This window comes from Capra hircus, chromosome 3 (genome assembly GCF_001704415.2).
Source record: "Capra hircus breed San Clemente chromosome 3, ASM170441v1, whole genome shotgun sequence".
Lineage (NCBI taxonomy): Eukaryota > Metazoa > Chordata > Mammalia > Artiodactyla > Bovidae > Capra > Capra hircus.
Window position 1 is genome coordinate 102,612,079 of NC_030810.1, and position 144,179 is coordinate 102,756,257.

General features: G+C 42.9%; 3 protein-coding genes and 4 long non-coding RNA genes across 9 annotated transcripts; 6 read left to right on the forward strand and 1 right to left on the reverse strand.

Moving 5' to 3' along the window:
* LOC108635658 lies at window positions 18,980-20,656 on the forward strand. Its single transcript, XR_001917913.1, has 2 exons — window positions 18,980-19,051; window positions 20,024-20,656. It is a non-coding gene; the product is annotated as an uncharacterized LOC108635658 (long non-coding RNA).
* LOC108635659 lies at window positions 25,091-27,378 on the forward strand. Its single transcript, XR_001917914.1, has 2 exons — window positions 25,091-25,162; window positions 26,750-27,378. It is a non-coding gene; the product is annotated as an uncharacterized LOC108635659 (long non-coding RNA).
* Window positions 36,966-38,191, forward strand: LOC102184770. Its single transcript, XM_013977337.2, has 2 exons — window positions 36,966-37,143; window positions 37,544-38,191. Exon 2 carries the CDS (start codon window positions 37,565-37,567, stop codon window positions 37,802-37,804), a length of 240 nt encoding a protein of 79 aa, XP_013832791.1. The 5' UTR covers window positions 36,966-37,143; window positions 37,544-37,564; the 3' UTR covers window positions 37,805-38,191.
* Window positions 59,937-61,466, forward strand: LOC102184574. The gene is made up of 2 exons (XR_001297629.2): window positions 59,937-60,024; window positions 60,914-61,466. It is a non-coding gene; the product is annotated as an uncharacterized LOC102184574 (long non-coding RNA).
* LOC102184392 lies at window positions 74,916-81,520 on the reverse strand. Its single transcript, XR_309867.3, has 3 exons — window positions 81,291-81,520; window positions 76,024-76,499; window positions 74,916-75,377 (listed from the first exon to the last, which is right to left on the reverse strand). It is a non-coding gene; the product is annotated as an uncharacterized LOC102184392 (long non-coding RNA).
* Window positions 87,532-87,998, forward strand: SMCP (sperm mitochondria associated cysteine rich protein). Its single transcript, XM_013977284.2, has one exon. The coding sequence runs from the start codon at window positions 87,687-87,689 to the stop codon at window positions 87,996-87,998; it is 312 nt and encodes a 103-aa protein (XP_013832738.1). The 5' UTR covers window positions 87,532-87,686.
* IVL (involucrin) lies at window positions 110,803-114,025 on the forward strand. 3 transcript variants are annotated; one of them, XM_018046123.1, is made up of 3 exons: window positions 110,803-110,913; window positions 112,095-113,209; window positions 113,252-114,025. In XM_018046123.1, the coding sequence occupies exons 2-3, from the start codon at window positions 112,118-112,120 to the stop codon at window positions 113,684-113,686; spliced, it is 1,527 nt and encodes a 508-aa protein (XP_017901612.1). In that variant the 5' UTR covers window positions 110,803-110,913; window positions 112,095-112,117; the 3' UTR covers window positions 113,687-114,025. The 3 variants fall into 3 exon arrangements, with proteins under 3 accessions (XP_017901612.1, XP_017901610.1, XP_017901609.1); XM_018046121.1 differs by having other exon boundaries at window positions 112,095-113,014; window positions 113,054-114,025; XM_018046120.1 differs by having other exon boundaries at window positions 112,095-114,024.

Below are 144,179 nucleotides of genomic sequence, written 5' to 3' on the forward strand. Positions count from 1 at the left end.
CTCATCTCATACGCTAGTAAAGTAATGCTCAAAATTCTCCAAGCCAGGCTTCAGCAATATGTAAACCATGAACTTCCAGATGTTCAAGCTGGTTTTAGAAAAGGCAGAGGAACCAGAGATCAAATTGCCAACATCTGCTGGATCATGGGAAAAGCAAGAGAATTCCAGAAAAACATCTATTTCTGCTTTATTGACTATGCCAAAGCCTTTGACTGTGTGGATCACAATAAACTGTGGAAAATTCTGAAAGAGATGGGAATGCCAGATCACCTGACCTGCCTGTTGAGAAACCTGTTTGTAGGTCAGGAAGCAACAGTTAGAACTGGATATGGAACAACAGACTGGTTCCAAATAGGAAAAGGAGTACGTCAAGGCTGTATATTGTCACCCTGCTTATTTAACTTCTATGCAGAGTACATCATGAGAAACGCTGGGGTGGAAGAATCACAAGCTGGAATCAAGAATGCTCGGAGGAATCTCAATAACCTCAGATATGCAGATGACACCACCCGTATGGCAGAAAGTGAAGAGGAGCTAAAGAGCCTCTTGATGAAAGTGAAAGAGGAGAGGGAAAAGTTGGCTTAAAGCTCAACATTCAGAAAACGAAGATCATGGCATCCGGTCCCATCACTTCATGGGAAATAGATGGGGAAACAGCGGAAACAGTGTCAGACTTTATTTATTTATTTATTTATTTTGGTCTCCAAAATCACTGCAGATGGTGATTGTAGCCATGAAATTAAAACACACTTACTCCTTGGAAGTTTGACCAACCTAGATAGTATATTGAAAAGCAGAGATATTACCTTGCCAACAAAGTTCTGCCTAGTCAAGGCTATGGTTTTTCCAGTAATCATATATGGATATGAGAGTTGGACAGTGAAGAAAGCTGAGCACTGAAGAATTGATGCTTTTGAACTGTAATGTTGGAGAATACTCTTGAGAATCCCTTGGACTGCAAGGAGATCCAACCAGTCCATCCTAAAGGAGATCAGTCCTGGGTGTTCATTGGAAGGACTGATGCTGAGGCTGAAACGCCAATATTTTGGCCATCTCATGTGAAGAGTTGACTCATTGGAAAAGACTCTGATGCTGGGAGGGATTGGGGGCAGGAGGAGAAGGGGACGACAGAGGATGAGATGGCTAAATGGCATCGCTGACTCAATGGACATGAGTTGAGTGAACTCTGGGAGTTGGTGATGCACAGGGAGGCCTGGTGTGCTGTGATTCATGGGGTCGCAAAGAGTCAGACACGACTGAGCGACTGAACTGAACTGAGGTCACTTTGTGCAGTATGAACCCTACAGTGTTGAGATATGTGGTCTGTATGTAGTTGAGTACACCACTACTTAGAAATATTACAGAGATGATGAGAGAGACTAAATACGTGAAGATATGTATGTTTGTGGATATATATGCACCTACACCCTCACACACACATATGTATCTCACCATGCTTCTCTCTGCATCTGGAATTGCCTGGTGCTCAGCCTTCTCTCAATTGTTCTGCCTCTTAAATGCCTATCTCTCCTTTGCCCCATCCCTCAGTGGGTTTCAATTCCCTTATTGAATTCTATTCTTCATTGGGTTCCATCCTTCACCTTCAGAAGTAAGTTTCCTGGACCACTAAGTAGGTTTCACCTTGGGGTCTACAATGAGCCAGTCTCAACTGATGGATTGTTGAGGGCTTTGTAGACCTTGGCTACATTTCCAGTATAGGCTTTGCTACTTCCATTTAGAAATGTTCTTCTTAAGCTGAAATGGCTCACTTTTTTTCTACTGTAATTTGTTTTTGCTTATCAAACTCCTATGCTTTATTCCATGTTTTATGTTCTATTGAAACTGTTTTGTTCAAATATAACTTGCTGTGATATTCTTTTTGTGTCTTCTCTCTGAAATACATTTAAAACAAACTCTCCTTAAATCCAATCCTCAGCTTGGGTCTTATATTTCTATCTCCCTCATCAGCTCCTAATATAGGACTGTGCATTCAATGGGTAATGAGTTTTAAAATTTGTTGATTAATATCAGTGTTAATTTTCCTTTGATGATGACTTAAGCCATCATCAACAGAATTCTTACTCTGAGATGTTCACATTACAGTGTACAAACTCTATCATCTTGCATAAAATTTTTCCTTGAATACCTGGGTATGGTTCATGCTGTTTCAAACAGTATATTTAATTAGTATATTTAATTAGTAATTTTGATTACTTTGCTCATGCAGGTAGCTTTGATTCAGGAATCCAGTCTATTCATTCCAAAGAGGATGGGATGTGGAAATTATTTTGTCCATGCCTCTGCCATCACAAAGGGCAGTGCCCTAAAATTCCAGTTAACTTGACTTGGGTTTAGCAACATGATGTAACATCTTTACAACTGGGTTTAGATCTCAATGGCTTGGGTACCATTTTAACATAAATGATGTGCACTAGTAAAGGACTGATTTTCTGAGAGAACATGTTTCTTCAGTGGTCAGGCCTTCATAATCTCAGGAGATAGGAGAGAGGAATGCTGACCCCTAGTGAGAATTAATGCAGACGGTGAATTTTGCTCTGTTTTCTAGATTCCACACTATGCATATGAGTGATTCTGATTCATTTCCTTCTACTCCAAACATCTACTTATAGTAACAACAATAAATCAATACTCAAAAATTACTAGAATATGTACCTAGGATTTTTTTATAAGCAAAATAGTTTAAGCATGGCAAAAAATATCACCACATTAATTGAGAGAGACACATGTATCCCAGTGTTGACTGCAGCACTGTTTACAATAGCTAAGACATGGAAGCAACCTAGATGTCCACTGGCAGATGAATGGATGAGGAAGTAGTGGTACATATTGACACAATGGAATATTACTCTGCTATAAAAAGGAACACATTTGAGTCAATTCTAATGAGGTGGATGAAATGGGAGCTTATCCTACAGAGTGAAGTAAGTCAGAGAGAAACACAAATACTGCATATTAATGCATATATAGAAGACTCTAGGGCTCAGACGGTAAAGCATCTTTCTACAATGCAGGAGACCTGGGTTTGATCCCTGGGTCAGGAAGATCTCCTGGAGAAGGAAATGGCAATCCACTCCAGTACTATTGCCTGGAAAATCCCATGGACAGAGGAGCCTGGTAGACTACAGTCCCTGGGGTCGCAAAGAGTTGGACACGACTGAACGACTTCACTTAATGCATATATATGGAATTTAGAAAGACGGCAATGATGATACTGTATGCAAGGCAGCAAAAGAGACACAGACATAAAGAACAGGCTTTTGGGATCTGTGGGAGAAGGCGAGGGTGGGATGATTTGAGAGAATAGCTTTGAAACATGTGTATTACCATGTGTAAACAGATGACCAGGGGAAGTTTGATGTGTGAAGCAGGGCACTGAAAGCTGGTGCTCTGGGGCAACCCAGAGGGACGGCGGGGAGGGAAGTGGGAGGGAGGTCAGGTCTGGGGGACACATGTGCACCCGTGGCTGATTCACGTCAGTGTATGGCAAAACCCACCACAATATTGTAAAGCAATTATCCTCCAATTAAAATAAAGTAATTAAGAAAATATCACCACGTTAAAAACCTATATGGGGCAAGGCATCATTTTCAAAACAACCACCTGAGAGAAAACAAAATATACAAATCAGTAATAGGTCAAAATTCAAAATAAACAGAAATTTATTATAATTTTATAGAAAATGAATAAACCTACCTACAAACTAATGGATAAAATGCAAGAACAAATAGCTTAGGAAGAAATTCACACAAGTAATACATTTTGAAATTTATTGTTTCATGTTTGTATGTGCAAGTAACCACAAAGTACAAATAAATAAGAATAACTTCTCAGGAATGAGGCCTATCAAATTTATTCCTTTATGCAGGACTGGAACAAATATAAAAGGGGTAACAAAACTCAGTATTGCTGAAGGTGATCAAAAGTGGATCTTAAGTTGTTAGAAATATAAATTGGCCTAGCCATCTGAATGGAAGTTTGGTGATTCGTTATTCAACACATAATTACTCTTTGTATACAAATTTGCTTTAAGATGAACATACTCTTTAAAACAGGCATTGAACTTCTAAGAATGTAACCTAAGGAAAAAGGGTTTTATAAAAATTTTATGTGCAAGGATAATTGCTACTAGGAAATTAAAATAATAACAAAAGTTAAAAAAGTTGCAAGATATATCAGAATATATAACAAATTATGTTTTTACTGACCAGCAAAAAGTAATTCAAAAATATAATTTTAGAATTTGCTAAAGTATAAAAAATATATAAAGTCTAAAATATGATCCTTGTGTAAAATTTTTTGGTAAAAGAGAAGACTTTATTGAAATATATTATAAAGTACCAAAATAAGTAGTTATACTGTATTTATGGATGAATAAAAATTATCATAAAATTTGTCACCCCTTCACAAATTAATGAAAATATCTTGTGAAATTTTCATCACAATTCTAAAGATGTTTTGTCTTTCTTCATTTTCATTTGTGGGACATGACAAACTGACCCTAAAATTGATTAAAAAAAAAAAAAAAAGAGAGCAGAGATCTAGTAATTGTTAAAACAATCTTAGGGAGCAGAACAAAATAATGGAAACTGTATGATTAGATAGTGCAACTGATTTTGCACCTACATTAATGAAGGCAGCAGGATAGTCTCACAGGGACAAATTGACAATGAAAATGATCATCAGTCCAACTACAGAAGTGCACATATGTGGAAACTCAGTTATGACTGAGTAGGTATTTTAGATTAGTGGTGAAAGTGAAATATTTGATTATGATAAGGAGACAACTGTTATCCACTTGGAAAAAATATGAAATTGTACAAAAATTCTTTCTACGTTGAATAAGGGCTTTAACTTTTTAAAAACTTCTTACTTTATATTGGTGTATAGCCAATTAACAATGCGATCTTTTCAAGCACACAGCAAAGTCATTGGGCCATGCATATACATTTATCCATTCTGCCCCAAACTCCCTTAACTTCTGAAGGAAAGCAAAATTTTACAACTTTCTAAAGAAAACTGAAAAGAACAGATTTCTGAATTTACAAATGGTTGAGAAGTCTTAAAATCATGAAAAGTGCAAACAATACAATGTTGCAGAAATGCAGTTATATTAAAAATAAAACACTTTCTAATTAAATGACAGTATTAAAGGCAAACAGGAAAACAATTTATTTGGGAAAGATACAACTCATTTAATAATCGTGCATTAGTAACCAGGATATGTGAAGAACACTTACAGATCCTAACAAAAGAAATTGAAAATAGAAAAATAGTTTTAAAATAAAAACAGAAAATTCATAGAAGAGAAAATCCAAATGACCAACATAAAAAGATGCTCATGATCATTACTAAGAAAGAAAGACACATTAAAACTGCAATAGTATACCAATTCATATGCATCAAATGGCAATTATTTTAAGTCCAGTAACAACATGTAGAAAGGATGATTTTTATATTAATATATCATAAGTAGAACTAGAAACTGATAAGAGGAGATTAGAGTAATGGACATGATCTAAAACACAACAGCCCCACTTGTAGGGGCTGAACTTAGAGAATCTCTCCAACATATATGAAGACAAACAAAAATCTCCATAGCTACAATATTTATACAGCAAAGAGAGCAAAAAATCTAAGTGCTCATCTAAAAAAAGAGGAAGGATAAAATCAAGCTCTCAAGCTGTACTCATAGATGGATACTATACATTGTAGAAAGAAACTATAGCTACACAAATCAGCTTGACTAACTCACAAAGTCATGTTTAAAGAAGAAAGAAAGTTACAGATGAGTCACTCAAGTATGATGCCATTACTATAAAGTTGAAACCACACACCTATTATATATATATATATATATAGTGTCAGAGTTATGAAGATGGAATAAAACATGAAGCAATATCTTAAAAACTTGCTTTAAACCAGATTGTATGTAGTCATTAATAACATTTGGGAAGAAAAAGGTAGTGTTGGGCAGAGCAAGGGGTAGGGATGGAGGCAGGATGGTTCCAAGAAGGAAAGGCAGGAGTCCTCAAGAAAGGCACCCTTCAGAAAAAAACAAGTGGGGAAGGACAAGAGGATTTTCCCTCCCTGCCTTCATTTCTGAGCAGCCATATTCCTTCGATGGATGTGAATATGAGTGAACTCCAGGAGTGGGTGATGGACAGGGAGGCCTGGCGTGCTGCGATTCATGGGGTCACAAAGAGTCAGACACGACTGAGAGACTGAAATGAACTGAACTGATGTCCCTATAGGACAAGAATATCTAGGAAATTTTCCAAGAGGGAATGACTTTTCCCTAAAGATATGACTTCATTTCTAGACTGCTTCTTGGATTTTTTTTCATGATTTTTACAGTATAATTATAGTAGATCTCCTACATACTGGATGTTTGGGTTTAAGAACATTTTTTTTTACTATTTTGGTCTCAGTTTTTCTAATTATAAAGCAGGAGAACATTTGACATTAAAAAAAAAGAAGCTATGAGAGCATTTGAGCAACTACTGGAAACAATTAAACTTTCAGTGTTTATTTATCTAGGACTGCATTAAATAGTTTGTCAAACTAAAGGGGATAGAAAGATGGTGAAAGCTCAGGAAGGGGCAGGGAGGTCTCTATGTGCTGGTCTGACCTGTTCTCTGACTCTCCCTCAGCTCCTGAGCCCACCCACCAAGATGTCCTGCCAGCAGAACCAGCAGCAGTGCCAGCCCCCTCCCAAGTGTGCCCCCAAGTGCCCCACCCCTAAATGCCCCCCAAAGTGCCCCCCGAAGTGCCCCCCAGTCTCCTCCTGCTGTGGCCCCAGCTCCGGGGGCTGCTGCAGCTCTGGCTGTGGGGGCTGCTGCAGCTCTGGATGTGGGGGCTGCTGCCTGAGCCACCACAGGCGTCGCAGGTCCCACCATCGCCGCCGACTCCAGAGCTCTGATTGCTGCAGCCAGCCTTCGGGGGCTCTGGGTGCTGTGGAGGAGGGAGTGGTCAGTCCTCTGGAGGTGGCTGCTGCTGAAGTAGACCCTGAGCCACGAAGAGCTGACCTGGGGACAACAGATGGACAAACACTTCCTCCTTCTCCTGCCCCTCCTGCTCGGCCTGCCCCAGTTGCTAGGGAGTCTGGGTGAGGCCTTTGAGCTCTGGTCCAGGGAGTACTTTTCCTTGGGTCCAGGAGCCCCAAACTCCCTCCCAAATACATTTATTCACCTCCTTTTCATATGTGTGGAATCTCAGAACCCGAAAGCACGACCCCGTGTCCCTCTGAAGCTTCTCTATTTGCATAAACCAGCCTGATGTGAAACAATAAAGCTAGAAGTCTGCATTCCTTCTTGTCTGAAATGATGTTTTTATCCCTACATCATCTTTCTCATACTCTGTACTCAACTTCTGGTTCCCCTAATGCCTCGGTATGTACAGACCTGGTTCAAATTTGCCACTTGTGCCACTAATGCCCTTTATAGCAAAACAAAAAAATGTATTGATTCAGAGTCTAAGCCAGGATCCAATGCTGCACTTAGTTGCCATGATTCTTCAATCTCCTCCTACATGTGACAGCCCTTAGGTTTTTTGTCCTTCATGTCCTGGGCATATTTAAGGAGCTCTTGGTTTAGTGGACAAACCCTTAGTTAGGATTTGTCTGGGGGTCTTCTTAACTAGATGTGATTATGCAATTATGTAAGGGATCCCACAGAAGCAATGTTTTGTCTATAGCATGTGAGAGCCTGATATCATGCCTCACATGATATGTAACTGACTCATTCCTGGGATTCTGAAAATTGGAATGCAAATATTTGGAAAGATTCTGAAAAGGCAAAACATTGAATTTCTAGGTTCGTATCTATTATTATCATTGTTGTTGTTGTTGTTATTTGTAGTAGAAGCAGAATTTTCTACCCCATCTGAGTAAATTAAACCTGTATAGTCCCAGGAAATGGTAATGACCTCGGCATAAGAAGTAGCCTTGCAAGAAACTACTGGTTCTCACCTGTGCCATCCCATTACCTCCCTTTACTCCTAGATAAGTGGACTGAAGTCCCAGTAGACCTCAAAAGGCGAAACATGAAGTGTGACCCACAAGCAAGTGCACTACACTCCACAAGAACTACATGATGTTTTCTGATTTATATACATACAAACCCAGGGCATACGTGTGTAATGAATATTACTGCTGCTACTGGGCCGGGGTAATTGTGGAAAGGACTTAAAGTTGTATCAGGCCAAATTTATGGATTTAGATCAGCCAGGTAGATATTCTAGGTTTAACATTGTAACTTTGGGGGTTAGAGAGGGCTCTAACAAATGGTTGAATGGCTATAACATGAAGCAAAGGCAGTCTCCACTAAATGAAGATGAAACACCAGAACTGCCTTAGTTTACTGCAGAGGAAGGGATCTGGAGGCTTGGTGTTATTGGAATCTAGGGTGAAGTTGTCATTTAAGATCTGCTTACCCACCCTAGAAGGGTCCAGAGGACTCGCCTTTTACAGTGACCAGGAGAAATCAATCGTAAGGGGGAGCTCTGGCATCTTTGAAGAGTTCTGAGATGGTTCTTCTCTATAAGCCAAAAACTACAATGGAATCTAATGTCACCAAAATGAGAAACCTAAACACAATAGGGATAATCGGATCCCAGGACAGCAGGAGCAAGTGTCAACACTTAGTCACCCATAGCAAAGTGGGTGTGGCTACTGTAATGCATGACAGGGTCAATGCAGCAGTCAGCGTGTTCTGACCACCAGAAAGCTCTGTCTCTGTTAGTTAATCTCTGCTTACTTAGAAGTGAAGTAAATGTCAAGTCTACCAAATTTTCACTTGATATATGAAAAGTTAAGAGTTCTAAGTCAAATGAACAAAACTAAATCATAAAAAGAGAGAATCATGTTCCACCAATCAATTTCTAGTCTTGAGCTTGTTTATAAAACCCAGAACTCTTTGAATGAAGGAGAGGCCAGTTCCCTTTGAAGAAAAACCCTGGTACACTGCTCGAGAGTTAAATACTGTCAGTCTTTCCCCCAATCTTCCTCAAAGGGACCTATAATCTTTAACCAGGGTCACTGTGGATACACATGGGTTCAGCAGCGTGAATTTTCACTCACCATGACTGACATACCTATAAAGACCAACACTGAGTTCAAGTAGACACTATTACTAGGGTTGATGAGCCAGCTACCTGGAAGCAGATTGACTATATCAGGACATATCATGAAATGGCAATGTTCTGTTCTTACTGGTATAAAGACTTACTCTGAATCAAGGCAAATTGGAAGTGGTCAAACAGGAGATGACAGGAGTGAACATCGACATTCTAGAAATCAGTGAACTAAGATGGACTGGAATGCATGAATTTAACCCAGATGACCATTATGTCTACTACTGCGGGCAGGAATCCCTTAGAAGAAATGGAGTAGCCATCATAGTCAACAAAAGAATCCAAAATGCAGTACTTGGATGCCATCTCAAAAATGACAGAGTGATCTCTGTTCGTTTCCAAGGCAAACCATTCAATGTCATGGTAATCCAAGTCTATGCCCTGACCAGTAATGCTAAAGAAGCTGAAGTTGAACAGTTCTATGAAGACTTACAAGACCTTCTAGAACTAACTCCCAAAAAAGATGTCCTTTTCATTATAGGGGACTGGAATGCAAAAGCAGGAAGTCAAGAAACACCTAGAGTAACAGGCAGATGTGGCCTTGGGGTACAGAATGAAGCAGGACAAAGGCTAATAGAGTTCTGCCAAGAGAACACACTGGTCATAGCAAACACCCTCTTCCAACAACACAAGAGAAGACTCTACACATGGACATCACCAGATGGTCAACACTGAAATCAGATTGATTATATTCTTTGCAGCCAAAGATGGAGAAGCTCTATACAGTCAGCAAAAACAAGACCATGAGCTGACTGTGGCTCAGATCATGAACTCCTTATTGCCAAATTCAGACTGAAATTGAAGAAAGTGGAGAAAACCACTCAACCATTCACATATGACCTATATCACAGAGGATGAGATGGTTGGATGGCATCACCGACTCGATGGACATGGGTTTGGGTGGACTCCGGGAGTTGGTGATGGACAGGGAGGCCTGGCGTGCTGCAGTTCATGGGGTCGCAAAGAGTGGGACATGACTGAGCAACTGAACTGAACTGGATATGGATTTGTCTTCCTTGCATGCAACTCTTCTGTCAAAATTCTCATCTGAGGACTTATAGAATGTCTTATTTATCATCATGGAGCTTCACAAGACACTGTTTCTCTGACACTTAATTTTATGTGTTGGTCTGAATGGCCGTGGGATGCCCAAGCTAAGTGATATTTCTAGATATGTCTGTGATGGTGTTTCTGAATGAGGCTAGTATTTGAATCAGTGGATTCATTAAAATAGACTACTCTTCCCATTGTAGGTTTGGAATTATGCAGTCTATTGAGAACCTGAAAAGAACAGAAGGCAGAGGATGGAAAAATTGGCCCTTTTAAAATTCTTGACCAATTTCTTGAGTTGAAGCACTGAACTTTTCCTTGGTTTTTCTGATTCTCAGTCTTTCAGACCCAGACTGGAATCCATACCACTGGCTCCCCTGGTTCTTGGGCCTTCAGATGTGGACTGAATTATACCACCAGCTTTCCTGGGTTTTCAACTTGCAGATATCAGATCATGGATTTCTTAGCATCCTTAATTACATGAACCCATTTAAAAAAATATATATATATATCTTCATATATATTATATAATATACTATATATATTATATAATACATATTATATATATATATAATATATATATATATAGTGCTAGTGTTCAGTCTCTCAGTCCTGTCTGACTCTTTGTGACCCCATGAGTTGTAGCCTGGCAGACTTCTCTGTCCATGGGATTTTCCAGACAAGAATACTGGAGCAGGTTGCCATTTCCTCCTCCAGGGGATCTTCTCAACCTAGGGATTAAACCTGAGTCTCTTGCATCTCCTGTATTGGAAGGCAGATTCTTTACCACTGCATCAATATGCATACATATGTATATATACATATGTATGTATATATATGTGTGTATAAAATCATATTTTTTTCTGTTTTTCTGGAGAACACTGACAAATACAGCAAGTAAAACAAAGCAACGGGTCTGCTTATGGAATTCACTCTTCCTACAGTGTTCCACATCATCCTCAAGCAGCTGGCTTGATCAAACTGTGGAATGGCCTTTTGAAGACCTACTTACAGAACCAGGATAGTGGCAATACCTTTCAGGGTTGGGGCAAGGCTCTTTAGGAGGCTGCATATGCTCAAAATCAGCAGTCAATATTATGATTCTCTTTTATAACCAGACTATATAGGTCCAGGAATCAAAGTTGGAAATAGAGTGATACCACACACACTATTACCCTTAGGGATTTACTACCAAAATTTTTGCCTCCTGTCCCCGTGATCTTATGCTGGTCAAGAGGTCTTAGTTCCTGAGAGAGGAATGCTTCCACCAGGACTCACAGTAATTCCATTGAACTGGAAGTTAAGACTGCCACCCAGCCACTTTGGCATCCTTATGCCTCTGAATCAAATGACAAAGAAGGGTGTTAATGCACTTGATGGAGTGACTGAGTCTGATTACCATTAGGAAGTTGGAATGCTACTTCAGAATGGATGTAGTGAAGAATATATATGGAATATGGCAGATGACTTAGGGCATATCTTATTACTAACATACCCTTTGATGACAGATAATGGAAAACTACAACAGTCTACTTCAGACAGGAGTGCTAGTGGTCCAGACCCTTCAGGTATTAATGTTGGGTCACCCTATTAGGTAAAAAAGAACCACAATCAGGACTTTAATTATTACTAGTATATCTTCCATATTTTGTTATAAATATGTTTGTATGTATGTGTATCTATAATGTCTTTGTTTTATTCCCTTTCTAATCTTGCTCACATAACATAAGATGTATTGAGTAATGCATTGAAACATTATCTAACTTTGCTGCTGCTGCTGAGTCACTTCAGTTGTGTCCGACTCTGTGCGACCCCATAGATGGCAGCCCACCAGGCTCCCCCGTCCCTGGGATTCTCCAGGCGAGAACACTGCAGTGGGTTGCCATTTCCTTCTCCAGTACATGAAAGTGAAGCGTGAAAAATGTCAAGGCTATCAGGGAGAAGAGTAAACATCACTCAAAGAACTTGTATCCTCTTTTGGGGAAAAGGTTAGTGCATTTTCTGTTGTACACAGCATAGTTGTGCATAGTGTTATCTGGAAATGTGACTTTATAATTGTCTTTATTTGGAGAATAAATATGGTGTAATGAGATGTGTACAGGTGCCAAGCTGACAAGGGGTAAACTGATGGTTACCTTTATGTGTTAACTTGGTGAGGCCATGGTACCCAGACTGTAAGTCAAAAACCAGTCTAGATGTTGCTGTGAAGGTATTTCTTTGCATGTGATTAACATGTAAATCATAAAAGGTTCATATAGTCAAAGCTATGGTTTTTCTAGTAGTCATGTATGAATGTGAGAATAGGACCATAATGAAGTCTGAGCCCTGAAGAATTGATGTCTTTGAACTGTGGTATTGGAGAAGACTCTTGAGAGTCCCTTGGACTTCAAGATGAAACCAGTCAATCCTAAAGGAAATCAACCCTGAATATTCATTGGAAGGACTGATGCTGAAGCTCCAATCCTTTGGCCACCTGATGCAAAGAACTGACTCACTGTAAAAGACCCTGATGCTGGGAAAGATTGAAGGCAGGAGGAGAAGGGGATGACAGAGGATGAGATGGTTGGATGACATCATCGACTCAATGGACATGAATTTGAGCAATCTCCAGGAGATGGTGAAGTACAGGGAAGCTTGGCGTGGTGCAGTCTATGGGGCTGCAAAGAGTTAAATGTGACTGAGTGACTGAGCAACAACGTGTAAACCAGTAGATTTTGAGTAAATATATAACCCTCTAGAGTGTGAGTGACTTCATCCTATCAATTGGAAGCTTTAAAAGAAAAGGCTAACACTCTAAAAGAAGAGGGAATTCTGTCTACAGACAGCCCTCAGAATGCAGGCTCTAACATCAACTCTTTCATGAATCTTCAACCTGTGCTTACTCTACAGATACCAAACTTACAAGCCCCCACGACTGTGGGATCCAATACCTTGGAATAAATCTCATTACATGCATGTTCATGCCCTATGGGTTCTCTTTCTCTGAAGATTCCTGACTAACACAATATGTGTGAATATGTACATATATGAGAAATGAGGGCACTCTGTGTCCTTTGTCCATTGTGGTTTTATATGTTTTTAGACTTATGAAATAAATTTATATATTAAGTAAAGCAATTCCTTATCAGGTATGTATTGTAATTTTCTTGGAGTGGGAAGTCAAGTGGGCCTTAAGAAGCATTACTACAAACAAAGCTAGTGGAGTTGATGGAATTCCTTAAAATCCTAAAAGATGATGCTATGAAAGTGCTGCACTTAATATGCCAGCTAATTTGGAAAACTCAGCAATGGACATAGGCCTTGAAAAGAATTTCGTTCCAGTCCCAAAGAAGGAAATGCCAAAGAATGGTCAAACTACTGTACAACTGTGCTCATTTCACATGCTAGCAAGGTCATGCTTAAAATCCTTCAAGCTAGGCTTTAGCAGTATATCAACCGAGAGCTTTCAGGTGTTCAAGCTAGATTTAGAAAAGGCAGAGGAACCAGAGATCAAATTAACAACATCCACTGGATCATAGAAAAAGCAAGACAATTCAAGAAAAACATCTACTTCTGCTTCATTGACTATGCTATGGCCTGACTGTGTGGATCACAATAAACAGTGGAAAATTCTTAAAGATATGGGAATACCAGACCACCTTGCCTGTATCATGAGAAACTTGTATGCAGGTCAAGAAGCAATGGAACTGGACTGAAACCCTTGTCATGGAACAGTGGACTGGTTCAAAATTGGGAAGGAGTACATCAAGGCTGTGTATTATCACCTGCTGATTTAACTTACATGCAGAGTACATCATGCGAAATGCCAGGCTGGTTGAATCACAAGCTGGCATCAAGATTGCAGAGAGAAATAGCAACAACCTCAGATATGCAAATGATACAATCCTAATGGCAGAAAGCGAGGAGGAACTAAATAGTCTTTGGATGAATGTGAAAAAAGAAAGAAAAAAGCTGACTTTAAAAACTAAGATCATGGCATCTGGTCCTATCATTTCATGGCAAATAGAGAGTGAAAAAATGGAAACTGTGACAGACTTACTTTATTTTCTTGGGCTCCAGAATCACTGTGGATGGTGACTACAGCCATAAAATTAAAAGATATTTCCTTCTTGGAAGAAAAGCTATGACGAACATAGATAGCATATTAAAAAGCAGAGATGTCACTTTGCCCACAAATTCTGTATAGTCAAAGGTATGGTTTTTCTAGTAGTCATGTTCAGATATGAAAGCTGGACCATAAAGAAGGCAGGGAGCTGAAGAATTGACACTTTCGAATTGTGGTGCTGGAGAAGACACTTGAGAGTCCCTTGGACAGTAAGGAGATCAAACCTGTCAATCCTAAAGGAAATCAACCCTGAATGTTCATTGGAAGGACTGATGCTGAAGCTGAAACTCCAATACTTTGGCCACCTGATATAAAAAGCCAACTTATTGGAAAAGACCCTGATGCTGGGAAAGATTGAAGGCAGGAGGAAAAGAGGATGACAGAGGAAGAGATGGTTGGATAGCATAACTGGCTCAATGGACATGAATTTGAGCAAACTCTGGGAGATGGTTAAGGACAGGGAAGCGTGGCGTGCTGCAGCCCATGGGGTTACAGAGTAGGACACAACTCAGTGAGTGAACAGCAACAAATCTTACCTGTGGTACTTTATGCTATATAAAAATTATTTTATGTAACTTACCAATTCTTTCCTTTATATATTATGGATTTTGTGCCACTCTTAAAATATCTTCACTCCCTTAATAATTAAGCAATAATCATTTAGAAATTATATTTCCTTAGATTATTGATTACCATTTATAACTTCAAAGGAAGATTTGCATGAAGGGAAAATATCTTAATGTTCTACTTTGTAGCTCACATAGAGGAGAGTGGGAGGGCAGAGAGGAAAATGAACTCAGCTTGAATTACTTCCCATTGGATCTCCTGCTCCTTGAGAAGATGCAAGAATGATTGTAAGAGGTATAGAACCCTTGGATGAATAGGTAACCTCAGAAAGCCTTTGGTAGTCAGAATGCTTATTTAATGAGGCCAAAGCCATTGACAGCTAATATCCAGGGCCAAAAAGTCAGTCCAAGTGATCCGATTGCAATCATGACTCTGACTCATCACCCAGGTCCAAGCAGATTGATATTTCAGATGCTGCCCTGCTTCGAGGCAGAGGTGTGGACCATATGACCTCTTTACCCCATCATTCTAGGTATCAGGAGCTGGATTCACAACCCATATCTGTGAGCCAGTGCACAGATATTCCTGTCCACTCCCGCATAACTAAGCTCATTGGAACAACCTGGGCCAATGTCATAGCCAGGTGAGACAGGGGCAAATCTCTGCAGGGTGACGTGGCCATCACAGCTCACTGTGCCTATCTCAGTGTGAGGTCTTCTAGGAGGACCTGTCATAGGGAAGGGCTACTTTGCTGGGAGCCAGCCTGAGGAATTCCACCCGTGACAAGGTCATGCGGCAAGAGCTCTGATGGCAAGGCTAATCAGACCTCAGGTTTTCCCCCTGGCATTTCCTGAGCATCCACTCCCCTCCCCCCCCACCCCAATAATAAGAATCTGCCGGCTTTTGTGCTCTGCTTTTCCACTCTTCTGATATTCTCTGGAAAAAAAGTCAATTCAGGGCTTTACTCTTCTGCATTTGAAAGAGTGTTTCAATCCAAAAACCCCTCTGATGGCTTTCTAGCCTGCCTGCAGGACTCCTACAGCTGTGCATGTGATTGTTTGAGGCCTCCTGACCGCAGGAGGCACAGGAAGCTTAAAACATCCTAGGAATGAAGGGGCTTCCGAGGAGTCAAAATCTTTAGAATAGGACTGATTAAAAGTTTCATTTGTTGAGTCAATGCTTGCTGCCAAATTTTCATATCCTTTATTTTTAGATATGGTTGGTATATAGAAAAACAAGTAGTAGACCTGGTATTAGCAACATTAGATCTTTGAGTTAAGTACCTTCTTTGTTATAACCCACTGCTCCTTTGTTCTATAGAGATGTAACTTTAGCACTTTAAGGAGATGTAGATTAAAGAAAAACACTTCAGGGGAAACGAAATTAACATTCATTAAGGAAGAGAGCCAAAAAGTGTTAACAAGCCTCTTGGCCAGAAGATAATGTAAATCACCTGAGACCTTTGGCATACAGAAAGATATACAGAAAGAGTCTGGGCTGCGAACGCTACATAATTTTGTATTACCCATTGATCTCTATGTATAATCAAAAGTATAATAGGCCTTGAAGGACAATAGAAGGAGAGCCAGTCGCTGGACTGGTTTCCCCTGGGTCTCCTCTTTACTCTAATTTCAAGCTGATCGCTTGGAACGTGGAGGCTCACTATGTCTACTTACTTGTCCCGGCTTTTAAGATCTGTAAGACAGAGAGCCCAAAGCGGGGCACTCTCCGATATTCAAACGGGCGCCGGCGGCCTAACGTAGATGGTGCAAGCTCCTTGTCTGGAAATTTATTGGTTTTCCGTGTAACCCAAGTTAATCAGCCTCTTCTCTCCACTTAATCTTCCTACTACACTATTGTTTCTCAATCTAATCTTATATTAATAAACAAGTCTTTCCACGCCAACGCCATCCACCCTTCGAATTCCCTGGATCCACCGGGGCTGGACCCCGGCACTACTTGTAAACTACACAGTGCTAATGCTAATGAAAGAATTCTTAAAAATCTATTAACTACATATGTGTGCATAACCTTGTCCCAGTTGCTGAAGGAGAATCAGAAATATAAGGCACAAGTTGTCAGATGGTCTGTTAAAATCTCATTTGTAAGATATGTCACATAAAACATATGGAGTAAGTGAGGCTTGAACTCATCATGTCAGAAAGGAAAATATCATAGAACAAAGCAGAGAAGTAGAGTAAGGAAAGATATGCTTATCGTACAGCCAATACAGTAAATCTTGGGAAGAAAAACAGAAATTGGAGTAGTTGTATAGTCATGTTACAGAGACTTGCATATCAGTCAAAAATGATAACTTCAATCCTGAACACAGTGTGGAGCCCTGAATGAGGCTACCTTAAAGGGCAGACGTAATGATTCCTAGAGTGTGGGATGGTGGAAAGAGAATATGCTTGTATCCCAGTGAAGACTGGAGTCAAGGAGAAATCCTAGCAGATGGGAGGCAGTGATACATCAGTGGAGGCCATCCACCTTTTCATATCTGGTGCTGAGCATCATAGGGAGGGTAGATTCTGCACCTATATCTGTATCTGAGGCTGTATCTGAGGCTGTATCTGCATCTCTATCGCTGTCTATAAAATTTTATACCACAATTTAAAAAAATATAGTCAATCTAAGTCAATCTAAAACCCCCTATGCCTGTGCACATACATACATTTCACCAGTTATTGGCTATCCTTATCCATTATGACCTTGATATAGATATTATTGACTCAATTCATATCTTATTCTACTCCAAAAAATTATTCTGGACACTTCTGGAAAGATTTTCTTCCCATAATTAATCCTAGCTCTGATTTCCTTTCATCTGATTAATTTGTTTAGTTTTTTTGTGATGTTGCCATCTACACATGGAAGGCTCACCTGCTACCTACCAAACTGACATTAGTCCTTATCTTAATCTTGTAAAAATGTTCATATACAAACACCCTTGAAGGAACCCTTGGGTTCTTGCAGGAACAAAGAAGTAACACTGGAGATTCCTACTGAACCCCAGACCTCCTTTTCTGTTAGGTCCTCCTGCTTCCTCCACCTGGGCACACGTTTCAGTAGGGTCCCAGCCCCTTTACCTGTGCCCCAGGGCTGAGCCCTCTCAGTGTCTCTTCTTGCTGCTTTCTAGTCCACCAGCTCACAGGTTTCCCTGTGTAAAATTCTTGGAAAGCAAATTCTCATTCTACTATGTAAGGCAGTGCAGATTTACTCCCTAGTTATTCAACAGGGATACTGTTTTATGAAAATGCACAAAAAAAGCTCAGGTGAAAAAAAAATGGTCCTTTAAAAAGTCAGATGTATGTATCCTAGAAAAGAGCTTCTCACTTTTAATTATCAATGGATAGGTAGCTCATTTGTGAGGATCCGATGTGTGCAAGAGCCACAGGAGTCACAGGTTTGATCCCTGGATCGGGAAGATCTGCTGCAGGAGAAAATGGCAACCTACTGCAGTATTCTTGCTGAGATAATCCCATGGACAAAAGAGTCTGGTGGCCTAGAGTCCATGGGATTGCAGAGTCGGACATGACTGAGCACGCATACACGGTGCGCTATGGGACCTTTTGCAGACATCTTACTTCTTTGATTTGGTTGACTCTCATGACACCACTGAGACTAGTTTTTCTCAACCATTTTAAAGTTGAGGAAACAGAATGAGAAAGGTTGGGTGATTTTCATAAGATCACATAGCTGAATGTTAGGACCAGGGGTTCTGTCCCAGATGGGTCTCACTCCCAATCCAGGCTTTGAACAGGAACAGCACAGACATGAACATCCACACACACAGGATGGGTCTAGGGGGCTGGGGCATAAGCAGAGACCCTTGGAGGCTCCATGAGTCTTAGTTCAAAGCAGACCATCAAAGAACTAGGAAGGAGGGCTTGGGAGGCCAGTTCCCAGAGGAAGGTGTGAGGGAGGGAAGCCGTAAGGAGAACGAGGGGGCACTGGTGCTGGGGATGCCCTGAGCCCCGTGGAGGGAGGCAAGGAGGAGCTGCCAGTCATCACCTGTCACAGGAGCCACGTGGGTGGCAGGAGGCAGTCCTCTCACGCCCAGGCCCTGTCTCACACCTGAGGGCAGAGCCCACGGCCAGGATAAAAGGGCCCTGGGGCAGAGCACCTCCATCCACTCCTCTCCTGAGGTGCTGACGACTCTGTGCTGTGTGTGCACCGGTGAGTGTCCACTGGGAGTGGGACCAGGGCCTTCCACAGAGGAGGCCCAGGCCAGAGGGGAGGGCAGGGAGCAGGGCCTTGGGGGATGTGGCCCGTATTATTAGAGAGAGAGAGACAAGCCCTGGAAGGACAGAAGGAACCAGGAGCAGGCAGGAAGATAGGGAGAATGATAGGAGTTTAGTGATGGCTAAGGACATTGGGAGGGACCCAAAGATCTGCAGCTTTGTGGAGGGGGGACTCCCAGGATGAAAGAAGGAAACCACTGGCTGTTCTGATATTCTGGACCAGAAAGGGAGTTTACCTTCTAGAGATGCTGTATCCTCTGCCTGGTATGATTTGAGCAATTGTCAGAGTGAGGAGAGAATTAAAGGCACTCTGGGAGATATTATACATGTGGGTAAGGATAGAGCCTGGGAATGCATTGTACACTTTTAGAAGTGGAAAAGCACAAGATGTTTAATAATTTTTAGGCTAAGGATGGTGTAAGAGGTGTTTTTGAGGCCATTATAGGTCAGGATCTGAGTCAAGGGAACTCTCATCGTTCTCTCTAACAAGGTAAGCCAGCCAGGAAATTCCTCAGATCCATTTCTAATCTGAAGTTGTAAATTTCCAAAACGTGAAATTATTGGGGGTGTTAACAGGACATTTTTCCATAAAGAAAATATTTCAGTTCTAAGTTCATCTCTATAGAACAATTTCAGTATTTGAATGAGATAAGTGAAAAGAATTGGTTTTTAAATATCATTTAATGTCAATTTTCAAATTGGTAAAATAGGTTATGACCACTTCTTGCTTTAAAAAGAATAAGATGAGGTTCGAAGGAGAGGTCCTATCAGAGCAGTTGATAAGACATTAAAATAATAACAGAGGCAAGTTATTTCAACATACATGTTAGAAATGATGTAGAAAAGTCAGGAAGGGGCGGGGAGGTCTCTGTGTGCTGGTCTGACCTGCTGTCTGTCTCTCCCTCAGCTCTTGAACCCGTCCACCGAGATGTCCTGCCAGCAGAACCAGCAGCAGTGCCAGCCCCCTCCCAAGTGTGCCCCCAAGTGTCCCACCCCTAAATGCCCCCCAAAGTGCCCCCCAGTCTCCTCTTGCTGTGGTGTCAGCTCTGGGGGCTGCTGCAGCTCTGGGTCTGGGGGCTGCTGCAGCTCTGGGTCTGGGGGCTGCTGCCTGAGTCACCACAGGCGTCGCAGGTCCCACCGCCACAGACCCCAGAGCTCTGACTGCTGCAGCCAGCCCTCAGGGGGCTCCGGGTGCTGTGGAGGGGGGAGTGGTCAGTCCTCTGGAGGTGGCTGCTGCTGAAGATGTCCCTGAATCTACAAGATCCAACCTGGGGACAGCACACTGCTGAGGACATCATCTTTATCCTCCTTCATTGGTTGCAGAGCCTGAGAGGTCCTGTAGAAGAATCTGAACTTGCAAAGACAATGAACGCTCCCTGGGGTTCAGAAACTCAAATTTTCTTCTGAGTCCCCTTCCATGGCCTTGGATTCTATGTCTACCCTCACTTCCCTAGGAAAACTTCCCTAAGTTACTCCTTGTGGTATTTTCTTAAAGGGTGCTCTCTGACTGATGTAAACAATAAAATGAATCTGCTCAGCATGTTGGCCTTGAGTCGCCTTTGTTTTCTACCCTGACCTCTCCCGCTGGTGGTCTTGAACCCCATGCGCCAGAGAGGCACTCTGATGCAAAAGAGACAAATGCTCCTAACTCTTGTTTTTTCTTATGTCATCAGGGCCCTGAAGTATCATTGACGGACTGAGTTTCAGGTGCTTTTTTGTAAACATAATTTCCTGGGTTCTTGGCCACCTTTGGGGCCCTAACCCAGCCGTTTCATGTTCCTCCATGTTCCTCTTCTCCCGTGTACGCATTCTGCTACTCTTGACCCACCCCACCAAAGCATCCTTCCTCCACACATGCACATACTTGCATGAAAGAAAAAGAGAAGAAAAAATAAATGAAGTAAAAAAAAGAGACAAATTCAACACATTTTGAAAGCCCATGGTTTTTATCCACCCCTTCTTCAATCAGTTTGGTTCCAGGCACGTGCATGCTGCACGCTCAGTCGCTTCAGTCACGTCCAGCTCTTTGTGACCCCATGGGCTGCGGTCTGCCAGGTTCCTCTGTCCATGGAATTCTTCCCAGTTCAAGGATTGAACCTGGGTCTCCTGCATTGCAGGCAGATTCTTTACCATCTGAGCCTGCTTTTATACCTCTCAGCAAATCCTGCTTCTTTCTTCCTCTTTCAGCTTCATTAAATTCTCTACACCTTTTTCCCCAAACATGTGGAAATTTATGTGGCATTTATGCACTTGTCACTCTACTTCTGAAAACCAGTGGCTTTCTACAGAATAATGCACACTCTTCTTAAGTACTGTGTTTAAAGCACGATGGAAAATATTTCCAACTTAATTTCTAAGGTTCACCATTCATACTGCCTCATGGAACATAGGCATATTGAACAACTCACCCTTACCAGATATAACTTAAACTTGTACATCTTGATGCCTATTAATCTGGGACGCAGTAGAGGCTACTATCTTTAGTTCAGCGTCCAGAATGTTTTAGCTCTCAATGAAGAGTAGTTTCTACTGTTACTTTATAAGTGTTTCCACTGTTACTACTGTTGCTACTACTACTATGATTACTATGACTGCTACTGTTACTAGCAGCATTACCTGCTCTTTCCTCTATCTGAAGTACTCTTCAATTTCTTTTCCACCATCTGGACCCTTTTGGAGTTCTGTCCCTCCTTAAAGGCCCACCCAAAATATCATCCTTCTAGGAAGACTCATCTCGTCATCTAAGAGTTTCCTCAAGCAGGTGTGATATTAAACAATCTATCTCTATGCTCCTATTAAGCAAGCTGGGATTATAGGATATGATTTTTATTATATACTACTGTCCTTAAAATTTTACTCAATGAGATGGTCTTCTGATGCCAGATGAAGACTTGGGAAGACTTAATGACTTTATAGCTCTTCCCAAGTAATGTCATTTTTAAATCACACACCTGGTTTCTGTTTGGAAATTAGAATGATCAGTCTGAGAAAGTCAAAATACCAAACTTGATTTAGTGGCTTCTGTGTGCTGGCAGATCACAGAGGGAAAGGGAGCCTAGTCCTTCTACACGTGTGTCACTCTTGATATTTGTCCTTTCCTCCCAGTTCTCCAAGTGCATTTACTGATCCCTGAATGAAGATTAGGGGAAAGGGATACAGCCTCACATAGGGGTTCAATTTTCTTCCAAGTTTGAATGCAACTAGATAGAAGAATCTAATTTTCTCCATTTTTACAAATTTGAAATATTTATTATTAGATATCTCATATTTTTGCTGCATCAAACATGGTTCTATGTTTAAATTCCATTTTCTGATTCTTGTACAATGTTTGTGCTTTATAATATATAGCACCAGTCAATAAATAGTATGACAGCTTCAGTCAAAAAATATCTGTTCATGCCTAAACATAGAACCATAAATAATTTTAATCACTGTTTATGTATTTACATGCATGTGTCAAAATTTATTACAGATATTAATATAGTCCCAATTTCTCTTATAAATATCAGTTTATATCACTGAATATTCAGATTTTCACATTTGGGTGGTAAGATCCACAGAATAAAACTCCCAAATTGGAATTGTTTAAGCAAAATATATATACATTCTAAATTATTTTACTTATCAATAAATTAATCTGAATGAATTGACCACCAATTTGCCTTTCAGAAATGTCATACTCATGTTCCATTTACAGTGGCTTTTTCCCTCCACATTTACACTTATTTTATAAAATTTTTAAATCTTTGCCTATTTGACATGAAGAAATGTACTTGATAGGAGAAGATAAAAGATGTCTCTTTTCCTAGCTTTTTATTCATTTGTGTGTGCTAAGTCACTTCAGTTGTGTCTGACTCTTTGCAACCCCAGTGGTCTGTAGCCCACCAGGCTTCTCTTTCCATAGGATTCTCCAGGCAAGAAGACTGGAGTGGGTTGCCATTTCCTTCTGCAGGGGATCTTCCCAACCCAGGGATTGAACCTGTATCTCTTACATCTCCTGCACTGGCAGGCGGGTTCTTCCACTAGCGCCACCTGGGAAGCCCTCATTCGTTTACTAGTCATATACAAATCTAACATTTTGTATTGCCTATTTATCTCTTTTCACTATTATTTTCACTGGAATTTTTTCCTTATTAATTTGTAAAATATAGTTGCATACCAACTGTTTTAGTCTTATTCCTGGAATATATATTGTAATTTTCTTCTCAGTTAGTTATAAATTTGCTTAAATGTTGCTCTTTTTCATATAAATAGTTTTATTTAGAAATGGGTAAACATCATAGTTCCTTTTATATCATGGCTTTGGGGACTACCAGGCATAAAAAAAACATCAACTATATTTTTATTTGTTATTTTGACTATGATTTAACTATGTATGTTACAAGAAAAGATTGTTGGGTGAAAAAATAATCCATAAACATACATGACACTGGTTCTAGTGAATAAAAGTAAAATAACCCTCAGTGTGAAGTTCAGGGTGGTTCTAGAAAAATTGAACACTTTCAAGAATTTGTTAATTACTAGATTATAGTTGTACTTAGTCAAAATAAATTGGAAAGGAAATTATTAGAGTTATTCCTGTAACTTTTCAAAGTGAAACATATTGCATTACTTTTGATCTGCCTTTTATTTGCATCTAAAACTCAGTCATGTCTACTCCCAATCCCTTGATAACAGAAGGCTGAGAAAGTCAATCATTTGCTTAATAAAAACATTCTTATCGAATTGAACTCCATCAACATCACACAGTCAAGACAAACAAACCAATCCTCATGAGGTTTCAAACCTGCTTATCACTCAGGTCTACACCAGATTGATTGATGGCTTGGGCACCACATCTTTAGAGGTAGGGACCATACGAATCCTCAGGCCAATTACTTTAAGTATCAGTGCTCTGCTCCTAAGTAAGACTTCTGTGTGAGAGCCAAGGAATTGATACTACAATCATTCCCTTATGAGTAACAATCTGAGCAGGAAGCCAAGAGTCATACTCAGGCAGCATAGGGCCAGACTATTACAGAGTGATGTATCCTATGTCTGCACAGGATACATATGTCTGCATGCTCCAGGTCTTATGCTAATGGACATATGAGAAAACTATTTGGTAACTCTAAAGTCTTATGTAAATGTTGGCTTCATACTTGACAAGAATATCTATTGATTGCCAAAGCATGCATCTAAGAAGGTAATTAAGGAAAATGATGCTGATGATAACTATGATGATAGCTTTTGGTGTGTATGAAATGTGCAAGGCAAAGTTCTATGAGCTTTACATATGTTATCTTCTTTGATTTTCCTAAGAAACTCATGAAGTAGAAGTTATTAAAATCACTATATTGATAAGGAAACAAAGGCAGAGAAGCTAAACAATTTGCCCTAAGTTATTATATCTAAATAGTAAGTGTTGGAGCAAGAATTCATGCTCAGAAAGTCTGGTTCCAGAGACATAAACCTAACTTCTGAGTAATTTTTCCAAGCTCGAGTTGATTTTGAGAGGTAAATCTATTTTGGAATGTGAGCTCCACAAAACATACACCGAATACACACACCACACTTAGAAAACAAGTGCAGACATAGACACACAGGTGTACACAGGTACATTCATTCCCAATGGCACAGTGAAAACCCTGGAGACATCAGCATTTTTCTGTGCAAATGAGAAGGTCTGGAGCTAATGAATTACGGTCATAGGAGGAAAACCAGGAAGGTATGGAGGACCAAGCTCCAAGAAAGAGACTGAAAGGCAGGTACCACTAACGATAATAAGGTGGCAGATGATGGGAGGAATTCAATCCTATTTCTGTTGACCATATTTTTAACTGGGAGCAACTTTTCTGAGCTCCATTGATGAGGGAGGCAGGAAGGAGCTACCAGTCATCACTTGTCACAGGAGCCATGTGGCTGGCAGGAGGCAGTCTCTCATGCCCAGATCATGCCTCACACCTGAGGGAAGGGCCCAAGACCAGGATAAAAGGCCTTAGGGACAGAACACCTCCATCCACTCCTCTCTTGAGGTGTTGACAGACCCTGTGCTGCTTGGACACTGGTAAGTGCCCACGGGAGCCAGAGCAGGGCCTTCCACAGAGGATGTTCAGACCAGAGGGGAGGGCCGGGGGCAGGGCCTTGGGGATGGCAAGAATGAGGGTGGATCCCGAGAGGGAGCAAAAATCTAGAAACCTGATGACAGATGAGTTATGAGGCAGGAGATGGCATTTGTGTGTCTATGCTCTGCGCTCTAAGTTAGTTCTGTATCTTTTTGAGTTTCTCAGGTTTTAGATAAGTCAATACTTTCATAAGGAAGCTATTACCTTGGAGAAGCCAGCTGTGTTTCTGCTCCAAAGCCTCTACTAGGGTCAGAGTGATTTTTCAAACAATGGAGACCAGGGGCAGCATATTTGGGGTTAGATAAAAACAGAGATCCAAGGGCCTCACCCTCACCAAGTGTCACTTACTTGGTCAGGAGTGCTGCCTGGCATCAGTACTAGAAGCTCCTGAGTTGAGTAATGATTAACAAGTTGAAATTCACCTGCTAAGATGTAAAAAATGGAAGGGGTTGTGTGTTGTAAAGAGTGCATAACCAAGCCTAGTTTCACTAGACCGGAAAACCTAGTTTCACATCGAACTTGATTAGGTTTGGAGCTCACTTCTCTCTAAAATGATTTAGTAACTCCATTTTATATATGTATATATAGAGACATACATATATGCTTGCATATATAGGCATGTGTATATATATATATATACACACACACACATGTATATATATATATACACACGTGTGTGTGTGTATATATATATATATATAAATATATATATAAAAGCATGCATGCTATGTGTGCTAAGTTGCTTTAGTCAGGTCTGACTCTTTCGACCCTATAGACTTGAGCCTACCAGGCTCTTCTGTCCATGGGATTTTCCAGGCAAGAACACTGGAGTGATTTATCATTTCTTCTTCCAGGGAATCTTCCCTGCCCAGGGATCAAACCTGCTCCTCTTAATGTCTACTGAATCAGTTGGGGGTTCTTTACCACTAGAGCCACCTGGGAAGCCAAGCATATACATAGATAAATACAGATATAGATAGATGATATATAAACAGAATTGCAAAGGGCCAACATATGGACAGATTAACCCAAATACATAAGCATAATTATGAAATTATATATGATATATGATCTGATAATAACATGTGTCTCTGGAAAGCTATCTGGGAAGTTCCTCCAGAAGGGAATCTTTAGTTCTTCCTTAGCAGAGAGTACTGCTGCTCTAAACTGTCTCCTAGACTGGACATTATCAGAATTCTAAGTGGTGTAGAGTGAGCTTGAGTCAGACTTTGTGAAGGTCAATTTTGCCTTCTCCAAAGAAAGGACCTTGACTTTGGGCAAGTTTGTCAATTTAGTTAGTTGACTTCTATGTCTTGCTTTGTTGAAAGAAGACAACCTATGTCTGTCTTATGAAAAGCTCCCAAATTTCAAATGATAGTGAAAAGCACTTGAAAAACTATATTTTAGAGATAATTTCTCCACGAGTTACTTGACCAGGCTTTTAGAATGTGGGGGAAAGGCAAGATGGTGGAAGTCCATAAAGGAGGTCTCTGTGTGCTGGTCTGACCTGCCATCTGTCTCTCCCTCAGCTCCTGAACACATCCACCAAGATGTCCTGCCAGCAGAACCAGCAGCAGTGCCAGCCTCCTCCCAAGTGTGCCCCCAAGTGCCCCACTCCTAAATGCCCCCCAAAGTGCCCCCCAGTCTCCTCTTGCTGTGGTGTCAGCTCCGGGGGCTGCTGTGGCTCCAGCTCCGGGGGCTGCTGCAGCTCCGGGTCTGGGGGCTGCTGCCTGAGCCACCACAGGCGCCGCAGGTCCCACCACTGCAGACCCCAGAGGTCTGACTGCTGCAGCAAGCCCTCAGGGGGCTCCGGGTGCTGCGGAGGGGGGAGTGGTCAGTCCTCTGGAGGCAGCTGCTGCTGAAGTGGACGCTGAGCCAAGAAGAGCCAACCTGGGGACAACAAATGGACAAACACTTCCTCCTCCTCCTCCTGGGATTGCCTGAGAGGTCCCAGGTGAGGTCTGAACTCTGGGCTGGAGTGACTCTCTGTCCTGGGATCCGGAAACCTGAATCTGCTCCCAAGAGTCTGTCTTCTGACCTTTGACACCAGTTGGGCTGTCTGCCCTGGAATCCCCAAACCACAGACTCTAACTCACTCCCCAGCTAATCTCCTTGCATCTGCAGCCTCAAATGAAAAAATAAAACAGAAATCTGCTCACCATTTTGTTCTGGACTCTTCTTTGCCTGCTTGTGCCCCGATATTCTTTTCATTGTCATCCATTCTCTTGCTGTTTGATACTTTGGAAATCAAATATGTGCTGGATGATATGTTTGAGAATGGGAAGTGGGGCAAGAAAAATGGCCCTGCCTCTTACTTGTGTGTGCCTGCTCAGTTGCTTCATTTGCATCTGACTCTTTGTGAGCCTATGGACTCTAGCCCACCAGGCTCCTCTGTCCTTGGGATTCTCCAGACAAGAATACTGGAGTGGGTTGCTGGTGCCCTCCTCCAAGGGATCTTCCTGACCGAGAGATCGAACCAGCATCTCCTACATTTCAGGCAGATTCTTTATGGCTGAGACACCAGAGAAGCCTGCCTCTTACTTTGGCACCATTTCTCAGATGAATTCCAGGCAGCTCTGCTTAAGCACAATGTCCTTATATCTCTCATGAGGATGAAACTTTGGACTGCAGGTTTTCTTCTGGGTCCAATGGTCCCTGGAGCAAGACAGACTTGACACATATGTATTCTATCCCTCCACTGGTCTCTTCCTCCTACCCTTTGTGATACTACCCCAACTCACCCCAACTTTCTCCTTTAACCAAAACATCTGTTTAGAAAGTTAAATATGAACTTTCTGCAAATAAACCAGGAATCTTAGCTAATTCTAACTAAGAACATGCATATAGCATGCAGCAAAGATCACAAAATTTAAAATGCCTATAAGAGGAATTGGGGACTTTTTCAAAAGCACTCAAGTCTCCCTTTTCTCTCCTTGAGGCCCAAGTCCAATTTTTCAGGTCAAATATTTCAACTCTAAATTTTGTAAGGAAATCTTGCATTTTCATTAAATTTTTTTACAATTACAAATTTCACATGAGATTTAATAATTTTTAACTTTTAGTTTATTATGTCTCGATAGTCTTATTATCAGCAGGATAAATAGCCAATACCTTGAATTTGTATTTTAATTCGTTAAAAGACAACAAGTGTCTGGTAGAGTAGACAGTAGGAACATATCACAAGAATAATATGATTCACGCCTCTCAATTGCTGTAATTAACATGACCTCTAGATGTCCCTATGTCTTTAGTCTGTCACTTAAGATTCAAAGTCCAGGGAGGACTCATTCAATACACTAATCCTCAGCATGTGCTTCCTCCTTGGATAGTCCAGGAAACTTAGAAGAGGGATGCATCCCCATTGGTTTCCGTAATGAGAGAAGTCAAACATTACACATATTGGTGGGACCCCTCCAATAAAGCCAGCTGCTGCTGCTGCTGCTGCTAAGTTGCTTCAGTCATGTCCAACTCTGTGTGACCCCATAGACGGCAGCCCACCAGGCTCCCCCGTCCCTGGGATTCTCCAGGCAAGAACATTGTAGTGGGTTGCCATTTCCTTCTCCAATGCATGAAAGTGAAAAGTGAAAGTGAAGTCGCTCAGTCGTATCCAACTCTTAGCTAGCATACTAATAAGCACAGAGCTTATCAGTGACCAAAGGGACATGTGATTATCATGTTATCTAAACTGGAATTCTTTAACAAAAGGATCCTATTTCTCTGAGAGGTGTAATATTCCAGTTAAGACCAGGTGCACTCTAGGGTCATAGATTTTTTGTTGTTGTTGTGACTGAGATTTAGTAGATTTCCTTGCTTCCCAGATGGCTCAGCAGGTAAAGAATCCACCTGCAATGCAGGAGACATGGGGGTAACACAGAAGACACAAGTTCAATCCCTGGGTTGGGAAGATCCCCTGCAGAAGGAAATGGCAACGCACTCCAGTATTCTTGCCTGAAAAATCCCATAGACAGAGGAGCCTGGCATGCTACAGTCCAATGGGTTGCAAAGAGTTGGACACAATTGAGTGGCTAAGCATGCACTCACACACTTGAGTAAAAGTTTCTGCATTTGTTGTATGTCTCTAGGACAGTTTACATAGACTTTAAATACTTTTTTAAAGTAATTTTCAACAATTACAGATATTTTTCTGGGGGAGAAGGTCCATGGAGCTCTTCATGCTATCACTCTGGAAGCCTTCCTGTAAGGTCTTTTGTTTAATCTGATTTAGGTTTCCTTTGAGGTTTAAAAAGACTGTGTCTCAAGATTTTAATTATTTATATATTTCTTTAATAATTAATTCTTTAAAAGTTATTTTATGAGGAGTTTAAACAGTCTATCCTCTAAGCACTGTTTTAATTCTTTTTCTCTAAATCTCAGGAGCTTTTCTTTTCTTTCTTGGGTGGTGAGAGGAGACAAAAAGAGACTGACCCCTCTGGTGAAGGAAAGCTTACACTAAGCTCATTTTATGCTGATAATTTCTTCTACTAAAATTGAAACCAAGCATTTAGACCCTTTCAGTTCATTTCAGTTCAATTCAGTTGCTCAGTCCTGTCTGACTCTTTGAGACCCCATGAATTACAGCACACCAGGTCTCTCTGTCCATCACCAACTCCTGGAGTTCACTCAAACTCATGTCCATCGAGTCAATGATGCCATCCAGCCATCTCATCCTCTGTCATCCCCTTCTCCTCCTGCCCCATATCCCTCCCAGCATCAGAGTCTTTTTCAAAGAGTCAACTCTTTGCATGAGGTGGCCAAAGTACTGGAGTTTCAGCTTTACCATCAGTCCTTCGAAAGAACACCCAGGACTGATCTCCTTTAGAGTGGACTGGTTGGATCTCCTTGTAGTCCAAGAGACTCTCAAGAGTCTTCTCCAATGCCACAGTTCAAAAGCATCAATTCTTCAATGCTCAGCCTTCTTCACAGTCCAACTCTCACATCCATACATGACCACAGGAAAAACCATAGCCTTGACTAGACGGACCTTTGTTGGCACAGTAATGTCTCTGCTTTTGAATATGCTATCTAGTTTGGTCATAACTTTCCTTCCAAGGAGTAAGTGTCTTTTAATTTCATGGCTGCAATCACCATCTGCAGTGATTTTGGAGCCCAGAAAAATAAAGCTAGCCACTGTTTCCACTGTTTCCCCATCTATCTGCCATGAAATGATGGGACTGGATGCTGTGATCTTAGTTTTCTGAATGTTGAGCTTTAAGCCAACTTTTTCACTCTCCTCTTTCACTTTCATCAAGAGGCTCTTTAGTTCTTATTCACTTTATGCCATATGGATGGTGTCATCTGCATATCTGAGGTTATTGATATTTCTTCTGGCAATCTTGATTCCAGCTTGTGCTTCCTCCAGCCCAGCATTAGTCTGCATATAAGTTAAACAAGCAGGGTGACAATATACAGCCTTGACATACTCCTTTTCCTATTTGGAACCAGTCTGTTGTTCCATGTCCAGTTCTAACTATTGCTTCCTGACCTGCATACAGGTTTCTCAAGAGGCAGGTCAGGTGGTCTGGTATTCCCATCTCTCTCAGAATTTTCCACAGTTTCTTGTGATCCACGCAGTCAAAAGCTTTGGCATAGTCAATAAAGCAGAAATAGATGTTTTTCTGGAACTCTCTTGCTTTTTCCATGATCCAGCAGATGTTGGCAATTTGATCTCTGGTTCCTCTGCCTTTTCTAAAACCAGCTTGAACATCTGGAAGTTCATGGTTCACATATTGCTGAAGCCTGGCTTGGAGAATTTTGAGCATTACTTTACTAGCATGTGAGATGAGTGCAATTGTGCGGTAGTTTGAGCATTCCTTGTCATTGCCTTTCTTTGGGATTGGAATGAAAACTGACGTTTTCCAGTCCTGTGGCCACTACTGAGTTTTCCAGATTTGCTGGCATATTGAGTGAAGCACTTTTGCATCATCATATTCCAGGATTTGAAATAGCTCAACTGGAATTCCATCACCTTAAACCCTATGGTCTCCTTTAACTAGCTAATCTTCATAACATTATAGCCTTGTGTACAAGTGAGCATAATTGGTGATTTGGCTATGGTCCTACTTGGAGGAAAACTCTAGGACCAGAAAATCTCAGCCTTTCTTTCTGGTAAAAAAGAACATGGATGGGCTCTGAAATAAGAAGTAACTCTGAGAGTCATAGGATAGATGTCCTGAACACTCCCTCTAAACTATATTTGCTGACAGATTCTAAGCAAAAATATCACAGTATTCAGGAAATGTAGTTGAGGTGTCCATGGTGTGATGTAGACAACCCCACCTCACTGTGTCTGGTCTTGCCATGGCTGAGTTCATATTCACCTGAAATTAATCAACTTAGGACATAATATTTGAAAAGCATTCTGGGTAAATGTTTTTTTGTTTTTCTTTTGACAAAAGTTTGTGATAGGAATTTTTTGAAACTAGTTATTCAACTAGTATGGCAATTAACCATTGCACACCCTGAAAGGAGATAGAAGATGTATGAGACATAGCTCTGAGAAATGGAGTATTTCCTGCCATATCAGTAGACAAGGATTTCACATTCATCAGCCATACCAGTCCTGCAAATGTGAATTCCTGAGCCCTAAGAGCATTCAGGAAGGAGAAGAATACCTGTGCAAACCAGCAGCCATTAGACTGTAGCTACTCCCTGCTATGAGCACTGAGGACCTCAGGATGTGGAAAACACAGGATGCTGGCCCCAGATAGCTGAGATGCATATGAAAGAAATGGTTTCAGTGAGCCCAGACTCTTGCATATTCCCATACATAGAAAAGTGCTAATTCCTTAACTTAGGATATCTGGTTTTCTTTAATTCACAAAATACTCCTGATGTTCAGACTATCTGTCTTTTGTTGCAAACTTCTAGGCAACCTGACTCCTCCTCCCATCTCCTTGGAATAGTTCTCTCGGGGTTACTTGAGATGCTATCTCTTGAGCTTGAAGTCTGAAAAATTCCCATCAAATAAAACAGAACTCTCAACTTTTAGGTTGTGACTGTATTTTAAGTCAACAGCCCATGCTTGAAATGTTTACACTCTCACGTGAAAGCAATTATGTGTGATAAGTTGTATGCATGGCAAGCAATAACTGTTCTGAAGATTTTCTTGATCAGGTATTGTCAGGGAGCCCATTAAAGAAAAGGTACTCTCAGAAAAGGATTCATAACAAAAGAAAAAGGCAGAAAGAAAGATAGGAAGGAATAAAGGAAAGTAGAGAGGGAGGGAGGGAGGGAGGCAGAGAGGGAGAAAGAAAGAAAAAGAAAGGACAGGAAAGAAAGAAAAAGGGGAGAGAGTGAAGAAGGGAAGAAGGGAGGTAGGGAGAAAGGAAATGTCTATTGCTCAGAGAAAGAGTCACAGATAGGGTTAAAGAGTGAGAAGGGAATGGGTAATTCTCAGCAACAGGTTGTCCTGACCCCAGACAAGGCTGGATGCCAATAGGGGAACCACATTACTCCAAATACCATCACTCTAACATGGTACATTTCTATTCTCAACTCATAACCAGAATTCACCTGCCTCTCTCTGTTTGTCCATCTCTCACTTACTATCTTGTGTTGGATACCAATGTGTCTATATTATCTTTAGTGTGAAAACTTTGAAGAATAAGATGGGACTCATATTCTGTTTGAATATATCTGTTTGTTCTACTCATATATCCAGAATATAGTAGGTGCTGATACCAAGCAAGGCCCTGAGGGGCTCCTGGGCACAAAGCCTTTCTGTGTCCCCCATTTCTTTGATTACAGGAAATGGCCTTCCTTTAGCCTCCATGACCTTTCCTGAGTTCCAACGTGCAGATTCAAGCAATTGTTGATCAGGGAAGGGAAGGATGAGAGACAAGGAGAAGCAAACAGTCAAGAGAAACAGTGGTGCAGCCCTGAGGCAAGGTCCTGACTCCCCATCAAGGTGTACACAAAACAATATCCTCGAGCTGTTTTGCAGATACTGATACCCCCCAGGTGGGAGAAATTAATGAAGATTAATGATGGTGTGCTGTCCACAAGTGTGAAGACCCCAGACCAGTTGGAACCTGAAGGTTGATGATGCTGACTCCCACTTACCACTCCCCCACCAAAAAATCAGAAGAATATTGACAAAATGTTCACTCCCTCTCTGAACCATTACCATAAAACTCACTATACTCTCCAAGTGGAGACACACAGTTATAAGGGCATTAGCCCACTGTGGCCCCCTTTGCCTGCCAAAACTAAAGAAAAGCCAAAATTAACAAAATTCTGTTCTACTTCATCCCAGACTTGTCTCTGAGATTTAATTTTGTGTTGGGGTACAGAGGCCAGATGTGATGGATGTGAGAGGTGGACTGTGAAGAAAGCTGAATGCTGAAGAATTGATGCTTTTGAACTGTGGTGTTGGAGAAGACTCTTGAGAGTCCCTTGGACTGCAAGGAGATCCAACCAGTCCATCCTAAAGGAGATCAGTCCTGGGTGTTCTTTGGAAGGAATGATGCTAAAGCTGAAACTCCAGTACTTTAGCCACCTGATGCAAAGAGCTGACTCATTTGAAAAGACTCTGATGCTGGGAGGGATTAGGGGAAGAAGGAGAAGGGGACGACAAAGGATGAGTTGGCTGGATGGCATCGCCGACTCGATGGACGTGAGTTTGAGTGTACTCCGGGAGTTGGTGATGGACATGGAGGCCTGGTGTGCTGTAATTCATGGGGTCACAAAGCGTAGGACACGACTGAGTGACTGAACTGAACTGAACGGAGGCCAGATTTGGCTTCAGGTCTTAATAAATATCAAATGCATAAATACAATCCGAACCAGGAAAAGAGAAGGAGAACATTAACTTTCTGGGGTCCTGACCTGGAACTGACTGGAATTATAAGTCTAGTTGGAGGATGAGACAGCTCTGTTGGCCTCAAGCAAGCTCCCTTTAGGGGATGAGCAAAGCTAGATGCTAATCTCCTCCTTTGAAAAGGACAATTCTGGTGGTGTCAATCCCCAGTACTGAAAGGTTGTTGCTGAAACACGAAAAGACACTGGGATTCTTGGCCTCCAGAGGAGAAGAATTCAATCTCGGGCCAGAGACGAGGCTTGATTGCTCAGAGCTTTGTATAATAAAGTTTTATTAAAGTATAAAGGAGATAGAGAAAACGTCTGACATAGGCCTCAGAAGGGGGCAGAAAGAGTACCCCCTTGCTAGTATTAGCAATGGAATTATATACTCTCTAATTAGTTATTACAGTGAATCAGAAGAATGTCTGGAGGCTGTAAAGACCTCACTAGACCTACTGCCATAATTTACATTTTAAGATTACAGGATTAGCCAGAAGGTTTTTCCCAGAGACTGTCCTCAACCAGGATACATTATTGTTATATAATCCTAAGGAATGTAGAGGGACAAAAAAGTTTGTCCTTTCTTCCTCCTTGAGAATTCCAGACCCCTCTCTCCTTGGGGGCCCCTAGACTTCTTATCAACCTGCCTAGGAAATGACTCTCTCAGTACCATCCTACATGTTATGAAATTTCATTGTGCTGAAAAAAGATGGGACCTAGAGACTCTTATGAACAGTTATTATGAGGAGTGGCTCAGGGAGCTGGGGAGGTATCAAGGAAGCCTAGCTCATCCAGGGCAGAGCCCCAGAAAGACTCTTTAACCCTTACATAAGAGGCAGTAGGGGTTGGGCAGATTCTAGTTGACCTCAAGTAAACTCATTTGTGAGCGTAGGTTTACGTGATGGGTTCTGAGTGGGGATAAGGAACAACTGGTAAACTGAGGCAGAGTTCCTTTGCCCTCCTGCTGATGCTTGGTGTGTCTGCAGCCTTTCTGAGGAGCAGTTCAGGTTTTTTCTGATGCCTGAGGGGAAGGAGAAGAGTAAGAGAAGGAGAAAGAGGAAGAGAGGGAGGAAGTGAGGAAAGAAGGGTCTAATTTCCAAGGCCCCATTAACCAGGTGCTCTCTCATCTCTAGTGAAATTGAAAGTTGCTCAGTCATGTCTGACTCTTTGCAATCCCATGGACTACAGCTCTCCAGGCTCCTCTGTCCATGGGATTCTCCAGGCAAGAGTACTGGAGTGGATTAACATGCCCTCCTCCAGGAGATCTTCCTGACCCAGGGATTGAACCTGCATTTCTTACATCACCTGCATTGGCAGGTGGGTTCTTTACCACTAGTGCCACCTGGGAAGCTCTCTCTCTAGGGTCTTGTTCTAATGGGATGAGATGGGTTTCATATCATTCTCTCTGTCCTACTCACAAGGACCTTTCTCTACTTTCATCCAAGCTACACATCAAGGCTGCCTCCTCCAGGGAGCCTTCCCAGATGAAGCAAGTAAGCCCTGATAATCTTGACCTGTTGAGCTTGGGGCCCCAGCAGCTGCTCCTATTCTTGTTCTGTTTACCACCCTGGTTAGGTACTAATCCCTCACCCCACATCTCAATCCTACCTACTTTTTGTCCTCTATGTGACTGAAGCCTTTGAAGACTGCTCCTTTGATCAGAATATCCCCTGTAATTATTCATCTTTTTCTTTTATTCAACAGTTTCCTGAGTCCCTACTGGGTGTCAAGCATTATAAATGCAGAGTCAGGCAAAACATCACCCCTAAGATCAAGAAACTTCAATGTTCCTTGACTTAACTGTGCATGTCAGCAGTAATTCTGAGATGGACACATCCAGAAGTTAGGGACTGTATTTAGATGAGAGTGTCCCCACTCTAAGAACAGACAACACATTTTCATGAAAGATGAAGAAAAAATTTTCACTCTGGACAACTTTTCCCTAAGTTCTCTTGATGATGACATAAATAGCTCCCTTTTTGCCTTTAAGAGATGACAGGGTGTATTATTGTTTTACTCTTCACACTATTTTTGGTCTGTTCTATAAGATGAGGTCCATCCACAGTGTTCTCTGCACTCTTTATGAAACAGTATTAGGCAAGGATGTGAATGCAAGTAGTTGAGATCTTATCCACAAAACAAACATGAGCAGGATCTTGTTTTTCCTCCTGTCTTTTGTTCTCCCCAAACTCAAAGTCTGTTCTAATGGCACTTAGATTATTTCATTTAACAAATATTTTTGTGTATCCTCTTTATGTCAGGGACACCATCAGGCTCTAAGAATGCAGATATGATAAAGATAAGGTCCCTGTCATCAAGAAACTGTTTAATAGTGGAGTTAGGACAAGAATTTAGGTCATCTTGACCATGAGCAGCTGTAAAGGCTATCAGAGGCATCTATGAAGTTCAGAGGGTGGAGGGCTTGCATGTGGCTGGGAGACCAGGCAAGTCTCCATGGAGGTGATGACATTGAGCTGGATGATGGAAGTCATGGGTGATAGGAGCAGGGTGTACAAGGAGGATCATCCTCATGCTTGGATGGTATTGAACTTGATCCCTCCACATCCAATCCCAGGTAGAACTGTCATGTCCCCATTCTACTCCCCCAGGGATGTCATCTAGACTTGGTCAGTGTACACCTCCACTCAAGCCAATCTGAAAGCGCCAACCTTTGGTCACTCATTCACATGCAAATCCCTTTGACGTACATCCAGTTGTGTGTGTGTAGCTGAGGAATCCAGCCCTGGGAATTGTGAAACATCCGGATAAATAAACCACTCCATGGCTGCCCTCCAATAACAAGTAGCCCGGAGGCTTTAATTGGAGTAGGTATAAAACGCCTCTTCCTTCCCAGCCCCACAGGCCTCCAGACTCTTCCCGGGGTAAGTTGTCCACACATCTTCCTCTTGAGCAAAGCTACGTCTGGGTGGGGAGACGCATGGAGGTCCCTCACTCAGAGGCCACTAAAGGAGCCCCACTTCCTTCTCTGGTTTCTTCCAAGGGAATAGATATACCAGGAAGGAGAGGCTTGGGGCAGGGAGAAGGAAAGGGAAATGGATCCCTTTAAAAGACCCCACATGATCTAACATGGAAGAAAGCCACAGAAGCTGGAAGAGCAGAGAAGGTATATGCAGGCTTAGGAACTTCAGGGTAAAGCAAGACTGAGTAACGAATGGGTAGAGACTTGGACCTCCTTAACCCTTGACCATTGTGGACATTGACCTTGGAAATGTGGACTGCCAGCTCAACTAGGTTGCAGGGTTTTGGGTTTTTTTGTTTTTGTTTTTTTTTTAATTTTTTTGTCTAAGATAAATAAGTGATTTGCTTGATTGTTGCCATAGGGTCCCCTGAGAGTTCTCACCACAATTCACTCCCCTTTCAAATCCATTATTCCCCTCCTGGGGTGGATTTCAGCAGGCTGTAAACGCTAGGCTCCATGTGACAGCTCCAGGTCATGAAACAGAGAAACAGACATCCAGGTCCACTGGGTTCCTGATTTAACCAAATGTCCTCTTTTCTTCCAGCTTCCACAGGCTAGCCAGGCCATGTCACAACAGAATCAGCAAAGTCAGGGGTCTCCGAGTGCTCTCAGATGCCCCCCTCCCCAACGCCTGACTCCTTTCCCAGTTTCCTGCTCTGCTCCTTGCCCTCCGTATGCAGCGCACTGTGGTTCTGATTCCCAAAGGCCCCGGGATCAGAGCTCAGCTGGCTATTGGAGAGCTCTCCGGAAGCCCCGCTGCCTCAGGGGTGGCACAACCCACCGTATCAAGGAGGAGGAGTGTTGAGGAGTGTTAAGGTGACTGGCCCACCCTGGTCTCCTGCACTCATTCTGCGGGAAGCACAGTCTCCTCCCTTGCACTTGGGCTCCTGGCGCCCCTACACTTAGGAGGCGAGCACTCTGCTAAGCTGTACTTCTGCTTCTGTCTCCCACCCAACCCTTCAGCTCAGCACCAACACCGTTGCTCTGGAGCCATGGCTGCTGTAAACACTTGGGGTCTCCGCTCAGACATGCTAACACCTCTGCTGGTGCAGGCGGCCTCCCTTGCTTTTCTCCTAAGAGAGACAGGTGGCTTGAGACTTCTGTCTGAGTTCTCAGCATCCTCACTGCCATTGTCCTTTGTCATCCCCCGATCCTAGCATTGAAGGCTTCAGTGTAATAAACAAGTGTTCAAAACCTACTGTGTACTGGGCTCTGTGTTCACAAATATAAGTAGGAGATTTGTCTCTGCTCTAGAGAAGCTTACAGTCTACTGGAAGAAGCAATGCACACTCCAGATGGAAATAGGTGGACTAATATAATTTTAAGCTGATTGACATACTTATTTTTTTCTTTCTTTATGTCTAAAAGAACTTAAAGGAGAAAAAAATAGTATGAAAAGTCAAGTACAACAAGGACTCATCCTGATGGTGTAAATCTAAGGTGGCTTCCTGGGCCTCGGAAGGAAAAATTCAAACCAGCACACCACTTGTGGGAGAAGAGAACAGGCTTCCTGGGGTAGGAAGCATTTACATAGGTCCCTGGAAATAGCAACACACTTCAGTATTCTTGCCTGGAGAATCCCATGGACAGAGGAGCCTGACAGGCTACAGTCCATGGGGTCACAAAAGTTGGACATAGCTTAGTGACTAAACTACCACCACTTAAAGATAAGCAGACTTTGAGACTTCCCAGGTTCAGTGGTTGGGACTTCGCGTTCAATGAAGGGGGTGTGGGTTTGATCCCTGGGCTTCTTCGGTGGCTGAATGGAATAGAATCTGCCTGCAGTGCAGGAGACACAGGAGATGCAGGTTCAACCCCTGGACCAGAAGCTCCCCTGGAGGAGGAAATGGCAACTGCAACCTACTCTAGTATTCTTGCCAGGATAATCCCATGGACAAAAGAGCCTGGCGGGCTGCAATACATGAGGTCCCACAGAGTGGAACATGACTGAGCATGCACACACAAGGAGGTTTAGGGAGCTAAGATCTCACATGCTTCTTGGCAAAAAGAAAAAAAGAAAAGAAACAAAAGACAGAAGCAATACTGTAACAAATGAAAGACTTTGAAAATAGTCCACATTTAAAAGAAATCTTAAAAAAAAGAAACAGATAAGCAGGCTTTGATGCCGGGGGTGGGATGAGGAGGAAGAATCTTCTAGCGGGAGGATACAGCACAGATGACAGACACAAGGTACATGAGGTGTTTCTTAATGACATGATTTTCAATTTGGCTGGATTGCCACGCCTGGCAATAATGTGGGGCAGTCCGTAACTCCAATTCCTGGTGAAAATTCAAACTGGCTGAATTTGCTGAACTTAAGATATAAAACTCCAGCAAGGAAAAGATTGTACCTAAGCTCAGGGTCTCTCAGTCTGGGACTGGGAGCACTTGAGGGAAAGTATAGAGGACTGAAGGGCCTTGAGGTGCAACTATGTTGCATACCAATAGTAGTTTCATGTGAAAATTTTAGCTGATTCTCATTTTCTGGGGGATGCTGAAAATATTGTTTTAATCAGTTACCCAACTCAGTAGGCTATATTGATTGCCCAGGCTCAGAGCAGAATATCAGCCTATCATTTCCTATACTTAGGATGCTTATTTCCAGAGTATAACCATCTTCCTGATTGCTAGGACCTAATGTTGCCTCTGTTGTGAAATATCTATATCTATAGATGGAGAAGGCAATGGCACCCCACTCCAGTACTCTTGTCTAGAAAATCCCATGGACAGAGGAGCCTGGTGGGCTGCAGTCCATGGGGTCGCTGAGTCGGACACAACTGAGCAACTTCACCTTCACTTTTCACTTTCATGCATTGGAGAAGGAAATGGCAACCCACTCCAGTGTTCTTGCCTGGAGAATCCCAGGGATGGAGGAACCTAGTGGGCTGCCATCTATGGGGTTGCACAGAGTTGGACACGATTGAAACGACTTAGCAGCAGCAGAAGCAGACATATAGATAGCATCACTGACTCAATGAACATGAGTTTGAGCAAACTCTGGGAGATTGTGTAGGACAGGGAAGCCCGGCACACTGCAGTCCATAGGGTCGCAAAGAGTCAGACACAACTTAGCAACTAAGCATCAACAACATAATTACATATAATTATAATTTTAAATGTATGTTTTCTCATAAAACAAGTGATATATACTTTTATGTATGCAAGATATGTCAATGTAGATAAGGAAGATGATTAAGACTGACCAAAAATCTTATCACCTAAAAATAATCACTGCTAATAATTTTCTGGATCTATTTCCATACTTTATAAAAATCACAAAATAAGATTATTTCAGAATATTTTACAACCTTTTTTAATGTATAATATCCTTCTATCTCATAAATACTGATAAACACTATTTTGCTCTATTGGATGAATACACCATAAATAAATTTGTGCCACTAGTTCTTCGATACCTGGCACTTATGTGTTTCCACTCTTTTGCTGTTTAAATAGCAGTAAAATAAATTCTGTTGTTGGTGATTATTATTAGTAATTTTTCTAAGATAAATTTTTAAAATTAGAATTCTACTTTTTAACTTTTTCTTGAGGTATAGTGATTTACAGTGTTGTGTTAGTTTCAAGTCTACAGAAAGTGATTCATTTTCATACATATATATTGTATTCTTTTTTATATTCTCTTCCATTATGGCTCATTACAAGATGTTGAATATAGGTCCCTATGCTATAAGGTAAACCCGTGTTGTTTATTTTATATGTATAGTAGTTTGCATCTGCTAATCCCAAACTTCTAACTTACCCCTTTTCTATCCTCTCTCCTTTTCGGTGACCACAGTTTGTTTTCTATGCCTGTGAGTCTTTTTCTGTTTTGTAAATAGTTCATTCAATGCCAGAAATTATGAAGTTTTTTTTCTTTCAGACCCTCCATGAAAACTGCATCTTGGTATCAATTAAAGTGCTTCAATTTAAGAAAATGATTTGGGGGAATGCTTTGATTTGGGAGCAAGAAGGAGTACTATGGTAAAAAATTACCTTAGCTACAGAAAAAAAATCTGTCTTGTGAAAAGAAACACTTTTTGAGAAACTTGACAAACGTCTACCTACTTTACTGTTATGAAATGATATTCTCAGAAAGAGATTAGGTGCTTTCTCTCTTTGAGGGAAAAAATGTGCTTTATGTTGTATAAAGCAGTGTCTTAGAAAGTTTGATATACCATTGCTTAAACTTTCATATTTAGTTGATAGATTTTAAAATATTTTTTACTTTAGATATTCATTTACATTTGTGTGAGAGATTTCTGGAAATGAAATCTCATTTTTCCCTAGGAAAAAAGAAAAATATTAATGTTTAGTTGCTTGTGTAAAGCTTAATATCTAAGAATATGTTTTTTCTATATTTTATTTCTGCTCTTTATTGAAAACAGACATTCTCCAAACAAACAAACAAACAAAAAAGACTTTTTAAAAGTTTTAACAGAAACACATTTCCTTTGACAAGAGTAATCCTTAATATTTTGGCCTATTCGTATTTCCTATTCAGCACTTGGATTCCCTGTGCTAATTGTTTAATTTATATAGTATTTTGTTGACACACTGTTTCAGTTCAGTTCAGTTGCTCAGTCTTGTCCGACTCTTTGCGACCCCATGAATCGCAGCATGCCAGGACTCCCTGTCCATCACCAACTCCTGGAGTTCACTCAGACTCACGTCCGCCGAGTCAGTGATGCCATCCAGCCATCTCATCCTCTGTCGTCCCCTTCCCCTCCTGCCCTCAATCCCTCCCAGCATCAGAGTCCTTTCCAATGATTCAACTCTTCTCATGAGGTGGCCAAAGTACTGGAGTTTCAGCTTTAGCATCATTCCTTCCAAACAAATCCCAGGACTGATCTCCTTCAGAATGGACTGGTTGGATCTTCTTGCAGTCCAAGGGACCCTCAAGAGTCTTCTCCAACACCACGGTTCAAAAGCATCAATTCTTCGGTGCTCAGCCTTCTTCACAGTCCAACTCTCACATCCATACATGACCACAGGAAAAACCATAGCCTTGACTAGAAGGAAAGCAAAGTAATATCTTAGTCAGCAAAGTAATATCTCTGCTTTTGAATATGCTATCTAGGTTGGTCATAACTTTTCTTCCAAGGAGTAAGCATCTTTTAATTTCATGTCTGCAATCACCATCTGCAGTGATTTTGGAGCCCCCAAATATAAAGTCTGACATTGTTTCCACTGTTTCCCCATCTATTTCCCATGAAGTGATGGGACCGGATGCCATAATCTTCATTTTCTGAATGTTGAGCTTTAAGCCAACTTTTTAACTCTCCACTTTTGCTTTCATCAAGAGGCTTTTTAGTTCCTTTTCACTTTCTGCCATAAGGGTTGTGTTATCTGCATATCTGAGGTTATTGATATTTCTCCCAGCAAGCCTGATTCCAGCTTGTGTTTCTTCCAGGCCAGGGTTTCTCATGATGTACTCTGGATATAAGTTAAATAAGCAGGGTAACAATATACAGCCTTGAAGTACTCCTTTTCCTATTTGGAACCAGTCTGTTGTTCCATGTCCAGTTCTAACTGTTGCTTCCTGGCCTGCATACAGGTTTCTCAAGAGGCAGGTCAGGTGGTCTGATATTCCCATCTCTTTCAGAATTTTCCACAGTTTATTGTGATCCACATAGTCAAGGGCTTTGGCATAGTCAATAAAGCAGAAATAGATGTTTTTCTGGAGCTCTCTTCCTTTTTCGATGATCCAGCAGATGTTGGCAATTTGATCTCTGGTTCCTCTGCCTTTTCTAAAACCAGCTTGAACATCAGGAAGTTCATGGTTCACGTACTGCTGGAAGAACTCCCCAGGTCAGTAGGTGCCCAATATGCTACTGGAGAATGAAAGAATGAAGGGATGGAGCCAAAGCAGAAACAATACCCAGCTGTGGATGTGACTGGTGTTAGGAGCAAGGTCTGATTATGTAAAGAGCAATATTGCATAGGAACCTGGAATGTCAGGTCCATGAATCAAGGCAAATTGGAAGTGGTCAAACAAGAGATGGCAAGGGTGAATGTCGACACACTGTTTAGTCTGCATCAAATTGACTTCAAGATTACTACGTTGAAAATAACTAGTAATTTGATATTGTTTCTTCATAAAGGTCTATATTTGGCATCTTCACATTTTCCAAATGTTTGTACATCAAAAATATCAATACTATGAATGTCTTTGTCCTGTGGCTTTAGTACTGATTCATTTTAACATTGTATATTCATTATGCATACATACTCAGTCGTTCAGTCGTGCCCAACTCTTTGTGACTCAGTGAACTGTAGCCCACCAGGTTTTCAAGACAAAATATGGAGTGGGTTGCCATTTCTTCCTCCAGGGGATCTTCCCAACCCAGAAATCGAACCCTGATCTCCTATGTCTCCTGCTTCGGTAGGTGGATTCTTTACCACTGAGCCACCTGGGAAGCCACATACATTGTACATTTATTTTATTTTAACAATGAAAAACAAAGACTTCACATTTTGTGCAAAATGTCCTATATTCCAAATCTTAACAAGTTTATAAGGCCAGTAAAAATCAGTAAGCCATAACATCATTTTTCTTTTGACTGTATCTAACTTTTAACAACTTTTAACTTTAACACTTGGTTTTAACAAGTGTTATATATTTACACATAAATACTTTCTAATTAGAAGAAAATTATGTTGGCAGAGCATTTGAAATTGAATATGCTCTTTTATCTAATTTTCAGAAAGTGTCAAATGTAGTATTGTGGCGGGTGTGATGTGTGTGTGCACAGTTGTGTCTGACTCTGTGACTCCAAGGTCTGTAGCCTGCCAGGCTCCTCTGTCCAAGCTTACTCCCTCGGTCCAATAAGATTTCAACAGCTCTTAGTTTGCAACATCTGCTGACCAAATTTTATTACTAGATACTGTGCACTTCATGACTAAGCACAAACAGCAATAAAAGTCGTTTTTGTTTCTGTCTATAAAACTATCACAAATGAAACAATAAAAGAAAATCATCCTACGGTGAAAGAAAGTATGGGGTGCTAATGTTCTCTCTTATTTAGTAAGAAGTCAAGAAATGCTGTCTAAATTTGGCAATTGAAGAGATAGAATTTTAGTTATAATGTTTAAAGTTACAGCGGTAGGGTGGAAAAGAACCCGCCTGCCAATGCAGAAGACACAGGAGACGCAGGTTCGATCCCTGGATCAGAAAGATCTCCTGGAGAAGGACTGGCAACCCACTCCAGTATTCTTGCATGGAGAATCCCATGGACAGAGCAGCCTGGCTGGCTTCAGCCCATAGAGTTGGAGAGTCAGACACGACTGAAGTCACTTAGCACATGGTACTTGAAAAATAAAACCATGTCTAAATAAGGAGGAAGGAGGGAAGGGTTGATGAACATGAGCTTCATTCACTGTGTTTCGCTGGGGGAAGTATATAGACATGTCTGTAAGGTATAAACAGGTTATTTAGAATGAGGCATTTTTCATATTACAAGCTATTGAATAACTTGAGTTTTAATTTTTACTTAAATATATTACTTTTTCTAAAAATCAATAAAACCACATCCCATTTCTACACCCTTGTATGAGTCCCAGACCAAACCTTCCTTAACAGATCAAGTGTAAGTTCAGTTCTTGGTCAGATGGAACCCATTTCAAATCTCTAATAACTCTGTCACCTTACTCAAGTTTCTGTGCTTTTCTGTGCCTCAGTTTCGTCATTTAGAAATAAAGTAAAATAAGAGTATCTGTTTCCAAAACTGCGGAGGGGGTTATGTGTGATATTGTAGATAACATGTTTTGACACATTTAGCTCAATTGTTAGCTGTACCTTATATTTGGAGTATACTCTATTTTTTTTTTTAATTTATTTAGTTTAGTTGGAGGATAATTGCTTTACAATTTTGTGTTGGTCTCTGCCAAATATCAACTTGAATCAGCCATAGGTATACACATGTCCGTTCCCTCTTGAATCTCCCTCCCATCCCATCCCATCCATCTAGATTGTCACAGAGCATCTTATTTGAGCTCCCTACGCACACAGCAACTTTCCACTAGCTGTCTATTTTACATATGGTAATGTATATGTTTCCATGCTACTTTCTCAATTCATCTCATTCTCTCCTTCCCCCATTGTATTCACAAGTCTGGTCTTTATGTCTGTTTTTTTTTAATAGGCTTTGCATTTAGAATAATTTTAGATTTATCAGAGAGTTGCAAAGACAGTACAGAGAATTCCCCATGTCCCCTGTAACAGTTGCCTTTGTTGTTGAGATCTTACATTAGTATGGTATATTTGTTACACTTAAAGAATCAATATCGATACATTATTATTAACTGAAGTCCATACCGAATTCCGATTCCCTTAATTTTTAACTAGGGTCTGTTTCATGTTCCTGGATTCCATCCAGGATGCCACATTACATTCAGTTGTCTTGTCTTCTTAGTCTCCTCTAGACTGCGACAGTTTCTCAGACTCTCCTTACCTTGGATGACCTGCACAGTCGTGAGGAGTACCAGTTAGGCATTTTGTAGGATGTCTCTCAGTTAGGATTTGTGTGGTGTTTTTCTCATGATTAGAATGAGATTATGGATTAGGGGAAGGAGGATCGCAGGGTTAAAATGCCATTCTCATCCCATCATATCCAGGGTAGATACTATCCATATGCCATCCCTGTTGATAATGACCTTGATCACCCAGCTGAGGTAGTGTTTGTCAGGTTTCTCCACTTTAAAGTTACTCTTTTCCTAAGTATTTTATTCTTTTCGTTGCAATGGTGAATGAAATTGTTTCCTTAATTTCTCTTTCTATTTTCTTATTATTAGTGCATAGGAATGCAAGGGATTTCTGTGTGTTGATTTTATATCCTGCAACTTTACTATATTCATTGATTAGCCTAAAGAAACTAAAGTCCTATATATAGAAAACTATAAAACACTGGTGAAAGAAATCAAAGAGGACACTAATAGATGGAGAAATATACCATGTTCATGGATCAGAAGAATCAAAAGAGTGAAAATGAGTAAACTACCCAAAGCAATTTATAGATTCAATGCAATCCCTATCAAGCTACCAATGGTATTTTTCACAGAGTTAAAACAAATAATTTCACAATTTGTATGGAAATACAAAAAACCTCAAATAGTCAAAGCAATCTTGAGAAAGAAGAATGGAACTGGAGGAATCAACCTGCCTGACTTCAGGCTCTACTACAAAGCCACAGTCATCAAGACAGTGTGATACTGGCACAAAGACAGAAATATAGATCAATGGAACAAAATAGAAATCCCAGAGATAAATCCACACACCTATGGACACCTTATCTTTGACAAAGGAGGCAAGAATGTACAATGGAGTAAAGACAATCTCTTTAACAAGTGGTGCTGGGAAAACTGGTCAACCACTTGTGAAAGAATGAAACTAGAACACTTTCTAACACCATATACAAAAATAAACTCAAAATGGATTAAAGATCTAAATGTAAGACCAGAAACTATAAAAACTCCTAGAGGAGAACATAGGCAAAACACTCTCTGACATACATCACAGCAGGATCCCTTATGACCCACCTCCCAAAGCAATGGAAATAAAAGCAAAAATGAACAAATGGGACCTAATTAAACTTAAAAGCTTCTGCACAATAAAGGAAACTATAAGCAAGGTGAAAAGACAGCCTTCTGAATGGGAGAAAATAATAGCAAATGAAGCAACTGACAAACAACTAATCTCAAAAATATACAAGGAACTCATGCAGCTCAATTCCAGAAAAATAAACGACCCAATCAAAAAAAGGGCCAAAGAACTAAACAGACATTTCTCCAAAGAAGACATACAGATGGCTAACAAACACATGAAAAGATGCTCAACATCACTCATTATCAGAGAAATGCAAATCAAAACCACAATGAGGTACCATTTCATGCCAGTCAGAATGGCTGCGATCCAAAAGTCTACAAGCAATAAATGCTGGAGAGGGTGTGGAGAAATGGGAACCCTCTTACGCTGTTGGTAGGAATGCAAACTAGTGATGCGTTTGAACTGTGGTGTTGGAGAAGACTCTTGAGAGTCCCTTGGACTGCAAGGAGATCCAACCAGACCATTCTGAAGGTGATCAACCCTGGGATTTCTTTGGAAGGAATGATGCTAAAGCTGAAGCTCCAGTACTTTGGACACCTCATGCGAAGAGTTGACTCATTGGAAAAGACTCGGATGCTGGGAGAGATTGGGGGCAGGAGGAGAAAGGGACGACCAAGGATGAGATGGCTGGATGGCATCATGGACTTGATGGATGTGAGTCTAAGTGAACTCTGGGAGATGGTGATGCACAGGGAGGCCTGGCGTGCTTTGCAATTCATGGGGTTGCAAAGAGTTGGACACGACTGAGCGACTGAACTGAACTGAACTGAACTGAACAGCCACTATGGAGAACAGTGTGGAGATTCCTTAAAAAACTGGAAATATAACTGCCTTATGACCCAGCAATACCACTGCTGGGCATACACATCGAGGAAACCAAAAGTGAAAGAGACATGTATACCCCAATGTTCATTGCAGCACTGTTTATAATAGCCAGGACATGGAAGCAACCTAGATGTCCATCAGCAGATGAATGGATAAGAAATCTGTGGTACATATACACAATGGAGTATTACTCAGCCATTAAAAAGAATACATTTGAATCAGTTCTAATGAGGTGGATGAAACTGGAGCCTATTATAGAGAGTGAAGTAAGCCAGAAAGAAAAACACCAATACAGTATACTAACACATATATATATGGAATTTAGAAAGATGGTGGTAATGATAACACTGTATGCAAGACAGCAAAAGAGACACAGATGTATAGAACAGTCTTTTGGATTCTGTGGGAGAGGGCGAGGGGGGGATGATTTGGGAGAATGGCACTGAAACATGTATAATATCATATATGAAATGAATCGCCAGTCTAGGTTTGATGCATGATACTGCATGCTTGGGGCTGGGGCACTGAGACGACCCAGAGGGATGGTATGGGGAGGGAGGAGGGAGGGCGGTTCAGGATGGGGAACACATGTACACCTGTGGCGGATTCATGTTGATGTATGGCAAAACCAATACAATATTGTAAAGTAATTAACCTCCAATTAAAATAAATAAATTTATGTTAAAAAATAAAAAATAATAAAGTTACTCTTTTTCCTTCCATTTTTGTATTCCTCTCTGGAAGGAAGTCATTATGAGCAACCCGTTCAGAGGAGTAGAGATTTGGGCTCATCTTTTTGAGGGAGCAGTATCTATATTAATTCTTTGGAATTTTTCTGTAGGAAGAGTACACCCCCCCCCCAGTTTATTCAATAATCTATTTGTATCAGTATGTACTCACAGATATTGGTATATATTTATACGATACTTTGAGTTCTAATCCATTGCCAATTTATTTATTTTGTTGTTCGTATTATTCCAACTTTGGCAGCTCTTTCAGTGAGCTTCAATATTCCTTTGGTAACAGGCTACTGTACTCTTTTTTAAGCACCTCTTTATTTTATGACATTTTAAGATGATTCAGTTTCATTTTGTGTATTCTTTACCCTAGACCTAGATTCATCTATTTGTCTTGTGAATTTTAGTTTGTTTTATTGGGAAATTATATTATAAACTAAGATCTGAGTGTTGGTTGTGTTCAGTGCTACTGGGATATCCCTGCTTCTTATCCTTCTCAATGGATGGAGCTTTGAAATATATATGTGTATACTAACCAGTGTATAGACATGTGTCTGTGATTCTTCCAATAGTTTTCCATTTATCTCTATATTCAGCTGACTATAAATTCATACCAATGTCTTCAACTCTAATTCAGTATCACATGGCTTGTCCTAGCCTCATTTATTTTGCTTATCTATAATCTCCTCCAACACTGAGAAATCCAGATCCCACCTTTTGTCACATGTCCACTTATTTGTTCATTCTTAGTATGCAAGAATAATGTGCATTCTGTTTTGAAAACAAAATTATGAAAGCCCAGGAGGAAATTCATGCTATGTAAGAAACTGTTTTTTTCTTGCCTCTGGAGGCTATATAAACTACTGATTAAAGAGGAAAGAATGGTGAGCCAGAGTCCTTGAAGTTGCATAAGTGTGGGTCAAGATAGAGACCAGACATCCTGAAAACCAAGGGACTAAACTGAAATGGATTGTCATTCCAAGAGGACTTCCACTCCCCACCTCTAGAGATCATCTGCCAAACATAGATGGCTCAGCTTCCTCCTCCTGGCATCCCACCTTAGCATGCTCATTTTCCGTGAGCAAGTTCATCACATGGCCTGGGCAAAAAGCATGAGATCACTAACAGCTTGTGTGGGACTGTGGGCATGAGAAAGCCTCATTCCATTCCTGGGCATGGGTTAGGACCAGTCTGGATTCTCTCTATGAACTAGAACAAGAGAGACATAGCATCTCTGTCATTAAACTACAAGTATTATAGCACATCAGAAAGCAATACATGAGAGCCTGTGGGTAGATAAAAGAACACAAGTATTAAACTTGTGACCTAAGTAGTTACTATATCTCAGCATGGTGGGTAGTTCTGAACTCCCTAGTATGTAAAATCTAGGTACAAATTATCTGACATATACAGTCTTCAAGAGAAGGCTTGTTCTTCCTAACAATGGATTCTAAAAGAAATTGCTTGCAATGATCAGTGATACACTTAAAAACATTACTAGAACAAAATTACAGATGAATAACAACCAGTATTGCTTTACCTCCCACTGAGAAAAGCAAATCATATTAAAATAAAATGCTGAGAGGGTCAATGGAAAGAAAATATAAGGAAACCTGAAAATGGAAGGTCTTACAAGTCTAGTCATTGCTTGCTTCACAAGGATTGTAATTCATCCATATGTGAAATACAGATAATAAAATACCCCTGTTCTTCATTCTGGTGTGAAATGATGCTCTAAAAAGATAAAAGGGTCTAATTAAATCTATTTTGTTCATGCATGCCTGTCGTGTCCGACTCTTGGCGACTCCATGGACAGTAACCTGCCAGACCCCTCTGTCCATGGAGTTTTCCAGGCTAGAATACTGGAGTGGATTATCATTTCTGCTCCTTTAACCATCCTGCTGAGACATCATCTAAAACCCAAGCACAGAATCTAGCTCCTAGACTGCTCTGTCTTCAGCAGCTCTCCCAGTCGTTTTAAGCCCTTAGATTCTCACTGATCCCAATCTTCCTTTCTGGAGCTTTAATATGCCCTCCCACCACGGACCTTTGGATGTCTCCATTCTTCTTCTGATTGAGGTCATAGAAGTTCTCCCCTTATCTCCGACAGGTTCTCTCTGTCCTGCTTTGATTACCCATGAAGTGGAGGGATTGACACACTCTGAACCCCATTCAAACTCAGTCCCTGCCTGGATCTACCACCAACTCTACTCATTTCTCTAATGTTGAGTTAATAAGTTTGCTCTCAGAGAATACAGGCAAGTGATTTCTAGGGAACTTTCCTCATTATGAGGGCTTCCCTGGAGGCTCAAAGGTTAAAGCGTCTGCCTCCAATGTGGGAAACCTGGGTTCGATCCCTGGGTCGGGAAGATCCCCTGGAGAAGGAAATGGCAACCCACTCCAGTATTCTTGCCTGGAGAATCCCATGGACCGAGGAGCTTGGTAGGCTACAGTTCATGGGATCACAAAGAGTCGGACACTACTGAGTGACTTCACTTTCACTTTCCTCATTATAGCTTTATGAGAGTGATTCTTCAAATATATGGCTCCAGTCAACCCTGAATCCTTGCCTGATCCATCCCAATGTCCACTGCCACAGCTATGGCCCAACCCAAGCATGACTCACGGGGATGTTTGTAGGAGGTGGCGGTGGTCCTGTTAGAGGCTGTGGGAGAATGTTGTGAAACCAGCTTTGACCAGTCACCGACATGTTCTTGTGATATCCACTAGTATTTATAAATCTTCAGAGAAATAAAAATATAGATTGTAATTACTGAGGGACACTGGACTAGCCAGATAATAATATAATGAGAACAGCAACACAAAAAGCAACAGCAACAATCTGTATTTATAGAGAGCCTACTATGTACAAGCACACTGATAATCTCTGTACACATATTATTTACTTAATCCTCAAGACAGCTCTAAGTTGTTGTTGTTCGTCACTCAGCGGTGTTCGACTCTTTGTGACCCCATGGAGTCAGCATGCCAGACTTCCCTGGTAGCTCAGCTGACAAAGAATCCACCTGCAATGCAGGTTCAGTTACTGGATGGGGAAGTTATCCTGGAGAAGGAACACCACTCCAGTATTCTTCGGCTTCTCTGGTGGCTCAGCTGGCAAAGAATCCACCTGCAATGCAGGTTCAATTACTGGGTGGGGAAGTTATCCTGGAGAAGGAACACCATTCCAGTATTCTTGGGCTTCCCTGGTGGCTCAGCTGGCAAAGAATCCACCTGCAATGCAGGTTCAATTACTGGGTGGGGAAGTTATCCTGGAGAAGGAACACCACTCCAGTATTCTTGGGCTTCCCTGGTGGCTCAGCTGGTAAAGAATCCACCTGCAAACTTGATTGGAGAATTCTATGGACAGAGGAGCCTGGCAGGCTACAGTCCATGGGATCACAAATAGTTGGACATGACTGAGCGACTTTTCACAGCTCTATGAAACTGATGTGATTTTATCATCAGTTTACGAATGAGTGATGAAATTGCAGAGAAGTGACAAACCTAACACTGTATAACTACTAAGTGATGAAACCCAGATTCGAAGGTGGGTGGTCTGAGTGCAGATACTAGACATTTAGCCCCTATGCCATGCTCTCAAAATGACTGTGCTCCCACTCAACCCTGCATCACCTCTCCACCCCAAGCATGAACATTGGGTAGAATCAAGTGACCTTGAGTTTCATCCTAATTCTGTCACGATTTTAACTCTGTGAAATGACTCATTTGATCCTCTCAGGTGTGAAATATAGGCACTTAACCAAGTCAAATGACATATTTTATTTGTAATTAATTCACTCATTCTACTGACTAATATATCAAGAACTGCTTCTTGAGGTACTATCATTATTTCTTTCTTTTCTTTTCTTTTTTTTTTTGCTTTGTTGTTGTTGCTATTTAGTTGATAAGTTGTGTCTGACTCTTTTGTCACCCCAGGTACTGTAGCCCACCAGGCTCCTCTGTCCATAGAATTCTCCAGGCAAGAATACTGGAGTGGGTTGCCACTTCCTTCTCCAGGGGATCCTCCCAACCCAGAGATCAAACTTGCATCTCCTGCATTGGCAGGTGAATTCTTTACCTCTGAGCCACCTGGGAAGCCCATTGCCAATTTTATTTGTATATTCAACTGATATTTACTGTGGAGATAAAACAACCCAATTTGGTAGATTCAAAGATGTTAAGTAAAGGCAGGGACCTGTAAGTTTTTGATTTGCCGAGTCAGATATATTGATGGGCTTATAAAAGTAGAGTTATTTTCTAACAAAAATAGCAGAAGAGTAATGGCCTAGTTTGTGAGGTAATGAGTTATCCAAATGAAAGCATTTTATTTGAGGCCAGAAAATGCAGCATCAGACACATGGGAGAGAGGATGTAGGCACCTGACTAGATGTTTGCTAAGACTCCTCCAAGGCTGAATGAGTCTGTGACTTACCTGTGCTCCTTATATCTTTTAATAGCCTGTGAAGATCCCTGGAGGAGTTTGGAGAAAGGTAGCAGTGTTGCCAGAATGTTCCATGGGCTGGCTTTCATTCCAAGGTACTACCAGAACCCTCTAGAAATATGTTTTTCAAACTAGCAGCATCACCCAGAAAATATTTAAGCAGGGAGAATGCTTAGGACCCACTTCTCAGAGACAACTCAATAGGTCATAGCTGGGAACATGTGTTTTAAAAGTCCTTTCCACAAATGGCTCACATGCACAGCCAGGTTTTAAGTCTCTGATCTGTAACAGCACCAAGGGCAAGACTGAAAGAATTCTTTCCTTGCTTCATGAGATTCCTTGCTGGGTTGGCCCTCTTACTCAGAAACCTAGAACTGTGTGATCTTCACTACACATAAACTTTCCAATATTCTGTTTTTTCATAGCCAGTAACACTAAACTCATAGCGTTATTCAGGGGAGAGAGAAAAACTGGTGAAATGTAGTATAAATGCGGAGGAATGTGACAGACTTCCCCTGTGGGACTACTTCCCTAAACCTTGAATGGCTTAGAAATACAGGCTCACCGACTGGCAGAGCAGAAATTCCTAATGCCACAGAGGAGAATTGCAGGCCCCACACTCTGAGCAACTTGCCTAAGCCTTCTTAATGCCTAAGCCCTATCCTCTAACAGTTTAGAGTTACAGGCCTTCTCCTAGGTAAAGATAACCTCCTGATCCAAATTGAAGCTGACTTTTGGGGGGAGGGATGGTATCACTATCCTTGCCTTTTTCTTCTCTTTTTAATAATTATTTAATTTTAATTGGAGGTTAGTGGCTTTACAATATTGTACTGGATTTTTTTAAAGATGTGTTCATTGCAAGCTGAAGGATATGATCTCCTGGGCTATGTCTCTTTGGCACAGTGGAGAGAATAATGGTGAAGTCTTTTGCATGGGGTTGTGATGAACCAGGGATATTATGAGTACAGAAATCTCTAAGAATGGTAGGACGACAGAGTCAAAGATCTGTTCTTTTCACTTTGGTGAGCATCAGAAGAGAGGGATGAAGCTATACCGGAGCAGGAAAGCTCTATCACCATAGGCTGCAGTGTCTCATTTCCTGGAAGATTCAGAAATATCTTCTTGGGGTCACTGCCTGGAGGAAAAGGAGGAGGCAAGGTGATCTCTCTGTGTCTTTTCTGACCTTAGGACTAATAGGTGTCATTTGATGGTGACATTTGTAACTGTAAGCCCTAGAGGCCTTAGTAGGCTTCCCAGTGGCTCAGTGGTAAAGAATCCACCTGCCGATGCAGGGGATGCAAGAGATGCAGCTTTCCATCCCTGGGTGAGGAAGGTCCACTGGGGGAGAAGATGGCAACCCACTCCAGTATTCTTGCCTGGAAAATCCCATGGACAGAGGAGCCTGGCAGGCTATATAGTCCATAGGGTTGCAAAGAGTCAGACACAAGTGAGTGATAGAGCACACCCCCAGGAGGTCTTAGTTATTGCTCGACTCACTGAGGTCAACTTAGGGTCAGGGTGGAGCCCAGGATTCAAAGAAGGATGCTTACATTGGTTACCAACACAACCATCAAAGATGATAAATCAGAAAGTCACTCAGGTCCTAAAAAGATCAAGCAGCCCCCATCATTACCTGAGAGATCAAGATAAGAACAACAACACTCATTTTACAAGTGAAGACACTGCAGCCTGGAAGAGGCAAGTGACCCACAGCTGGTCAATGTCAGGACTCGGCCAGTGCCCTAGGGATGACCTGCAACTTCATTCCAAGGGAGTTTTCTACAATGGGAGCCTAAAGAAAAGAGGGGCCATAATGTTGGTACCAGATGACATTGCTGCGTGTCCCCTGGTCCCACAGGAATAAGACTCAGCAGCTGGTGAACACTGGAAACTGCAAAAGAGAATGATAACGCTTATGCTGTACCTACAGCTCACAGAACCCCACTCAATGTTGGTATTGTTTTCTTCTTTCAAACCACCATCCTACATGACGAGGCGGGCCTATGTCTCTTGTCCACACTATACAGACAGGGGAGTGGGACTGAATTTGAGGCCATGTCAGTCCCAGAAGCAAGAGATGGAGATGTATTATGCTGAGTAGATTGTGTCCCTTTCGTCTATACCCTAATTGGGATGGGTTCAGACCCACAGGTCCATCACTGAATGCAGGTCATGACTTCCATCCCAAGCCGAGCACAAGCATCCTGGGTCCTTCAGCAGTCCAAATGTGAATCCCATTGCCCTTGAAAGGACCATGAATCTTCTCCCTAGGCTGCTTGCCACCAGTCTGCCCACCCACTGGTGTTCTGGCCCATAGGAAGATGGTTCAAAGATCTCACTGCTCAGTCATAATGAAGATCCTTGTTTTCCTTTATTTCATCTCTTAGGAATTAACTTGATAAGAATCTCACACATGCCAGTACTGGCCTGGTTGGTTCCTCACCCTTCTATTAAGGGCACACCCAAGACAGAAGGAATCCTGAGCATGCCTGAATCCTCAGGCAGGCTGGATGGTGAGGCGGTGTTTGGGCAGATGAGAGCAGAGTCCAGAAATGCACAAGGAATTCTCCAGTCCAGACAGGCCTCTGCCAAGGGAAGGCCTTCAATCACCTTTCAACTAGTCCCTTTTGCTATAAGCTCATTAACAGAAGAGCTCCCCCTAGCCCCACTCTGATCCTCACATCAGACTTGTAACCTGGTTGTCACCGCAGACATCAGCTCATGTCATCAAGTCAAGGCACCTAAGGACACCTAAACCGAGGAATCTTTCTAAAATGTAAATCTCACCATGTCCCTTCTTTGCTTAGATGGTCAGTGATGCCCCAACAGTCTCTTAAAAAGGTCAAACTATTTTAGGCAGCAAAATCTAGTTTTCAGATGAAATTGATTGTTTACCTCCAATATATACAGCAGGTAAAGATGTAATGACTCTGATTGGAGCCAGGGATAAGTGGAAGGTCCAGACTGATGTCTCCCCAGAACCCCCACCCCCACATAGCCCAAATAGTCAAGAATTAAAGATAAACAATCCTTTAAAACCTGACTCAAAGTTTTTAAGGAATCCTCTTATCAGTAAGATGGTGAGGGAAAGGAAGGAAACAAAAATGTATTTTCAATCTACTATCGGTTAAACGTTACCCTCATTATCACAGTAAATAGTTCTATGGGGTTCTTATTTTACAGATTAACCCCATTTTATAGATTAAGAAAAAGAGATGAGGCTCAAAAACAGTAAATAGCATACCCATGATTCAAAGGCTAGTGCCCTGACTCTGAGAACCATCTTCTTCCAGCTTCTGTGCCTGCAAAGACATGAAATGAACACAATAGCAACAGCGGCGGCAGGGAGGAAGGGCTGGAAGGGACCCAAGACAGAACGGCTCATACTGTCTGCCAGTGTGGCTCTCCAAGGAGGTGATGTTTGAACATCCCAGGCAATAGGGTTTCAAGGGATATAATTTTGGAGGCCATTAATATATAGGCTAAAGTACACAACCCAGTATGTAATTCTCTTGCTGTTCCAGGCCCTCCCTTCTTTTCTGTCCCCTAGTGTCCTGCTTCTGGCTCTTGTCCAACAGTATGGCCACGCTGTTCCCAGAAAAGATCAAGCCCTTTCACATCTCTGTGCCTATGCGTGTGATCAGTTTCCCTCTCATCCCCTGATTAATGCCCACTCTGGTTTTCAGCCTCAGTCTTATTTTATATTGTAACATGGGGTTAACAGCAAGAAACTCAATGAAAGTAACAAGTTTGATGGATGACAGGTTAAGAATAAATCTTAATTCCCTTCCTTTCCCTCATATCAACCCACTTGTATCATTTCTTAAGGGCAAAGAAGTATCTTAACCTTTTTTGTGAATTTACAAAACCCTGCACCCAATAGGTACTCAGTGAACAAATTAATGTCATTAAAATGGTCATTTCCAAGTTATGGTTAGAAAGGACTTTCTTTGGGATAAATAATTTTTCATGATTGAATCAATGGTTCATTGATGATATTAGATCAATGCCTTAGAACAAAGTTTTTCAACCTTTGAAAATTATTTGTAATGTTTTAGTGGGGGCCATGCAGTTCAGTTCAGTTCAGTTGCCCAGTCGTGTTCAACTCTTTGTGACCCCAAGAACTGCAGCACACCAGGCCTCCCTGTCCATCACCAACTCCTGGAATCCACCCAAAGCCATGTCCACTGAGTCAGTGATACCATCCAGTCATCTCATCCTCTGTTGTCCCCTCCTCCTCCTGCCCTCAATCTTTCCCAGCATCAGGGTCTTTTCAAATGAGTCAGCTCTTCGCATCAGGTGGCCAAATTATTGGAGTTTCAGCTTCAGTATCAGTCCTTCCAATGAACACCCAGGACTGATCTTCTTTAGGATGGACTGATCTCCTTTAGAATGGACTGGTTGGATCTCCTTGCAGTCCCAGAGACTCTCAAGAGTCTTCTCCAACACCACAGTTCAAAAGCATCAATTCTTCAGCGCTCAGCTTTCTTCACAGTCCAACTCTCACATCCATACATGATCACTGGAAAAACCATAGCCTTGACTAGACGGATCTTTCTTAGCAAAGTAATATCTCTACTTTTGAATATGCTATCTAGCTTGGTCACAACTTTCCTTCCAAGGAGAAAGCGTCTTCTAATTTCATGGCTGCAATCACCATCTGCAGTGATTTTGGAGCCCAGAAAAATAAAGTCAGCCACTGTTTCTCCATCTATTTCCCATGAAGTGATGGGATCAGATGCCATGAAAGGGCATAATGTTTCCCATCCCACAGATCTGGGCTTCAGTGGCTCAAACTCTTAGCTAGGAGAGAAATGACTAAGCAAGAGTCACATATATACACAATACTCTGCTTTGTCACAGTCAGATGACTTAAGTAGGTTCCTCTACTAAATGGGATGAACTAAACAGACTATAAGGAATTGCTTCCTCATCATGTGTCTTTCCTTCCAGTGTTTCACATCCTCACACGAACACTAGCCATCATCTCCTTCTTCATCAAGTTCACCACCACTCACGACCCCAGATAAAATAAGTTCAGGGACAACAGCGAGCCAGGAAAAGTCCTTGGAGGTCTGATGTTAATGAGTAAAAGACACATTTGAAGATGTACAGAGACCATCTGGTCCAGTCTCCTTTGAAACCCAGGGGAAGTAGCAGAGCCAGGACCAGAGGCCTGACTTCCATTGCCACATTCTTATGGCTGATTGGCACTAATGACTCCACCTTGGGAGCAGCCTCCATATCTGAACTATTTACCTGCCACTGACCTGGCCTCCCAAGGTACTCTCTCTCCAGGAGTGAAAGGAGGGAGACCTTTGCCTCAACCACAAATTGCTCATTAATTCACTGAGCAAATTTTTTTTTTTTGAGGCCTTCCAAGTTCTCAGGCATTGTAGGTGCTGAGGATAAACAGTGAACTAGCAAATACTGAGGTTTCATTCTATCCAGGCTGTAGTCATCCAGTCACTCAGTTGTCTCCAACTCTTTGCAACCCCATGGACTGCAGCACACCAGGCTTCCCTCTCCTTCACCATCTCTCAGAGCTTGTTCAAACTCATGTCCGTTGGGTCACTGATCCAGGATGACAGATATTGAAAAATAAATGCATGCATGATGCAATGAGAAGTATGAGAAACTGCAATGACATTTTGTAGGAGATAGAAGAATCCAGAGCAAAGGAGTAGAGAGGCATTAGAAAAGAAAAGGAGCTGATCCTTCTCTAACACAGGAAGCCACAGGAGATAGTTGCAGGCATGGACAGGCTTGAAGACTTGGTGGTGGGAAGTGGAACACTTTACACTTGACAGCTCTTGTCTGCCCCAAGAAGTGGAGGCAGCAGCATCTATCTAGAGGCAACAGCAAATGTTCTGAAGGTTCGGGAGAGGAGAAAAGTCATGGTGTGTGTGCAGAATAAGTACAGAGACATATACAGGATTGCCAAGCAGTGTTTTTGGCTCAACTAAGACACTGCCATCTATGGGGTCACACAGAGTTGGACATGACTGAAGCAACTTAGCAGCAGCAGCAGCAAGACACAGAGAGGATGATTATGATCTAGTGATGATGCCAACCATCCAGAGTATCTGTTTTGTTTTTATTTTTATAGCAGCAAGATATAGCAGGGAAGATTCAGCCAAGGTTGGAGTTTTGTCAGTCAAGTGCATTGACAAGCTAAAGGTGCAAGAAAGTTTATTTATTGTTGTTGTTCAGTTACTAAGTCGTGCCTGATTCTTTGTGACCCCATGGACTGCAGTACACCAGGCTTCCCTGTCAATCACCATCTCACAGAGTTTGCTCAAACTCTTGTCCATTGAATCAATGATGCCATCCAACCAACTCATCCTCTGCCACCCTCTTCTCCTGTTGCCTTCAATCTTTCCCAGCATCAGGATCTTTCCCAGCAAGCTAGCTCTTTGTATCAAGTGGCCAAAGTATTGGAGCTTCAGCATCAGTCATTTCAATGAATATTCAGGGTTGATTTCCTTGAGGATTGATTGGTTTGATATCCTTGTGGTCCTAGGGACTCTCAAGAGCCTTCTTCAGCACCACAGTTCAAAAGTATCAATTCTTCAGCATTTGATTTTCTTCATGGTCCAATTCTCACATCCGTAATATGTTGGCCAAAATGTGGTTGAAATGATGAACTAAGAAAAGCAAACTAGGAAAGGTTGCTGGTGGGAAGGGAGCTAGTAGATTTTAAGCAAGTCAGAAACACGGAACTATGATCAAAGAAAGAGCTAGCTAGAGAGTTAGGAGACCTGGTTTCTCGTTCAGGCTCTGTAAGACTCAGAGCATCGCCTTCATCCTCTCTGGCTTTCCGTTTTGTCATCCATGTGAGAGGGTAGGAAGTGGCCTGAAATCTTGTCCAGGTGGGCTCTTCTACGAGGCTACATCATTGGTCAATGTTTTAGACACTTTGGGATCTGAATCAGATACACCGATCCTTTGGTTGTGGCCCCAGGCTGCTTGGACGACTGGTCCCTGATCTGTTAACAGAGTTTTCAGAAACTCCTACATATGTCCTGGGTGACCCAACATTTGTGGCTTCAGATTTTCATCTCAAGCATGCATTGGATTCCTCCATAAAATTCAATCCCTGGGTTGTTCTGTTCCATTATAAACCCCTTGGAAATCACAATCTTCTCATCTTTATGGAAATACTTCCAGGGTTTATGGTGGGGAGGATGCTCTGGAAAGATGTTCATGAGCATCCAGTAATGACCCAGGGTAACACAGTGACAGAGCCCCTGGAATGTGGGAAATGGTCACCATAAAGACCTGGTTGGGAGCAGCTTTCACATGACCGTGGCTCATTCCCTTGAGTTGGGGGCAGGATATGTATAAAAGGCCTCAGATCACGCTGTCTCCTCACTGCATTTGATATACCATCACTTGCCTGAGGTAAGAAGAACAAGGTGAGTGTCTTCATTGAACTGATGGCAATTTGGGGAGGGTCAGGACTGCCACACATCAACTGAACCAGCCACTCCAGGTTGGAGAGAATGGGAACTACCTCGTAACTGAAGGACAGTCAGGCTCATGGAAATCACTGAGGTGGCTCAGAAGAAGCCGTCCTGAGTGGGGGGCGGGAATAAATGGTAACAAGAAATTGGGTCAGGGTGGGGGGTGGTTACTTTGTAAGACAAGAGATAGTCATACAGGGCTTAAGGCACAGCCCATGATGTAAAGAAAGAAAAAAAGGCAAATGATGAAACCAGTTAGTATGACCGTGGGCTCAGGCTGAACATGTGTTTCTCGGGTTCTTAAACCAGAAAATGTTATTTAAATATTTAAGATTTGGGGAACGATCTAGTGCTCTACATTGCTGCCTTTGAATTCAGAAGACTTAGGAGAACCAGAACAGGTCAGAGAAGGGGTGTGTGTGTGTGTGTGTGTGTGTGTGTGTGTGTGCGTGTGTGTTCACGCTCAGTTGAGTCCAACTATTTGCAACCCCATGGACTGCAGCCCACCAGCTCCACTGTCCATGGAATATTCTAGGCAAAAATACTAGAGTGGGTTACCATTTCCTTCTCTAGGGGATCTTCCCAACCCCAGGGATTGAACCCATGTCTCCTGCCTTGCAAGCAGATTCTTAACCACTTAGCCACCTAGAGAAGGTGTTACCAAAGTCTAACTTACCCACTGCTGATTTCCCCTATGCCGGGAAAGTAGGGCTACTCTGCTATAAAGATATGGGCCCTGGAGCCATAGAATCAATCACAGAACTTCAGACTCTGGGGAAAATACTGATACAAATGAGGTTTATATTCACTGAACTTTTGGAATATCTGCATTGCTTTACAGAGCAACTGAACTTTCTCCAAGATGTTCTGCCAGCAAAACCAGCAGAAGTACCAGCTCCCCACCAAGAGCCTCTCCAAATATCCACCTAAGCGCTTCCCTCAGGTTCCTCAGTTTCCTCAGGCCCCTCAGGCCCCTCAGGCCCCTCAGGCCCCTGCTCCCTGCCTGCCTCCCGCCCGCACCCACTATGTCTCCAGCTGCTCTATTTCTGGCTTTGGAGGCTGCAGCTCTCTGGTATCCCATCGGTTCCCAAGCAACACCCGACGCCAGCCCCAGCCTTCCAGCTGTGTAGACGTGGAGCTTGCTGGATGTTCCAGTTGCTGCCATGGTTTTGGGGACTACAGCTGACCTGCAACTGTTGAGGATCCAAAGAGCCACAGCCAAGGACCAGTCCAGAGCCAATGTCACTTCTCGGTCTTATTCTTCCCTTTCCTCCAGAATTAAGCTGCTGGGATGGATTTCTCTTTTTCCCAAAAATCTCGCACCTCCTGGCCTTAGCTCTGGTCTTAGGTCAAGAAGATCCAAATACTGCAATAAAGTCTGCTCTTCAAAGCCTTCTCAGTGTGCAAAAATAAAGCTTATTTGTCTTGGCACCCAGAACTTCTTGGTGTTTGTTGATGCCTCCAGCCTCGGCTCTGAGAAGTTCTCAGGAATCTGGATTCCTTAAGCAGACTTCCTCGAAGAGAGACCAGGTGGGACACTTCCTCTTAGGTAGACCCTGGGTCTGAGCGGTTTGGGAGGCTGTGAAAAAAAGATCCAGAGAGAAATAGGAGAGGGGTGTCCCCAAAGTATCATGACCCAGTTCCACTTCTGTGACCCCATTTGCCACCATCACTGAAGTTTCTTCCTACTCAAAAAGGACACCCTACTTCCCAGCCCCAGAATTCAGCCTCCAGATCCTTTTTATCTGGGGTAATCATGTGCTTAAGAAAGAAATGTCACAAAGGTGCTTGTAGTTTCCAGATCTCAGTTCAGAAAGCCATGAAAATGACTCTCTCTGAGCAAATCTGCCTGACCTAGGCCCTCACGCCTTCCCTTCACTGAGGTGCCAGAATCTGGTGGGAATATATGTCAGGGTCCAGTGAGCACAATACCCCTGAGAGACATTCGGGTCTTGCTGTTGCTTTTCATCCCATGCCATTTCTTTCTGTCTTTTATTTAATGGGACAGGTGGCATGGGTTGGGGAGCAAGTTCTCAAAGTACTTTTTCCAGACTAACAGTGGGCCATAGGCAACAGTAATACTTCTGCTCTTCCTCCAACACCGTGGTTCTTCTTAAATTTTTATTTTATAACAGAGCAGAGTTGATTAACAATGTTGTGTTAGTTTCAAATGTGCAGCAAAGTGATTCACTTATATATGTACTTATTTTTTCAAAGTCTTTTCCCATTTAGGTAATTTTTTAAAAAATTTTATTTTTACTTTATTTTACTTTACAATACTGTATTGGTTTTGCCATACATTAACATGAATCAGCCACGGGTATACATGAGTTCCCAATCCTGAACCCCCCCTCCCACCCCATATCATCTCTCTGGATCATCCCCGTGTGCCATTTAGGTTATTACAGAATATTAAGCAGAGTTCACCGTGCTATACAGTGGGTCCTTGCTGGTCTTCTACTTTTTTAAGTATTTTTATTTTTTATTTTATTTATTTTGGCTGTGCTGGTCTTTGTTGCAGTGTGTGGGCCTTCTCTAGCTGCAGCGAGTGGTGGTTACCCTCTAGTTGCTGTGCACAGGCTGCTCACTGCAGTAGCTTCTCTTGTTGTGGAGCAGAGCCTCTTGATGTGCAGGCTCAGTAGTTGCAACTCACAGGCTCCAGAGCACCAGCTTAGCAGTTGCAGATCACGGGCTTATTTGCCCTGTGGCATGTGGAATCTTCCTGGACCAGGGAATGAACCCATGTCCCCTGCTGATCAGCAGGTGGACTCTCAACCACTGGACCACCAAGGAAGTGCCTAGCATATCTATTTTTAGTGTCTTAAATATTGTAGTACATACATGTCAGTCCCAGACTCCCAATCTATTCCAGTACTCTGGATCTTCACCACAGTTTCATGACACGTGGTTACCCGTTGGGCTGGTGAGAGACAAAAGATGGAGTTACGGTCAGTCCTCTAGAAACTGTATATAGTCCCAGCTTAGTTGAAGCAAGCCACACACCTACTAAAACATCTGGGTTCATGCAGTGGAATGGGTCTCACACATGAACACTGTTCATTAGGTGTGTTATTGCAGAAGAGACACGTGCAGGCTGCTGGGCCAGGCCATCCTCTTGGGTCACAATACATTGTTGAAACTCGTGGTTAGCTAGTGGCATCCAGGGCACTGAGAGCTCTGGGGTTAGAATGAAGATAGACCTGACCACCTTTTGTTACTTCCCAATACTCTGTCCAAGGGAAAGGACTTCTAGTTCAGCAGTCTTCCACCTCTAACAGAAAGAACAGTAGGAGTCCAGAGAGGTATTGCAGAGATTGCTCAGATGTCTGCAAGAGAAAGACTGTGTTTGTATATGCTTAAAATGCTGTGATAATATTCAGCATGCTCACCAAAAGTGTTAAATAAGAGGCAACAAATGATAATGCTTTGGAGAACATCAGGACTGCTAACCTCACTAGTAGATGTCAGCTTAGAAATTGGATAATGCCTCATGGGAAATAGATGGGGAAACAGTGGAAACAGTGTCAGACTTTTTATTTTGGGGGGCTCCAAAATCACTGCAGATGGTGACTGTAGCCATGAAGTTAAGAGACGCTTACTCCTTGGAAGAAAAGTAATGACCAACCTAGATAGCATATTCAAAAGCAGACATTACATTGCTGACTAAGGTCCGTCTAGTCAAGGCTATGGTTTTTCCTGTGGTCATGTATGGATGTGAGAGTTGGACTGTGAAGAAGGCTGAGCACTGAAGAATCGATGCTTTTGAACTGTAGTGTTGGAGAAGACTCTTGAGAGTCCCTTGGACTGCAAGGAGATCCAACCAGTCCATTCTGAAGGAGATCAACCCTGGGATTTCTTTGGAAGGAATGATGCTAAAGCTGAAACTCCAGTACTCTGGCCACCTCATGTGAAGAGCTGACTCATTGGAAAAGACTCTGATGCTGGGAGGGATTGGGGGCAGGAGGAGAAGGGGATGACAGAGGATGAGATAGCTGGATGGCATCACTGACTCGATGGACGTGAGTCTGGATGAATTCCGGGAGTTGGTGATGGACAGGGAGGCCTGGCGTGCTTTGATTCATGGGGTTGCAAAGAGTCGGACACGACTGAGCGACTGAACTGAACTGAACTGAACACCTCAGTGTGCACTTTTAAGGTCTCAGTTATATCAGTTGACTTAAAGAGTGATATTCTTTTTGTCACATTCTAGATTTATTCCTTTTAAAAATTTACTTATTAAAGTAGATCCTTCTTGGTCACTAGCTTCATTCTTCTTTTGTCTGTTTGTTTTTATTTTTTATTTAAATTTATTTATTTTAGTTGGGGACTAATTACTTTACAATGTTGTATTGATTTTGCCACACATCAACATGAATCTGCCACAGGTATACACATGTTCCCCATCCTGAACCCCCCTCCCTCCTCCCTCCCCATACCATCCCTCTGGGTCATCCTAGTGCACCAGCCCCAAGCACCCAGTAACCTGCATCAAACCTAGACTGGCAATTCATTTCTTATATGATATTATACATGTTTCAATGCCATTCTCCTAAATCATCCCACCCTCTCCCTCTCCCACAGAATCCAAAAGACTGTTCTGTATATCTGTGTCTCTTTTGCTGTCTTGCATACAGGGTTATCGTTACCATCTTTCTAAATTCCATATATATGCATGAGTATACTATATTGGTGTTTTTCTTTCTGGCTTACTTCACTCTGTATAATCGGCTCCAGTTTCATCCACCTCATTAGAACTGATTCAGATATATTCTTTTTAATGGCTGAGTAATACTCCATTGTGTATATGCACCACAGCTTTCTTATCCATTCGTCTGCTGATGGACATCTAGGTTGCTTCCATGTCCTGGCTATTATAAACAGTGCTGCGATGAACATTGGGGTACACGTGTCTCTTTCAATTCTGGTTTCCTCAGTGTGTATGCCCAGCAGTGGGATTGCTGGGTCACAACGCAGTTCTATTTCCAGTTTTTAAAGGAATCTCTACACTGTTCTCCATAGTGGCTGTACTAGTTTGCATTCCCACCAACAGTGTAAGAGGGTTCCCTTTTCTCCACACCCTCTCCAGCATTTATTGCTTGTAGACTTTGGGATCGCAGCCATTTTGCTGGTGTGAAATGGTACCTCACTGTGGTTTTGATTTGCATTTCTCTGATAATGAATGATGTTGAGCATCTTATAATGTGTTTGTTAGCCATCTGTATGTCTTCTTTCTTTAAAGTATCTTCCACCTCAAACTCAACAGGAGGATGGCTGGTGAAAACCTTTCCATTTTGCTACAACATGTTCAGATGAGTAAATACAAAGGTGATTGATAGGTACTCAACAGAAGAAAGTAACTTTATATATTGAGATCATATTTTTTATATACTATTAAATAGGTAAAAGTAGTGTTTTATTGAGACTACAAGAGCAATGGCAAGAGAAACTATGGATGGAAGTTGTGCTTTGTATAGACACTACTGCTAATATGTGTTAAAGAAATTGTTGCGTGTTGCATCAGAAGACAAATGGATTTTATAGGAAGCTGACACATTACAAAACAAGATCTGACAAAACCATTGATAAAAACTGACTTTAACTTGCCAGATTTCCAGTGTCATTTGTGTGAAATAAGAAGAAATGGTATTTACTTTTTTATACCACAGATCATTGCCCATATATAGGCAATTGCCCTAGCACAGACATTTTGAATATGATAAGAATGATCATTTTGTTTATGAACATAATTATAGTTGATAAATATATCATAGTTGCATAAGTTAAATTAACAAATTATTTGCCAAATTTTACTGATCTGTTTAATAAATTCAAAAAGCTCAACATACATAGTATTGCAATACCACTGTTTAAATCAGCAGATAAGTATAAACAATGAAACTAAAACTTTTGACTCAAGATAGAAAAAGAATAAATTCAATTTTTTGTGGGAATTCCCTGGCAGTCAAGTGGTTAGGATTCTGTGCTTCCACCACATGGGGCACAGGTTCAAACCCTGGTAGGGGAGCTAAGATCCCACAAGACAAGGAGGCATGGCAAAGAAAAAAAAATGAAACATCTAATCACTATTACATCATTAAATGGATATTTATTAAGCACCTACTATGTGCTAGGCATCAGGCTCAGAGATGAGGATATAGCTACAAGCAAAAAGAAAATAGTTCTACTCTTGTGGAGCTTAGAATCTAGTGAGAAAAACAGATAATAACTACACAATAACTAAATGTTTAATATATTTTAAACATTGCTAATTTCTATAGAGAAGAAATGAAGGAAGGTTGGGGAACTGAGACTGCTGGGGCAAGAGGGCTGCTAGATTATACAGGGTGGTGAGAGAAGGCCTGTGTGATAACATTTTCTTTATAGGAAATGAAGACATGAACTTCATGAATATCTGGAACAACAACATTTTGGGCAGAGGGAATCATGAGTACAACTCAGGCAGAAGCATGCTTGCTCTTTCGGCACAGCAGAGGCCAGCGTGCCTGGATGGAGTGAGTGGGATGTCTGGGGTAGTTGCAGGAGCACAGAGATAACTTGGATCCAGTTTATGAAGATCTTATTGAATTTTGGCTTTTATAATGAGTGAAATGAGTATGTATTAGAAGATTTGGCGCAGAGGTGTGCCATTACCTAACCCATGTTTTAAAAGCATAGTTTATAATTTTAGTTGGTTTTTTTGAGAATAGATTGTGGGGTTAAGGGTAGATCAGAGTGGCCAAATGGGCTTCCCTGGTGGATCAGATGGTAAAGAACCAGCCTGCAATGTGGGAGACCTGGGTTTGATCCCTGGGTTGGGAAGATTCCCCTGGAGGAGAGCATGGCAACCCACTCCAGTATTCTTGCCTGGACAGAGGAGCCTGGTGGGCTACAGTCATGGGGTCGCAAAGAGTCGGACACAACTGAGCAATTAAGCACACACATACACACAGACTGGCCAAGTAGGAGGTCACCACACTAACCAAGGCTAGTGTTAACGCTGGCTTGGACCAGCAGGATTCATCAGTAAACAGATATGTGTATATAAGGAAAACGGGAGTCAGAGATAGCTTTCCTCTGATCTGTTTTCTTCGCCATAAAACTCCTCAAAAGTGTTCTGTGTACACTTTGTCTCTAATTCTTCTTTTAACCTGGTCAGTCAAGCTTTTATCTCCACCACTTCACCCAAATCATCAAAGTCACTGTTGACTTTCTGGTTGCCAGATACTATGACTCCTTTTTCAAATGTTGAGATTAGCTTAATAGAAAAGTATACTGACAATGAAAACTGAGCTGTTGAAACCAAAACAAAGGGTTAGTTGCTCAGTCATGCCCAGCTCTCTGCGACCCCATGGACTGCAGCCTACCAGGCTTCTCTGTCCATGGGATTTGAAACGAAAACAAAGAAACAGACAAATTCCAACAACTGTTAGTACTGGCCTATAGGTGGGGATTTCCTGGTGCCCCCTGGGGTTCTGCAGGGCACAGCCTGTGCAACTCTGAGTAGAGGCCCTGATTACCATTTGAAAAATAGTAATTATGATTTTACCAATACAGTCCAACCAGAAAAGAAAATCCAGAGAAAAGGGTGGATGCTAAACTGATAAAACTGCAACTGCCATCTGCTATCCACAGATTATTTTGTGTTCATCAAAATAGTCTAATTTCTCTTAATTGATCAATGGATAAATTTGAATGCAAAAGTAAACTTAAGTGAATAAACTCTTGTCTGTTTTACATATAGTGGTCCCAACTTAAGATTTTATCTGAGAAATGGTTGTAGTTGTTACAATATTTTAAAGTTTCCACAGAACATTAAAGATTCCATGCTATATAAATGGGTATTCTATTAAAAATAATTGCAAGTGATATTTTTCCTTATAAAACATAAATGTCATTGTAATATAAATGGTATTTTTACTATTTTTATTATTAGCATGCAAATTATGTTTAAGAAAATAACATGCCTAACCAGAGAAAACCATAAAGTCACTTATAGATTGTCTGACTTGGGAGCACATGACCTTTAACTTGGGCACTAATTCACGTATAGAACTTCTGGTTAATCTCTATCTTGATATATGTTGTCTAAAGGATGGGAAAATGCAATCATATTTCTCTTATTTTTCAATATCAGAATATACTTGAAATACTATTCAGTGTTATTATTGAACATTAGGCATTTTACTACACAAATTTATTCCTCTTTGATATGTTACTGAGACAACCAATTTGTGGAATCTTCTTTTTTTCTTCTTTAACATAAGGGGTTTTTTTTGTTTTGTTTTAACAGAAGGCAGTATGTGTATGTTTTGAATAACATTAAATGCATTCTTCCATTATTAAATTTAAAAATATCACCTGTGCCCTGTTCAAATAATTTTGGGAAATGTAGCTCTAGAGCACTGTTCATCAAATTTCTTTTACAAAATAACACGTGCACTTCACTAATGAATTAGTACCTTTATTACTGGGCTAATTTTAAGTACGACCTAATGCAGAGCAAAAAATTTAAACTTACAATATTAGATTATTATAAGAAACACTTCCTGTTTGAGTCAGGCTAGACACCAGTCAGTGTTGTGTAGAGTCTTTGAGGACCAGAGTCGGAGACTCAGCCCCGTGAGCTGACAGATACGTTTCAAGCGTTAATATCTACTTGACCACAAGAGGGCAGTGGTAGGAAGACAATGGGCTATGCAGGTAGGTAAGACCCTCTTTTTACAAGCTAGCAGGTGGCTTCCAACGTGCCTCTGAGTCTTGTCTCGGACGTTTGAAAATGACGGCATCATTTATGACAGTATACACTAAGCTAGTATTATTGTGAAGATTAGATGAAATAATGTATTTTGAAACGGTTTCTAAATAAGTATTGTATGAAATATTTGCCATTTGAAGTAAATTCAAGGACCATTGACTCTTCATCTCATTTGCTTTTTGCTTGATTTTATGCTAACATTTCTCTCTGCCTTTTGTTCTATCAGGTGATTTTCTGGCTTATATTTTCCTCTTCTGGCTTTTTTCCTGTATTTCTAGCTCCTTAACTGGCTACATCTAACAAAGCTTGCTGACTTGTAGGCTCTTACTGTGCTCTGTATAATTCTTGTAATGACTGCACAAGGGCACGTAATCTGCCTTCTTTTTGCAGGCTAGGAATCAGAGTTTCAGCAATTTGTTCATGGTCACAGGGCTGAACAAATTTTAGAAGCAAGCTTTGATTCTGGGCTATCTGACTATAGCAATGGGCCCAACCAGGTTATAGAAACCAATCAGTAAGTTAGAAAAGGGAAGTTCAATAGTAACAATAGTAAAAGAAAGAGCTCAGTTCAGTTCAGTCGCTCAGTCATGTTCAACTCTTTGCGACCCCAGGGACTGCAGCATGCCAGGCCTCCCTGTCCATCACCAACTCCCAGAGTTTACCCAAACTCATGTCCTTTGAGTCAGTGGTGCCATCTAACCATCTCATCCTCTGTCGTCCCCTTCTCCTCTCTCCTTCAATCCTTCCCAGCATCAGGGTCTTTTCAAATGAGTCAGCTCTTCGCATCAGGTAGCCAAAGTATTGGAGTTTCAGCTTCAACATCAGTCCTTCCAATGTAGATACAAGATACGACAGAGGCTAAGGAAAAGTACTCAGAGAAGGACAAACTTGGAAGGGGTCCATGTGATTGGAAAATTTGGTTCAGCCACCAGGTAGCAGAGGAGCTCTCTGGTTTAGCCAGACCAGAGCTGATCTGGAGTTGCCAGGCAAACAGACCACCTTCCCAGTGCAGGGCAAGGGGGCCTTGAGAACCTGTGTGGCTTGGGTCTGCCATGGGCATCTAGGCCACAGTGGGAGCAGGAGGCCTTCAGCGAATGCCAGCAGCTAGGAGACTTGAGACGGAGCTGAAGCTCTGTGTGGAAGGCCACCACCCCCTTTCATCAAACAGAAGGCTGTGTGCACTTGGGCCAGTGGGGACTTTGGTTTCAGGGTTAGAGGGATGAGAAAAAGGGTCATCTTCATGCGGAGACAGCCTGACTGGGGCGAGAACCTTCAGATGCCCTCACACTCACGTGTATCTGCCCTGGTCCCAGCTGCGTGGAAATCGCAGGAAGCCCCTTCCACCTGCAGTGTCTCTACAGCACCCTCTATGGAGAAAGTCTAACGTCGTGCTCGCTTTTACAGAGAAGTGAGCACGATGTCCATTGTTCACCATAAAGCACATATTAAAGAGTGCATTTGAAGCCAAGAAGCAATAAATTGATGACTGACATAGTGGTGTGCTCTCTCGCTTGCTCTCTCTCACACACACACACAAACACACATTCACACACACTCGTAATGTCACAGAGACCTTTGTTTCTCAGACAAATAGACCACATCACTGTCCTGGAAGGACTTACACCGGAGATAGTGATTGGGTTCACACTTCAGTAAAGCAACTGAAGAGGAAATCTTGTTTCGGTACTGTAAGGATATTTATATCCACCAGGGGGCAGTAAAGCTATGCCTTAAACTAAACTGCAGCAGCAATGCTTGGTCGTGAATTACCTGGAAATTCTTATGCTACATAGTACTCTCGAAGGGCCTTCTGAATTCTGGCTATTGGTGAGGCGAATTGGAGACAAAGAGAAAAAGGACAATCACTGTCATCTCTGGGAGTAGTTCTTCCTGATTGGAGTTTGGATCCGAGATGTCAGCGTGGACTTGGGAAAAGAATGTGATACTTCTACCTCTTAAAAGCGAATCATGACTGAGAGGAGGTATTGGGTTGACCACAAAGTTCATTCTGGTTTTTCCAAAACAAGAACGAACTTGTTGGCCAACCCAATTCTTCCAAAGTCCAATGGAGGAGAGACACAGGCTTAAATTAAAGGCTGCAGCTTTAATATTGCTTCCCATTCACATGCAGGGACTCAGGAGGTATCCTTGACCACACCATTCAGGTCTTTTACAGATCCCAGTAAGTTGATGCAAATCCAGAGGTTGTTCACAGATTGTTTAGAATAATGAAGAATAGAGACTCCTGTACTTGTTCTGCTGCTGGTGGCAACTGATCCCAGAGATAAAGAATTCACTAAATGAACTGAGGGTGGTTCCAGAATATACGCCTGGTTTAGGGACGGCACTTGGGATAGGTGGACAGGTAGACAGGGGACTAGCCTAAAAGCCTATTTGCATAGTAAGCACTTTTATTTTTGCTTGTAGCTCTAAACATATGGAAAATTTGCTAATTATGTTTCAATTCAGTCCTTATACACTACTTAGAACGTGACAGTTCATCATAGCAAACAAAAAGGCACTTTTAAAAAACCATTTACATAAAAATTATGTGTGGCTGAAATCTAACATACAGGAGAAAAGGAAAGATATACCCATTTGAATGTAGAGTTCCAAAGAATAGCAGGGAGAGATAAGAAAGCCTTTCTCAGCGATCAAGGCAAAGAAATAAAGGAAAACAACAGAATGGGAAAACTAGAGATCTCTTCAAGAAAATTAGAGATATCAAGGGAACATTTCATGCAAAGATGGGCTCAATAAAAGACAGAAATGGTAGGGACCTAACAAAAGCAGAAGATATTAAGAAGAGGTGGCAAGAACACACAGAAGAAAAGATCTTCATGACCCAGATAATCACAATGGTGTGATAACTCACACTCACCTAGAGCCAAACATCCTGGAATGTGAAGTCAAGTGGGCTTTAGAAAGTACCACTACGAACAAAGCTAGTGGAGGTGATGGGATTCCAGTTGAGCTATTTCAAATTCTAAAAGATGATGCTATGAAAGTGCTGCACTCAACATGTCAGCAAATTTGGAAAACTCAGCAGTGGCCACAGGACTGGAAAAGGTCAGTTTTCATTCCAATTCTAAAGAAAGGCAATGCCAAAAAATACTCAGACTACTGCACAATTTCACTTATCTCAGATGCTAGTAATGCTTAAAATTCTCCAAGCCAGGGTTCAGCAATATGTGAACCATGAACTTCCAGATGTTCAAGCTGGTTTTAGAAAAGGCAGAGGAATGAGAGATCAAATTGCCAACATCTGCTGGATCATGGAAAAATCAAGAGAGTTCCAGAAAAACATATATTTCTGCTTTATTGACTATACCAAAGCAGTTGACTATGTGGATCACAATAAACTGTGGAAAATTCTGAAGGAGATGGGAATACCAGACCACCTGACCTGCCTCTTTAGAAACCTATATGCAGGTCAGGAAGCAACAGTTAAAACTGGACATGGAACAACAGACTTGTTCCAAATAGGAAAAGGAGTACATCAAGGCTGCATATTATCACCCTGCTTATTTAACTTATACGCAGAGTACATCATGAGAAACGCTGGGCTGGAGGAAGCACAAGATGGAATCAAGATTGTGGAGAAATATCAATAACCTCAGATATGTAGATAACACCACCCTTATTGCAGAAAGTGAAGAGGAACTAAAGAGCCTCTTGAAAGTGAAAGAGGAGAGTGAAAATGTTGTCTTAGAGCTCAACATTCAGAAAACTAAGATCATGGCATCTGGTCCCATCACTTCATGGCAAATAGATAGGGAAACAGTGGCTAACTCTTTTTGGGGGGGCTCCAAAATCACTGCAGATGGTGATTGCAGCCATGAAATTAAAAAACACTTACACCTTGGAAGGAAAGTTCTGACCAACCTAGACAGCATATTAAAAAGCAGAGATGTTACTTTGCCAATAAAGGTCCGTCTAGTTAAGCAATGGTTTTTCCAGTGGTATGTATGGATGTGAGAGTTGGACTATACAGAAAGCTGAGCACTGAAGAATTGATGCTTTTGAACCGTGGTGTTGGAGAAGACTCTTGAGAGTCCCTTGGACTGCAAGGAGATCCAACCAGTCCATCCTAAAGGAGATCAGTCCTGGGTGTTCACTGGAAGGACTGATGTTGAAGCTGAAACTCCAATACTTTGGCCACCTAGTGCAAAGAGCTGACTCATTTGAAAAGACCCTGATGCTGGGAAAGATTGAGTGCAGGAGGAGAAGATGATGACAGGGGATAAGATGGTTGGATGGTGTCACCAACTCAATTGACATGGATTTGGGTAGACTCCGGGAGTTGGTGATGGACAGGGAGGCCTGGCGTGCTGTGGTTCTTGGGGCTGCAAAGAGTTGGACATGACTGAGTGACTGAACTGAACTGAAACTTAACAAAGTCAAAAACACACCAAAAGATATTGTACATCTCAGAGCAGAAAAAAGGGGTAATTTCCCCAATATAGTATGCATGTCACAAATCAATAATAAAATGATCAATGATCTAAATATTAGGTAAATTGTATAACTGGGCAGTTTCCAAAAAAAAGAAATATTATGACTCCTAGACAGAAGAATTGAGCTGACTTGCTAAGAAAAACCTCAAATCTACTCTGAATTATCAGTTTTACTTATTGGATTGATTAGCGTGAATGAGTTCAAAAGTGAATTCATTGTGTGAGTTTGTGGGGAAACATGAAGCTTTATACACTGTCAGGAGGGATATAAATTCGTGAAACATTTATAGATGAAAAAATTGACAATATATCTCAGTTTTATCCTCTGAGGTAGCAACTGTACTTACGGCCATGCATTACGTGTCCACACTCTCCAAGGCATGAAGAATGTATGGTATGTCACTGTAGTGTCGTTCACAAGAGCCCAGATTGGGGGTTCCCATGTGTCTCTGACTTCCCAGGTGGCACTCGTGATAAAGAACCTGCCTGCCAACGCAGGAGATGTAAGAGACAAGATTTCAAACTCCAGGGAAGAGCCCCTGGAGGAGGGTATGTACTTTCGCCTCCAGTCCTCTTGCCTGGAGAATCCCATGGACAGAGGAGCCTGGCGGGCTACAGTCCATAGGGTCACACAGAGTAGAACAAGATTAAGAGACTTAGCATGCACGTGTCTCTATATTATTATTCAAGCTGCAAACTGAATGAAGGCACTCTTTATGCACAGAAATCCCCAACTTATTGAATCTGTTGTGAGGAAAATCAGTGAGCAAGACAATGTGGAGTTTCTTATTTTGTTAAAAGAAGGGAGGATATACATGTTTTTGTGTGGCTTTTTGCACATAAAATACCCTGAAAGGATATCTGAGAAACAGATCACTATTGGCTAAAGGAATTGGAGTAGCAAGAGGGAATCACATTCTGTATCCTTCCTGCCTTCTGGGTTTGGAACCAAATGAATATATGATAATCATGCGTAATATCAAAGGAGACTTGCTGGAAGCTAGGCCTCAGGGACCGGAACACAGATGTGAGGGACCACAAGGATCTGTTCCATTAATGTTTACATCACTAGTTCCTACAAGGTGGCCTCCATCTTTCTCACCACCAATAAATTAAGCTTCTCTGGCTGAGGAAGATGATCATAATCATCCCTAATTTTGATGACAGAGGTAAAAAGAAGAACATAGGAGGTAGGAGCGGGACTGCGAAGGCACACGTCCTGTTAGTTTGGATGATGTTTTGAGAACCGACTTTAAAAAAGCAGGTTTCTCACCTTGGGCAAATGAAGCTGGGAGTTACAGCAGAGACCACGACCCACAAAAAAGAGTAACTAAAAATTAGCATTCATACATTCAACCAGCACTGTTTATTTCCTATGTGTCAGGCACTATTCTAGAAGCTTGAGATGAGTCTGCGGGGGAGGGGGGGGAGGGTGGAAACACACTTTGCCCATTTGGAGATGACATTTTGGTGAGGGAAAAAAGACAATAGACAAAAACACAGCAAAGAAATTATATGTAAAGTATATTGTATGTATGTAAAGTTGTAAGGCTCAGAGAACTGCACTCTGGAAAGGACACTCAGGGACAGCCTCTAGTGGACTGACAAAGTTTATTGTCCAATTGTGTAGTTTTATAATTTTCAGGGAATAGAGCATAAGGCTGACTTGCACGTAGCCATTCCAGATAAACATTAAAACATTCAAGCATAAAATACAGTTCCCACCGCCCAAGCCATAACATAGCTTTGGCGAAACTCTAAAGGGAGTCTTATCATGAAACAACAGTCCTTGCTCTCAGAAACAGGTGATCAGAAGGAAGCCTTCGAACGCCTCCAGGCCGGGCGTATTGACCCTTCGTCATCCTTTCCTAGCCTTGGGCACTCAGTGAACGCTCATAACCGTTTATTATGCTCGTCCCAGCTTCCAACCTTCGTCATGAGTGGAGCAAATACATTTTCAGTTTCAGTATTTGCTCAAAGCCTTCCAGCTCCTCCACGTTTCCTCCCTTTTTCCTCAAGAGCAAGGACTGCTGCAGCCATTTTCACTCTCGCTTTTTGGGCGGCGGTGGCTCGAGCACATAACGTTCAGAATCCTATAAGAACAATAACAAACAAACAGATCAGCGCATAAGAAGCCATTGTATGGGGTACCCAATTTTTCGGATTTAAAAAGGAAGTACTAGCGGATAGTGTATTATAGAAGTCAGTGTTATATAACACAGGGGGAATGCTGCTAAAGGTAGACGTGATCTGTATTTGTTGATCTATCTGAGCTTGTTGGGCCCAGAGATCATGAGAAGCCTTTTTCCAAGCAGTAATGAAATCATGATTTTGAATAGAATTATATAATGCCATTCCAGAAACTGTACCAACAGTTACAATGGAAATAATACCCACTATGGTAGCTATAATCCAACCAATAAAGCATTTGCTTCTTTTCAGGGATTCTCTCAGAACAAAAGACAACAACATGGAATCTGACCAAGGTTCAGAAATCTTAACTGGAACCCACAAATCAGTCCTTTGCCGGACTAAAAAACCACTGTCTTCAGTAACATTAACTGGCACATTAAGATTTAAACAAGTATACAAACGACAGTACAGGACAGAATTGAGCCATTGCTCCTAAACTGTCCAATAGCAAAAAGACGGGGTGCATTTACACAAGCATGAACATAACCCGTATAATTACACTCAATAGTATAATTACGTGGAATGGAAACATGTGCATAAGCATACCAGTCTCTAAACCAGGACAAGCCAGCAGGAGTTTTCCAAAGATGCCAGTGTTCAGGCCCCAGGACTGGACTGATTATCCGGGGTCTGGGAGGTGTATCATTCATTGTACCAGTTCAAAAGTTCATCGCGTTGATGCTAGAGTCCTGTTTGTGTTCTGTTAAAATGTGGTGCTGAAACATTATACCATTGGCAGGTGTGATTATTTTCTGTGATTCTGAGCAATTCACAAAGAGTCCATGAGGCCCCCAATCAACAAAGTCATGTTGGCGTGAACAGAAACTTCTTTAAACCTTCCTCTACAGGTGGACCAGTCCATCCCTGGCACAGATGATTTTTTCTTTCAGGATAGGTTGTCATAAGGAGGAAGGCATCTGTTGCAATTTCTGTTTTAGTGCTGTGACCAATCAGGGGGTGTGGAGCAAGGTCTGTCCGTCTTCTCACTCTTTTGAGTGGGACCCACTGCTCGGTTCCATCATCTAAAATGACAAGATAATATCCCTTGCCTAGGAACTTAAGTGTTCCTGGCCACCACTGATTAAGACATTTAACCCAAACAGCAGTTTGTTCAGGCATACGTGAGGGTGAATCAGAAAAATGTCGCTCTGTTCATGTTTCCTGACTGTGTAGAGACAAATTAAAATAATTGCTTGAGGCAAATTAAAATAATTGATTGTTAGAAGGGCTATAGGCAAAATGGCTTTAGGTCCATAGGGGCCCCTTGGTTTATTCCCCGTTTTGTTTATTAAGAATGAGCTTGAGTGTATGGTGGGCCCATTCAATGACGGCTTGACCTTGAGGGCCGTACGGGATGCCAGTAAGATGGCAAATACTCCATTGATGCATGAAATCACGAAAAGCATTGGCTGTAAAAGCAGGACCATTGTCAGTTTTGATGGAGGCAGGGATCCCCATCACAGAAAAACATTGCAGAAGAGCTGTGACTGCAGCTTCAGTAGTCAAACTGTCCAAATGAAGCCGGAAAAGGTGTCTGACTACAAATAACAATTTAAAAGGGAGCAGTTTGTAATGTGTAAAATCAGCTTGCCATAATTCTTTTGCTTGTAAGCCTCTAGGATTAGTCCCTTGGGGACTAGTGGTCAAACGAAAGGGGGCACATGTGGCACAGGTCCAAACAACTTTTCTAGCCGTTTGTAACGGTATCTTATATTGAACGTGTAGTCTATTAGCGTTAGTACGGAAGAGCTGATGTTCCTGTTCGGGGGAAGAAAATATAGGGGCGATGAGGCGATCAGCCAAATCATTGCCTAAATTGAGGGGTCCTGGTAAATGGGAACGAGCACGGATGTGAGTAATAAAGAAGGGATGGAGTCTAGCTCTTATTTCTTGCTGAATCAATAAGTACAAATGTATAAGATCATTTTCATTGGATACAAAATGAGCCATTACAAAAGATGGGAAAAGCTGTGCCACGTAGCGAGAATCAGTTAAAATATTCAATGGGGTTTTTATTAGAGTAAGTAAACAATATAATGTGAATAATTCTGTTTTTTGAACAGATTGATAAGGACTTTTATTTATTTATTTATTTATTTATTTTGTAGAGTGGGACCTATTATGGTTGCCCTTCTTGCCTTATTTCCATCTATAAAATAATTAGGTGCATTCATGAGAGGGTGTTCAGAAACAATATTGTTGATGATAAAAGAAGTATTTTGTAAGAAATTCCATAATTTTCCTTAGGTGGGTTGGCCAATAACTCCCCTGAATAATCAGCAAGGGCTATCTGAATGGTAGTGGACACCTGGAGAGCATTATCAATTTCTGTTTTTGTCAAAGGTAGGTAAATCTGAGTAGGGTCATATCCAGCTATACTGCACAAACAAGAGCGTGCAAGAAAAATGATTTTCCCTATTAAGTCTATATAGGAAACAATGCATTTAGTCTGTTTGGAATGGAGATATACACATTCAATAGGGTGATTATCCTGCACTATAATGGCAGTAGGAGATATTTTAGTACCAAAGACATATACCTGAAAAGGGGAATTGTAATTAATATGGTAAACAAATGTTTGTTGAATTTTCTGTTCTATCAATTGTAATTTTTTCTTAGCATCAGGGGTAAGTTGTCGGGGACTATTTAAATCAGAGGAACCTTCTAATAATTTGAATAAGTTTTGAAAAGCATATGTGGGAATTCCCAAGGTAGGTCGTAGCCAATTAATATCCCCAAGAAGTTTTTGGAAATCATTAAGTGTTTGTAAATTATCCCTTCTAATAGAAAGCTTCTGTGGCTATACAGTGGAGAGGTCCATAAGATATCCAAGATATTTAAAAGGGGAATGGTGTTGCAATTTATCTTCTGCTATTAGTAGCTCATGATTAGTTTAGTTATGACCTCATTACCTAATAAACTTAATTGAGATTCTGAGGAAGAAGCCAATAAAATGTCATCTATGTAATGAATGAGATATGCCTCAGGGAATTGCTATCTGATGGGGTGCAAAATTTTATCAACAACGAATTGACAGACCATAGGGGCGTTCATCATACCTTGGGGCAGGACCTTCCATTGATACCATTGAGCAGGGGATTGATTATTAATAGAAGGTATTGAGAAGGCAAAGCGTTGCCTGTCATCTGGATGTAAAGGTATAGTGAAAAAGCAGTCTTGTAAATCAATAATCATAATAGCCCAGTCCTTAGGGACCATAGCAGGGCTTGGGAGTCCTGGTAGTAATGCTCCCATAGGAATCATTATAGTGTTAATGTTTTTTAAATCTGTTAGCATTTTCTATTTACCTGATTTTTTTTTTTTAATGACAAAAACTGGTGAATTTCATGGTGATTGAGTAGTTTTCATTTTATTTTGTTGTAGTAGTTCAGCCACCAAAGTATGCAAAGCGGACAGTTTTTTGTTTTTGTTTTGTTTTTGTTTTTGATAGGGGCCATTGAGCTGTCCAGATAGGTTTATTAGACTTTTAGTTTAACTTTAGTGGCTTTATTTCAGTGACCCCTAAGAAAAAGGTTCATTTAATTGTATAGTCGCTTGAGCTTGTTGTAGAAAGTCTCTTCCCCACGAATTTAATGGTAATGGGGCAACGTATGGTTTAATATAAGCGACTAATTGATCAGCGCCCAGGGCTTGTAAGTAAGATGAACTAACATAAGTTTGAGCTGCATCTGCAGTTCTTATTCCCACCAGCTGGTGTGAGGTTAAAATTGTAGGCCAGTCCGAAGGCCATTCTTTTGTTCTTATGATGGAAACATTTGCCCCAGTGTCTAACATTCTTTCAAAAGTTCTTTCTCTGATTTTTAATTTTAACATGGGCCTACTGATTTCTTTTATAATAGTAGAAAGGGCTGCAGTAACGTTCGTACTCCCAAAGCCACCGGTTCTGGCGTCTGCTTTTCTATTAAGTGGGGGCACATAAGGTAATAGCAATAACTGAGCAAATCTGTCACCCTTTTGTAAATACAAGTTGTGAGTCACATGTAACATTATTGCAGTTTTACCTGTGTAATCTTTATCAATGATCTCAGTATGTACAATTATCTTGCGCATGGTGTTGTTTTGTTCCAATAGGAGGTCTGTAGTATTTTTTGGTATAGGGCCAAAATATCCAGTTAAGATTTTCATAGGATTATTTACCATTAATAACTCCATATCTCAGGGAGTAGGAATGTCTATACATGTGTTATGTCTGGTAGCCGCTGTTAATTTAGTAATATTTGGTTGTCTTCCTTGTTTAATGGGGCTAGAGGAGAGCCCCTGTTCTAGCTTCCTGAAGGAGGTGTCTGAATGGGTAAAGTATTACCTTGTTTATCAAATTTAGAGCGGCATTCAGTCAGCCAGTGATTCCCCTTTTTACATCTTGGGCAGAGCCCGGGGGGCTTAGTTTTAACAGCCCCTCCTTTGTCAGGAGAAAGACCTGTTTGCGGAGGCAAGCGACATTGCTTCCGCATGTGTCCCGGTTTGCCGCAGTTAAAACATTTAACTTCAGACTTTGGGGAAACATTTAAGGTTTCTAAAGCGGCTATTTTAGCTTTATGTTGAATTGTCCCCACATTCCTGTAGGCTTTCAAGTATTTCATAACTTCTCTTTGCCCCCTAAGGGGTCTGATAATAGCCTGACAATCTTCATTAGCATTATCAAAGGCTAATTGTTTCAAAATCATTTCTCGGAAAGATGCATCCTTAAGACTGTGATCAATGGCCTCTTTCAATTTATCAATAAATTGAGTATATTTTTCAGTTGGTCCCTGAGATATTTTTACAAAAGATCCATTAGAGGTGGAACTGTCGATTTTAGCCCATGCTCTGATAGCTACTTCCTTAATCTAGTATAACATGGGCAGCTGCACAAATTGTAATTGTGCATCAGTTTTAGCCATAGCTCTGGTGCCGGTGAGAATTTTAAAATTTAGTCCAGTAGGGTTTTCCCTGCTTTGCTGTTCTTGCAAGATTAATTGGCTTCATCCGTGACCCACATTTGCCATTGTAGTAGCTGTTGTGGAGTCATAACCATTTTAGCAACTGTAAAAAAATCTGCATGAAGCCACTGATCTGCCTGGCCCCTAAGAAATTCCGTACAGTAGGGTGAGGTAGGTCCATTTAACGTACATGCCTTTTTGAATTGCGTGAGCAAACCAAAATCAGGTGACTGCCATTGATTATGTCCAGGTTGAGAATTATTAAATTGGACCGGAAAAGCCCACGCACAAAGAGGCATGTGCGTGGAGGCATGTCCGAGGAGGAATGCTAGGAAATAGGGGAGCAGTAGCAGCAGCGGACAGCGTTGCAGCAGTTGTTAGAGGCTGGTTAATATGAGCTCGCAAAAAGCAAGGTAAAGGTGGATCAGGGGCCTCTGGCAAAGTTGATTGTTTAATTGCTTTTAGCACCTGTAACTCTTGTTTGTCCGTAATCTGCTCTAGCGTGACATTTTTCTGATTTAAAACCTCTGATAGATCTTTCTCTTCTAATTCACATTCATGCAGGGATCGAACAGTTTCAACCTTTAAATTTCCTCCCGAGCCATCTAATTGTTCCATAACAGCCCATAAAAGAGACCACTGTGGGGGAATTTTTACTCCCTGTCTATAAGCTTTTAGAACATTGTTTTTTACTCTGGTCTAAATTTGTAAATCTAAGGTTCCTTCCTCAGGGAACCATGGATTATATTCAACCACTGTCTAGTAACAATTAGTTAACTGCTCTTCAGGCAGATTAACCCCATATTGTTTCAAGAAATGATGCATGAGAAGAACAAAAGGAATTTTACTTGTCTGATGTCCCATCCTGCTTACCTCGCTTCTGCAGGAGTGCGGCCCTTCTTCAAAATCAGTCTGCTGCTTCGAGCCCCACGTTGGGCGCCATCCATAAGGCTCAGAGAACCGCACTCTGGAAAGGACACTCAGGGACAGCCTCTAGTGGACTGACAAAGTTTATTATCCAATTGTGTAGTTTTATAATTTTCAGGGAACAGAGCTAAAGGCTGACTTGCACGTAGCCATTCCAGATAAACATTAAAACATTTAAGGAAAAAATACAGTTCCTACCGCCCAAGCCATAACATAGCTTTGACGAAACTCTAAAGGGAGTCTTATCATGAAACAACAGTCCTTGCTCTCAGAAACAGGTGGTCAGAAGGAAGCCTTCGAAAGCCTCCAGGCCGGGCGTATTGACCCTTCGTCATCCGTTCCCAGCCTTGGGCACTCAGTGAACGCTCATAACCCTTTGTTATGCTCGTCCCAGCTTCCAACCTTCGTCATCAGTGGAGCAAATACATTTTCAGTATTTGCTCAAAGCCTTCCAGCTCCTCCACATAAAGTGTTACCCAGGAAAAGAAGTGTTACCAAGGAAAAGAAGATAAACTGTCTAAGGTGATTGAAATGAGGGAAAGAGTGGCAGATTGTAGTTTTAAACAGGAGGATGAGGGTGGTAATATTTCATTTAGAAAGCCACTTACAAACAAAGACTTGAAGGAGGTGAGGGAGTTAGTCATGAAGACTGTTCCAGCCAGTACAAGCGAAGGGCCCTAGGCGGAGGTGGGTGGTGTTTGTGCTGGGAATATACTGGAAACATAGGGAAATGGTTAAAATAGAGCCCTTGCCCCCCACCCCCACCCCAAGGGATCCTTGTTTCTCTAGGTTTTGAAACCCCTCAGTGACTCTCCTCATCCTCAGGTTAAATCCAAGCCCTTTCCCACAGTGTACAATGCTCTCATCAGAGCAGCATCCACCCACTGTCCTAGCTTACCTCTTCTTCTTTCTCCTCCATGCTGCAGTCACACTGAGCTTCTCCCCTACCCAGGCCATGTTTATCTTATGCATCTCTGAGTCTGAATGCCCTCCCACGTCTCCATGTCCGGCTCCTTATCTTCAGTTGCCATCCAATTCCTGCTTAAACATCACTGCTTCCTGAAGGCATCCTAGACCCCAAACCGGACCCCGCCAGCTCCCATGGCCACCTGTGCTCCCCTGCCATCGTTCTCATCACAGGGTACTGGCCCGGTCTCCTGTCTCTACACCGAGTTAGAAGAGTGCTGAGAATGTGCGCCTCACATTCAGGACACAGCCTGGTAGACAGGAGACACTCAATGCATACGTGTAGGTTAAGCTTAGGTGACTGAACAATTACGGGTTCGCTCAAGAGCTCCCTCTGCCCTTCGGAGAAGAAACCAAGCTGCTGCTGCTGGTAAGTCGCTTCAGTCGTGTCCAACTCTGTGCGATCCCATAGACGGCAGCCCACCAGGCTCCCCCGTCCCTGGGATTCTCCAGGCAAGAACACTCGAGTGGGTTGCCATTTCCTTCTCCAATGCATGAAAGTGAAAAGTGAAAGTGAAGTCGCTCAGTCGTGTCCGACTTTTAGCGACCTCATGGACTGCAGCCTATCAGGCTCCTCCGTCCGTGGGATTTTCCAGGCAAGAGTGCTGGAGTGTGGTGCCATTGAGGAGCCCTGCTATCCAGGCAGCAGGGGGCGCTGGTGGGTCACAATCACAGAATCTTAGGGCGTGACTATGCCACGCACACATGGCAGGTCATAGAGGCTAAGAACCTCAGAATCTTGATACAAGCAGGGAACAAAAGCCATTTGGCTTCTGATATCATGGACTCACTAGGCTGCTGAGGAAGGGGCATATCTCCTGCTAGTCCAGGGAAGACAGTTTTCGGAAGCCAAGCTTGAGAAGCACGAATTGAAGAGAAAAAAGAAGTGACCAGAGCAGGTAACCCTGCCTGTCTTCCTGACTGTCCGCTCCTCCATTTACTCACTCCTTGGTGTTGAAGTCTACATGGTGGCATACAGTGTTAGGTGCCGAGAACAGCAGCAAGCAGGGCAGTGGGGACTCCTGTATTCATCAAACAACACAGCAAAGAAGACAGACGGTTAGGGAAACCATGGGAAAAACGTAGCAAGAAGTACAGGGAACGCCAAGAACTCATATCAGAGCCACAGACCCTGTGCATTAGGGATGTCTTCCTCAAGTGATGTGTGAGCTGAGACTTCAGATTGGAGTATAATTTAGTGAGTGCAAGGAGGGGTGTTCAAGGCCATGGGAAGAGCGGTGCAAAGGTCCAGACAGAGGCCAGCAGAATTTAGCAAGGATCTGCTCGGGGCCAGTCTGACAACACAGAGGAACAGTGGCTGGAGATGAGGTGGGCTGGGGGGCAGAGGTCCGACAAGGCAGCCTCGCATCCTCCAGGCAGAGGAACAAAGAACACTGGAAGGCATGGGGTCTGCCGGCACTGCCCTTTCCCTCCCCTTTGGTGCACAGGACTCACTCCCAAGCTGCTCTCCATCTTTGACGTCTCTATCTCCACTGGGGACTTGTTCTCAGGACCCACCCAAAGAGGAAGTGCTGGGAGGGGTTGACTGGGAGGAGCCAGGTGAACCCTCTGGTCACTAGGCTGAGAACTGCTCCTATAGAAACAGCCCAGCCTGCACTTGGAAGGGTAGAGCCTGACATACTGGATTTCCCAGTGGGCAGGAGGCTCCCAGCTGTCAGTCCAGGGGCCCTGGCTGCAGAGGGAGAAAGGTGAACCACAGACACAGAGGAGGAGAGAGAGGATGGAAAACAGTGGCAGAGAGGCAGGGAGAAGAAATTGTGAAGAAAGCAAAACATGCTCAGAGAAATGCAATGGAAAAAGTTTTAAAGGGCTCGCTGTCCATCCCACCACCTGCTCCTCACCCTCTTCCAACTCCACCTCCTTTTCCCTGATCTCAGGTCTGGCCCTGCAGGGGACAGAAGGGACAGGTTCAGACAAGAAGGAGCCTGAGTCATTTACCAGGCTCCCAGCACACACACCTGCATGCATACACACGTGTGCGCACACACGCACATGCACAAGCTCACTCTCCAGGGCTGCAGGGTGCCCAAGGGCACACAGACTCTGTCAAACAGCTTCAAAGACCATATCGGAGGCGGAGAGCAAGGCTACACGGACCTTCACTCTCCTCTCCTTTTCCCCACTTTCCTGCTGAAGTCTGCCTTCTGTTTTCCTGTCTGTGTGTCTCCCTTTGCCTTGCCTCTCCTTCCTCTTCCTCCCAGGCAAGTCAGGGCACGGACAGGGCAGGTCTCTGTCACCTCAGCCTCTCCGCAGCGTCCCTGACCTGAAGGGAGGGACTGGGTGACTTCTTTCCTACCCCCACCCCTTAGGAATTCTGGTCCCCAGTCGTCGTGTGCTTAAAACTAAGCAGAAACCTCTCCCTGGATGACAGAATTAATTCCCAAATAACTGGCAGGCATAGAGTGACAGGGGATTGAGGCCGACACCCTACCCCAGGAGTCACTTTTGCTTCTCGGGTAGGATCCTGTCACTGACACAGTTGAGGCTGCAGCCAGACGGCCGGGGACTTGGGAGACTGTGGAGGGCGCAGAGCCGGCGGTAGGGGCCCTGTGAGGTGATGCTTCCCTCTCATACATCTCTCACTCTGGCGCTCCAGCTCGGGAGATGCACAGCATGGTGGACCCCAAATGGGGGTCACTTTAGTCTGTCCTCAAGACGGCAATAAGCAGCGCAGTGACAGCCCCTCTTCAGGCACATGCTGGGGACTCCTTCCCACAGAACCCCCAGACAAGGCTCTGGCGGTTCAGAAAGTGGATGGAGAGAGGCTGAGCTGGGCGGAGGTGTCAGCCGCATCTGGCTCACGGGGGCCTGGCTTGCACACCTGAGCTGAGTAAGGTGGCGCCCCAGATGAAAGGGCTGAGCTAAGAGCCTGACATCCATCATCTGAGACAGCTGAGGCCCTGGGTCTCCAGCAAAGTGGGTCACTGGACAGGTCTGCCTAGGAACCACCTAACATGAAAATCCTGCACAGCTTCCATGAACTAGAGCTGCCTTCATTGGCAAGAAGGGGCTGGTAAGCCTTTCCTTCTTTACTCAGGGAACCCTCAGGAAGTGTTCGTTGCAAGGGGATTCGTACCTCCTATACCCAGGAGGCCCCCTATCCCAGGGCACAGAAAAGAGCAAACAGATGGGAACCGTGGCTTTCTCAGCACATGGAGTATTAAAAGCAGGGCCGGGAGATGGTGTGTTAGTCGCTCAGTTGTGTCTGATTCTTTGTGACCCACAGACTATAGCCCATCAGGCTCTTTTGTCCATGGGATTCTCCAGGCAAGAAAACTGGAGTGGTTACCGTTTCCTTCTCCAGGGGATCTTCCCAACCCAGGGACTGAACCTGGATCTCCTGCATTGCAGGCAGATTCTTTACCATCTGAGCCAACTAGGGGAGAGGGTGGCAGATGGCAGAACAAGGGTGGGATGGAGCACAGGGAAGAATCCACTAGAAGGAGGGGCTGAGGCCAGAATAGAAGCAAGTTCCATTAGGAGCTGTTCACACAGGCTCCAGTTTAAAAGCCTGATGAACAAATATAACAAAATCTCAATTTGATACAGCCACTCAGCCATGGCTGGAAGACCCAAGTTCTTCCTTCCTGCGCTTGTGCTTCTGTGTAAACACACACTCATACACACACACAGGAGCATATGAGTGTGTGTGTCTCGTGGAAAGCCAACAGCAATAACTGGTTCAGTTTAGAAAAACAGTATGGAGGGAACTCCCTGGTGGTCCAGTGGTTAGGACTCTGCACTTTCACTGCATGGGGCAAGGTCTGATCCTTGGCTGGGGACCTCAGATCCCACAGGCCAAGCAAACAAGAAAATTTTAAAAATTAAAAAAAAAAAAAAGAGGCTTATCTTTGGACACTGGAGGCTGGAGGGTAGAAGCAGTTGATCTCAGTAGTTGTCAGATGAACTCCCATACTTACCCTTCTCCACCCTGGTGACCAGCTCTCATAGACCCACCTCTGACCCAGCACCTGCCTATAGGGGTCTGTGGCCTTGTGGGATGAGCCCCCAGTTGGGGTTCATGCTCATTTCCCCTCCTCCACATCTCCTCTGAGGCTAGAGGACTCTCTGTCTACTGACTTCTGGCCACTTCTAGACCATCTTTCCTGCTCTGGGGCCTCCCAGTGGCTTTCATCCATGTTCGCTAAGAGGTACTGGGCAGAAACCGGAGGGGCTGCCCCAGGGGCCATATATTGGGTCCTAGACCTGTGGATCTAAGGAGAAAATCCCTGCATTTCCTGGGTAGGAGGAAGGTGTGTTGATAAGATGCAAAGAAAAGAGCTGTTTGGGTTTTTCCTACTCCTAAAAGAATTGGGAGATTGCAAAATTCCTGAATGGTTGAGTCTGAGGATGCATACAGGGTCCAATTACCCCCTCTGCATTGCCAACACTGTCCCAGCATAGAGGAAGAGATAAGGGCCAGAGAACTGCTTCACTCTGCTTCAGGAGGCATAGAGCCAGCCTGGATCTCAGCCCTCCACGCCAAGAGTGATGGCCTCTCCATTTCCTCTTGCTGGAGGGCCCCCAAAGCAGTGACTTCCTACTCCCTGGGGAGAACAGGAGGAGGCAGTGCTTTCAGGACTGGTCAATGAGCCATCTAGCAAGACCCTCATTGCACTTGCGCTCCTGGGTAGCACCAGACCAAGCCTATGCTCTGAGTGGGGACGGAACCTGCTTTGAATCTACCCAATAGCAATTGAGGTAGATCACTGAGCTTCAGTCTTACTCATAGGTAAAATGGGGTGAAAACACCGACCTCTCAGGTTGGCTGCAGTCATTCGTGATATGATGTTTGTGAAGTGCTCACCACTCGACTCAGACTCGATTGCCAAAGGTCATACTTTTCCTCATTAGCCAAGAGACCCCAGGCAAAATTATTACATATTCTGGTCTTTCCTTTTCCTTTGGGAAAATGACTCCTTTTGGGGCTTCCCAGGTGGCACTAACGGTAAAGACCCCACCTGCAAATGCAGGAGACGTAACAGATGCAGGTTTGATCCCTGGGTCGGGAAGATCCCCTGGAGAAGGGAATAGCAACCCACTCCAGTATTCTTGCCTGGAGAATCCCATGGACAGAGGAGCCTGGTGAGCTACAGTCCGCGGGGTTGCAAAGAGTCAGATACCACTGAGCAACTGAGCAAAGCACAGTGAGGAACCAGCGCCCTGACCCGAATGAAAGCATAGCACTGTAGGACTGGGTTCCCTCTGAACGTCTAGGCCTGATTTCTCAGCTCTTGTCTGTGTCATCGCTCTGAAGACTGGTGTATCTGGGGGTCAAAGAAGCAGTGAGGGAATGCCAACAGCCAGGTTTTCTCTGAAAATCTTTTTGTTCTAGGACCCCCAAAACTTGAGAAGATGTGTGACCAACCAAAGTGCAACTCATGCTGCCCACCAAAATCCAGTCCAAGCTGCCCGCCAAAATGCAGTCCAAGTTGCACGCCAAAATGCAACCCAGTCTGCCCACCAAAATGCAACCCATGCTGCCCATCAAAATGCAACCCATGCTGCCCATCAAAGCCGTGCTGCTGTTTGGAGCCCAAGCCTGAGTGTACCTGCCTTAATAAGGAGCCCGATCCCGCTGCACCTGAAACTCAGAACAACTCCCAAACCCAGCAGCAGTCCCAAAGCCCGAAGCAGGGGCCCAAAAGTCCCCGAGGGCAGAAGTAACCAGACAAGCAGACTGTCCCAAACAAGTAGACGGGCCATGCCCATCACCCAGTGGCGTCAGGCTAGACCTACCTTTAGGAAAGCTGTTTCTCAGTGACCACCATTTACTTTCAACCAGAAGCCCCTACCTCCCTTCACAGGCCCCCCACCCTTGTGGGGCCCCAGCTGGAAATGGGAGGTTGAAAAAGCTAGAACCATCTTGCCTAGTGATCCTGATATTAGATAGCACAAAAATAAAAGAGCAATAAAGAAAATCACCTCTCTTTCCTCCTTTACCTGTGAAACCATTGAAACCATCTCACTTGTCTGGCCTAAGCCCAGGAAAATGCGCTATGCTTGTCATGAAGGCACCCAGGACCCAGAAAACCAGTCTGGAAGCACAAGGCTTCTGCTGAGCCAGAAGCAGTGACTGACTCATCCTGGTTCTAAAATGAAAGTTCCATGTTCAGGAATCCCTCCAGTCCCAGGAAAAGGCAGGGTGGAGGTGGTCAGTCACCCTAAGCGAAGGAATTCCAGTGCCCCCTGGGTCCTGGGGCAACACATTTGAGGTCAAACCAGCAAAAACACATGCCAAGGAATGATTCCCCTCTCTCACCCCCATGATCTTCCTAGAACCAGAGCTCCCAGGATTCAGCACAGCACTGTGACTGGCCCAGGCAGCAGAGTCTTCTGGCATCAATACCAGCTCTGCAGTGGTGGAGCAAGTTGCTGGACCCTCTCAGGCTCCATTTCCTCATCTGTTAAATGAGAGTAATGGTACTTCAAAGGGTTTTTATGAGAATGAAATAGGATCATTCATTTAAAGCGCTTAACATCAGATCTGACGCACCATGGATATGCAATGCATGGTTCTCCTGAAACTTCTCCGTCACCAGGTCTGTTTTTCCCTCCAAAAGAGTTACCGTGATAAAACAATTTCCCATAAAACACAGCTCAGTTAATCTAGGTGCACAGGTAGAAATAGAGAAATCAGCCCCATTCACTACACTGAGAATATCACTTCTTTCTATATTCTTGGTATACAGCTGCTGTGTCCATTCTTGCTAACATTTTTCTAATGCCCTTTTGTATTTCCTCCCTCATGATCCTCCCTGTCCACCAACCCCAGAAAACGACTGATCTACTTTGGGTCGCTATAAATGAGTTTGAACTTTCAAGAATTTTATGTAAAGATAATCATCCAGTATGTATTCTCCTATGCCTGGCTTCTTTCACTCAGCAAAACTACTTTGAGATTCAGACAAGTTGTTGCAAGTATCATTGTTCATTCCTTTTTATTGCTGGGTAGTAAATTCCCATGAAGTGATGGGACCAGATGCCATGATCTTAGGTTTCTGAATGTTGAGCTTTAAGCCAACTTTTTCACTCTCCTCTTTCACTTTCATCAAGAGGCTTTTTAGTTCCTCTTCAGTCTCTGCCATAAGGGTGGTATCATCTGTGTATCTGAAGTTATTGCTGTTTCTCCTGGCAATCTTGATTCCAGCTTGTGCTTCTTCCAGCCCAGCATTTCTCATGATGTACTCTGCATACACGTTAAATAAGCAGGGTGACAATATACAGCCTTGACACACTCCTTTTCCTATTTGGAACCAGTCTGTTGTTCCATGTCCGGTTCTACCTGTTGCTTCCTGACTTGCATATAGGTTTCTCAAGAGGCAGGTCAAGTGGTCTGGTATTCCCATCTCTTTCAGAATTTTCCACAGTTTCTTGTGATCCACACAGTCAAAGGCTTTGGCATAGTCAATAAAGCAGAAATAGATGTTTTTCTGGAACTCTCTTGCTTTTTCCATGATCCAGCGGATGTTGGCAATTTGATCTCTGGTTCCTCTGCTGGGAAATAGATGAGGAAACAGTGGAAACAATGTCAGACTTTATTTCGGGGGGCTCCAAAATCACTGCAGATGGTTGACTGCAGCCATGAAATTAAAAGATGCTTACTCCTTGGAAGGAAAGTTATGACCAACCTAGATAGCATGTTAAAAAGCAGAGACATTACTTTGCCAACAAAGGTCCATCTAGTCAAAGTTATGGTTTTTCCAGTGGTCATGAATGGATGTGAGAGTTGGACTGTGAAGAAAGCTGAACGCCAAAGAATTGATGCTTTTGAACTGTGATGTTAGAGAAGACTCTTGAGAGTCCCTTGGACTGCAAGGAGATCCAAACAGTCCATTCTAAAGGAGATTAGTCCTGGGTGTTCATTGGAAGGACTGATGCTAAAGCTGGAACTCCAATACTTGGGCCACCTCATGAGAAGAGTTGACTCATTGGAAAAGACTCTGATGCTGGGGAGGGATTGGGGGGCAGGAGGAGAAGGGGACGACAGAGGATGAGATGGCTGGATGGCATCACGGACTCGATGGACATGAGTCTGAGTGAACTCCGGGAGTTGGTGATGGACAGGGAGGCCTGGCGTGCTGCGATTCATGGTGTCGCAAAGAGTCGGACACGACTGAGTGTCTGAACTGAACTGAAATGCCCTCATTGTATGGATAATACCCACATTTTGTTTACCCGTTAATCTACTGATGGACACTTGGATTGTTTCCAGGTTTTGGCTATTACAAGTAAAGATGCCCTGCACATTCATGACAAGTCTTTGGATGGGCTATGCTTTCATTTCTCTTGGGTAACGGCCTGAAAGACTAGAATGACTGTTACACGGTAGGTGTATGTTTTACTTATTAAGAAACTGCCCAACTGTTTTCCAAAATGATTGGCCATTTTACATTCCCATTGGACATATATGAGAATTCTGGTTGCTGCACATCTTTCTATTTTTGGATATTCTAATGGATATGCAGTGTTATTTCATTGAGTTTAATTTGCATTTCCTTAATGGCTACTGGTAAGAACATCTTCCCATATGGTCACTTGTCTTCATATATCTTTTATGGTGAATCATCTTTTCTAATATTTCCTCCATTACTTTCCTGAGATGTTTAGTTTCTTATGACAGAATTCTGAGATTTTAAAAAATGGGCTATGAAATTAAAAGATGCTTGCTGTTTGGAAGATAAGCTATGACAAACCTAAATAGCATATTCAAAAGCAGAGACACAACTCTTTGCTGACAAAAGTCCGTATAGTTCAAGCTATGGTTTTTCCAGTAGTCACATAGAGCTGTGCGAGTTGGACCATAAAGAAGGCTGAGTGCCAAAGAACTGATGCTTTCTAACTGTAGTGCTGGAGAAGACTCTTGAGAGTCCTTTGGACAGCAAGGAGATCAATCAATCCTAAAAGAAACCAACCCTGAATAGTCATTCAAAGGACCCATGCTGAAGCTCCAATACTTTGGCCACCTAATGTGAACAGCCAACTCATTGGAAAAGACCCTGATGCTATGAAAGATTGAAGGCAGGAAGAAAAGGGGATGACAGAGGATGAGATGGTTGGATGGCATCATCAATTCAATGGACTTGAGTTTGAGCAAACTCCAGGAGATAGTGAAGGACAGGGAACCCCGGTGTACTGCAGTCCATGGGGTTGCAAAGACCATGTGTTAGGGGGAAGCACACCGACTGAAACCGCCCTCCCTGACCAGGCACCACAGTAACCATCTGCATGAGCTGTTTTATGACAGGAGGTCCTGGTAAAGAACACGGAACTAATAAGCCACCACCAACTAGAAGAGTTCCAGAAACGTCAAAAGGAGACACCATATGTCTGATCACCTCCCAGAATCCTTCTCACTGGCATCCATCTTGGCTGAACAAGGCATGCACCACCAGGAAGGACTCAGAGTTAGAATGATTGGCTAAAGACAACCCGGGAAGGAAACGAATCCCATCACCATAAAACCTGAGATGGCCACTTGGCGGAGCAGTTCTCTAGGGTTCCCTTACCCTACTGCTCTCCGCCTGGGTGCCCTTTCCCAATAAAATCTCTTGCTTTGTCAGCACATATGTCTCCTCGGACAAATCATTTCCGAGTGGTAGACAAAAGCCCAGTTTCCGGGCCTGTAAGGGGGCCCCCCTTCCTGCAACACATGGGGTTACAACTGACCCACTGAACAACAAATACATTGTTTCTTTACCAGCTGAGCCATAAGCGAAGCCCCAAGAACACTGGAATGGGTAGCCTCTCCCTTCTCCAGCAGATCATCCTGACCCGGGAATCAAACCGGGGTCTCCTGCATTGCAGGTGGATTTTTACCATCTGAGTTATCAGGGAAGGCCCTATGGGATAACTATATATAGAGAGATATAAGTCCTTTATCAGGTAAACTATCTGCAAATATTTCCCCCAGTCTGTGGATTATCTTTTCATTCTCTTTCACAGTTTCTTTCAAAGAGGAGGTGTTCTTAATTTTGATAAAAACCAATTAAGTTTTTTCTTTTATGGATCTTGTTTTTGGTGTCATATCTAAGAAATCTTTGCCTAATCCTAGCACACAAACATTTTCTCCTACATGTTTTTCTGTAAGTTATTTTTTATATATGGTGAAAGCTTTGGACAAAGCTCTTTTTATTTTTTATTTTTTGAGTAGGGGAGTATGGAGAACCTATGGATATTCAATTGCTCTAGACTATCCTTTCTCTACTGAATTGCTTTTGCAGTTTTGTCAAAAATCATCTGACCATATTTGTTTTTATTTACCTCTGAATTCTTATTTTGTTACATTGATCTATTTGTCCTTCCTGACATTTTCTTATTATTTACTGTAGCTTTATAATTTCTTAAAGTCAAATAATGTAAGTCCTCTAATTTTGTCCTTTTGCAAAGTGGCTTTAGTTACTCTAGGTTCTTTGCATTACCATATGAATTTTACAATAAACTTGTCCATTTCTAAAAAAAAAAAAGTCTGCTGAGATTTTTGAACTGGAATTGAATTAAATCTATAGATTAAATTGGAGAGGAATGAATATCTTAACAATATAAAGTCTTTCTATTCATAAACATGGAATATCTCTCCACTTATTTAGGTCATTTTAATTTCTTTTTAAGTTTTGTAACTTTCAGTGAAAAGTTAAGTTTTGTAGCTTTCAGTGAAAAGATTTTGCACGTATTTTGTCTGTTTTTTTCCCTAGGTATTTCACATACTTTTATCATAATGTGCTATTTTTATTTCAATTTCTGGTTATTCATTGTTATGTGAAATGAAAATATCTCATACCATGTTAATGAACAGGGAATCTCACAGCCATCAGCTATTTCTGGCCTCCAAATGTGAATGAGGGCTCCCAAAACTGCAATCCAGGAGATGCTACCACCCCCACGGTGATTGCTGAGGAGCTGGGGGAATGCAAGAAGCAAGATGGACACGGAAACAGGATTTGGCCCCAGGCAGCTGAAGTGCATATGAAGGAAATGAATTCAGTGAGCCCAGAGGCTTACATCTTCCCATACACAGAATACTAACTTCCTTAACTTGATACCTGATCTTTGATGTTCAGACTGTCTGCTCCCTTTGTTGCAAACTTGTATATGGCCTGATTTCTCCCCACCTCCTTGAAGCAGCTTCTCAGAGCTACGGAGACACTGTCTCCCTGGCTCAGAGTCCTAAACGTCCCGCAAAATAAAACACTCTGCTTTCAGGTTGTGACTCTGTTTTAGTCAACAGTTAGTATATTAACATGCAATTGTTTTTGTATAGCAATCTCGTATACTGCTTCTTAGTTTTAGTAGCTTCACGTAAATTTCATAGGATTTTTCTATAAATGTTGAATTTTGAAAACTGCTTTTCTCTGCATCTATTGAAATGATCATATAGTTGGGTTTTTTTTCGTCTATTAATATGGTGAATTATACTGATTGATTTTTGATGGTAAAACAACCTTGCATTCCTTTGGCAAACCAACCTTATCTGATTGGGTTGTTTAGTCCCTTTTTTTTTTTTTTAAACTGGGTTTACATTTGATTTGCTAAAATCTTGTTACTTTCTCTGTCTCTATGTTAATAAGGGATACTGGTCTATAGCTTCCTTTTCTTGTCTTGTATTTGTCTGGCTTTGGTGTCAAAACAATGTCCTTATGAAGTGAGAAGTAGTCCTTTCTTTTCAACTTTCTGGAGTAGCCTTGTGGATAATTTGGTATAATCTTTTCCTTAGACATTTTCGTAGAATTCACCAGTGCTCTTTTCTGGGAAGTTTTTTTTTTTTTTTTTTTTTTTTTTGCTCAAGCTTTTAAAATCAATGCACTGAAGTATAAATTGCAAGTAATAAAAATACACCTGTTTGAAGTGTTTAGCTTGATGATTTATATCAAATGTAGATCCCTTGTGATTGCTAGTACATTCTGACCCTGAAATTTCCCTTGTCCCCTTTTACTGTCAGTCCCTACTGGAAAATGTTTAATTTAAAATATATTTTTTCTAACTGATATAGAGTTTTCAGATTATCTATTTCCTTTTGAATGAACTTTGTCAATTTTTGTTTAAGAAATTTAATCATGTTATCTATTTTAGAATTTATTGACATAAAGTTTTTTATAATATGTCCTACTATTTTTTAATGCCAGTGGAATTTAGAGTAAGGTGACTTTTCATTTCTGATATTGGCAATTTATATCTTCTCCCTTTTTTTCATGTGTAAGTTGGTTAATTTTATCGGTCTTAAAGAATCAGCTTTTTCTTTCATTGGTGTTGTTGTTTTCATTTTTCTGTTTTACTCATGTCTGAGCTGACTTTTATTAGTTTCCTTCTTCTGTTTACTTTGGGCTTACTTCATTCTTCTCTTTTCTTGTTTTTCAACACGAAAGCCAAGATTATTAACTTGAAGTCTGTCCTCTTATAATATGCATATTTAATGCTATACAATTTCCTCTCAGTACTATTTTAGCTATACTCGAAAATTTTTAAATATTGTGTTGTAATTTTCTGGATCAAAAGACTTTCTAACTTTCTTTTTGGCTTGCCCTTTGGTTTATGAGTTGGTTATAAGTGGGCTTTCCCTGGCCCCCACCTAAATGTTGGGAGACTTTCAAAAGATCTTTCTGTTATTTCTAATTTTATTCCTCTGTGGTCGAATAGCATGCTTTGCATTACTTAAAAGTTTTTAAACTTATTGAGACTTGTTTTATGGGTCAGTGAAGAAAAGTTATGACCAACCTAGATAATATATTCAAAAGCAGAGACATTACTTTGCCGGCTAAGGTCCGTCTAGTCAAGGCTATGGTTTTTCCTGTGGTCATCTGTGGATGTGAGAGTTGGACTGTGAAGAAGGCTGAGCGCCGAAGAATTGATGTTTTTGAACTGTGGTGTTGGAGAAGACTCTTGAGAGTCCCTTGGACTGCAAGGAGATCCAGCCAGTCCATTCTGAAGGAGATCAGCCCTGGGATTTCTTTGGAAGGAATGATGCTAAAGCTGAAACTCCAGTACTCATGGGGTCGCAAAGAGTCGGACAGGACTGAGCGACTGAACTGAACTGATATCCTCTTAGTAAATGCTCCCAGTACACTTGAAAAGAATGGAATCTGAGTGGAATCTATTGCATGGAATGTTGTATAATGTCAATTAGGTTAATTGGTGTGACAGTATGATTCAAGTCTTCTATATTTCTACTGATGTTATGGCCACTTGTTTTTATCAATTATTAAATGAGTAGTGTTGATATCTTTGAACATAACTGCAAATTCCTCTATCATTTCTTGTAACTAGCAGTTTTGATTCATTTATTTTGAAAATCTCTTCATAGATGTATAAACATCTAGGACATGTCATATCCTCTTCATAAAGGCCTCATAATCATCACAGAAGGAACTTCTCTGTCCTTGGTGATTTTCTTGGCTCTAAAATCTACTTTCAAGTCGATTTAGTCGCTCCAGCTTTCACTTTATATGTAAATTTCATTTATCCGTTTGCTTGCTTTCGGCTGTGCTGGGTCTTCGTGGCTGCGAGGGCGTTTCCTCCAGCGCTGGTGTGTGGGCTTCTCCTTACGCTGCCTTCTCTTCTGTTGTTGAGGAGCCGGCTCTGACGGGCGCGAGCTTCCGAAGCTGTGGCACGTGGGCTCAATATGCGTGGCTCCTGGGCTCCCGAGCACAGGCTCCATGGTTGTGGCGCGGTGGACTTAGTCGCACCTAGGCATGGGGGTCTTTCTGGATCAGGGAGCAAATCCATGCCTTCTGCACTGGCAGGATGAGTCTTCACCGCTTAGCCCCAGCGAGGCCTCGGCTTTCTTTTTATTGGTATAAACAAGACATTGCTTTTTCTATCACTTTAGTTTTAACCTATTTGTATCTTTATATTTAAAATAAGTTCCTTGCAGATAATATATGCTGTTATATATGTCTTTAGTCGCTAAGTCATGTCCAGCTCTTGCAACCCCATGGACTGTAGCCGGCCAGGCTCCTCTGTCCATGGGATTTCCCAGGCAAGAGTACTGGAGTGGGTTGCCATTTCCTTCTCCAGGGGATCTTCCCGACCCAGGGATCAAATCCATATCTCCTGTGGCTCCTGCGTTGGCCGGCAGATTCTTTACCCACTGAGCTACCAGGGAAGCCCAGATAATATATAGTTAGGTCTTTTTTGTTCAACCTGACAATCTCTGTTTTTTAATCAGAGTTTAAATCTACTATCTTGCTATTTGTTTTCTATGCCCCACAGATGTTCTGTTTTCTTATGCTTTTTTTTTTTTTTTGCATGGAGTATTCTATATAATCCCATCTCATCTCCTTTGTTGATTTACACTCTATAACTCTGTGTGGTTTGGTGGTTATGTTTGGTGGTATTGTACAGATCCTTCACTTAGGATAGTTTATCTTCATCTTACAGCACTTCAGTTACAGTCTCAGAACCTATAAACACTATTCTTTCATTTCTTTCTTTCTGACCTATGTGCTTTGGTATGATCCAGTTTCCTTTAACATCTGTTTAAAACCTCAGAATAAATTTCTATCAAGTTTGCTTTAAACAATCATTTATTCTTAGAGTAGGTTTAAATAATAAGCAAAAGTCTTTTGCTTTTATCTAGGTAGAGTGCTATTTCTTCTTTTGTGCGCATCTGTAAATCCGTTTTACTTCACTCCTATTCATCCCAAGGGACTATCTTTAACATTTCTTAGAGTTCAGAGTCTGTTGGTGTTAAATTATTTCACCTTTGAAATGTCTGAAAAAAGTATTTTATCTTCATTCTATAAAGATATTTTACTGGATATAGAACTCCAATGTGTATTTCCTCTGGCATTTTCTTGCAGCATGACAAGTGAGCAATTTGCTCTTACTCCTTTCCCGTCTATAATATGATCTTTGTGTAATGCATCTGTTTTTCTGTGCCTGTTTTTGTGATTATTTTCTTTATCACCTGCTACAAGCAATTTTATTGTGATGCAACTTGATATAATTTGTTTCACATTTCTTGTGCTTGAGTTCATTAATATTTTTGTATCTGTATAGAGCCCCTTTACCGCAATTTTTAAATATTTTAGTAATTGCTTGTCTATTCCATCTTTCTATTCCATCACAGGCACTTCAACTGTGCTTTGTATTAATTAGGTTTCTTGATATTTTCCCACAGCTCACTGAAGCCTTATTCTTTTCTCTTTTAAAATTGTCCTTCTGTGTTTCATTTTGGCTAATTGTTAAGTGAGATAAGTCTGACAGAAAAACAATACTGAATTTTCTCACTTATATGTGAAAGCTAAAAAAAAAATCGTGGAAACAGAGTGGAGTGGTGGTTGCTAAGGACTGAGCGGGGTGATGGTAGGGGTATGAGAAGGTATTGTTTGGAGGGTACAAACCTCCAGTTAGAAAATAAATAAGCTCTGGAATTTAATGATATTTGTAAGCTACTAAGAGAGGAGATCTTAAATTACCACACACACAAATAAATGGTAATTATAAGATGGATACGTTAACTAACCTTATTGTGGTAATTATTTTGTAATATATATGCTTATCAATGTATCACATTGTATGCCTTAAACTTATATGATATATGTCAATTACATCTCAATAAAGCTGGATAAAAAAGAGGAATCATTTCAATGGCAGAAAACTCAGGAGGGGACAAATTGGGGAGGCTTAAAAGTGTGTGCATACGTGCTCAGTCATGACCAACTCTTCGACACCCCTCTGTCTCGGGATTCTCCTGGCAAGAATACTGGAGTGGGTTGCCATTGCCTCCTCCAGGGGATCTTCCCAACCCAGGGACTGAACCCGCATCTCCTGCATTGGCAGGCAGGTTCTTTATCACTGAGCCACCTAAGAAGGGTCTTTACAATCCTAATTTCCTCTCCCCTTCACACTAGATCAATTGCTATTTGATTGGTTAAGCACTGGATGAAGGAGGTGAATTGCATTTAGGAGTCATGGACAAAAATCACAAACTGTATTTTTAAACTGATATTATGCAGCACAGCATAGAAGAGGGGACTCCTTGAACTTCAGATAGACTGAATGCTCCTCCTTCCCCACATAAAATCACACTATACTTACCCTGGTTTCAGCCCCTCTCCCCCTTTTCCCCTTCCTGCCTCCTGGGAAGGAGCACAGAACAACGCCCCTCCCCTCCCAAGAAGGGCTGAGGCCGGTGTGGCTCTAATAGCTCCTAGTGCCTGCAGAAATGCCAGGACTGTCTCTCCTATCTCACCCTTAAATGCAGACTTCACTCTTTTGTTTGGCCTTATAGCCAGTTAGCTCCGCCTGCTGCTTGGAACTACTTAGAGGCAAGGGTGGAGAATGGCTGGGGGCCCTGTACTGCCATGGACGGGAGTGGAGGACTGAAGTGTGAAGCACAGAAATACCACCAGAAAGAGTGAAGGCAGACGCTGGAGGAAAGATGGGTTTCTGACTTTCCTCTCTAAAGCTTGAGACTGTTAATGGGGAGGAAGAAATGTTTACAAAGTCAAATGATCACTAGTGCCAGGAAGAAGGGGACATGACATGGAGAGGTGAAACTTTGGAATATTTCAGTCTCATCCTTTTTTGTATACAAAACTCCCTGAGTCTTCCATCTGGCCAGCAGCACAGACCCCAGAGTAGAGTCAAGGGCTGGATCTTCAAAAGAAAAGTCTGAAGGTTTCTAAGGTTTGGGGATTCATCCGTTCAGTTCAGTTCATTCACTCAGTCGTGTCTGACACTTTGTGACCCATAGAGAGCAGCACGCCAGGCTTGCCTGTCCGTCACCAACTCCCAGAGCTTGCTCAAACTCATGGCCATCAAGTCAGTGATGCCATCTAACCACCTCATCCCCTGCCATCCCCTTCTCCTCCCGCCTTCAATCTTTCCCAGCATCAGGATCTTTTCCAATGAGTCAGGTCTTCGCATCAGGTGGCCAAAGTATTGGAGTTTCAGCTCCAACTGGGGATTCATGGCAGAGATCTAAAACCGTATACCTTTCAGAAAGCAAACTTAAAATAATCCGAGGCTAAGAGGAGAAGGGATAGGAGAGGGGATCTTACAATGCTTGAAGTTAAGCCAGAGTTGATTGAGTTTATCTGGATGTGAATGCATTAAGTTTTCTGTCATCAGGAACAACAACTAGATATTACAGGTTACATTTTTTTAATGGGAAAACATATTTGCATCTTTTTAACATAAGTAAATGTTACTTTAAGGAGTATTTATGTAAGTGACAGATACATTGGGCATGCTGAGAAACCATGTGCCAAATATGAGGCTTCTCAAGTGGCTCAGAGGTAAAAGAATCTGCCTGCCAATGTAGGACATGCAGGAGAAGCATCTTTGATCCCCAGGTTGGGAGAACCCCCTAGAGTAGGAAATGACAACCCATACCAGTATTCTTGCCTTGAGAATCCTATGGACAGAGGACCGTGGTGAGCTACAGTCCAGAGGGTTGCAAAGAACTGAACATGACTGAGTGACTGTGTACTCACACACATGCAAAGTATGGTCCTGAGTACTGGGCAAGTCGAGGAACTAGTACAATCAAGAGCTCTCTTCTCATGAACTTATTTTCCTAGTGAAACAAGCACACAAATAAATACCATAAGTTCAAATGCTGATGATCACTCTAATGAGATAAATAGCATGCTGGAGTGAGGGGCCTATTTTAGGCAGCATGGCTGGAGGAGCCATCTCAGGGAAGTGACATTCTGAATGAGGTGCAGAAGTAAGTCATGGAGTTACTTGCAGAAGCGCTCTACAGGAACAGAGAAGAAGTGGGAAATCCCACGCTGGATCCAAGCTTCTACAGGCAGGAGCAAAGAGTGAGGAGATGAGCTTGAAATGAGCATGGGCTCGAGAGCAGTCAGGGTAGAGCTGACTTGACTTTGGTCAAGACTCATAGACTTTGGTCTGTCAGTGACAGCTTCCCAGCAAGGGAAGGGCAAAGCCATGAGCAAAGTTCAGAAGAAGCTGGAGGACAGGAATTAGCACTGGTTATTTTCCCATTTATCTGCTCCTCTTCCCTATAAGATTTTTGGAAAACGCTTTCTATCCTCATTGCTCCTAAGCCCTCTCTTCTCATTTGCTCTTGGAATCACTGCGGTCTGGCTTTCATCCACACCGCAGCCCTTGGCTACCTTTGTCAAGGTCATCAGTGGATTCCATGTTGCCCAGCCAAACAGACATACTCAGTTCTCATCTTTACAGCGTTTCCCCAGGTGTTCATCCTTTCCAGTCAATACTGTTTCTACTCATCTTCCAGGATGCCTTATTCTCCTGGTGAATTTCTTACCTCACCACCTGCTCCATCTCATTTTGTCCCAGTTTTTTGACTTGTTGCTTCTCATCTGACCCTTTGACACTGGAGTGATTCAGGGGATGGTCCTGGGACCTCTTCTATCTATATTCATTCCCTTGATGACTTAATCCTGGCTCATGACTTCACATGCCATTTATATGCTGATGATTTCCAAATTTATGTCTACAGCATGAACCTCCTTCTGAACTCTCCTTCTAGTGTATCTCATTGCCTACTTGACAGTTCTACTTGGGTGTGTCTAAGGGGTACTTCAAACAACATGTCTCAAAGCTCACTGTTGACTTTTCCCACAAAGCCAGCCCCTCCTGCGGTCTTCTCTGTCGCTGTTAAATGGCAGCTCCATCCTCACAGTCATTCAGGCCAAGAACTTTTGAGTCATTGTTTGCTCTCACCTATACCTTGCAGCTAATCTGTTAGGGAATCTCACTGATTCTATTGTCAAGACATATCTATCATCTGACCACTTCTCCCTGCCTCCACTGTCACCCTAGCTCTAGGCAGCTGCTCCATTACTGTGGCTGCCCGCTTCCAAGCTAGCCAGAGAGAACATTTTAAAAGTCAGTCAGATGACGCCACTCCTCTGGGCAGTACTCCGAAGAGGCTTCTCATCTCACTGACCATAAAAGCCCAAGTTGCTTCATGATTTCTCCCACTGCCCAGCATCACCCACTCCTCCACCCTCACCTCTTACAGCTGTTTCCATCATCCATACATGCCCAGTTATACTGGCCTCCTTTCTGATTTCAGAACATGCCTCCTGGGGACACGGCCCCTGCTGTTCCTTCTCCCCTGCCTATCCTCATCCTGACCCCACTCCTTTGGGTTCTTGCTGTAGGCCTTTCCTGACCATTCCATTTAAATACCCAACATTGGACTTCCCTGGTTGCCCAGTGGTTAAGATTTTATGCTTCCAGTGCACAGGGTACGAGTTTGATTCCTGGTTGGGGAACTAAGATCCCACATGGTATGCTGCACAGCCAAAAAAATAAAATAAAATATACAACATCCAATCCCATAGCACTCCCTAGGCCTCTTTCCTACCTTATTTTTCCTACATAGTATTTCTAACATGCTTTATATTCCAGGTATGTGTTTATGTCACTTGCCACTTTCTTTCCACACTGGAATGAAAGTTTTGGGAGGGTGGGGACTTTCACCTGTTTCGATCAAAGCTGTACCCCTAAATGCCTGGAACACAGGGACATGGGCAGCTCTCAATCAGCTCTGAGTGTTCAAAAAAGTCAATAAGGCAGAAGATGAAAAAAAGGGCATTCCAGTAGAGAGAATGGAATGTGCAAAGACACAGAGGTGAGTAAAGGTGAACTCCGGAAATCCGGAGATCTGGACCTGGCCGGGGCCTGCTGCTGACCCCCTGTGTGACCCCTGCCCTTCTGTTCCCTCTCTAGACTGTGTCATCCTTCATGTGATACAAGTCAGGGTTGAATCTGATGACTGTGAAGTCTCCTCCAACGCCAGGTTTCTCAGTTGTGTTCCTAAGCTGGGGAGAGAGGTGGTTTGGGGGTGCCTGGGGCCTGAAACCCCTTGGAGGAAGAGTGCTGGAGGCTGGACCACAGGATAGAGAGAGGGTAAAGCTACAGCCATGCACGCAAAGACTTGCCTGTAAGAGGAAGCTCTGGGCTCACCTTTCTCCCCCAGAGCCTTCTGACCTCCTTCTCCCCTTCATGCACCAACCCCCCATCCCACTCCAAGCAGGCCCCCTAGTAAAACCTGAGTGGCAGGAAAATAGCTTTTCAGCCACTCTCCAGCAATTTCCTGCTCACCTGTCTTCTGCTTTGCAGCTCTCCACTGCTCCTCTGTCACCTTTGGACGCTACCGCTCCAGTGTGGCCCACATCTATGGGACTTAATGGACATCTCTGCCTTCTCTGGTGGAGGGGCTGGCCTGGGAGCAGACGCACCCAGACTAGCTCCACTTGCTGACTGGAGGACCCCTGTTCTGAGTCCCAGCTGCTTGCCTGTCAAGTGCAAAGGGTTAAATGAGATGGTGGATGAGGCTTGTTTAGCACCATGTCTGGTAAACAGCAGGCTTTGTAGGTTTCTTTGCCTTTGTATCTCCTTTGCCCACCATCCCCAAGCCCATCTGGCTGGGAGACTCACAGCTCTGCCTGTTCACACCTGGATCCATGCACACAGACCATTTAGTTGTGGGCTCACATGTCACAGCATTGAATTGCACCCATTGCTCAGTTTCTGTACCCCTCTTCCCATCAGATGGGAGTTTCCTGGGAGCAGGAGCCATGTCTCCCGAATCTGGGTTTTCTGAAATCAGAGGTGGTATCTCCCTCTCAGACTGGGAGGTTAGAGTGATAGCCAAAGTCCTCCCTAGTACCCTGGCTCAGCTGGGATTCCACAGGCCAGGACTCGCCCTGACTCTGCATTGGTCTTGCTTAATGCAGATAGTAAGCAGGGAGGCACGTTTTAGGAAGGAAGGAATGAAGAGGCACTGTTTCACACTCTGCACCAGATCAACCCATCTGGAGGCCTGGAACAACTGGACAGCTTCATGGCAAGCAGTCCACAAATACAGAGAACAGATGAGGTTAGAAATGGCTCGTGCTGAGGCTGTTCAGAGGGGTCTAGGCAGGACCCCAGCAAGGCAGTGTGGGCTACTGACTCCTCTTGGTGAAAGCGGACCAGACGATGCTAATCCTCTGTATGGAACTCTGCAGTGGCTTTTTCTATTGCCCAGATTACACACACACACACACACACACACACACACACACACACACACACACACACAGAGGTACATGCATGGACTCCACATGGATCTGAGTGGCCTCTGCAACCACACTCAGGAGTAACCTTAAGAGCAATTAGTCCTCTACAGAAGCAGCTGATGCAGGGTCAGGTGTCCCCCAGTATCCTCTAATTAATAGAGGGGAAAGAGGATGGGGAATGATAAACCAAGAGGTCAGCTGAGTCCCAGGAGCACCCTCACCTCCTCTGACTTGTCTGACCATGGACGACATTTCTGGGGGAGTCTGCACAGCTAGAATAGGCCCCGCTATCCTTCTCGTTCTGCATCTGCCTCCTCTCTCCTCTGAGAAATCCCTCCCCTATTCCCTCCTGCTCAGGCCCCCACCCTTTCTTTCTGCCCTCTAGTGAGATGTGTCCCTCGCATCACTGCCTTCCACTCCTTGCACACATCCCTCTGAAGGCTTCGCCCCCCTCAGGTTCACCAGTCAGCCCCCATCCCGTGCAGCCGGCAGAGCCCTTCCTGTCGTCTCTGGCTCCCTGTGACTGCTTGTGCCCTCCTCACTCTATTGCCACATCAAAGCTAGATCCAAACCACTACCTATTTTCTGCCCACACAACCTCCAGGCCCCTCTGTGGACCGTCATGCTGCAGGAATGCAAACCCATTTGGATTCCTCAGTGAGCCTACCACGTGAAAACACAATCAGTCCACGTGGAGCCTCCTGAGTGCACAAGGGAAAGATGCCACGGGCTGAGCTGGAGCGCCGCCCAAGGCCCACAGCAGACAGACTAGAGGGAGGAGTCAATGGGACATCAGGATCCCTGGTTTCTCGCCCTACTTCACTCCACGCACTGTGTGACTTTGGGGTTTCAGTTTTCTCATTGGCAAAATGAGAAAGGGAAACTCTGCGTTACTAAGACTCTGTGTATAGGCAGGTAGCACACTGCAGTCTGTCAGCTAACGTTGCCATGACTCCTAGCAGGAAACCAGTTTCTGAGCACCATCTACATGCTAACCACAAATATCACCTCACCAAATCCTCCCAGAAGTGGAAGGAGATCCAAATACTCATTTTTACAAAATATAATCACACACATTTATTACAAATTTGCAAATAATATCTGCATGTTCTAGTTTATTTTATAGTTAACAAATTCATATTTTAAATGTTACCACAGTTAGTTCCTCATTCAGTTCAGTTCAGTCACTCAGTCATGCCCGACTCTTTTTGACTCCTTGGACTGCAGCATGCCAGGCCTCCCTGCCCGTGACCAACTCCTGGAGTCTATTCAAACACATGCCCATTTAGCCGGTGATGCCATCCAACCATCTCATCCTCTGTCATCCCCTTCTCCTCCTCCTGCCTTCAAATCTTTCCCAGCATCAGGGTCTTTTCCAATGAATCAGTTCTTCGCATCAGGTGGCCAAAGTACTGGAGTTTCAGCTTCAGCATCAGTCCTTCCAATGAATATTCAGGACTGATTTCCTTTAGAATGGACTGGTTGGATCTCCTTGCTGTCCAAGGGACTCTCAAGAGTTTTCTCCAACACCACAGTTCAAAAGCATCAATTCTTCGGTGCTCAGCTTTGTGTATAGTCCAACTCTCACATCCATACATGACTACTGGAAAAACCATAGCTTTGATTAGATGGGCCTTTGTTGGAAAAGTAATGTCTCTGCTTTTTTTTTTTTTTTACTTTATTTTACTTTACAATACTGTATTGGTTTTGCCTTACATTGACATGAATCCACCATGGGTGTACATGCCTTCCCAAACATGAACCCCCCTCCCACCTCCCTTCCTATAACATCTCTCTGGGTCATCCCCGTGCACCAGCCCCAAGCATCCTGTATCCTGCATTGGACATAGACTGGCGATTCGATTCTTACGTGATAGTATACATGTTTCAATGCCATTCTCCCAAATCATCCCACCCTCTCCCTCTCCCTCTGAGTCCAAAAGTCTGCTCTACACATCTGTGTCTCTATTGCTGTCTTGCATACAGGGTCATCATTGCTATCTTTCTAAATTCCATATATATATGTTAGTATACTGTATTGGTGTTTTTCTTTCTGGCTCACTTTGTCTAGGTTGGTCATAGCTTTTCTTCCAAGGAGTAATTGTCTTTTAATTTCATGGCTGCAGCCACCATCTGCAGTGATTTTGGAGCCCCCAAAAATAAAGTCTATCACTGTTTCCACTGTTTCCATATCTATTTGCATGAAGTGATGGGACCAGATACCATGATCTTAGTTTTCTGAATGTTGAGCTTTAAGCCAACTTTTTCACTCTCCTCTTTCACTTTCATCAAGAGGCTCTTTACTTCTTCTTTGCTTTCTGCCTTAAGGGTGGTGTCATCTCCATATCTGAGGTTATCGGTATTTCTCCCAGCAATCTTGATTCCAGCTTGTTTCATCCAGCCCAGCATTTTGTATGATGTACTCTACATGTAAGTTAAATGAGCATGGTGACAATATATAGCCTTGATGTACTCCTTTCCCAGTTTGGAACCAGTCTGTTGTTCCATGTCCTGTTCTAAATGTCACTTCTTGACTTGTATACAGATTTCTCAGGAGGCAGGTAAGGTGTTCTGGTATTCCTATCTCTTGAAGAATTTTCCACAGTTTGTTGTGATCCACACAGTCAAAGGCTTTGGCATAGTCAATAAAACAGAAATAGATGCTTTTCTGTAACTCTCTTGCTTTTTTGATGATTCAGAGGATGTTGGCAATTTGATCTCTGGTTCCTTTGTCTTTTATAAATCCAGCTTGAACATCTGGAAGTTCACATTTCATGTACTGTTGAAGCCTGGCTTGGAGAATTTTGAGCATTACTTTGCTAGTGTGCAAGATGAGTGCAATTGTGCAGTAGTTTGAGCATTGTTTGGCATTGCCTTTCTTTGGGATTGGAATGAAAACTGACCTTTTCCAGTTCCTCGTATGTGAAACTAATTTTCAAAAATAATTTAATCTTTTCATATTCTACCTTATCTTCAAATGGACAATTTTTTCTTCCATTTTTTCCTATTAAAATAGAGCTGGGGTGAATATGTTGTACAGATTTTCTCCCTCTTTCTGGGCATTTCATTGGTATGGATGAGAAACTTCTAAGTTAAAAATAGTATAAAAAAGGAATATAAAAATAAATTTTTCTAGACAAAGAAACTGAGGGTCATAGAGGAAAAGCAGCTCGTTCAGATAACAAGAGGTTCACTGGGATTTAAGCCCAGGTCCATCGACTGCAAAGCCAACAGAACATCAACAATCCTAGGGGTTGGATGAGGCTAATATACATCAGTGCCAGCCAGGAGGGCTTTCCTGGTGGCTCAGATGATAAAGAATCTGTCTGCAATGGGGGAGACCCAGGTTCAGTCCCTGGGTTGGGAAGATCTCCCAGAGAAAGGAATGGCAACCCACTGCAGTATTCTTGCCTAGAAAATTCTATGAACAGAGGAGCTTGGCAGGCCCCAGTTCATGGGCTCTCAAAGAGTCAGGCACGACTGATGGACTAACACACAAACACACATATACCAGTGAAGAAATAGAGCTTTCTGTTCCCAGAACAAATGAGGGTCATCCTCAGGGCATTTTGATTGAATCTGATCCAAAGAAGACTGGTCCTTCCTCCAAGAAGCCCAGAACTGACCACATGGGGGTCAGCCCATAGATGGCTGACTCACACTCAGAAGACGTCCCAGGTTACCTAGTGTGGCCTGTTACCTCTGTCAGATGCTCAGGCATCTGGGAAGGCAGCCTGGTGGGGAAGAGGGCCCGCTGGACAGAGATCAGCATGTGGGAGCTCTACTCAGCTGTACTGCAGACCCTCTGTAGGGCCCTGGGCTTCTCATGTTCTCTCCTCAGACTTCACTGCCCACCTGTCACAAGACGGCACTGGCCCCAGTGGAGGGGACTGGGAAGTGCCAGGAATCTCCTGGGCACACTGGCCAGGCCCTCCCCATGCATTCTGCAGCTCCCACCCCTGCTCCCAGCTCAGAGAGGCTGATGTAATCAGGTGCAGACAATCAGCTACCAAGGATGTGGTTTCCCAAGGAGCCCATGAGGAGGGCATCCTGTAGGCTGGAGGAGAGGGCACCAAAAAGCTCCTTTTCTCCGCTCCTGATCAACTTTCATGCCTTTGCTCCTCTCGCAGCACCAGGAGCAGAGCTGTGTCTGTCTCTCCACAGTGGTCAGATTCACAAGCAAGAAACTGGAAACTAGCAACCTCACAGGTCAAGGAGGAGAGGCCAGAGGAAGACGGAAGGGAAGCACCAGGGTACATCAGACAGGCCAACCCAAGAGCCTGGAGAGGAAGACTCAGCCCCTTGGCCCTTTCTTGGTCTTCTCTCTTCCTGGAGCAGCAGATGGACACAAAGGGCGAATGAGGAGTGGAGGCCAGTTTTCAGGAGGCACCATGGATGAGGGCAGCGAGGACTGTGGGCCTGTGGGAAGGTGACCAGTACAGGTTGTGGCCTGTGGGAAGATGTAGGCAACAGTGCCCTGGGCAGAGGAGAAGGCCTCAGGGGATGGAGAAAGTGTTCGCGGCCTCAGAGGATGGGGGTTTTGCCTCTTTTGGAGACATCCTAGGTGTGGCTACCCTAGATGAGAACGTGAGACCGGGTCCAAGTCAGCGCTCCAGGACCGTCTGCCATTGCCCCATCCCACCAGCTTATGAAGAGCTATTGTCATAACCCTCCTCCCCGGCCCCCTGGGCAGTGAAGTACGTGACCCATTCATCCTGCCCCCACAGCTAAGCAACAGTTCAAGAAGGATGTATCACTCAGAAAGAGAAACCAGCCAGTTTCTGGCTCTGCAAGATAAAGAGCCAGGGCCTCCTTGAGCTGGGTTCAGGGCCTCTGTATGTGTCATGGGGTATGAGCTCATCCCCACGACAGTGGGTGGGGGCTATACCAGTTACCTGGCCTCTTGGTGCGGGCCCTGGGGCCCCGTGGGATCGCTCACGCAGACATCAAGAGAATCTCCCCCATGCGTATGCCTGTCTGTGCCCCAGATGGGGCAATCTGAGGGCAGAGCATGGGGCCTCTGAGCCCCATGGGCTGGGGCTGGGGCTCTTCCAATCCTTTCCCTGCGTGCACACACACATGCATACACACCCTCAACTCCATGCTTCACCTTCCTCACCACACCCGGGCTCTGCCCCCTGGCCAAAGGCTCACACACTGTCTTCCCCAAAAGCTTTCATTACGCTGTGAATCAGAGGGCGGGAGGTAGATCTGGCAGATTCTAGTCCATGGAAACCCATAAGACCGGTGTGACTTCCTGGAGCAGGGTCTGCTGCCCTGGGACTGACAGTCATGAGCTGGGGAGAGGCAGATTCCTCCCATGTGAGGTCAGCTGCAAAGCACAAGGCATGGGTGCCCCTTTGTGAGGGCGCTGGCTTAGTTCTGCGTGGGGGAAAGGGAGGGGGGTGGGGGCGGGGTGCAGAGGGCTTGCCCTGCCCAGGAAGATGGCCAGCCCTGCTAACGGGAGATGACGTGAGGTCCCAGGTGAGGCTCAGGGACCACAGAGGGTATATTTCTGAGCTGAGGGTATATTCCGGAAACAGGAGTCTTTCCATCTGTCTTTTCAGACTAAGCCCCAGGAGCATGACAAAATTAGCTCATAAATAGAACTACTGGGGGCTTGGAGGGAGATGCCTGTGAGGCACCATAGAGAAATCAGAACTTCTCAAAATTAGCCCCAGAAATGACTATTTCACTTGATTTTATTTTTTCTTTTACGATTAGGTTGTGAAGGAGAGAGATTAAATGATGTCCGTAAAATAAGCTGTTAAAGAGAAAGGCAAGTCACAATTCGATTTTATTTATACACACATGCATGACACTAAAATGCACTGTTCCTTCATTCTTTCCACTGATATTTATAGGGTACTGGTTATATTTGATGGTTAGGACAGGTTCTGGGGACACAGCGGAAAACACACCAGGCAAAACTCCTGCCTCTTATAGCTTCTTTTTCAGTGGGAGATTTGGAAAATAAACAAGTGAACAAATGCAAATAAAGCAGCCCTCGGTTGTTATAAGGGAAATGCAGCAAATTGGGGGATAACCCTTTAGATGGTGTCCCAGGGGAGTCCCTCTGGCAGGCCCCAGCATTAACTGTGAAACTGAAAGACACAAAGAGTTAGGGACCCTGGGAGGCCCCAGAGGTGGGGGGCACTGGGCTCGTCTTAGTAACTGAGGACTCTCAGTGAGGATCTTTGAACACTTGGTAGGGAGTTTACATTTTATTCCAAGAGGCTTAGGTCACCATTGTTGCTGGTGACGGACAAGCCAGCTCTAACCCCCACCCTGAAAATCTGCTTAAGCTGCGTTCAGAAAGTAGTTTAGAGAAAGTAGTGGATGATCTAGTTTTGATCTTTATGTGAGAGTGTTTGTGTGTGTGTGTGTGTGTGTGTGTGTGTGTGTGTGTGTGTGTGTGCGCACGCATGCGTACACAAACTCTCAGTTACTCGGTCATGTCCGGCTCTTTGTGACCACATTGACTATAGCCCGCCAGGCTCCTCTGTCTATGAGTTATTAAAGGCAAGAATATTGGAGTGTGTTACCATTTCCTACCCCATAGGATCTTCCTGACCTAAGAATCGAACCACGTCTCTTGTGTCTCCTTCATTGGCAGGCAGATTCTTTACCACCAGCACCACTTGGAAAGGCCCCTTAATCTTGCTCTTCATGAATGTCCCCAAAACATTGTATGAGATGTTTGTTTTTATCACAATAAAAAGTAACCCTTATTATTTTATATATTATAGATTCAATGCCTGTTTTCTCACCTAAAGTGGTCCATGCCTTGGAGTTTTTGTGAGCTTGGCATTCTTGGGAACTTCTATAACTAGTCTTCGGCATAGGGCCTGAGTAGACCCTGACACATGGCAGGAGGCTCCTGCAAGCCTTCTGCTTAACCTTTCCAGGCCTAAAGTTGTAAGACTGAACCCTCCCCCATCCCAGGACAGAGTACTTCCACACAGAATGAAGTTTAGGTATGTCTTGAGAGCAGATGGGTTGTGGGTTACTGGCCAAGAGAATCCCCCAAGAGCCCTGTTTCTTCATGAAAAGTGGTTCCTCCCACCTTTAACATGTCTCCAGACTGGACATCCCAGAAAGACATATAATTTTCTATTCTGTGCCCTTGGAATTGAATCCCTCAGCCTAATAAGGAGGATAAACCCATGTTACAGGTAAAGAAACTGAGATTCAGAAGAAAAGTTTGGCTGAGGTTAACAACAAAAAAAAAAAAAAAAAAAAAGAGGAAAAGGGGGCCAGTTTCCCAAGATGCCTCCCTCACCTCCCTGTGCCGAGGTGATGAGCCTCATGGGGGTGACTGAACCCCCAGAGCCCACTGGCCAGGCAGGAGCTGTATGTCTCTGTGAAAAGGGGCCCTCAGGGGTTTTCTGATTAAGGTGCCTATGATGAGTCAGGAAGGGGCTAGAGGAAGTTGACCAACTGGAGTGGTGAAACCAGTCCATCTCCTTCAACTTGGGAAGGAGGCCAGGCTGGGGAATGGTATAAAGGACACCTCGGCCCCTGCTCAGCTCAGCACTCCACTAGAAGCCTCTCCGGCTGGTCCCACTGTGAGTCTGGTAAGTGTTTGCTGGTTGAACCAGGCTTGGGACCTGGGGCCTCCCACAGGCCAGAACATGGCTGGGGATGGCCAGCCTGAGGGGGTGCAGGGGTCACTACATGCAGGATTCAATTGGACCACTGTCCTTCTGGGGGAGCTCAGGTCACTGTGCTGAGGGCTAGGTGCGTGGCTGGGAAACAGAACAGACAGCAATCCCCTCTTGCATCATATTTTCTTGTGGCTGTATTTTCAAGTGTGGGGACAGGAAGGAGAGAAGAGTAAGATAGGGATGCAGGGGAAATATGGTCAGATTCTCTCCTAAAACTGCTTGATTTGGGCTCACTATGTTTTTTGTCTTCTCTAAAGGGGAATGGGGTCTGGGGACACACTTGTAATTTTTAGCTGTGTTACAGAAGGGAGAAATGCCAAACAGGGAACACTTTCTATTTGGAGAACCCAGGCAGAGCAGGGGCAGGGAAACCCAGTTTAGAAGTAGGAGACTTGAAAGAATCAGCTCCAGCTCTCAGCAACCTTCCAGCCCCCTCCTACCACCACCAGCAGCCAAAGTTCAGAAGGTCAAGAGAGAAAGAAGCTCTGGAGCTGAATATGCTGACTGGCTCATTTTGCAGAGGAGAAATCTGAGGCCCAGAGGGACTAAATGACCTGCCCAGAACCACACAGCATTTCACTGGGAGATTTAAGCCAAGATCATGGCATGTGACTCCAGTCCAGGGCATGCACCATCACCTCTCAGATCCTCTGGGGATAGGCTACCGATTTTCCAAGACTTGGGGGTCCTCCAAGAGAACTTCCCCCCCACCCCTGGCACCTTCCCTCTTCCTATCATAATCCAAGAGCTCATCTCTTCTCTTTGTCAGAGGAGGTCAGGAATAAGGGAGAGACAAGGATAGGCAAGGGCAGGAGATGAGATGGTACCCAGGGCATCTGCGCAGAGCAGCTCTGGAGACAGTCCTTGTTGTTGGCTCTTGGGAACAAGAAACTCCCAGGAGGGCCTTTCCCCACCCCTCTCCATCCCTACTGTCACCCTGTTGCTTCTGTGGAATGATAGCCCAGCATGATCAGGAGAGTGCCCCACCCAAGGGAAATGGGAATGCTGAGAAACCAGGCACTGCTACAGATTCTTGGGCTTCATCTATTTCCTTGCTTTCAGTAACTCCTCTGACTCCTCCTCTTTTTCAGGTTGACCGAAAGCAGCTTCCAAGATGTCCCAGCAAAACACTCTGCCAGTGATTCTGCCCCCTGCCCTCTCTCAGGAGTCCCTCAAGCCTGCTTCTCCTCCCACCAATACCCAGCAGGAGCAAGTGAAGCAGCCAACTCCACTGCCTGCCCCATGCCAGAAGGTACACTCGGATCTCCCAGGGGAGGTCCCCTTGGAGCTCGGGGAGAAACACACAATTGTGAAAGGGGTGCCTGGGCAAAAGTGTGAACCACAGCAACCAGAGCCAGAGCAGCAAGAACAGCATGTGAAGCAGCAGCAGCAGGAGTCACAGGTGCAGGAACAGCATGTGGAACAGCAGCAGCAAGAGTCACAGGTGCAGGAAGTGCATGTGAAGCAGCAGCAGCAAGAGTCACAGGTGCAGGAAGTGCATGTGGAGTTGCAGCAGCAAGAGTCACAGGTGCAGGAACAGCATGTGAAGCAGCAACAACAAGAGTCACAGGTGCCAGAAGTTCATGTGGAGCAGCAACTGCAAGAGTCACAGGTACAGGAAGTGCATGTGGAGCAGCAGCAGCAAGAGTCTCAGGTGCTGGAAGAGCATGTGCAGCAGCAGCAGCAGGAGTCACAGGTGCTGGAAGAGCATGTGCAGCAGCAACAAGAGTCACAGGTGCCAGAAGTGCATGTGGAGTTGCAGCAAGAGTCACAGGTGCCAGAAGTGCATGTGCAGCAGCAGCAGCAGGAGTCACAGGTGCTGGAAGAGCATGTGCAGCAGCAACAAGAGTCACAGGTGCCAGAAGTGCATGTGGAGTTGCAGCAAGAGTCACAGGTGCCAGAAGTGCATGTGCAGCAGCAGCAAGAGTCACAGGTGCCAGAAGTGCATGTGCAGCAGCAGCAAGAGTCACAGGTGCCAGAAGTGCATGTGCAGCAGCAGCAAGAGTCACAGGTGTCAGAAGTGCATGTGGAACTGCAGCAAGAGTCACAGGTGCCAGAAGTGCATGTGCAGCAGCAGCAAGAGTCACAGGTGCCAGAAGTGCATGTGCAGCAGCAGCAAGAGTCACAGGTGCCAGAAGCGCACGTGGAGCAGCAGCAAGAGTCACAGGTGCCGGAAGTGCACGTGGAGCAGCAGCAAGAGTCACAGGTGCTGGAAGAGTATGTGGAGCTGCAGCAACAAGAGTCACAGGTGCCGGAAGTGCATGTGGAACTGCAGCAACGAGAGTCACCAGTACAGGAAGTGCATGTCGAAAAGCAACACCAGAAGCTACAGGAGCAGGAAGTGCAGCAGCAAAAAGAACAGCACGCGGAGCCTCAGAAAGTAGAGCACCTGGGGCTGCAGCTGGAGCAGGAGCAAACACAAACAGAGCAGCAGCTGAAAGGACAGCTGGAGCAGGAGAAGAAGGTCTTGGGCCAGCGCTTGGATCAAGAGCCAGCTAAGAGAGAGGAGCCAATGGGAAAGAAAGAGGGGCAGCTGCTGGAGCAGCAGCATGGGCAGCTGAAACAGCCTGTGTGTGTCCCAGCTCCCAACCAGGTCCAAGAGACCCACCCAGGCCTGCCACTGAAGGGAAAAGCCTTGCCCTCTGAAGAAGCAGGAGGTGTAGTGCCTTCTAAACATAAGTAACCACCTGCAGTGTCCCAGAGGCCCCCGGAAATCCCATACAAGTGAAGAGAGAGCCAGTGGCCTCACTTACCTTGGGCCCCCAACCTGGGTGACCCGTCTCATCTGTGAACCTGCCTGACTCTGACTTTCTGCATGTCTCTTTGATAGGTCTGGGGTGGGGGAAGTTACAGCCCAGCATCCACCCCTGATGAGCCCAATCCCAACCTCAGGTGGCCAGAGGATTTACCTGAGGAGAGAGTGACTATAGCTACTCTGACTACATCCCCACTATTATAGCTGAATCTGTGAGTGTGTACAATAATACAGAATAAATCCTGGAAGGCTTGGAATCCTGTATTTTCTTTGACTTTTTACCCTCTATCATTCACCATATAAAACCAGGTGTGCAGGTTAAAGGTTGAGAATGACTCTCTTGGCCAGTTCCCATAGGTAGAGAGCTATTCTGACCCCTCTTTGATTCTGTACCCCAAACCACTCAATACATTCAACAGCTTCTAAAAATGAAATGAAAACAATAGCAAAACAAAAGCTCACTCATGTTCCTGAAAGTAGCACTCAGCAGTCAGGAAGAGGGAATGGGTTACCCTGGCTGAGGGAAGAGGATCTATTCATCTCAGTTCAGTACTGCCTTCCATTATACCCACTGAACCCAATCCTAGCCCAAGGCCAAAGGCATGGGTAGGGAGTGGGGGCTCCACCTGGGTTTTGGTGCTTGCCCATATTTTCTCTCCACAGAATGTGCTCGTGGTTTCCAAGAGTCACGGTTAAGGAAGACTTTAGGAAAGTAAAGTAGCAGAATTGGGGAAAATGGGGAGAAGAGGGACTTCTGGGACTGGCCTCTGATAGAGAAAATGTCACTAAGGGAAGCAAAGTTTGGGTCAACTGGAATCAGGGGAGCCAAAAGTGTTGAATAACCTGGAGAAATACAGATCTAAGGCCATTGCAGTGGTTTTCCCTCCCTGACATTTCTGTAGCCTTTACTACCTACCATCAACCACATCAGAACATGGGGCTCTTTCCTTCCTGGGAATCACCTCGTGTGTGCACTCAGTCATGTCTGACTCTTTGTGATGCTATGGACTGCAGCCCACCAAGTTCCTCGGTCCGTGGGATTTTCCAGACAAGAATACTGGAGTGAGTTGCCATTTCCTCCTCCAGGGGGGTCTTCCTGACCCAGGGATCAAACCCACATCCCCTGCATTATAGGCAGATTCATAACTGCTGAGCCACCAAGGAATCATCTGGCTCTGACAACTTAACATCATCTCAGGCACGTTGTCTCAAGTTACCCAAAGCTATTTCATCATAATCACGAGCATATGTCAAGGACATCTCTTTTGAGAATGCCGTATGCACTCAAAGTCAATGGGTCCGAAAGGCACTTAGTGTCCCTTACCCCCCACCCCCATGCACTGTCATCCCCCTTTAGGGATTCTCTCTCTTGGGTAACAATACCATCTGTGCATTCACCAAAGCCAGAGAAACCACATCATTCCCTGCCCTCATTTCCTCTTCTTCCCTACCCCCACACCAGAGATCCATCCTTGCCGCTCCTACCCGCACCCTCCAAGCTTTGGCCGAGGTCATTTCTCACCTGAACAATTGCAATGGCCCTCAAGCTGTTCTTTGATCCCTGTGTCCACATACCGTGAAATTCATCCATCACACAGTGAACAGGGTGTTTCATTCAAAATTTTGATCTGAATACTTCACTCCTTGGGTGGCTCTCATTATTTAGAGGATGAGATTGCAGGCTCAAGTCCTCCTAAGAGGACAAGAGTTAGAAAGAAGCTTGGGTAGAACTGGGTGGGAAGATTGGGGCCACAGGGAGAAGTAATTAGAAACACCCAGAATGTGTGCAATTTTTTTTGAAGTCCTAGGTTTTGATTTTTAATACACCTTTTTGGTGGTTCTTTTCTTTTTTAAAAAATTTATTTATTTAACTAGAGTAGATATACAATATTGTGTTAGTTTCAGGTGTACAACTTCAGATTCTTTCCCATTGTAGGTTATTACAAGATATTGACTAGAGCTCCATGCCCTATACAACAGAACTTTATTGTTTTTAGATTTTATATATAGCAGAGTGTGTAAAATAGTTTTTTTTCAGAATAGTTTTTGATTTATGAAAAGGTCAAGAAGACAGTACAGAGAGTTACTTTACACTTCACACCCAGTTTCCTTATTATTAGCATCTTATATTAGTATGGCACGTTTATTATTATAATTAGCAAAACAGTATTGGCACATTATTATTAGCTGAAGTTCACGGTTTATTCCGATTATTTTATTCTTCACCTAATGTCGTTTCCTGTTTCAGGATCCCATCTAGAATGCCACACTACTGTTGTCTTGTCGCCTTAGGCGCCTCTTGACTGTAATGGTTCCTCAGACTTTCTTTGCTTTTTGATGACCTGGATAGTTTTGAGGCATCCTAGTCTGGTATTTTATAGACTATCCCTCAATTTAGGTTTGTCTGATGTTTTCTTCACTGTTAGACTGGAGTTGTGGCTTTTTAGGAGGACTATCACAGAGGTAAACTGCCGTTCTCATTACATTATATAAAGAGTACATACTAGTCACATGATTTATTACCTGGATCACCTGGCTTAGGTGGTATATATCAGGCTTCTCCACTGCAAAATTACTGTCTTCACCCTCCCTCCCAACATCCCATCTGACTATACTGTTTTCTTTGGAAGGAAGTCATTATGCAAAGCCCACAAGAAAGAATTGAGGAGTTAAGCTCCCTGCCACTGAAGATGGAGTATCCTCATAAATTATTTTGAGTCATCGATATAGGAAACATATCTAATTTCTCTCCTTATGTATATATGGGTGTGTATATGTTTGGACGTGTATATGGGTAGATGTGTTTAATCATTTATTTATGTCAGCATGTACTCATTAATATTGTGTCTTATACTTTGGGTTATACTCCAGTAGTACTTTATTTCCTTTTCTATTGTGGTAAAATACTCATGACATCAAATTTCCTATATTAATCATGTGCAGTTCAGAGGTATTAAGTACATTCATGCTGTTGGGCAACCGTCACCACCATCCCTCTTGCAAGACTGAAACTCTGTACCTGTTAAACAATAATTCCCCATGACCTTCTCCCTGCAGCCCTTAGCAACCACCATTCTCCTTTCCTTCATTCTTTAAAATCTCCCTATTCTCCCTACACCCCTGCTTCTTATAACCACTATTCTGCTCTATGCTACTATAAACTCAGCTTCTTTGGGGTCACACATATCAGGGTCTCCTCCCTTTCTGAGATTAAATTTGCTGTTGGTATTTAGTCTCTAAGCTATGTCCAACTCTTTTGTGGCTCCATGGACTGTAGCCCTCCAGGCTACTGCATGGGATTTTCTAGATAAGAATACTCGAAGGGGTTGCCGTTTCCTTCTCCAGGGGATCTTCCGAACACAGGGATTAAACCCACATCTCCTGCATTGGCAGGTGGCTTCTTTACCACTGAGCCACCAGGGAAGTCCAAATTTTATATATACATTATACATACATTTATATATACATTTTATACATACATTATAATATAATGTCATCTATCATATTTTCTTTACCCATTCATCCATTGCCATTTAAGTTGTTTCCATACCCTGGTTATCATTCATAATGCTGAAATGAACATGGGATGTCTCATCAAGATACTGATTTCATTTCCTTTGTGTATATACCCAGAAGTGGTATTGCTGAATCATATGGCAGTTTTATTTTTCAATTTTTGCATAAACTTCATACTGTTTTCCATAATAACTATAGCAATTACATTCCTACCAACAGTGTACAAGGATTCTCTTTTCTTCACATTCTTGCCAACACTTGTTAGATTTTGACATTTTTGTAATAGCAATTCTAACAGGTGTGAGAGGATATCCCATTGTGGTTTGATTTGCATTTCCCTGTTGATAAGTGATGTTGGGAACCTTTTCATATACCTGGTGGAAACAGGATGATATTGACATAAAGAGAGACTCATGGATCAAAGAAACAGATTAGAGAAACTAGAAATAAATCCATGCTTATGTGTCAATTAATTTCTGACAAAGATGCCAAGAATACAAGATGGAGGAAGGATAGTCTCTTCAATAAATGGTGTTGAGAAAACTAGATATCCAATGCAAAAAAATAAAATCAGACTCTCAGAATGATACACAAAAATCAGCTCAAATGGATCAAAGACTTAAAAGCAAGACCTAAAACCAACTCATCTAGAGAATAAGCTCCTTGGCAATGGTCTTGGCTATAACAGTATGATCTGTCACCAAAAGGAGTTTGTTCACATCCAAAATATATAAGGAACTCTTACAAATAAATAAAAAAAACAATAAAACAAAACAAACAAAAAATAATCTGATTTTAAAATGGGAAAAAAATCCAGATAGTACTTTCTTTATTTTGGGCAAAGGACCTGAACAGTATTTTATTTTGTTGCTTAAATTGTTCCAGCTTTGGCCATTAGGAGATCTTTCAGTTGATTCCTGTGTCCTTGGTTAAACATCAAAGTGGAGTTTTTAGTTTTTGTCTTTCTTTTGTTCTTTTGATTTTTTGGGCATTCCATCCTTACTGGTACTACAAGGTACACCAGGCTTATCATGTATATTCCTGCCCCAATCCTAGAATTAACAAATCTTTTGAGGAGTCCTGGTTGATTTTACTGGAGAACACCATTAAAAACCAAGATCTGTCATGCTCACTTTTACTAGTTTATTGTTTCTTTTGGGTCCACTCAATTCACAAAGGAAATATATGTGTGTGTACTAACATGTATGTTTATGTGTGCGTGAGTGTGCATTTCTGAATGTAATCACCTGTATTTATATTAAGCTAAACATTAAAAGATGCTTACTCCTTGGAAGGAAAGTTATGACCAACCGAGATAGCATATTCAAAAGCAGAGACATTACTTTGCCAACAAAGGTCCGTCTAGTCAAGGCTATGGTTTTTCCAGTAGTCATGTATGGATGTGGGAGTTGGACTGTGAAGAAAGCTGAACACTGAAGAACTGATGCTTTTGAACCATGGTGTTGGAGAAGACTCTTGAGAGTCCCTTGGACTGCAACGAGATCCAACCAGTCCATTCTAAAGGAGATCAGCCCTGGGTGTTCTTTGGAAGGGATGATGCTAAAGCTGGAACTCCATTACTCTGGCCACCTCATGCAAAGAGTTGACTCATTGGAAAAGACCCTAATGCTGGGAGGGATTGGGGGCAGGAGGAGAAGGGGACGACCGAGGATGAGATGGCCGGATGGCATCACTGACTCGATGGACATGAGTTTGAGTGAACTCTGGGAGTTGGTGATGGACAGGGAGGTCTGGCATGCTGAAGTTCATGGGGTCACAAAGAGTTGGACACGACTGAGTGACTGAACTGAACTGAACTGAAACATAGTTCATACCAACATCTCCAACTATGATCCTTAACCACATGAATCATTCTAGCCTCTTTCTCATATGTAAATTCAGACTCCAACAGTGAAAAACTTCACACCTGCCATCCACCATCCATTTTCTTAGTTGTTCATTTCCAGTGTACATTTATAGCAAAATCAAAACTGTCACTAGTGGTAAAGAATCTCCTGCCAACAAAGGAGATGCAGATTCGATCCCTGGGTCAGGCAGATCCCCTGGAGTAGGAATTGGCAGCCCACTCCAGCATTCTTGCCTGGAAAATTCCTGAACAGAGGAATGTGGTGGCTAGTGTCCGTGGGGTCACAAAGAGTCAGACATGACTGAGCGCAGCACGAAAGTGAAAGTGTTAGCTGCCCAGTCATGTCTGACTCTTTGCAACCCCGTGGACAGTAGCCTGCCAGGCTCCTCTGTCCATGGGACTGCCCCTAGGCAAGAATACTGGAGTGGGTTGCCATTCCCGTCTCAACCATACCGCAGTGCTGATGAGCAGTTCTTATGCCTTTAGCCTTACATGTTTCTCTCATTTCCAAAGCTATTTAAGTCAGTTTCTTTTTCTCTCACCTCCTCCAATGAGGTAGTTGCATACATTTGTAACACAGATAATATCGTAACAGTCTATATTCCTTCCTAGGATTCCTCAACTTTCTATTTTTTTTTTAAAAATTTTGCATGCATTGTTTCACTCTTTGTGCTATAAAATTCTATTGTTTTAACAAATGCAAAATTATATATATATATATAGATACATTATCATACAGAGTAGTTTAATTGCCCTAAAACAGAATCATTTATGCTTCACCTATTCAACCCTTCTGTGCTCTCCTTGAACCCTAATCTTTATTCTATTTCTATAGTTTTGCCTTTATAGAATGTCATATAATTAAAATTGTACAGCATATAGCCTTTTCAGACTAGCTTCTTTGACTTAGAAATAGGCATTTTAAAATGCTACAGAGGATGCGGAGAAAAGGGAACCCTCTTACACTGTTGGGGGGAATGCAAACTAGTACAGCCACTATGGAGAACAGTGTGGAGACTCCTTAAAAAACTGGAAATAGAACTGCCTTATGACACAGCAATCCCACTGCTGGGCACACACACTGAGGAAATCAGAACTGAAAGAGACGCATGTACCCCAATGTTCATCGCAGCACTGTTTATAATAGCCAGGACATGGAAGCAACCTAGATGCCCATTGGCAGACAAATGGATAAGAAAGCTGTGGTATATATACACAATGGAATATTACTCAGCCATTAAAAAGAATGCATTTGAATCAGTTCTAATGAGGTGGATAAAACTGGACCCTATTATACAGAATGAAGTAAGTCAGAAAGAAAAACACCAATACAGTATACTAACACATATATACGGAATTTAGAAAGATGGTAATGATGACCCTATATGCGAGACAGCAAAAGAGACACAGATGTAAAGAACAGTCTTTTGGACTCCAAGGGAGAAGGCGAGGGTTGGATGATTTGAGAGGGTAGCATTGAAACGTGTATCATATATGAAGTGGATCGGTGGTCCAGGTTTGATGCATGAGACAGGGTGCTCAGGGCTGGTGCACTGGGATAACCCTGAGGGATGGAATGGGGAGGGAGGTGGGAGGGGGGTTCTGGATGGGGAACACATGTGTGCCCATGGCTGATTCATGTCGATGTTTGGCAAAAACCACTACAATATTTTAAAGTAATTAGCCTCCAATTAAAACAAATAAATTAATTTAAAATTTTAAAAAAGAAAGAAATAGGCATTTAAGTTCCATCCCTGTCTTTCTGTGATTCGATAGCTTATTTCTTTTTGTTGCTAATATCCTATTGTATGGAAATATCATAGTTTGCTTATCCATTCATCTATCAAAAGATATCTTGGTTGCTTCCATTTTTTGGTGATTGTGGAATAAAACTTCTACAAATCTTTGTGTGCAGGCTTTTTGTGGCCTTAGATTTTAAATCAGGTGAATCCTTATAGTTGCTGGGTCATATGGTAAGATTATATTTAGCTTTGTCAGAAACAGGTATCCTCTCTTCCAAAGTGTCTGTACTATTTCGTATTGCCACCAGCAATGAATGAGAGTTTCTGTTGCCAACGTTTAATGTTGACTTTTTTATTTGTATTTTGTATTTTAGCCATTCTAATAGATGTGTGAAAGTGAAGGTTGCTCAGTTGTGTCTGACCCTTTGCCATCCCATGGACTATACAGTCCATGGCCAGAATACTGGAGTGGATAGCTGTTCCCTTCTCCAGGGGATCTTCCCAACCCAGGGATCGAACCTAGGTCTCCCGCATTGCAGGTGGATTCTTTATCAGCTGAACCACAAGGGAAGCCCAAGAATACTGGAGTGGGTAGCCTATCCCTTCTTCAGCGTATCTTCCTGACCCAGGAATTGAACCAGGGTTTCCTGCATTGCAGGTGAATTCTTTACCAACTGAACTATAGATGTATACAGGCATCTTATTGTTTCAATTTGTAATTCCCTGATGAAAAATGATGTTGAGTATATTTTCATTATACTTGTTTGTCATTGATCTTCTTTGGTGAGCAGTTCTCTTATGGAAAGCTACCATATGATCCTGCAATCCCACTCCTGGGCATATATTCTGGGAAAAACATGGTTTGAAAGGATACATACACCCCAATGTTCATTGCAGCACTGTTTACAATAGCCTAGACATGGACGCGAGCTAAGTGTCCACTGACAAAGGAATGGATAAAGATGAGGCACATATATGTAATGGAACATTACTCAGCCATAACAAGAATGAAATAATCCCAACTGCAGCAACATGTATGGACCTAGAGATTGTCTTACCGAATGAAGTAAGTCAAACGGAGAAAGATATTGTATGATATTGCTCATATGCAGAATCTAAACAGAAATGATACAAATGAACTAATTCATAAAACAGAAACAGACTCACAGATTTAGAGAATGAACTTCTGGTTACCAGGAGGAAAGGATGAAGGGAAGGGATAGTTAGGGAGTTTGGGACTTACTTGTACACATTCCTATATTTAAAAGAGATAACCAATAAGATTCTACTGTGTAGCAAAGGGAACTCTGCTCAGTGTGATAGAACAAATTAAATGGGGAAAAAAATAGAAAAAGAATAGATACATGTATATGTATGTATGTACACCTATACATAGGTGTGGATGTGTATGTATACATACATATGTATACACACACACCCATGTATACATGTAGCCGAATCACTCTGCTGTACATCTGAAACTATCGCAACATTGCTAATCAACTATACTCTAATATAAAACAAAAAGTTAAAAAAAAATCACAAACTCTTAAAGAGAATTAATTATAGGCATCGGTGAAAACAGAGCCTAGAGTGGCGGTAGCTGAGAGCTGCTTTGACTAATGACATGGTAGTGGACACCTTTTGTGATTCTAAAAATGTTAATTTCCTTAAAAAGCATATTTTTTTCATTAAACAAATAAAAATTTTAGAAATTAAAACTTACCAACTATCCCAAGGTCACTTGGATTTTCTCCTAGGTTACCCTAAATAAATTTTATAGATTTTTTACATTTAGGTTCATGATCAATTTTAAAGTTAATTTTTTTATGAAAGGTATAAAGTCTGGGTCTCAATTTATTCTTTTTTTTTTTTTTTTGGTATATAAATGTCCAATTGCTCCAACATGACTTGTTGAAAAGACTTTCTCCACTGAAATGCCTTTGCCCCTTTGTCAGAATCAGTTGACTCTGCTTGTATAGATCTATTTTTGATTCACTGTTCAGTTGCATTAAACTACAGTTCTATTCTTTCACCAGTATCATGCTGTTTTGATCACTGTGCTTTATATTAAGCCTTAAAATTAGGTAACATCAGTCTTCTAAATTTGTTCTTATTCTTTAGCCTTTGGTTGCCGGAGTCCAGCCCCAGTGGATCCAGGGTAATTCGAAGGGGAGATGGAGTCGGCGTCCTAGGAAAAAGCTATTTAATTAGAAACATAAAGAGAGATTAGAAAAGGATAGTGTAGTAGGAAATATTAGTGGAGAAAAAGATGCTGAATAACTTGGTTTATGTGGAATACCAATAAAACTCCAAGACAGGGAGTTTGCACCACCTATGTAAGCCACAGGTGTCTTTCCGTTCTCCCAAAGGAGAGGAGACATTGAGGCCTCCCTCGTCAGATCTTAGAAGCCCAGGCAAAATTGGCAGGCTTGGTGAGTACCCACACTCCAGATGGGAATTCAGCCAGAAGGGGAAAGAAAGAACGACATGGGGGAATCAGTCTTTCCAGAAACTGTTTTCTTGATTTTCAGGTTTGTTTATATACTTTTTGTTATACATAGGGATGAATACAGAGTCATGCAGGGTCAGCAGACCTGACCCTTGTCAAAATCAGGTGCTTCGTATAAAATTATACCAAGGTCTTAGGGGTTTTACATCATCTTCTGGCCATGAGGCCTACTGACATTTTATGGCCCTTTCTGATAATGGTCAGTCAACCAGAAAACTGATTTTTTCCAGGGGTGATTTTTTCTTAAACTAGGCACCACCCTCCAAAGGCACCAGACAAAGTTGTATTCTTACAGGGTGAGGGTGCAGGGGGTTATAATCAAGAAAAGGAATTTATTTAGCCTAAGGTTTAACATGATTAATATCAAAGGTTAATACTTATTTCTCCCACATGCTAGTTATATTCATTATAAGGGCAGGGAATATGGAGACTTAGCAGCAAATATTGGCTCAACAAATGAAAAACCCTTCACCAATATAATTTCTAATCAACCCACTATACTATACTAATAATTTTCTAACTTCTCAAAAGAATCTGTATTTAGAGAGTTTAAAGCATCTCGTGCCTGTCACGGTTGGGAGGCTGTAAACAATCATATGTGGCCGGACGAACCTGCTCAGGCAAGCTAGAGAAACTTCAGAGGAGTTTGTAAGTTGAAACACTCTTGTCACGCCCAGGAATTTTTATTAACTTGGAGCTGTATGTTAACTCCTTCTCCGAAAGAGGTGGTGGGGGTCAGCCCCCCGTAAATTCAGAGGTGTAGGTGAGAGCCTAAAACAGTAAAGTAGGCAGACTCCGGTTTTGGGGGTAGATGCTCGGGAACAGGGAGTCTCCTGAGGCTCGATCCCACCTTTGCGTTATGCCGAGCCTCCTTCCTCATGACTTTTGCCATGGGCGGAGTTCCTCACGCTGGCTCCTGGCATTCGGTTGCCTATTTTGAGTTTTTCACCTTCTCACATAAACTTTAGAATCAGTCTGTTGATATTCACAAAATAGCTTGCTGGGATTTTGTTTTGGATTATATTGAATCTGTAGATAAATTTGGGAAAAATTCACATCTTAACAATATTGAGTCTTTGAATCTATGAACAAAGAATATACTTCTATTTATTTAGACCTTTGTTCTCTTTCTGCAGACTATTGTAGTTTTCACATAAAGGTCTTAAACATATTTTGTTAGATTTTTGCCAAAGTATTTTCTGTAAGTGGTGTTACGCTTTTAATATCAACTTCCATATGTTCATTGCAGGGATATAGGAGAACAATTGACTTTTGTATGCTAGCCTTGTATTCTGCTGACTTTGCTATAATTGCTGTTAGTTTGAGATTTATTGTTGATTCTTTGAGATTTTCTACATAGACAGTCATGACATCTGGTTAGCACTCTTGAGTCCTGGTGCAGATTCCCTGCACTGAATATTCTATCAGTGAATAATTCTTCCCTCCCTTAGCAGGATCAGCACTAACTCAGTTGGCTTTGCTGAGACTTGAACCAATGGCCAGGAGAGGAGGTGAGGGCGACCTTCAATTAGATGATAATGCCTTACAAAGCACCTGCTTCAGATGAAGCCTCTTCATATCTTTAGCCAGTGAGAATTGTGGGGACTGATGCCGTCTATCCAAGCAGAGTGGTCTGCTTCTGCAGGCTGAGAAAATTCAGGGAATTCTGTAGTTCAGTGTTCTCTAAAATAGCCATGAATATATCCCCATCCCAAGTTTTGAGGTTTCATTCTTTCCCTATTAGGATCTTCCTAATTTGAAGCATGAAAGCTGCAAATTTGGCATTCTACAGAGGTTACTATTAGGCTTCCCAGGTGGTGCTAGTGATAAAGAACCCATCTGCCTATGCATAAGAGACATAAGAGACATGGGTTCGATTCCAGGGTTGGGAAGATCCTCTGAGTAGGAATTGGCAACCCACTCCAGTATTCTTGCCTGGAGAATTCCCATGGAGGAGCCTGGTGAGCTACAGTCCATAGGGTCATGAAGAGTTGGACACCAGTGAAGCACCTTAGCACGCACACATGCTGAGGTTACTATTAGGTCTTAAGCCTGGCATTTAGCACTATCTCTATTTATCTCAAAAAATCAGAGATGTAGCACAAGCCAAGGCATCACCTTCCATTAGATCTTGCCCTGATTCACCATGAAAGATAGTACAATCACTGAAGGGAGCTTGTTTCCTTCTAGACAGCAAGCAAGTCAACTCTAAATTCCACCACCAGAATCACCCTTCTGGAACCACAGCTGGTATCATCTTACTCCCTGAGATGAGGACTTGTTTGCAAATAATTTATTAAGGCTGTACTCCAGACAAAACTAGTAAGGAGTAGGCGAGGCAGGACTGTGAGGAAAAGCCATGTAGATGTGTGTTTTCAGGCAAAGATGGATGGGTACCATTAACCCCCCCCCCCCCCCCCCCCGCCGCCCCTTTCTCTAGGAAAACTCCAGAGAGTAGAAAAAGACTCAGAGCTGTGCTGGCAGGAGGCAAGAAGGCTGGGCTGCTGTGCTCCTGTGCTTTTAACTTGCTGGCTGAGAGCTACTCTGGGAAGACAGATAATGCCAGGTACTCCAGGCTTTCTGCCAACTTACCCAAGGGCAGCTGTCTCATGAAGCACCACCATGTGGACAAATGAAAGCAGCACTATACCGAAACCCACGTGGTGCTGAATGACTCTGAGGATGCAGTCAGCAAAATCCAGACGAGGAGCACCCTGTATGACAGATAACACACTTTCTTTAGTTAAAAAGTTCCAATGAGACAAAAAAAAAATGGACGGGGAATCTATACACAAAAAATAAACTTGAGATAGATTAACCAATAACAATGTACCTGCCTTATTTTGATCTCAGTTCAAATAAATTGTTAGAAAAATAATGACTTTTTGGAGATAATTGGAAATGTGAACACTGAGTGGACACTACATAATAAAAATATTTTGGGTATTTTTAAGGTGTTATAATATTTATTTAATACTATAACTGCTGAGGGAAAGTAAAAAGTCCTTAATTTAGAGATATCTATAGATAAAGTCACTTAGTCATGTCAGACTTTTTGCTACCGTAAGGACTGTAAGCCTACCAGGCTCCTCTGTCCATAGAATTCTCCAGGCCAGAATACTGAAGTGGGTAGCTTTTCCCTTCTCCAGGGAATCTTCCCAACCCAGGAATCGAATACAAGTCTCTTACATTGCAGGTGGATTCTTTACCATCTGAGCCACCAGGGAATCCCTCACTTAGTTGTGTCCGACTCTTTGCAACCCCATGGACTATACAGTCCATGGAATTCTCCAGGCCAGAATACTGGAATGGGTAGCCATTTCCTTCTCCAAGGAGTCTTCCCAGCCCAGGGATTGAACCCAGGTCTCCAGCTCAGCTGGTAAAGAATTCGTTCACAATGCAGGAGACCTGGGTTCGATCCCTGGGTTGGGAAGATCCTCTGGAGAAGGGAACGGCTACCACTCCATTATTCTGATCTGGAGAATTCCATGGACTATATAGTCCATTGTGTCCCAAAGAGTCAGACACGACTGAGCAACTTTCACTTCCATAGATAAAGTGACATGAGCCTGGAATTTGCTTAAAGAAGTACTGAAGGGGCCAGTGAGTAGATATGTGAATGAAGAAACAAAATTGACCATAATTTGATAATTATTAAAGCTGGGAGATATACATAGCATTCTTTTTACTACTCTGTCCACTTTTGTGTATGTTTAAAATTTCCCATAAAATAGTAAAAATAATCCATTGATAAATGCTAATTAATATATACAATATAGAAGTTGTGTCCTTTGTAACTAAACATAGAGGTAAAAGAGATTTAGATTTTAACTTGAAACGTAAAGAGCAGAGCAGAAGTTTTAAAATATTTTATAGAGATGTCTTCACTTGGTTCCCCCCAAAAAGCATAATTTCAGACCAGCAGTGTTTTTGATAAGTGACCCCAAAGAGCAGAAGTCAAGGGCATTAGAAACAGTAAAACAAGACAAGAAAGAAAGTCAATCCAAGCATGTTTTGTTGAGCTGGACATTACTGTGGGCACCTGGGCTGAATCCCACTTAGGAGCTTGTAAGGACTGTATAGAATGTGGATCAGAATAGCCCACCTGAGATAGGAAAGGATGTTATCTCTCCATGGATTCCCACCGTCTAATCCATGAGCAGTTGTCCTAGGGGATGCTGACTCCCTCAGGCTTCCACACAGCGCTTGCACCCACATGCGGGGCAGGCTCCTGGGGGTGTACACCCTGGGACAGAGGAAGAAAGCCCTGGTGCAGCTGAGGTAATGTGCTGTCATGCGACCCCTGAATGTATGGGGTTGTGACAGCTGCACACCCCTAGGCACTGGGTGGGGGGCGGTCAGGAAAACGGGAGATGGCACGCAGAAGACATCAGACTGTAAACACCTAAAAAAATCAGACAGGAGACACTTGGAGATGTATGGGCAGAGCAGTCTCTCTGCTGCAACTGCTCCTCTCTCCACCCCCACCGCAATCATTGCTTTGTAAAGTCTCTCCTGAATAATAAAAATATATATAAAAAATAAAGTTTGAAAGCAGCTGAATTATTTCCCTAGTAATTTCTCTTTTTCATTTAAATTTGCTATAAATTTGTTTTTCTTTGTAGTTGCTGCTCTGACTATAGTCATGATCTGCCTTTTTAAATTCCTAGTATTAATTTTTCTCTTTTTCACCCTGGTAAAAATTAACAATCTTAACTATTTTTTTTCTCCTTCTCAAAGAATTCATTTGCCTCTCTTGATACCTCTCGGTTGTATCTTTGTTTTTTGTTTCATTAATGTCCAATTTTATATTTAGTATGTTCTCACATTCACTTTTTTTTTTGGCAATTCCTAATTTTTAAAATTCTAATTTCTCATGATAGACTTTTAGATCATTAATTTCCAGGCTTCTATGTTATTATAAAAATGTTTAAATCTTGAATCCTCTTTCATTTTGTTGCTTTCATTGTATATCCAATGAGTTTTCGTATGCAATGTTCATGTTGCTTAGTTTTAAGCATTTTCTAATTTCCTCCAGAATATCATTCCCAGGTGAAGTTATTTTAATGCCACAATATCATGCAAGAAAGTCAACCTTGGCTCTTGCCTCTCAGAGATAAATATTTGGACCAATATACTAGGTAATAATGGGCTTCCCAGGTGGCACCAGTGGTAAAGAACCTGCCTGCCAATGCAGGAGAGGTAAGAGATGGGGGTTCAATCCCTGCGTAGGGAAGATCCCTGCAGGAGGGACTGGCAACCCACTCCAGTGTTCTTGCCTAGAGAATCCCATGGATAGAGGAGCCTGGCAGGCTACGATCCATGGGGCTGCAAAAAAGTCGGACACGACTGAAGCGACTTAGCAGCAGCAGCAGGTAATAATAAATTATTTAAAAAAATGAAACAACCGAACCAGGTGAGGCATCACTGTGGAGGTTGAAAGATGCGTGCTATAGTCAGACACAGCTAGGACTGAAGCCAGCTGCACTACTTACATTCTGTGTTATCGTAGGTGAGTTATATAAGATCTCTGCTCTCTCTCTTCATGGTTGTCTGAATCTATTCAGACTGCTACAACAAAAATACTATAGACTAGGTGGTTTAAACATTTGTTTCTCACAGTTCTAGAGGGTGGGAAGCCCAAGGATAAGATGCTGGCAAATTTGGTGTCGGGTCAAAGCCCACTTCCCGGTTCAGAGACTACTGTCTTCACGCTGCGCCCTCACATGGAGAAAGGGAGAAGGGAGATCTCTTTCATAAGGGCAAAAATCCTACCCTGACAACCTAGTCACCTTCCAAAGACCTCCCACATCCTAATGCCATTATATTGGGGGTTAGGATCTCAACATAAGAATATGGGGGATGGGGGGGTGGTGGAGACTAACGTTCAGTGTATGACAATGGTGAAAAGGCACACAGGGATACTAAGCTTTCAGCATTGGTTTGATAATGAAATAATATTTGGGGAGTCCTTGGCACTGGGTTTAGCACACTGTCAGCTTAGCAAATGAAACATTGCACATTTGGGGTTTCAAAAGCTTCTCTGTGTTCCTTGTTACCTTTTATTCACTTCCTTAACTGGCCCTTTAAAATAGGCTTAATTTCTTTCTCATGTGCCAGGTAATGTTCAAAGCATTTTGCATTCTTGACGCCATTTCCTTAAAATATGGAGCATAGTAAGTACTCTTGCCTGGAAAATCCATGGACGGAGGAGCCTGGTAGGCTGCAGTCCATGGGGTCGCTAAGAGTCGGACACGACTGAGCGACTTCACTTTCACTTTTCTCTTTTATGCATTGGAGAAGGAAATGGCAACCCACTCCAGTATTCTTGCCTGGAGAGTCCCAGGGACAGCGGAGCCTGGTGGGCTGCCTGCCGTCTATGGGGTCGCACAGAGTCGGACACGACTGGAGCTACTTCAGCAGCAGCAGCAGCAGCAGCAGCGGAGATATAAATACCAGGAAATCCTGGCTGATGTTGATTAACCAATCAACTAAAGCAAACTTGGGGAGTGAGGAGGCCTTCCCAAAAGGACTGCAATGTTTAGCTCTTGGCTCATGTGCTTTTGGACTTTTCCTAGCACAAAGGAATGAGAGTATAGTCCAAGCAAGAAGAAACTACAACAGGTGCCCCATTACTGGTAACCAAGGCTGACCAAGAGGAAGACGACCTGCCTGTTTTAAAGTGTCCGTGGCCTCTTACCGCCCTCTAGTGGCATGATACAGAAGTGCAAGACTAGAAGAGAAGGGCTCCACCCAAGGTCCAAAAAGCAAAGCTTGGGTATCCATGGAAGACATCTCCAAAGAAATGGTGTTGAATAGGACAGTTTGTGCCCTAAAGAGTAAGCAGGGACAAAAACAAATGCTCAGATAACTCTAGTAACAATAGCCACTGCCATTTATTTAGCACTAGTCGTATATCAGAGCGTCAAAGGCTTTACATGCATGATCTCATTTTTCCAGCGCAACAGCACCATGACGCAGGTGGGATTGTACTCTTTACCTTACAGTTAAGAAGACTGAGGTTCAGAGAGGACAGACAAGTCATGAATCCAAGGTCACTCAGCTAGTCCCTGAGACTCAAACTCATATGTCTGAATTGAGAGCCCATGCTAAAGCTTTGGAGACTCACTGATGGGGAATCTCATGAGGGTTAGTGAACTGACAGGGACTTCCTGAAGGAGATGACATATGATCTGGGCTTTGAAGAATGAGCACCAAGGAAGAGATCCCCAAAGGGGACAGAGCAGGGTCTCAGAGGGAACCACCTGAGTAAAGGTGTAGCCTGGGAAAACACCGTGGGTGTGAGTGGAATGAATGCTTCAGGTTGGCTGCAGCGTGGGAAGAAGAGGGAAATGAAATGGAAATGTCAGCCAGCCTTGATGCTGTGCTCTGTGCTCTTCCCATTGTGTTCTTAAGTTCCCTGCCACAGGCTCGAGGCAGCTGAAGATGAAATAAGAGGTGTTGTTTCCAACCCATGTGGAAAAACAGAACCTACCAGCCCTGAGTGACTCTTCCTCATCAGCAGGGATGCCCCAGAGCAGCCAGGTACTCTGAGGGGCAGAAGTGGAAGGACCAGGTGAAGGCTGAGTTAACAAGTATGGGAGGGTTAGTCTGACATGGTAGTTCTGCCTGGGAGAAGAAGTGTAGGAGCACATTCCCTCTGCAAATTCCACTCTCTGGACCTCTAATGGGAGTGTGCGGTCCACCAAGGTCAGTTGTATTCAGATGGACAAAGAGCACGCTTTTAAAATTGGATACTTTCCCAGAAAAGACCCAACATGCAATACAACGCAAAGGGGCCTGCACCTGGCCATTGTAATTGCATCGCTGCTGCCTTACCAAGGGTCGGTTTCTTCCTGGCTAAATGTAAAATAAACTTCTAGAATAGAAACATGCTCCCTGGGCTCTGATAAGGATCCAAGACAAGAAAGAAGACAGGAGCCATGTCTTGTGCCTTGGCTCAGCCTGCCGCGTACGAATGGCCAAAATGACCCTTCTCAAGCAGAACTTAGGTCAAGTCACTACCAGCTCAGATCCTTTCCCAGTTCCCACACCTGATGTAACTCAGTCCCCGCCTGACTCCCTGAACGCACCTGCTTCTGGTCCACCAGGCTCTAGCCATGCGATGCTCACGGAGCGCAGCGAGACCATCCCCGTCTCAGGCCTTTGCACTCGCTCTTGCTTCGCTTCTGTCCACAGATTTTTCTATGACCCTCTTGCCACCCTCCAGGCCCAACTCTGATGTCTCTACCTCGGAGAGGGCTTCCCAGCTACCCTAGTTGAATATCACCATGTCATAATTTCTTCATAGGGCCCATAAATCCCCTGAAATCACATTATTTATTTCTTAGGTGTAGATGTATTGGGCTGGCCAAAAAGTTCATTCTGGTTTTTCTGTAAGCTCTTACAGAAAAACCCGACCCAGTTCCTAGGTCAACCCAATACTAATCGCCTCTCGTTTCCTAGGCGGATGTAAGCTATAAGGAAGAAAACCCCATGTGGGTGTGGCTATACTCTGTGGGCTCTCTGGCTAGAAGATGGCCAGTGCGTGAGTGTTTGTTGCTATGCACACACTGGATCTGTGTAGACTGAGTTATCCACATATGGGGTGTTCTTGGTGATTCCCATCCCTTTCCACTGGATTAGGCCTCACAAAGACCTTGAGGTATAGTGAGAGTAGGACCCTATCCTATATCCCATGGACCTAGAGATTGGTTGGTGCCTCAGGCCAACTTCTGGACTCTCTCTCCAGATGCCCAGTCCTCAGGCTCTTTTGGACTTGCATTAGAATGGCAGGAATATGATGGAACGATCTGATAGAAAGTTGGGTAGAACTGGAGGGAAAGGGGTGAACAAAGAAGATTTCTCTGAGCTAGAGGGATGGGTAGTATTATCTCCCAAACCAGGAACCTCTAGGAGAAAAAGGAGGGTGTCCTTGACCTCACCCTGCCAGGAGGGCTTTGAGGAGGCAGTGCAGAGCACGGCCTGCCTCCTCTCGGAAGCCTTCAGCTGCTCCTCTGGACGGTTCACGTCCTCCTCTATCTCTGCTACAATGGCTTCCAAATAACTCCACCAAGACACTCACCATACAGTGCTGAAGGCGTGTGTGTGGTCTGCTGCCTCCGCTAGGGTCTGAGGACTTACAGAATGGAAGCAAATGTCTGACTTATCTCTGTGCCTAGAACACAGTGGGTGCTCACTAACTGTGGGCTGAATATATTTTGGGCTGTGCCTGGTGAGTTCTCTGTTTCTATGCTGCTCTTGAGGTGGGCTTTCCACGCAAACAGCCACTCACCGTCGTGCATCCAAGACCACACCCTGACAGTGGCCCATGGTCTATGAGGATAAATTCCAAACAGCCTCACAACAAAAGGAGGAGTCAAGAGGCAAATCGGGGACTTGCATCATGAAGATACCCTTCTACCATTCCTCAAAGACAAACAGACATATCTATAAATGTGAAAGATCGCCACACACCTAAGCCTGCAACTATGCATGTGGGGGGTTAGGTGTGTGTGTGCACGTGCAAACGTGTGCATGTGTAGGCATGGATGCACATCTCTTTGTGCTAGAGGGTAAAGACGCTGGAGCATACGAACCTCCCTCAGCTTAGCCTCCCAAGAACTTCTGTTTGGACTAGTCATTCAACGAGATTTATTGTGCTATTATATGTGTATATAATATAATATATATTATATTATATGTGTATTATATGTGTATTGTGTTATTATATTGTGTATTATATACTACAGTATTTATTGTATTATTATATGCGTGTGCTCCACATGCATTTGAGCTTGCTAGTAGGCAACCTTGGAAAACTTTGTCCCTGAAGACTGCTACTTAATCTTCCCCAAAGCAAAAAGTCCATCAGTCATAGGTTTCCTTCATAACACAGCATGACTTCAGTTCCTGGAACAGTCGCTGGAATCTTAGTAGGTACTGGTATTTGGGGAAGGCATCTGAGGCTCTGCCCTCCAGGGTTGGACACTGGGATTACCAAATCATACGTGCAAATATCTCAAGCACCAGGAAGAACATTCTACATTTCCTAGTAGATGTAGGAAAAGCTATAGAAGAGAGAGTTGTTTCTTTAGATAGAACATGTGTCTTGGGGATGAAAAAGGCTTCATGAAGAAAATACCAGTTGAATTTTTTGCTTCAAAGATTTTTTTTTTTTAAATTTTAAAATCTTTAATTCTTACATGCGTTCCCAAAGATATTTTTAAAATATTCTATGAGAAGCTTAAAATAGTAGAAGCTACTCATTTAATATGGATATATGGTTGACTTCTCAACTTCTGGGCTTGTATATGCTTCATTTCCAAGAGTGCTAACTTGCTCAGGTTAGTTTTGACTCCCATGCTGACAATACTTCCATGCATTCTTTGCCGCTCTAACTCTGGGCTCTAGTGTCTCTGAGAATCATCAATCACATCCCTGTCGTAACCTGTAAAATTTCCACCACTTACCTCCTTCTCCCGCGTGGACCACAGTCTGAACTACCCCACCCCAAGGTTTCCGTCACTAATAATGCGTTCTTGTTGGCTCCCAGGAGGCCTCCAGCCCTAGGTCAGCCCCACACTGTAAACCTGCTGCTCTTCCCTCTGGTGATGGGAGATGCATGGGTGCAGCCCTGACTCCCCCATCCATTCATCCTGACTCACCACAGTTCTGCTCTTCCCTCTAGACCTGATCCTTGGGGCCTTCCCATCTCCTCAGAGAGTCTTACTCCTCTGTCCATAGCTTGATTCTCAGGAGGAACCTAGGATTCTGTGCTATTATAAAAACTGAGCTCCCCTTTTTTCACTTTTGTTTTCTCTAAGTAGACTCTAAGCAGCTTGAAAACCCTAATTTTACACTGTTCCGTTCTTGTTGATATCCAGCCCTGTGCTTAGCTACATGACAGATGCCCAGCAAATACCTGGGGAAAGCATCTTATTTGTGTGCACTTCCTTCAGTGCCCAGCAAAGGGCTCTGCACACAGAGAGAGTACCCTGCATAGTAGGGGTAGCCAGCTGAGGATGTGTGTGTGTGTGTGTGTGTGTGTAACACAAAATATAGAGAGATCCACCCTCATGGAACCTTGGTATGACTCAGAACTTCAGGCAAATTCTGATCTCTCTACCTAGAAGCAAATGTGAGACCTGATTGTCTGGGTTCCACACACCCACTTGCCAGTATCATCCCAATTGAAGGGTGTGCATGGAAAATGAGGAGGAGGCAGGGTGGGGGGGTCCTCCGCAGACTTCATTTGTGCAGGCCCCACCTCACTGCCGAGAGCAGAAAGGAGTTGGCAAGAGAGGAGAAGCTGGGCTGTTGGGACCTGAGGCTCCTGGGACCTCACTCGGGATCTGTTCTTCCATGGTCTGCGGCGTTGCCCTGTCTCAGCCCCAGAAGTGTTGAGAGCCCAGGCCCCAGCCCCTCTGATGGATTCTTTGCCACCTAAAATGGTGTTGTCTTTTAAACTGATTACTTCATGCATTTCTCTTTAGGTTAAGAACCAAGGAGCCAGCCTATATTTTAATAATGTAAGGATGCATTTTCCATAGTTAAGTAGTAATGTGTTTATAGATTTCCTTGTAAGATTTTACCTATCTATAGCTAAAATATGTTAGGTCAACTTTTAGAACACTCCACATTGCATTTGAAATGTAACCTTTTTGAAATCTGCATATAATTGGACAGTTTTATGGCCTGGTATAAGAGAGCTATCACATCCAAAAAGGTACTTCAGAAAACAATTAAATTTTATTTTAATTTAGATCACTAGAAAAATACCATGGAAAGTTTCCGTTAACACTCAGAACAAAATTTCTTAAAATTATATGTCTTACTACCCTGTCTAGATATAGACAGCTATCAGATAGATGCATATATCATTGGCAGAAAATGTCCTCTTTCAAAAAAAGAATCTCTCTCCTTCCTTTCTAAAATTGCATAGAAACTATACCAACACCAGGCACACAACATGGTGTGTTCCTCATTTCCCTTCCACCATCTTTTAAGGCTCAGTTCTTTAATACAAAGATCAATTTAGGCTTCTTGCTTTCTTCAGTTTAGTTTTAGTTTTTCTCACTTGCCTGTTTCCTTAATTCTGGACAACATAGAAAGATCAGTAAGAGCTCTCCATTTGGAGAGACAAGGTGGTGTAAAGCCACTTATCATATCTTTCCCTAAGTCTGCATCAAATCTAACCTAGCAAGAGGATTTGTGGTTCTCCAAATGCTACCGAGGAAATAGAGACCTCCAGCTCAATTGCTGCCTCTCAGATCAGAGAAGGTACGAGCAGATGGAGCATTCTATAGATCCAGAATTTTCAGGCCGGCTGATGTCCTTCTACCCAGTCACGGGAGCTCAGTGTGGGGAGGGGTGCCTCATTCATGCTGGTACAGATGAGATGTACTGTCTGGCTGGCAGCCCTGAAGCTGGGGTGAAGGGAGGGGTGCTTCTAGGAAGGGAAAAGAGGACCTTGTCTGCCTCTGAGCCCTTCCCCCACACGGGTGCACACACAAGGTGAACACACACCTGCCCCTGGCCTCTGGCTCAAACTCCTCTGGTGCACTTTGGAGGGGACTTCCTGGAGGTTTGGAAATGGAGCAGGAATGGAGAAGGGCCAGACTAAATGGCAACCATCCTTTTCCCAAGTGACAAAACATAAAACCAAAGGTCCAGGGGTCGCATTGGGAGACTGTGATCTCACCAAATACATTTCTCAAGTTCCTTTTATCTGTCTTGAGCTCACTTAGAATCATAGGCTGTTCCTCACAAACCTGTGTGCCTGTATTGCAGGAAGAGAGGGAACAACCATAACCGTCTGAGGGGAAGGGTTACAGGAAGGCAGAAAGCTCACCTAGCTCCATCCTCCATGCTCAGAGCGTGAAGCGTTCCTCTGACTTAACCACTTACCCAGTGCCAAGTGAGTGTCAGGGATTCCCGTCAGAATGACTGTGTGAGCAAAGACTTTGCAATGAGAAACAGCAGGTTGTCTGCCAGGAACTGTAAGCAGGTCCTTGTAGATAGGGCAGAAGCATGAGCCAGGGATGGCGAGATAAAGCTAAACAGATAGAACTTAGGCTTTAGGCTGTAGGTAGGGGGATGGGGGCCACTTGAGGGATTTTCCGTAGGAGGATGATGTGGGCTAAGTTATATTTAAAAGATGTTTATTTAGGAAATTTGCTCGTGGTCCAGTGGTTAGGGCTCCACTCTTCCATTGCAGGGGACGCTAGTTCAATCCCTGCTCAGGGAACTAAGATAACACAAGCCATGTGGCCTGGCCAAAAAATAAATAAATAAATAAAAATAAAATTTGTTTAACATAGTTTCAAACTTATGGAAAAGTGTGAAGAACAGTACATAGAATTTCTGGATATCCTTCATGCAGATTCACCCAGATTTTAAATGTTTCTCTGTCTCTCTCTCTATTTATGTACAGAGATACATAAATATTATTTCAGAAAAAGAAAATAAGACATGTATAGAGAGATATTGGAGAAGGCAATGGCACCCCACTCCAATACTCTTGCCTGGAAAATCCCGTGGATACAGGAAGGAGCCTGGTGGGCTGCAGTCCAGGGGGTCACTGAGGGTCGGACACGACTGAGCGACTTCACTTTCACTTTTCCCTTTCATGCATTGGAGAAGGAAATGGCAACCCACTCCAGTGTTCTTGCCTGGAAAATCCCAGGGACGGGGGAACCTGGTGGGCTGCCATCTAAGGGGTCACACAGAGTCGGACACGACTGAAGTGACTTAGCATAGCATAGCATAGCATAGAGAGATATATAGATATATATGTATATATGTATATTTATGTCTGTGTATCCATAAATAGAAGGCTGGGGCATATGTGTATGTGTGTGTATATATATATATATATATATATATATATATATATATATATAGTTGTTCAGTTGCTAAGTTTTATCAGACTGTTTGTGATCCCAAGGACTAGAGCACGGCAGGCTTCTCTGCCCTTCACTATCTCCCGGAGTTTGCTCAAACTCACGTCCATTGTGTCATTGATGCTACCCAATTGTCTCATCCTCTGTTGCTCCCTTCTCCTTCTGCCTTCAAGCTATATATCTATACATACATACATATGCATATATATATATATATAGGTACATACATGAATATGCATATAATCTGTATTTATTTATGTTTTATTTTCTCTTTCCTGAACATTTTGAGAGTAACTTGCAGATGTCATGCCCCTTTGCCCCTAAATACCTTAGTGTATATTTCCTTAAAACAAGAAATTCTTTTCCATACTTCCCTTTTAAAATTATTATTTTGGCTTCTGTGTAGAAAATGGTTTGCATCTAGACAAACACAGATAGGGAAATGGGTTAAGCAATCTCTTTGGCAGTCAAGACAAGAGCTGATGAAGGCCAGACCAGGGGAGGGCCCTCTTCAACTCACAAATGCTTTCTGTGGTAATAGACGTGGATCATTACACATCCAGGTGGTAGACCAGTCCCATCCAGGGAATGGTCAGTGGTGGGATATGGTTAAGGGTGGTACTCCTGCGTACATAGTAGCTGGTGTGCTGTGCCTGCAAATGGGGAAGGATGACAAGTTCTTTTCTGGGCACTTTGAGATACTAAGGAGGCAACAGGATGTACCACGGACTGGAAGCATAAGGTAGATGCCTAGGTTGGAAATCCAGATTTACAAGTCATTAGTAGCATTAGTAGAAAGGTGGTTATTAGAAGCACAGGAGTGAGTGAGATCACCAGGGGAGCCTGCAGGCAGATTCCTGTGGAAACTCCAGTATTTAGGGACCTCATTCCATATCGTGGGGCCACTGAAGAATGAGATTAAGCCTTAGATCTTTGGGGCAGGAAAGTATCCCAGGACATCCCTATACCATGTCAGTGAAACCATTGATTCTGGGCATGGAGAAGCCAGGTGGCTGAGGAGCCAGCTATGGGGGGCTTGGAGGTAACTTACTCACTTCTTATAACTGGGGGCTTCCTAAGAGTCAGGAAGGGGAAAGGTGACTTGAAGGGGTTAATCCTTTTGATCTGAAAGGCTGGTTAAAGGCAAGAGAATAGTTTCTATCTTAATGATGTGACAGCGCAGGCCACAGCCTGTCTCCCCAGGAGAGGGGCAGGCCGAGAGGGGCAAGCCAGAGCCTCACACTGGGACCGAGAGAGCTTGGGAGAAGGCGCTTGGGGTGTGGGTGTTGCACAAGCCTGGTCCTGCCACCACTGCAAAGGCCTGGCTTTTAGGGGATAGTGGGGAGGGCCATTCAGGAAGGGAGGAGAATTCCCTAAGACTTTTGACGTCAGCCAAAGTCCTGCTTTCTTTGTATGATGGGTTACTTTTCATTTGGTTTGGTTTTTAATCAGGTACCTGGAGTTCAAGTCCTCTCCCTGGCATTTGATAAATTATGACCTCACACAAGTCACTTCCCTTTTCTATTTCACCTTTTCTATGTTTGTTAGTGATAAAACTCAATGGTATAAGGTCAGATACTGAAAAGCTTCTAGAAGAAAACATAAGCAGAACACTCTCTGACATAAATCAAAGCAAGACCTTTTAGATCTATCTCCTAGAGTAATGGAAATAAAAACAAAAGTTCTGATGAGATGGATGAAACTGGAGCCAATTATACAGAGTGAAGTAAGCCAGAAAGAAAAACACCAATACAGTATACTAACACATATATATGGAATTTAGGAAGATGGCAATGACGACCCTGTATGCAAGACAGCAAAAAAGACACAGATGTGTATAACGGACTTTTGGACTCAGAGGGAGAGGGAGAGGGTGGGATGATTTGGGAGAATGGGAATTCTAACATGTATACTGTCATGTAAGAATTGAATCGCCAGTCCATGTCTGACGTAGGGTGCAGCTTGCTTGGGGCAGGTGCATGGGGATGACCCAGAGAGATGTTGTGGGGAATGCATGTAAGAATTAAAAATTTTAAAATTTAAAAAAAAAAAATAAAAAAAATTAAAAAAAAAAAAAAAGTAAACAAATGGGACCTATTCAAAAGCTTTTGCACAGCAAAGGAAACCATAAACAAAATGAAAAGACAACCTACAGAATGGGAGAAAATATTTGCAAATGATGTGACCAACAAAGGATTAATTTCCAAAATAAACAAACAGCACATAAAACTCAATAATAATAATAAAAAAAAACCTCAGTCAAAAAATGGGCAAAAGACATAAATAGACATTTCTCCAAAGAAGACATACAGCTAGCCAACTGGTACCTGAAAAAATGCTCAACATTGCTAGTTATTAGAGAAATGCAAACCAGAACTACAATGAGGTATCGCCTCACGCAGGTCAGATGGCCATCATCAAAAAATCTGTAAATGATAAATGCTGGAGACGGTACAAAAAAACGGAACCCTCTTATGCTGTTGGTGGGGATGTAAATTGGTACAGCCACTATAGAGAACAGTATGGGGGTTCCTTAAAAAACTAAAAATACAGTTACCATATGATCCTGCAATCCCCCTCCTGGGCATATACCTGAAGAAAACCATACCTCAAAAAGATGCATGAACCCCAGTGTTCATTGCAGCACTATGTACAATAGCCAAGACCTGGAAGCAGCCTAAATGTCCACTGACAGATGAATGGATAAAGAAGACATATTACAGAAATACAATGGTATATTACTCAGACAGAAAAAGGAATGAAATTAAGTCATTTGTAGAGATGTGGATGGACCTAGAGATTATCATACTGAGTAAGTAAGCCAGATAAAGACAAACATCATACGATATCCCTTATATGTGAAATGTATATTTAAAAAGATACAAATCAACTTGTTTAAAAGACAAAAATAGATCCACAGGCATAGAAAACTAAACTTATGATTTCCGATTGGGCAACTGGGGAGAAGGGATAAATTAGGAGTTTGAGATTAACACATACATACCCTTATGAAATAGATAACCAACAAGGACCTACTTGTACAGGGGAACTATAATATTTCAAAGAACCTGTAAGGGGAAGGAATCTGAAAAAAGTACGTGTATTTACAAACATACACACACACACATATATATATACATATATATATATATACCTGAATCACAGTGCCATCCATATACCTGGAACTAATCATGACATTGTAAATCAACTATACTTCAATAAATTAAAAGGGAAGAAAAGAAAGTCAGGGAAAAAAAGACTGGATGGACCCACATCAATGGTGCCCAGGCTTTTGGATTTCACTAAAAACTAAAATTGCATTTTAAAAAAATGCATTGAGTAAGTAGGGCAACCGTTTTATTTTTCTAAGTAAAAGTAAAGGCCTCTTATGGCGGACATCACTTCAATACATAAAGGTAATTTTAAACTTAATAACTCTGGAAAGAGTATAGTCTCAAAAAAAAAATAAGAAAAAAAAATAAGAAAAAAAAAAAAGAGAGAGAGAGTATAGTCTCAAAAAGCAAACAAAAAAGAAGACTTTCCAAAGCAATAAAAGTCAACAACCTTATACCAACCTCTGCAAAATATAGTAACAGTTATCATTTCTCGGTGACTTGTTGAGAGTGATATCATGTGTTGACACAGTCTTTGAACCAGGAATTGGGAGTGTTTTGTCTGATTCCTGGGCTCCTTCCAGTCCTGGCACCCTCTAGTCTAGAGTGCTTTCTTGTTGCCTGAGCAAGCCCTGCCACCAGGAAGGAGCATGGGAGCTCTGGGACCTAGAGCTTCCTTGCTTTGCTTTCTGTGCTTCTTTTGAGTGCTCAGCACAAACCTGGTCCCCAGCAGGTGATGTCTCCGTGGTTATATCCCCTCATCACTCCCTCCTCTACTGCTGCCCATCAGTGTAGACTCACTTACACCCAGTGCATATACAACAGGGCATATGTACTCTTTCTATATAGCACACACACAACATAGTGTGTACATGCTGTTTATAGGCAGTGTACAGACAATATACAACAGCGTATATAGCGTACACATTACACAGCAGTGTGTATCAGTGTATGGTAACCACAGCTTGCTGGGGATCCTGCTGTACCAGACACAATGTGTATGAACAGGCATCGTGTCTTCCTTTTCCTTCACCCCAGTCGTAATCTGTGCACTGCCCATTTTTGTCACTTAGAAGCAGAAGGGTCCCCTTGACACCTCCTTCTCTCTCCCTCCATCCTCTTAGTTCCCCTGTCCTGTGAATTTTTTTATTCAAAAACCACTTTTAGCTATGTCCCTCTTTTGGCTCCCATCTGCTATGGGAAAATCACACTGCTTATACCTGGAAAGGGCCTTAGGGATTATCATGTTCTACAGAGTAAAAAATCTGAGCCCCAGAGAGGGGAAGCCACTTGTCCAAAAGCACACAGTTAACTATTGTCAGAGCCAGAAATATACTCAGGCCTTCTAAATATAAGCCAATGCCTATCTGCCTCTCTAAGCTAACCAGTAGGATTTTTTTTTAATGTTACGACATCGGATATGGGTATCCAATCTGCAGTATTCAGAATCAAAGCTTAGGTCTCCTTATTGCGCCTCCACTCTGTAATTTCAGCTCTCTTGGCCTCAGCTCTTCAGCTCTCCTGACTATTCCACCTTCCTTGATGTCTGACCCACTTCACTGCCCACGGCTCACTAGCACTGACCATCCACTCTAGCCAAGCTGGTCTCAGTTCAGTTCAGTTCAGTTCAGTTCAGTCACTCAGTCGTGTCTGAGTCTTTGCGACCCCATGAATCGCAGCACGCCAGCCCTCCCTGTCCATCACCCACTCCTGGAGTTCACTCATATTCACATCCATCGAGTCCGCGATGCCATCCAGCCATATCATTCTCTGTCGTTCCCTTCTCCTCCTGCCCCCAATCCCTCACAGCATCAGAGTCTTTTCCAATGAGTCAGCTCTTCGCATAAGGTGGCCAAAGTACTGGAGTTGCAGCTTTAGCATCATTCTTTAAAAGAAATCCCAGGGCTGATCTCCTTCAGAATGGACTGGTTGGATCTCCTTGCAGTCCAAGGGACTCTCAAGAGTCTTCTCCACCACCACAGTTCAAAAGCATCAATTCTTCAGCTCTCAGCCTTCTTCACAGTCCAACTCTCACATCCATACATGACCTCAGGAAAAACCATAGCCTTGACTAGACGGACCTTAGTCGGCAAAGTAATGTCTCTGCTTTTCAATATGCTATCTAGGTTGGTCATAACTTTTCTTCCAAGGAGTAAGCGTCTTTTAATTTCATGGCTACAGTCACCATCTGCAGTGATTTTGGAGCCCAAAAAATTAAAGTCTGACACTGTTTCCCCATCTTTTTCCCCATGAAGTGATGGGACCAGATACCATGATCTTCGTTTTCTGAATGTTGAGCTTTAAGCCAACTTTTTCGCTCTCCTCTTTCACTTTCATCAAGAGGGTTTTTAGTTCCTCTTCACTTTCTGCCATAAGGGTGGTGTCATCTGCATATCTGAGGTTATTGATATTTCTCCCAGCAATCTTGATTCCAGCTTGTTTCTTCCAGTCTAGCGTTTCTCATGATATACTCTGGATATAAGTTAAATAAGCAGGGTACTTGACGTACTCCTTTTCCTATTTGGAACCAGTCTGTTGTTCCATGTCCAGTTCTAACTGTTGCTTCCTGACCTGCATACAGATTTCTCAAGAGGCAGGTCAGGTGGTCTGGTATTCCCATCTCACAAAGAATTTTCCACAGTTTATTGTGATCCACACAGTCAAAGGCTTTGGCATAGTCAATAAAGCAGAAATAGATGTTTGTCTGGAACTCTCTTGCTTTTTCCATGATCCAGCGGATGTTGGCAATTTGATCTCTGGTTCCTCTCCCTTTTCTAAAACCAGCTTGAACATCAGGAAGTTCACAGTTCACATATTGCTGAAGCCTGGCTTGGAGAATTTTGAGCATTACTTTACTAGCATGTGAGATGAGTGCAATTGTGCAGTAGTTTGAGCATCTTTTGCATTGCCTTTCTTTGGGATTGGAATGAAAACTGACCTTTTCCAGTCCTGTGGCCACTGCTGAGGTTTCCAAATTTGCTGGCATATTGAGTGCGGCACTTTCACAGCATCATCTTTCAGGATTTGAAATAACTCATCTGGAATTCCATCACCTCCACTAGCTTTGTTTGTAGTGATGCTTTCTAAGGTCCATTTGACTTCACATTCCTGGATATCTGGCTCTAGGTGAGTGATCACACCATTGTGATTATCTGGGTCATGAAGATCTTTTTTGTACAGTTCTTCTGTATATTCTTGCCACCTCTTCTTAATATCTTCTGCTTCTGTTAGGTCCAGACCATTTCTGTCCTTTATCGAGCCCATCTTTGCATGAAATGTTCCCTTGGTATCTCTAATTTTCTTGAAGAGATCTCTAGTCATTCCCATTCTGTTGTTTTCCTCTATTCTTTGCATTGATTGCTGAAGAAGGCTTTCTTATCTCTTCTTGCTATTCTTTGGAACTCTGCATTCAGATGCTTTTATCTTTCCGTTTCTCCTTTGCTTTTCGCCTCTCTTCATTCCACAGCTATTTGTAAGACCTCCCTAGACAGCCATTTTGCTTTTTTGCATTTCTTTTCCATGGGGATGGTCTTGATCCCTGTCTCCTGTTCAATGTCATGAACCTCATTCCATAGTTCATCAGGCACTCTATCTATCAGATCTAGGCCCTTAAATCTATTTCTCACTTCCACTGTATAATCATAAGGGATTTGATTTAGGTCATACCTGAATAGTGTAGTGGTTTTCCCTACTTTCTTCAATTTGAGTCTGAATTTGGTAATAAGGAGTTCATGATCTGAGCCACAGTCAGCTCCTGGTCTTGTTTT

Bases quoted from the DNA above. Each gene is read 5' to 3' on its own strand.
- LOC102184770 (XM_013977337.2), top strand. From the start codon at position 37,565: ATGTCACAACAGAATCAGCAAAGTCAGGGGTCTCCGAGTGCTCTCAGA.
- SMCP (XM_013977284.2), top strand. From the start codon at position 87,687: ATGTGTGACCAACCAAAGTGCAACTCATGCTGCCCACCAAAATCCAGT.
- IVL (XM_018046120.1), top strand. From the start codon at position 112,118: ATGTCCCAGCAAAACACTCTGCCAGTGATTCTGCCCCCTGCCCTCTCT.